The 144,179-nt window shown below is 43.6% G+C and overlaps 7 protein-coding genes and 1 long non-coding RNA gene across 9 annotated transcripts in view; 5 read left to right on the forward strand and 3 right to left on the reverse strand.

Annotated features, from left to right (window-relative positions):
• Positions 1-30,648: 30,648 nt before the first annotated feature.
• On the forward strand, positions 30,649-39,911 carry LOC308579745 (vomeronasal type-2 receptor 26-like; the record flags this gene model as incomplete). Its single annotated transcript, XM_081180678.1, has 5 exons — positions 30,649-30,767; positions 37,068-37,159; positions 37,552-37,779; positions 38,307-38,433; positions 39,013-39,911. The coding sequence occupies exons 2-5, from the start codon at positions 37,106-37,108 to the stop codon at positions 39,909-39,911; spliced, it is 1,308 nt and encodes a 435-aa protein (XP_081036804.1). The 5' UTR covers positions 30,649-30,767; positions 37,068-37,105.
• Positions 39,912-45,871: 5,960 nt separating this feature from the next.
• Positions 45,872-48,261, reverse strand: LOC308579746 (vomeronasal type-2 receptor 26-like; the record flags this gene model as incomplete). Its single annotated transcript, XM_081180679.1, has 2 exons — positions 45,872-46,782; positions 48,135-48,261. Coding segments are annotated over 2 exons (1,038 nt in total), but the record flags the coding sequence as incomplete, so codon positions are not given.
• Positions 48,262-60,324: 12,063 nt separating this feature from the next.
• LOC308578930 (vomeronasal type-2 receptor 26-like) lies at positions 60,325-64,057 on the reverse strand (the record flags this gene model as incomplete). The annotated part of the gene is made up of 4 exons (XM_081179520.1): positions 60,325-61,223; positions 61,808-61,934; positions 62,523-62,750; positions 63,746-64,057. The coding sequence occupies 4 exons, from the start codon at positions 64,055-64,057 to the stop codon at positions 60,325-60,327; spliced, it is 1,566 nt and encodes a 521-aa protein (XP_081035646.1).
• Positions 64,058-68,761: 4,704 nt separating this feature from the next.
• Positions 68,762-77,198, reverse strand: LOC308579748 (vomeronasal type-2 receptor 26-like; the record flags this gene model as incomplete). The annotated part of the gene is made up of 6 exons (XM_081180682.1): positions 68,762-69,660; positions 70,676-70,802; positions 73,065-73,292; positions 74,394-75,206; positions 76,121-76,412; positions 76,867-77,198. The coding sequence occupies 6 exons, from the start codon at positions 77,196-77,198 to the stop codon at positions 68,762-68,764; spliced, it is 2,691 nt and encodes an 896-aa protein (XP_081036808.1).
• A 10,761-nt stretch (positions 77,199-87,959) lies between these two features.
• Positions 87,960-94,495, forward strand: LOC308579796. Its single transcript, XR_014004587.1, has 3 exons — positions 87,960-88,065; positions 93,585-93,676; positions 94,388-94,495. It is a non-coding gene; the product is annotated as an uncharacterized lncRNA (long non-coding RNA).
• Positions 94,496-110,128: 15,633 nt separating this feature from the next.
• LOC308579749 (vomeronasal type-2 receptor 26-like) lies at positions 110,129-112,416 on the forward strand (the record flags this gene model as incomplete). Its single annotated transcript, XM_081180683.1, has 3 exons — positions 110,129-110,314; positions 110,873-110,999; positions 111,518-112,416. 3 exons carry the CDS (start codon positions 110,129-110,131, stop codon positions 112,414-112,416), a joined length of 1,212 nt encoding a protein of 403 aa, XP_081036809.1.
• Positions 112,417-121,524: 9,108 nt separating this feature from the next.
• On the forward strand, positions 121,525-137,956 carry LOC308580990 (major histocompatibility complex class I-related gene protein-like). 2 transcript variants are annotated; one of them, XM_081183384.1, is made up of 7 exons: positions 121,525-121,654; positions 125,885-126,160; positions 127,508-127,783; positions 128,745-129,029; positions 129,842-129,928; positions 130,718-130,750; positions 137,023-137,956. In XM_081183384.1, the coding sequence occupies exons 1-7, from the start codon at positions 121,579-121,581 to the stop codon at positions 137,025-137,027; spliced, it is 1,038 nt and encodes a 345-aa protein (XP_081039510.1). In that variant the 5' UTR covers positions 121,525-121,578; the 3' UTR covers positions 137,028-137,956. The 2 variants fall into 2 exon arrangements, with proteins under 2 accessions (XP_081039510.1, XP_081039511.1); XM_081183385.1 differs by lacking the exon at positions 130,718-130,750.
• A 2,850-nt stretch (positions 137,957-140,806) lies between these two features.
• Positions 140,807-144,179, forward strand: part of LOC308579750 (vomeronasal type-2 receptor 26-like) — a gene marked incomplete at its 3' end in the record, with an annotated part of 51,258 nt that continues 47,885 nt past the window's right edge. Inside the window, exon 1 of the mRNA XM_081180684.1 lies at positions 140,807-140,841. The remainder of the gene's footprint in view (positions 140,842-144,179) is intronic.

A 144,179-nucleotide genomic window follows, 5' to 3' on the forward strand; every position in this document is an offset into this window, starting at 1 on the left:
CTACAATTAATCCAGAATGCGGCAGCTAGACTGGTGACTGGGGGCGGCCGCCGAGACCACATAACACCGGTCTTGAAAGACCTACATTGGCTCCCAGTACGTTTCCGAGCACAATTCAAAGTGTTGGTGTTGACCTTTAAAGCCCTAAACGGCCTCGGCCCAGTATACCTGAAGGAGCGTCTCCACCCCCATCGTTCTGCCCGGACGCTGAGGTCCAGCACTGAGGGCCTTCTGGTAGTTCCCTCATTGCGAGAAGCAAAGCTACAGGGAACCAGGCAGAGGGCCTTCTCGGTAGTGGCGCCCGCCCTGTGGAACGCCCTCCCATCAGATGTCAAAGCGATTGTCAGGGACTGCCTCAGGTCTCAGCTCACAAAAGACCAACGCCAAGCTCTTCTTATATACAAGGAAGTTTATTGCAGTTCATTATTGGTTCCACAACCGAGGCGTGCAGCCCCGCGTCTCTTAGCCTAGACGTTTGAAATCCCCTCTGAATCGGTCCCGCATCTACACCAGTTTAAGAGGCTTGTGCTAGTCCACCTCTTCCTGTCCTTTCTTTTCCGCAGGGTCTTTCTGCCCCCCTGGGTTCCTTCCCTTCTGCTTTCCCCTGACGCGGATTCCTCAGACGCCTGCTCCCCCCTCCTTCGTGCTTTGGGGCCAGGCTCCTCCTCCGGGCTTTCTCCATTTCCGCGCGCCTCCACATTTGAACTTGGCGCGCGTTCGCTACCCCTGACCTTCCTCTTGACACTTACACTACTCCCTGTACTACTCTCCTCCTCTTCCGGTAGGACGTCCTGCCCCGATCTCCTTCCCCTGTCTCCTTCCTGCTCTGCTCCGTGTGTCACACTGGGAACTCCACCCTCTTCACTCCGTTCCTCCTGGGAAGCCGACCCCGATCTCCCACTCCCACTCGGGGTTTCCCTGCTGCTTCCCTGCTCCTGGCAAGTCCCCCCTGCGACCCCCCTTGGCTTGACCAGGGGCGCCCCCTTCTGGGAATCCTCCAATTCACTTGAGAGACTCATGGAAGACCTCAAGTCATTGTCATCCTCTTCCTCACTGTCCTGGGATTCTTCCCCATCGCTCTCCGTCTCCCCCCTCACCTGTGCCTCTGTCCCTGAACCCCTGATAGCGATGAATAACTACCTGACATTTAGAAGACATCTTAAGGCAGCCCTGTTCAGGGAAGCTTTTAATCTGTGATATTTTACTGTATTTTTTGTTTCTATGGAAGCCGCCCAGAGTGGCTGGGGAAGCCCAGCCAAATGGGCGGGGTACAAATAAATAATAATAATAATAATGATAACAACAACAACAACAACAACAACAACAATAACAACAATAACAATTTATTTATACCCCGCCCATCTAGCTGGGTTTCCCTAGCCACTCTGGCTGGCTCCTAACAGAATATTAAAAGCACAATAAAACATCAAACATTAAAAACTTCCCTAAACACACCTGCTTTCAGATGTCTTCTAAAAGACAGATAGTTGTTTACTTCATTGACATCTGATGGGAGGGCATTCCACAGGGAGGGTGCTACTACCAAAAAGGCCCTCTGCCTGGTTCCCTGTTACCTCACTTCTTGCAGTGAGGGAATCGCCAGAAGGCCCTCGGAGCTGGACCTCAGTGTCCAGGTTGAACAATGGGGGTGGAGACGCTCCTTCAGGTATACTGGGCCGAGGCAGTTTAGGGCTTTAAAGGTCAGCACCAACACATTGAATTGTGCTTGGAAACGTACTGGGAGCCAATGAAGGTGTTTCAGGACCGTTGTTATATGGTCTTGGTGGCCACTCCCAGTCAAAACTGCTCAGAAGACTGAGCAAAGATTTGACTTCACAGATCGGATCAGAGACCTACCCAGTGCTATTTTTCCAGAAAAAGAGGTAGAAGAAGAAGAAGAGTTTGGATTTGATATCCCGCTTTATCACTACCCAAAGGAGTCTCAAAGCGGCTAACATTCAGCTTTCCCTTCTTCCCCCACAACAATCACTCTGTGAGGTGAGTGAGGCTGAGAGACTTCAGAGAAGTGTGACTAGCCCAAAGTCACCCAGCAGCTGCATGTGGAGGAGCGGGGAATCGAACCCGGTTCCCCAGATTACGAGACTACCGCTCTTAACCACTACACCACACTGGTGCCGGAAGTCACCATGAACGCCTCCCTTTTTGTCTTAGAATGGCAATGGCACCCACATAAGAGGTGCTGGAACTCACCTGAGAGGTTCCAGAACCTACCTGAGAGGCGCCGGAACTTAGTTCTGGTGGGTTTCCCCTGGGAAAAAAGCCCTGGACCTACCCAACAACAACAGGCAGTATGGACCAGAGCACATTTTCCTATTGGCTGAATTATTTCTCCTTTCAGCCACTCCTGATCTGTCTTGGGTGGTTGCCAGAAGTAAATGCAGTGTAAGCCGTCAGTGGAGACTTCAGGAAGCTGGAGAGGCTCCAGAAGTAATTAATAATAATAATAATAATAATAATAATAATAATAATAATAATAATAATAATAATAATAATTTATTATTTATACCCCGCCCATCTGGCTGGGCCTCCCCAGCCACTCTGGGCGGCTTCCATAGAAACCAAAAGTACAGTAAAATATCACACGTTAAAAACTTCCCTGAACAGGGCTGCCTTAAGATGTAATTTGCATTTTCTCACCATGGATCATAGAGAGAAGTAGAGTTCGTATGTCCTCCATTCCCCGCTCCACCGTGGAGCACAGCAGGGACCCCTAGTTGACCCCAATCCTCTCTGACGCATGCACATCCTGTACACTTCCGGTGCCATTAGCCAATTTGCTTCTCTGGCTCAGAGAGCAGAGTTTTAGCAAAGTGCACACAGGCATGAACATTTTGAGCATCACAACACTGGCGATGGTAAGAGGACTTTGGTTGTTCCCAGCAATGTTATGTTAGCTCTCTGAAATTTGGAATGCCTCCAGGTAGAATGGTATAAAGATAAGCCCAATGGCAGCTGAAGGGCAGAAATCACCCAAGCTGCTGTCTGTAGGCTAATTTTGCTCACACAACTGGACTTTTGTCGTTTTCCTACTCCTTTCTCCATGTAGTCCTCCCTACCTGAACTCTGGGAAGTTGCAGGGAAACAGCATATCAGGGTGGGGTGCCTGATGTGACTGACTGCTGGGTCCAGTCCCGCCACAGCAGATTGGAATTACCGTATTTTTTGCTCTATGAGACTCACTTTTTACCTCCTAAAAAGTAAGGGGAAATGTGTGTGCGTCTTATGGAGCGAATGCAGGCTGCGCAGCTATCACAGAAGCCAGAACAGCAAGAGGGATTGCTGCTTTCACTGCGCAGCGATCCCTCTTGCTGTTCTGGCTTCTGAGATTCAGAATTTTTTTTTTCTTGTTTTCCTCCTCCTAAAACTAGGTGCGTCTTGTGGTCTGGTGCGTCTTATAGAGCAAAAAATACAGTATCTATCCAAAGTCCTAAAACCTCAGCATTGAGGAATAGTGAACGTCTAGTGTTTCCACTTTATTTTTTTACTTTAATTGAAATTTTCGGATAAATGAAAGCATACATAATAACAAACAAGACACAGATAACAAAACCTGACCATGAACGTAATCCCAGTGCCAATTGTAAACACACAGAAAGAAGGGTGGGGGCACAAATAATAATGGAGAAGATGTAGAAACACCAATAGGAAAGGCCAATAAATATAATTTATATATATATTTCTTTTTAAGAATGCATAAACCAGTTTAAGATGTAAATAATAATACAAATACTTCTTTTTGCATCCGAGATACCTTGCAGAAAATTAAATTGCAAGGACTCTTTGTGCAACCTTCACCATAGTTTTTACATGCAATAGCTAAAAATACCCACTAAATCATTTTACGTCTGCTAAAAGTTTTCAAACTTTGTCAGACAGAACTAATTTAGCAATAACTTTAAATGCTGAGAGTTAAATCTTAAGAACAAAGCCTAGGAATAAAGAGGACAGCAATGTATACTTTTAGAACCAGTAAATCACAATATGCAGGAAAACCAAGGCTAAACCAAGAGATTTTTAAAATTCTTATGCAATAACAAACCTAATAGATGTGTTTAGTTAACCATTACAATGCACATGTGGGTAGATTTACAGACCTGTGACTATAGTTACAATTTCTTATAACCATTTGTCTCCAGATAATTTATACCTTTTCACGCTAAATGCCAAAAATGATTAGGCATGATATCAGTTCATAATGGAGGGTGGAGATTCAGAGTGGGGCAAGATAGGACAGCTCCCTGTTGTCGCAAAACAAATGCAACAAATGAAAACCAAATAACTGAAAATGACACTTTAGATCTAAATTGTCTGTTATACTCCATGACTTTTACTGCGACTGGTCTAAACCACTGAGCCTAGGGCTTGCCAATCAGAAGGTTGGCGGTTCGAATCCCTGCAACGAAGCGAGCGCCCATTGTTCTGTCCCAGCTCCTGCCCACCTAGCAGTTCGAAAGCACGCCAAAGTGCAAGTAGATAAATAGGTACCACTCCAGCAGGAAGGTAAACGGCATTTCCATGCGCTGCTCTGGTTCGCCAGAAGAGGCTTCATCATGCTGGCCACAGGACCCGGAAGCTGTCTGTGGACAAACACCGGCTCCCTCGGCCTAAAGAGCGAGATGAGCACACAACCCCAGAGTCGTCCGCGACTGGACCTAACAGTCAGGGGTCCTTTACCTTTACCTTTACACTTGCCATTCCTTATTCCACCATCCCTTTAGAGTGCAATGAATTATATCTCCAGTGCTGGGCCCCAGTGGCGTAGCGTGGGGGGTGCAGGGGGGGCCGGCCGCACCGGGCACAACATCTGGGGGTTAGGGTTAGGGGGCGCAAATTACTTGCCTTGCCCCGGGTGCTGACAACCCACGCTACGCCACTGCTGGGCCCATTTCAGCCATGCAGCTGTTGCTGTTTGGCAGGGTTTTAGTGTTTAATTCTTGTATCCCGATCTTTCATTTGCTTTCAGTTCTGCTACCCTTTTTCCTTTCTCCTTCCTTGCCCCTCTCTCTTTCACAACCCACCTCTTAGCGAAAGCTGCATCTTCATCCTCAGGTGATGCCCAAGAAAAGGCACGTACCTGGCTGACTCAGTGACCTTTCCCCACAAATGCCAGGAAGGATGAAGTCAGAGCCAGTTAACTCCCTTGTATCTGTCACTAAGGCATTAAGCAGTTTATGTTTAAAGCATTTATTGCCCTTCCCTTCCTCCTGAGGCTGGTAAGGAGCTTTTGTAATAAGTCTAATATATAAATTTTAAAATTGTTTTGCAAGACCTACGTGCCCTTCAAATTCAACACAACCTAATCAAGTATTCTGCATAGGATTGCACTTGAAGAATTCCAGAGTTTGTTTAACTGAAAAGCATCAGCATCCACGCATTACAGAAAACGTAAGTTTCCAAAATCCATAATTATCAGGGCATCAACTTTTTCAAAATGACCAGTCTTCTTTAAACGTATATTCTTCTTGTTCTCTTATTCTGTAAGTTAAATCTGTGAGCTGCACGTATTCCATCAGTTTAAGTTGCCATTATTCTTTAGCTGGGACCTCGCTCGTTTTCCATTTTGGGGCTAACAAAACACGGGCCACAGTAGTAGCATACATAAATAGTCTTTTTTGACACCTGGGAATTTCCCTCTGAATTATCCCTAACAAAAAGGACTCGTAACAAAAAAAACAAAAAAAAAGACTGGAAAATATTTACTGAATATATGGATGAAAATTGTTTTTATTTAACAATGCTGGTAGCATTAAGATAAATTCAACAGTGTAAATAAGTTTTGATGGATGTAACAATGGATTCCGGAACGGTTTAGTTCATGTAAAATATGCAGGGATGTATGGTATGCAAAATGAACCATGGAAAGAGAAGAAGGGAAGTCATTGATTTAAGGTTGTTTAAATGAATACTTTGAAATATATATATACTTTTTCAGAACAACCAAAGTGTTACTAAAAAGTATGCAAGCTTTAGGTTGCACCAAATCTCTTCATCAGGCTAGAATCAGGCTGGAGTTTATTTACTTAAGAGATCGCCTTACCCCTTTTGTACCAACTTGATCACTTCAGTCTGCAGAACTTGCACCTCTATAATTGCCTGCCTTATCTCCATTCTGTGATTGAAGGGGTTGGACTAGAATCATTGTACTGTTTTAGACGCCTCCTGAAAGCGTTTCTCCTTTGGCAGGTCTGCCCAGACACATGATTTGGTTACCCTGATGGAGAAAATAAGAATTTCACAAACTGTACCATTTTGATCAAACTCATGTTGGTAGCTTCGAGGACACCGTCCAACCATCTCGTCCTCTGCCGTCCCCTTCTCCTTGTGCCCTCCATCTTTCCCAACATCAGGGTCTTTTCCAGGGAGTCTTCTCTTCTCATGAGGTGGCCAAAGTATTGGAGCCTCAGCTTCAGGATCTGTCCTTCCAGTGAGCACTCAGGGCTGATTTCCGTCAGAATGGATAGGTTTGATCTTCTTGCAGTCCATGGGACTCTCAAGAGTCTCCTCCAGCACCATAATTCAAAAGCATCAATTCTTCGGCATGCTCTGGTTCATGGGGTCACAAAGAGTCGGACATGACTAAATGACTGAACAACAACAACCATTTTGATTATTCCATTTTCTTTTGAGCCTATGGCCTAGCTAAATCGAAACGCCTGGTGCATTCCTGCCTGCTTTCAGAACTAGCTGCTTTTAGGTACTGCACGTAGCGAATGTCCATTCCAGAACACTGAAAAGAACAATCTGTTGGGATCTATGGTGACCGCTGTATGCATGGAAGGAGAATCGGCTAGGCATGGCAATTGTGATTCATCTTGAATTGTTTTGTAGACAGATGAAAGAAGATATTGGGAGGCATTTAATGAATAGGAAAATTTGTCAAAGTCTAAAGAAAGAAAGAATAAATGGTTATATGTCATAGAATCATAGAATCATAGAGTTGGAAGAGACCACAAGGGCCATCGAGTCCAACCCCCTGCCAAGCAGGAAACACCATCAGAGCACTCCTGACATATGGTTGTCAAGCCTCTGCTTAAAGATCTCCAAAGGAGGAGACTCCACCACACTCCTTGGCAGCAAATTCCACTGTCGAACAGCTCTTACTGTCAGGAAGTTCTTCCTAATGTTTAGGTGGAATCTTCTTTCTTGTAGTTTGGATCCATTGCTCCGTGTCCGCTTCTCTGGAGCAGCAGAAAACAACCTTTCTCCCTCCTCTATGTGGCATCCTTTTATATATTTGAACATGGCTATCATATCACCCCTTAACCTCCTCTTCTCCAGGCTAAACATGCCCAGCTCCCTTAGCCGTTCCTCATAAGGCATCGTTTCCAGGCCTTTGACCATTTTGGTTGCCCTCCTCTGGACACGTTTCAGTTTGTCATCGCATGATATTATGGGTAATTAATTGAACAAAGCAGGGGCATACACAATGGCTACTTCTATTGAATTAATGCTGCGGAAATTATTTAGCCTCGTCAAATTTAGTCTATTGGTCACACAAGCATCCTCAACCAGAGGTGGCCATTGCCAGGAAATACTGATGGGGAAGTCCATTCAGAGCATTTGCAAAACCTTGTGGTCGAAGGATGGGACATTTCTCTGGCAAAGTCAAGTCCCACAATCTCAAGCTTGTTGGTTTCATCACTCAGGCTTGCATTCACACAGCAGCTACCGTATTTTTTCCTCTATAAGACTCACTTTTTCCCTCCTAAAAAGTAAGGGGAAATGTGTGTGCATCTTATGGAGCGAACGCAGGCTGCGCAGCTAGCCCAGAAGCCAGAACAGCAAGAGGGATTGCTGCTTTTGCTGCGCCGCAATTCCTCTTGCTGTTCTGGCTTCTGCGATTCAGAATATTTTGTTTCTTGTTTTCCTCCTCCAAAAACTAGGTGCGTCTTGTGGTCTGGTGCGTCTTATAGACCGAAAATACGGTAATTCTGTTTTCTCAACGTTTGGCTCACAGTTAATTTCCATACTATATTTGAACTTCCTCACGACATAAAAAACCACTTCTGGAAATATAGGGGAATATAGCACAAGTTCAGCGCTCAAAGGCATGTTCTTTGTTTCCATGGCAGAAAAAACCCATTGGCAAATAACGTGGAGATGAACATGCACATTTAACTTGCCTGATTTCAGCTATACGCAACTGTAGGCGGGCTAGCTGAAATTGCGCGCGTTAAATGCAAGCAAGACAGAGAGCTAAAAAGCGCTTTCTGCACCAGATCCACCAGGTACGTAAAGAGCTTTTAAGCTCTCCACTTTCCTAGGCGGGCAAGGCCCACACAGCACACTAACTCTGGGGTGCTCTCATGAGACATCGTGGCACAATCTCATACCCTTCAACATTTCTTGGATGAAAATAGGCACGACTATATACACAGGTCCCAAAAGATCTACTGTGGTTCCCTGTACATTTCCAAGCACAATTTGAAGTGTTGGTACTGACCTTTAAAGCCCCAAATGTCCCTGGCCCTGTATACCTGAAGAAGCACCTTTACTCCCATTGTTCAGCCCAGACACTGAGATCCAGCTCTGAGTGTCTTCTGCTGGTTCCCTCGAAGCCAGGTTATAGGGAACCAGGCACCTGCCCTGTGGAACATCTTCCTGTCAGATGTCAAGGAAACAAACAGCTACCTGACTTTTAGAAGACATCTGAAGGCAACCCAGTACAGGGAAGTTATTACTGTTTAATGTTTTTACTGTGTTTGATGTTTTAATTTGTTGGAAGCCACCCAGAGGCAATCCAGTCAGGTGGGTGGCATATAAATAACAATTTCTTCTTCTTCTTCTTCTTCTTCTTCTTCTTCTTCTTCTTCTTCTTCTCCTTCTCCTTCTCCTTCTCCTTCTCCTCCTCCTCCTCCTCCTCCTCCTCCTCCTCCTCCTCCTCCCTTTGTGGCTTAGGGCCCGTATTTATGGGACCGCCTCTCCTGGTATGCTCCACAGAGGACCTTAAGGTCCATGAATAACCATAGTTTAGAGGTCCCGGGCCCTAAGGATGGAGGAGAAACGGGAGGGTGGGGGGAGCACACCACCCACGGCACTATCAGGGAGGGGGGGTACCATCACGCCTGCCCCCGGACACGCGCCGCACATCCGCCAAAGCAACGGGTGCCACGCCCCCGCGGGTGCTGCACCATGCCCCCAGGATGCACACCATGTCCTGCGGCTGGCGCGCCATGTCCCCGGGATGCATGCTGTGGTGTAGTGGTTAGACTGTTGGACTAGGACCTGGTAGACCAGGGTTCAAATCCCCGCTTAGCCATGAAGCTCACTGAGTAACCTTGGGTGGTCACTGCCTCTCAGTGTAACAGGGTTGCCATGAAAATACACTGGGGAAGAGAAGACCCATGTATGATTGAACCTGGGACCTTATCCATAAAAAAACAAACTCTACCACTGTCCTTTCCTAGATGTGTAAATGTTCAAGTGTACAGGTGTAACAAATCCATATTTTGTGACTGTTAATCCTTGTCCGCCCCTCCCTAATATCAAAGTTGGTGATCTTAGGTTTACTGGTAGGGCAGAGAAGGTGGGGTCACCTACAAAAAAAAGGAGAGGAGGATGGGCAGTCCCCATCCAGCCATCCATGGGGTGCAGCTATTTGATAGTTCAAATATTCATTAATAAATGATATATCTATTGATCCTCTAAAAACTGTTTCTTTAGCAAGTTTTGTCAAATGTCAGGCTACACAGAGGTGATTTCTCCCAAACATGTTTCCCTCCCAGTTCTGCACCTGCTCCTTGATTAATCCAGGAGAATACAGGAGGAGATGTTTAATTATGTACCTAATTATGTAATTATAGTCTTCTCGCCAAATCTCCGGGGATTTCTCCGCAAAGATTGCCTTTGCAACCGATAATGTAAAGTCAGAACCAAGTCCTAAATGAAAAAGTAACTTCTCAAGAACTCATCAGAGGTGCTCTGCTTCAAGGCCAAAGACCAGTGTGGTCCAGCATCCCATTTTCCACAGTGGCCAAATGGATGAAGCAAATTTATCTAGACCAGGCATGGGGAACCTGTGGTCCTCCACCTGTTGCTCCACTACAGTTCCCATCATCCCCAGGCCATTGCTCATGCTTGCTGGGGCTGATGGGAGTTGTAGTTCAGCAACACCTGAACATAAGAAGAGCCCGCTGGATCAGGCCAACGGCCCATCAAGCACAGCATCCTGTTCTCACAGTGGCCAACCAGAAGCCAGTGTGGGAAACGCACAAGCAGGGCTCACGCACCAGAGGCCTCTGCCCTCCTGTGGTTTCCAGCAACTGGTATTCAGAGGCATTGCTGCCTCAACTGTGGAGACAGAGAAGACCCACCAGGAGCCACCAACAGCTTCTTGCTGCTCCATGAAATTGTCTAATCTTCTTTTGAAGCCATCTTGGTCTGATGGCCATCACTGCCTCCTGTGAGAGCGGGTTCTATAGTTTAGCTAAGCAATGCCTGGATAAATATTTTCTCTTACCTATTCTGAATCTCCCAACATTCAGTTAGAGTGGGAGTTCAAAGGTTCCCCATTCCCAGTCTGGACCCATTGCAGTCTGGCTTTAGACCTGGATAGCAGATTGGGAAAAGCCTGGTCACTTTGGTCACCATTTTCTGGAGAGGGTTCTGCCCTGTTCATTCTCCAGGACCTATTGGTAGTTAATCATATGAAGGCTGTGTGGGTTGGGAGAAGAAGGCACTGTACTGCAATGGTTCTGTTAACTTTGTTGTTGTTGTTTAGTCGTTTAGTCGTGTCCGAATCTTCATGACCCCATGGACCAGAGAACGCCAGGCACTTCTGTCTTCCACTGCCTCCCGCAGTTTGGTCAGGCTCATGCTGGTAGCTTCGAGAACACTATCCAACCATCTCGTCCTCTGTCGTCCCCTTCTCCTTATGCCCTCCATCTTTCTGTTAACTATAGGGCTGCTATTGGCCTCCACAGTCACTTACAGACTCATTGTTAAAACCATGTTTATGGAAGACAATCTTACTCGGCTACGAGTGATCGCCAAAGAAGACCAGAGAGCTGTGCATATTATTATTATTATTATTATTATTATTATTATTATTATTATTATTATTATTATTATTCACTTTTCTCAGAGTTTTCCACAGAGTTAACCAAAGCAATTTACAGCCTAAAAACACAGCTATCCAATTAGAAGGTGGGACTGAGAAATCCTGCCCCACTAAAAGGTGCTTCAGTGCTGCCTTTCAAATCAAAGGCCAGAAGCCCAGGTAGAAGAATAGTCTTTTCCTGGTGGCTAAAGATAAATAAAGATGGCACCAGGTGAGATTCGCTGAGGAGAGCATTCCATAGCAGCAAAGGGAAAACTTGAAGAAGACCCTCTGGTGATGATCCGGGGCCTGGGTCTATTCATGTGAGGAGAGGTAGTTCTTGAGGTGGTGGACTCCTGACCCTCATAAGGCTTTTAAAGTCAAAACTAGGACTTTGAATAGAGCCCGTCAACTACTCGGTAGTCATTGCAGTCACGACAGAATTGGTGTTACATGCTCAGGTCACCCTGCCCTGGTCATCAGTCTGGCCAATGGATTCTGAAACAGCTGATGGAGCTGTGGTCTAAACCACTGAGCCTCTTGGGCTTGTCGATCACAACATTGGCAGTTCAAATCCACACGATGGGTGAGCTCCCGTTGCCAGTGACAAAAAAGAATTCCTAAAATGCTCAACCCAAGAGCACAGATATAATAATAAGAAATCCTACGCCATCCCACTAAAAGTTAAGCACCACGGTCAAGGCCAGCTTATTTACCAAAGGCATGTATAGATGGAAGTGTCTTAACCTGCCACCTAAAATGGAGAATGATGGCAGCAAGAACATTTGGGGAGGGGGAGCATTCCACAGTTTAGCTCCAGAAACAGTCGTCTTTCCTGACTTTCATGTAGGGGCCAAATCACAGGGCTGAAACTTAATGAGGTCCACTAGTCACAAAATGGCCTGTCCACAGGAGGAGCCAGGGAGAAAACTGTGGCAGATGGAGGCAGAGTTTGGCATAATCAAGCAGCAATTAATGACTCAGGGAACTAGTATTGTGACTCAGACTCCCCAATGCAGACTCTCTGCATTCAAAAGCACGAAGTGGAAAAGGCTCTTTATTTCATATCACCCGGCATGCCTCACATGTTACTTGTCTACTCTTGTTTCGTCTTCCCATTTCTTCTCACAGTTTGTATCATATTCCTCCAAAAACTGTTATCTTTCTTCCCTACTCATTTTATATTCACTTTTTCTTCCTTCCCCCCTCTCTTATTCCTTTACTCTATTTTCCCTCTTGCCTTTTCCCTCAGAGCAGAGAGATTTCCCTTCCTTCTTTAAACCCTTGCCCTCTTTCAGCCTCTCTGTCTCCTGGACACCTTTATGCCCCTTTAAACTGCCAGTGGTGCCCTTGGTCCAACCAAAGAGCTATGTGTGACCCAGGGGCAGGACGGGTGAATTAGGAGGCACTGGGTGGGCTGTGGCACTGAGGCCTACTGCTGGACCATGGGCCAGTCTTTCAGAAGTGCTGGGAAAGGCCATGCCAGCCTCCCGTGCCCCTCTCTGACCCATGTCACAAGTAGAACCACAATGTAGTGGGAAGTTCTTCAGATATCTAAAGGGTCGTCACATGGAAGATGAAGCAAGGTTGTTTTCTTCTACTCTGGAGGGTGAGACCTGAAATAGTGGATCAAGTGACAAGAAGAGAGATTCAGACTAAACTTTAGGAAGAACTTTCTGACAGCTGCTCAACAATGTAAATCTCCTTCAGGGTCCCTTCTCATTCTGCAATTCTATAGCTCTATGATTCGATGGAACATGTATTCCTTCAGGCCTACACCTGACGCCATAAAGGGAGTTCAACATGGTGCGAGGGCAAATGTAATTATTAAAAATAATGGTGATTTCTTTGTCATCATCTTGCCAAGGCTCAAGAGGAATAAAATCATAATTGCGTCCAACATTGAACAACAACATGATGCAACTTCATCAAACTCAGCCAGAAGAGACTGGTACATAAATACTTCTGTATTGTGCCACTGAGGGTGGGGTGGGGTTATGCTGCCCACATGGGGCTGAACTGAATCATCTTTGGCTCTCAAGCCATGTACGCCAGGCATGTTCTCTGTGATTAAGTCACTGCAGCCTGGGTCTTCCAAGCAGATTTTGACTGCTGGTAATTTGCTAGCTCTGTTGCTGATAGCACTCAAGAAGGAGATTGGAGTAAAAGGCAGGTGCATCATAACTCACCTTCTGCTGTTGCTATTGCTACAACCTGAAGCAACACCAGAGATGCTGAACTCAAAATGCCCATTGACTTTGATAAGGGATCCAAATGAACCCTTGAATTGGTACAGGCGAGGAGACTACCATATTAGTGGGATCATATCCGCTACACCTGTTGGGTTCAATCCAAGCGTCTTCAATGAGCCTCCCTTTACCAGAACTTATGGGTAAGTCCTTATGTGCCTACTGTTGTAAAAGCTTTATGCAAACTGAATGTGACCTCATGGAGACCAAATGTTGTTGTCTCCTGGGCACATCTCCTCATTTCTGGTACTTTTGCTTGGTAAATTATGTCTTCTATTTTCCTCCCTTTGGAGGGAAATGGTCAGATCTGTTCTGAATGTCAGAAAGTCATCTACTGCAATCTGTGCGCTTTCACCCACACTAGTGAGACCTTTGCTTTAGAATAGCCCGTTCTTCTAATATTTGAACAGGAAGCGGTTTATGGATCTCAGGTGTACAGATGCTGCAGGCGGATCTCATGATTTTTACACACACATCCCCGTCACAGGTAAGGAGGACACAATCTGGTCTTTGTGTGGAAAGAATGCCAAGATGACACACACTTTTTTCCAGGTTTGGAGTGCAGGCCATCTGGTATATCCTGTCCTTCTTGTTTGCCGTTCGGGAGGTTAATCAGAACCACAGGCTTTCCCCCAACCTCACCCTGGGCTATGACGTCTATGACAACTTTTACGACGCCAGAATGACTTCTGGTGCCATGGTGGACCTGCTCTGCCCTGGGCAGGCAAACATCCCAAACTATTATTGTGGACCATGGAATAAAGTATTGGCTGTTATTGAAGGGACTGACACTGACACATCCAAATATATTTCCACCATGTCAAGCATCTACAAAACCCCACAGGTATGAATGTCAGGAGGGAAGGAGAAATCCCAGAATATTATTGCAATTTCTTTGGAAAGACATGAAAATGTCATTTATGATTCTAAGGCAGAAGGAGCATTTGCCCCCAACCCCCTCTTGACAAAGATGACTCAGGAGATTCTGGACTCATCCACACTTATCCCATGGTTAGAAAGCTTTCCATTTGCCCTGTGGTTTTTTTGACATGGGTCCGAGCAGTTTCCCCCTTACCCTACTTCTTTCCCACAGAATACCCACTCTTTCACTCTAAATTGGAAAAACAACAATCTGTGTTTTTCCCCAGGAAAAGCAATGGGACAAGGGATGAGTGGATAAGCCCTTAGTTAATCATGACCATCAGCATCTCCATCAATTTATTTATACCCTGTGCTCCTGGGCCAGGATCGGGCTCAGGGCACCAAACATCAAAATATATAATATATTAAAAACATAAAATCAAACAATTGATTAAAATACTGCTTAAAATCAAGTTAAGATTAGAATAAAATCAAATGACAACCCACAAATTATAACCATAGGGGCCCAAACAAAGGCCTGGCAGAACAGTTCTGTCTTGCAGGCTCTGCAGAAAGATGTCAAATCCCTCAGGGCCCTGGTCTCTTGTGGCAGAGCATTCCACCAGGCCAGGGCCAGGGCCAAAAAAGCCCTGGCCCTGGTAGAGACCAGTCTAATTTCCCTGAGGCCCAGGGCTTCTAAGAAGTTATTGTTTGTGGACCGTAAGGTCCTCCGTGGGGCATACCAGGAGAGGCAGTCCCGTAGGTACAAGGGTACTAGGCCGTATAGGGCTTTAAAGGTTAAAACCAGCACCTTAAACCTGACCGTGTACTCCACCAGGAGCCAGTGCAGCTGGTATAGCACTGGGTGAGTATGATCCAGTGGCGAGAACCCCATAAGGAGCCTCGCCACAGTTGTTCTGCATCTGCTGGAGTTTCTGGGGCAGCTTCAGGGGGAGCCCCACGTAGTTAAATCTATAAGACCCCACAGGTGCAAATGCTGTGTTTTATGGAGAAGGATCTTTGAGGAAATGGTCAAATATAATGCAGAAGAATAGAATAGGTAATGAAAGCTAGTGCCCTGTGAGATGCAAATGAACAAATATGCAAAAGGAAACATTAAAGAAACAAGAGGCGAAATACAAAAAAGTGCATGACAAGGCAATGGAGCATCATCATCTTTCAAACAAATTCTGTGAGCTCAGGCTAAGCAAACTCTAGACAAACCTGTAAAAGTAAGAGCAATTTACAGTAAAGGAAAAGCTTGAGACTTACATTCTTAATGTGGTCCTGCTTATTATTTACATATTCATATGCTACCTTGACTCATGAAAGATAATTAGTTTCATGGAAAATAACTGGATCACTCAGCTTTAATGGCTTCTCTATGCTTCCCCTCTACGGTCTTCTTTAATCAAACATAGAAGACATGGCAACTCTTAGAATCACAGAATGATAGAATATTAGAGTTGGAAGTAACTCAAGGGTCATCAAGTCCAACCCCCTGCAATGCAGGAATCTCAGCTAAAGCATCCATGACAGATGGCCATCCAACCTCTGCCTAAAAACCTCTGAGGAAGGAGAGTCCACAACGTCCCAATGGAGACCGTTCCACTGTCAAACAGTGCTTACAGTCAAAAAGGTTTTCCGTATGTCTTATTGGACTCTCCTTTCCTTCAACTTGAAGCCATTGGTTCAAGTCCTACTCTCCAGAGCAGGAGAAAACAAACATGTTGCCTCTTCTATGTGACAGCCCTTAAGATACAGCTCCTCTCAGTCTCCTCTTTCCAGGCTAAACATACTCAAGTCCTTCAACCATTCCTCATAAGGCTTGTCTCCTAGACCCTTGATCATTCTTGATCTTCTGCCCATTGTAAGGGGTTGGTGCTGCCAAAGCTAGCAGAGATAAAACTCCAGGCTCACAGCCAGTTTCTGTCTTGAAGTTTTATTTACAAAGTTCAAACGGTTCCAAGAGCTTCAAAGGCATGTCCGTGCCTGTCTCACTCAGATGCCTCAAATGGCTTTTTTTTACTCCTCCTCCCCCAGCAGGCCAATCGTCGAAAGACCCGCCTCTTACTTCCTCTGTTCAGTGAATAGCTATTTCCGGGCTCTGAATCCCCCCTCCCTGTTTCTTCTTCCGAGTCAGATGAGAAGCTGCTAATAAGCTCTTTCGGCTCTCTATAAGTGCTAGTCTCCCCCCTCGGCTCTCTAGCCGTTGGCACTTCCCTGACACCCATGTGAAAGATATTTGAATACAGCTATCATATCTCCTCTCAGTCTCCTCTTTTCCAGGCTAAACACATCCAGCTCCTTCAGCCATTCCTCATAAGGCTTGGCTCCTAGACCCTTGATCATCCTAGTTGACCTCTTCTGCCCACGTTCCAGCTTTTCAATATGCTTCTTAAACTGTGGTGCCCAGAACTGGACACAGTATTCCAGGTGTGGTCTGATCAAGGCAGAATAGAGTAGTACTATTACTTCCCTTGATCTGGACACTATGCAACATAAGAACACATAGCTTATAGACCTTGACTGTTTATGGACATATATTATGATGTTTGAAAAGCATTCATAAAAAATATAGTATAAACAATTGTATGTGTGTGTGTATATATATATATATCAGAATCATCATTTATATACCAATGTATTATATAAGTATGTATAGAATTATAGTTTTCCCTTTTTTAGGAACCCTTTTCCCCCATTTAGTTTAACTGAAATATTTTCAAAAAATAAATCAACTAAAAAGTAAGAAAAAAATTGTTTAAAAACGCAGCCTCTCCTCATATGAACCAACACTTCTATAATTTCCCCTTCCTTATGTTTTGCCTCTGCTTTCTTCATAGTTGATATTTGTGTTGTGATTAGATAAAAAAATCCATTTTTGAAGGTGAGATTTTGAAGAGTACAGGGAGGAGAACAACACTTAAATGTCTTCACAAATTTTAGCACCCAGGAGTGGGAGCTTTGTTCTAAGTGGCCATTTTGGTTTCTATCGCACCACACACACCTTGAAATGATATATTATTGTTATATGCTTTCAGTCCTAATCAGAACTCTAGCCACATAAGATTCCTGCATTTCAGGGAATTGGACTAGATGGCCCTTGTGGCCCTTTCGATTTGACGATTCTAAGATTCAATGGTATTGTTTCTAGTGTTGATGAAATACAGGAAATGTAGTATAAAAATGCAGAACCACACATTTGTGGTTCTGTGGAAAGCATTTAAATGTTCATATTCAAAGCACAGTAATCAGTTCTTGATAGAGAATGGAGGAAGGAGTTGTCTACCTCCACAAGAGCTCGATGCAGTGTCATCTAGAGGAGAAACAACTGGGATGAGAACCCAAATGAATTCTATTATTTAAAAATGAAACATATAAATAAGGCAGGAAAAAGTTGTTATTTTGCATTGCGCCATTGTAAACCCAAAATGAAATGTGTTGTTGTTGTCAAACTATATTTATTCTCCAAAGATTGTACATTCATTTGGGATAAATCTGCACTCATTTCTCACTTAAGTGAGCTGATGGTATCAGGAGAAAGATTGCATCTTCAAGATATGAGTTTATGCCACAAAGCATATCTTTTATCATGTACAAGCAACGGGCAATTTTCTTCTACTACAAATACCTCAGCAATCTAGTATAGATACCCATTTAGACATATGTATGGTTTATAGCAACTAATTTTAGGGTTAAATTTTATATAGATGAACTGGTGGCTATTAAACGTCTAATGTAAGCTAAAAATGCTCATTGTAATTGTGTGTGAGCTTTTTCCTTTTTAACAAAATTTGGTCTTCTTTCTTAAATGTGACACTTTAATGAATAAATAATGATGAGGTCATATACAATTAAATGAAACTGCTATAAGAAACATGTTGTAAAAGCAGTAACAAAAATGCAATCAGGGCATAACCTAAAGCAAACACAATCCATTCCAAAGACTCTGTCACCGTTTTTTGAAAGCAAACAACTAAACATGTTTCCAGTTACAGATAGGTAGCCGTGTTGGTCTGCCATAGTCAAAATAAAAAAATTCCTTCCAGTAGCACCTTAAAGACCAACTAAGTTAGTTCTTGGTATGAGCTTTCGTGTGCATGCACACTTCTTCAGATACACTGAAACAGAAGTTGCCAGATCCTTCCATATAGTGAGAAGGTGGGGAGGGGTATTACTCAGAAGGGTGGTGGGAATGGGAGATTGGCAGATAGCTGAGATGAGCCTGTTGACGACTCTTAACGACTGTAATAGGTCTTACAGGAAAAGGCAGGGGATGAGAAGGTGAGAAATGGCTTAGTCATGTATAATGAGATAAGAATCCAATGTCTCTGTTCAGACCAGGTCTCGCCATGGTTTTAAGTTTGGTAATGACTTGCAATTCAGCAGCTTCTCTTTCCAGTCTATTTCTGAAATTCCTTTGTAGTAAAACAGCTACTTTGAGATCTTGTATAGAATGTCCTGGGAGATTGAAGTGTTCTCCTACTGGTTTCTCTGTTCTGTGATTCTTGATGTCAGATTTATGTCCGTTTATTCTTTGGCGTAAGGTTTGGCCTGTTTGTCCAATATAGAGAGCTGAAGGACACTGTTGGCATTTGATGGCATACACAATGTTAGACGATGAGCAATTAAATAGTCCCGAGATGGTATGTGTGATGTTGTTGGGGCCAGTAATGGTGTTGTCCGGGTGTATGTGGCAGCAAAGTTGGCATCTGGGTTTATTGCAGGCTCTGGTGCCAGTGTCCGTGTTAAGTCTGGTTGTAGTATTATTGTGGGTTAGGAGTTGTTTAAGATTGTGTGGCTGTCTGTAGGCAATGAAAGGTCTTCCTCCCAGAGCTTGAGAAAGAGAACTGTCATTGTCCAGGAGAGGTTGTTGTTAAGCTCCCTGGGGTAAAGCTCTTTAGCCCCCATGAAACTTTGTCTTTTCTCTGTTTTCCATGTCAGAGAAAAGTTATCGGTCAGGCAAGTAAAAAGTACTAGATTTGGGATTTTGTTGGGAGTGACAACACTAATCTCTTCTGTTCTTTACTAGGTCAGTTATGGTTTTGTTTCTGACACACTTAGTGATAAAACTCAGTTCCCTTTTGTCTACCGAATGGTCCCCAAAGAAGAGCATCAGTATCTGGGGATAATCCAACTTCTCCTGCACTTCAACTGGACTTGGATTGGCCTCGTTGCTCCAGACACCAACAATGGAGAGAGGTTCATGAGGACCTTTAGGCCTCTGCTAACCAGGAACACAATTTGTGCTGCCTTCTCACTTAGCATCCCAATACAGAATCAGGAAATACCGTCACTTTTAAAAATAATTTCCACGTGGAACATAGTCAATGTATTAGTCTACTATGGAGAGATGCGCTTCTTCTCAAGTTCAATAAATACATTGCAAAATGCTGTTAAAAAGCATATAAGACCCATTGTGGGGAAAGTCTGGATCACAACAGCTTTGTGGGACCTCACCTGGAACTTGTCTTATAATATTCTTTCTCCCCTGCACATTTATGGGTTTTTTTCTTTCTTAACTCATATTAAAAAAAGGGCAGACGATGACACTGAAGACTTATTGTCCAAGTCTATGTTTCTGTTTGGGATGAAAACATTTCAATGTTCATATTCAAAGCACATATTGTCTGTGAAGGGAAGGAAAAGGTGCAGGGAAGTTTATACTCTGGAGTTCCTGCGTGACGAAGTGATTGAGAAAACCCTGTCTCTGGATAGCTACAGTATTTACAACCTTGTCCTTGCTCTGGCACGGGCCTTACGGGCTGCGCTTTCCTCCAAATCCAATCGGATGGTGGCGAAGGGTAAAAAGAGGCTGAAATATCAAAGGATACAGTCTTGGCAGGTATTCCTGTTTTTCTCACATATATCTTTGTTGAACAGGAATCGGTGCTATGCATTCCATTCCCAGGTGAATTCAGGCTTGCCTCAAAACTGTCTTTACTTTGCCTCCATCTACTTTACTGTTAAAGGTAAAGGTACCCCTGACCATTAGGTCCAGTCACAGACAACTCTGGCGTTGTGCGCTCATCTCGCTTTACTGGCTGAGGGAGCTGGCATTTGTCCGCAGACAGCTGCATGAGTAAGCCACTTCTGGCGAACCAGAGCAGTGCACAGAAACAGCGTTTACCTTCCCGCTGGAGCTGTACCTATTTATCTACTTGCACTTTGACATGCTTTTGAACTGCTAGGTGGGCAGGAGCTGGGACCGTGCAAAGGGAGCTCACTCCGTCGCGGGGATTTGAACCACCAACCTTCTGATCGGCAAGCCCAAGGCTCAGTGGTTTAGACCACATCACCACTTTACTGTTACCCGCATCCTAATTTTGCTTGTGAGAAGACAATCTACCTCCACTTCACCACCTAATCCCTCAATAAGGCTTCCTGCTATGCTATTACTAGCCAAGGAAGCTGATTTCTACACACCACTTCCAACAACCTTACTTTGACAAATAGGAGGCCAATGCTTGCACAATTCTTCCAAGGGTGTGGAATGTAGCTTATGGATCTCATGGCTTTAATCTGTCCCAAAAGGCTGAAGCAGAAAGAATGGGCCACAGATCCATTTCCCAAACACACACACAAAGTGTCAGTCTGTACAAAAGCCTTCATAGATTAGGCCAAGTTATCTAGATGGTTTCCCCATTGTCAATCTGTACAAAGATCTTCGGCAATTAGGCTATGTTATCTAGATAATGTTATTCTTTTCTAAATGTGCATGCTTTCTTTCCTGTTCTAGCTTCACCCTTTTCTGGGAAGTTCCCAGTTTTACAATACTTCCATGGAAGGAGTCTATTTGGATGAGAAGGGGCAGTTGACAGTCGAATCTGACGTTGTGAACTGGGTGCCGTTTCCCAACAAGTCCTTTGGTGCCGTGAAATTTGGGAGCATAAGCAGACAGGGATCCTCAGGCCCAAAATTCACCATTGACCAAGAGGCTCTTGTGTGGTCCAGACTGTTCAACCAGGTTTGGAAAACCCATTCATTGCATTTACCCCTTTTAGAGGTATGTTGCCTATCCAACATAATAATGATCCAAGGATTAGGGAAATAATACCTTTTTCTTTTTTCTATGACTACGACTTGTGTTTAAATGTAAACTTTACTTTAAAAAACAAATTAAAAATCTATAAAAGGAAACTGGGGCATGGGCTTTTCAGTGGTCAGAAAGCGGGCCAGACTTAAGAATTGAGCACAACACAGCTGCTCCAAATACTTTTCCGTTTCAGCTTGTTTGTTTCTCTGGTTTTGATATTTTTAACTGACTGCAGATTGGTGCTGTGTTTACTAGAGCTTTGTTATAATGGCAGAGAGCTCTGACTCCTAAATCCAAGGGCAATACAGTCTCCGTGTAATTCTTTCTTCTTGATAATCTCTTTCTACCCCAACTGTGTCCTAAGGACTATGACCCTTTGTTTTGTCCCATGGATCAAAAAAAAACATCTACACCAAAGCCGTGTCTATGCCACATAGATTGAAATTGTACAATGCCCCAGAAATTACTTGGCAACAGTCTTTCATTGATGCTTTCTGTCTTTTCGGTCAGACCCTTCCTCATTCCAGGTGTACCCAAAGTTGTCGCCCTGGAAATGACAAGAAGGTTCAGGAAGGGAAGCCCATTTGCTGCCATGGTTGTGTTCCATGCGCGGAAGGGATGATCTCCACTCAGGAAGGTAGGAGACTTCAGAGGAATGTGCAGAAAAAAGAACAATAATATATGTCCTTTTTTGATGAATATTCAAATATAATCTTATGGTTGAATTTAATAAAAGTTCAATGGTGATTTACATAGTCTTAATAAAGCTTTCCGGGTACCACTGAAACAGCCTTGAGTATGTAAGAATTAGGCAGTGTTGCTGCATCTGGTAGACTCCCTTGACCAGTCAGTGTGGCAAAGTAGCTGGGGTGTTTGGTTTGTACTGGGAAGACAAGAATTCCAGTCCATGCTCCTCCGAGGATTTTTTTCTGTAAATTACACCCATCTGACAACACCTGGTGCTAGGGGTGAGATCAGATGTAGCTGCAAGTAAGAACTTGGAGTTTCAAGATCACTCCAAGCTCATCCTTGGGAGGTGAATAAGAAGTTATCAGCACAAGGGACCTACATTGCAAGGACCAACTCTCTGTGTTGATTAGCAGAAATAGCAAGTCCCATCACAGTTTCCATTTGCATGGGGTGGCTGCATTGAAAATTGACCTGCTTTTTTTTTGCTAGTCTACAGAAAAATGTTCATGCAGACACTCTTCTTTTTCCAGATGCAGACCACTGCACCAAATGTCCAGAAGATCAACATCCAAACAAAGACAGAGATCAATGCATCCCCAAGATTATCACCTTCCTGTCCTATGATGAATATCTGGGGACCCTCTTGGCTTCTACTGCCCTGTTTTTGTCCTTAATCACAGGCCTTGTTTTAGGAATATTCATTAAATATCTTGACACTCCCATAGTCAAAGCCAACAACAGGGACCTTTCCTACATCCTCCTTGTCTCCCTCCTCCTTTCCTTTTTGTCCTCCTTTCTGTTTATAGGCCGGCCAAGGAAAGTGACCTGCCTTCTCAGGCAGACAGCCTTTGGCATCATCTTCTCACTTGCTGTCTCTTCTTTGTTGGCAAAAACTATAACCGTTGTGCTGGCCTTTCTGGCCACTAAGCCAGGAAACAGGGTGAGGAGATGGCTGGGTAAGAGTCTGGCCAACTCCATTGTCATTTCCTGTTCCGGTATCCAAATTCTCATCTGTGTCATCTGGCTGGGTACCTTTCCTCCATTCTCAGACTCTGACATGCACTCCCAGGCTGGAGAGATCATCCTGCAATGCAATGAAGGATCTGCTGCCATGTTTTACACTGTCCTTGGCTACATGGGATTCCTGGCGGCCATCTGCTTCACGGTGGCTTTCCTGGCCAGGAAGCTGCCTGGGGCCTTCAATGAAGCCAAGCTGATCACCTTCAGCATGCTGGTCTTCTGCAGTGTTTGGGTGTCCTTTGTGCCCACCTACCAGAGCACCAAGGGGAAGTACATGGTAGCCGTGCAGGTCTTCTCTATGTTGGCCTCCAGTGCTGGGCTTCTGGGCTGCATCTTCCTTCCCAAGTGCTACATTATTGTACTAAGGCCTAGTCTGAATACAAAGGAGCACCTGACTACAAAGGCTTAATATGGCACCTGATTCCTAAAATATGTTTTTGGTTTTTGCAATTGACAGCCAGCATGGTAGCAATAAAACCAGGACATATGAGTTGGGAATGTAGCTCCTTAAAAGCTATTGTTTTGGAAATCAGAACGCAAAATAATCATTTAAATCACATTCCATCCTTAGTACTGTTCATTTCTTACCTGATTTAGGAATTCTTTTCTGAATACTGTTTATATATTTTGCCTAATAAGAAATCCTTATCACAATTCAATAATAATGAATGCTGTTCATTAAGGGAATCTTTTTTAAAGATAGCATTACAAATAAATTGCTTATGCATTGTTTTTCAAAATGAAAAGAAACATATTCCATTGGTATCTCTTGGTATCCAGAAGTCCTGGTGTGCTGAAGGTGGCAAGCGAGAAAAAAGAAGACTGGAAATGAGCAGGTCATGAAGGGAGGGATGCAATGGGAGCTGCAGGGGACGTGGCAGCTCAGGAGTGTTGCAAATATTAATATTGCACAGTCTGAAGTGACTGGGAGCACAAGAACTGACTCCTTCTGGAAGAAATCATTGTGCAGGCCCATAAAAATATTATTCAAAGTTTTAGTGGCAGAACTCTTCAAAAACAGAGCACAATAATCAAAGATACTACCAAAATATCCATACAATGTCTTGTCCTGCCCAGCACAGGCTCAGCATCTTAGGAAAATATGGAATAATCCATGCAGACCTAGAAGCAGAAGTCTGTAGAAAAATGAAAGTTTACTATCCCCTTCTCTCCTTCCTTCCTTCTTTGTCTCTCTCCCTACCTCTTTTCTCCCCCAACCTTATACTATATACAACATTAAAACCATACATCAAATATAACTGATCTATAGAAAGGACTTTATGGTATGAAAATAGAGACAATGTATGGTCTTTTGTAACCCAAGAAAATCTTTAATAAAAACAATATATAAATAAATAAATAAAATATTCCATGAGGGGAGGGTCAATAATAATAATATAATGAATGTATCTAGTAGTACCACTATCACAATGAATACAGTATAAAAGAAAAAAAATGAAATTGCCATCAATAAATAGCACACAAAAAAACAACAACCGACGACAAACAAGTTGCGGCGGCCAACCTTTTTAAAATTTATGTATTTATTTGTACACTGCTTGATTTAAAAAACAAACAAACTTTGATTTGGTTGCAACATGATGCAACTGCAACAAGAACAAACTTGATTCCCAACCAACTGGTTCATGGGCTCTCAGGTGAGCAAAAGGAAATGTTGGCATGATGGGATGCAGGTAAATGGGGAAGCAGGCTGCACGATGGTGGTCGGAAGGTCGGAAGCCGCCTTACGCTGAGCCAGATTCGTGGTTCACCTAGTTCATCCAGCTTCTCACTAAAATAAAAAAATTCCTTCCTGTAGCAAGTTAGTTGGTCTTTAAGGTGCTACAGGAAGGAATTTTTTTATTTTGACTATGGCAGACCAACACGGCTACCTATCTGTAACCAGCTTCTCACTGACAGGCAATGGCTCTCCCAGATACCTTACTGGGTTCCCCTCCCAGACCTGAAGCGAAGCACCAGAAGCATTGTGAACGAAGCTGCTCTGCCATAGAAAAAAATAGGTAGTTGCTAAGAAGGAGAACAATAGACAGAGTTGTGCTGGAAGCCAAATACATAGTTACATGCTTGCTCTATACTGGATTCATACCTGTGACCAGTACAGTGGACGCTCGGGTTGCGAACGTGATCGTGCCTTGCGCAGGCGCATAAGTGCTGAATCACAATCCGCACATGTGCAGACACGCCGCTGCAGATTGCAAACGTGCACCCCACATGGATCACGTACGCAACCCAAGCGTCCACTGTACAATATTTGAAATAAAAAACAAAACTCACGCCCACCAACATCCGCACGGGGCTGGCTGCAGCCCCGCGCGACCTGGGGAATCCTCGGGCCACGTCAGCCCCAGGGCCAGCCAATCGGGTGACCACAAGGGCGGGGCTTGGGTCACTTAAGGTCGGCGTGGCCCGAGACCGTCCCTTTCCTTCGTCGCTCCAGCAGCGGTTTCCCACCCACCCTCTAGGTTTTCCTCAGACTTTGCTATGGATCTCGGTTGGTTGCCGCAAGGGGCCTGGTAGGAATTTTTCCACTTGGCTAATTGCCATTGATTTAAAGCCATTTGGTTTTTTCGCCTACCTCATAGCAAAATGCCACAACGCCTTTGGTTGGGGCGGTTAGGCATTGGTAGGGGTATTATTATGCAGATGAGTCGGGGGGGAGCTCCATCACCTCCCCCAAATATTTAAGGGTAGTCCGATAAAGGATTCCGGGGGGCGTTGCCTTGTCCGAACCCTATGGAGGCTAGGGCCTAAAGCACGCCCCCGAGCGGTGACCCCTCAGGGAGTGCCTAGGGATTTGCATCTCAGGGGCTCCCCCTGCTGGTGTGAACCCTTTCCGGTTCTCATTCCGGAGAGTCTGGTAGGACCAATGCCTAAAGCCAATATCGCTCTTACCTGTAACCAATAAAGTTGTGGCCATTTTTTGCCCATTAACCTAAATTCTGGTGTCCTGTGTCTTTATTTATTCCAACTGATGGGGGGCGGGAATCGCCACGCAATACATTCTGAAAGGTTAAATACATTCAAAGTGAAACATGATTAAAATAAGTTTTTAATAGGATCTCTAATTCTTATATAGACTCTCCTCCCTGGAAGAGAGGGGAGTGGTTGTGGGCGGGAGCCCGAGCACCGCCCCTAGCAGGGGGCATAGCTCACCTGGCTGGCACCCACGCCCCTCTGGAGTCTTCCAACCAGATGCCTCAGAGGGGGCGTGTTCAGCAGCCTTTTGCTGCGGCGCCAGCCTCTCCCCGGCCTCATTCTTCACCGTCGTCTCGTCGCCTATGCCTTCAATTTTTGGGTATTCCGTTAAAGGAATCTGGCGGTCGTGTATTCCGTCCGATGCCTGCTTGGCGGGAGGCCATGGCACGACCCTCGGTGACATCAGGGGGGAGTCTATAGTTGGATTAGCATCAACAGGCTCCACCTACTGGTGAATAAACCCACTTGTTTTAGAGATCCAATGCCTAAGCCAATACCTTTTCACTGCTGTAACCAATAAAGTTGTGGCCTTTCCATGCCCATTAACCTTATCTCATGTGTCCTTGTGTATTCATTTCGCATCACGGGGGTCGGGTCCTCGAACCACAACATCAGTGATAAAGAGGGAGAGGAAGTGAAGGAAAGCAGGAACTGCCCAGAGGGGAAGGAGAGAAGTCCAGGTAAGGCAGAAAGGGAGCCAGCTGCTGGTTGCCCAGAATGAGACAGGCTGTGCTGCTGAGCCTTCCATCACAAGAGAAGACTGTTGGATCAGTCCAGTGTCCCATCTAGTCCAGCATCCTGTTCACAGCGGCCAGTTACATAGCCTCCAACATTCCTCAGATGAAGCCCACTGGGTAACCTTGAGCGCTCACTGCCTCTCAGTGTAACAGGGTTGCCTTGAAAATACACTGGGGAGGAGAAGAACCATGTATGATTGAACCTGGGACCTTATCCATGAAAAAAAAAAATGCTCTACCACTGATTCTCTAAAAAGGGGTTTCTTTAGCAAGTTTTGTCAAGTGTTAGGCTGTGGGACACAGTGGCAATTTCTCACAAACATGTTTTTCCTCAAGTTCTGCACCTGTTCCTTCATCAACCCAGGAGGTTGCAGGAGGAGATGTTTATGTAATTATAGCCTTGCAAAATCTTCAGGGATTTCTCCTTAAAGATTGCCTTTGCAACTGATAACGTAAAGTCAGAACAAAGGCCGAAACAAAAAAAATGTAACTTCTCAAGAACTCATCAGATGTGCTCTGCTTCAAGGCCAAAGGCCAATGTGGCCCAGCATTTCCATGCACTCTGGCACTTGTCATGGTGTCCTGTTGCATCAGAAGCGGTTTAGTCATGCTGGCCACATAACCCAGAAAACTGTCTGTGAATAAACACCGGCTCCCTCAGTCTGAAAGCTGAGATGAGCACAGCACCCCAGGTCAAATTTGACTGGACTTAACTATCCAGGAGTCCTTTACCTTTACCTTGACCTGCAGTTTCCGAACCATCCTCAAAGGCGCCCAACATATAACTCATTGCAGTAGTCCAACCAAGAACAGAAGTTGGGCTATTGCAGTTGTGCTTTGGAGTCCTGCAAGGTTCTGCACCGTTTGGTTGGAGGAGTTATCTGTTCTTGCACGAGGTGGTGGGGAGGTTGTGTCTCCCTTTTTGTCTGGTTTTTTATTTTACTGTACTTATTTTGCCTTTGTGGGCGAACATTGCCCGTTTTTCCTCCATGAAATTGCTATTTTGTGGTGCCCACAACAGTGTCTTACTTTTCCAAATGTGCACACAACCAAGCCCAAAAATGTTGGTGGACCCCAAACGCCAGGAAAGACTATTTGTTTTCTCTTCACTTCACTATGAAACATTCACATCCCACTTCTCTCTCAATGGAAAACTGTTCAAAAGATGTTCAAGGCTAGCTAGATAAATCTTGATTTTGACTCACATGAAGGTATAGCAGAGCTAAGGTAGAGAACTCTAGAAAGGGCGGGGAATTACTGAGGCTCACCAGTCACAAAATGGCACTGCAGGGGTGAAGCCAGTGACAAAGAAGAATTCCTAAAATGCCAACCAATAGTACAGTAATAATAATAAGAAATCCTACTCCATCCCACTACAGTGGTGCCTCGCAAGACGAAAAGAATCCGTTCTGTGATTCTCTTCGTCTAGCGGTTTTTTCGTCTTGCGAGGCACCACTGTAGTGGGATTAGCGGATTAGCGCTATTAGCGCTATTAGCGGCTTTTAGCGGCTTTTAGCGGCTTATCTGCTGATCGGATCAGCTGATAAGCGGCTTAGCGGCTTAGAAAAAGGGGGGGAAGGAAAATAAACCAGCAGGAACTCGCAAGACGACAAGCCCATAGGAAATTCGTTTTGTGAAGCACCTCCAAAACGGAAAACTCTTTCGTCTAGCGAGTTTTCCGTCTTGCGAGGCATTCGTCTTGCGGGGCACCACTGTAAAAGTTCAGCACCATAGTCAAGGCCAGCTTAACTACCAAAGGCATGTATAGATGGAGGTGTCTTAGCCGGCCACCTAGAATGGAGAATGATGACACCAAGCACATTTGGGGGTGGGGAGTATTCCACAGTTTAGCTCCAGAAACAGTCATCCTTCCTGACTTTCATGTAGGGGCCAAATCACAGGGCTGAAACTTAATAAGGTCCACTAGTCACAAAATGGCCTGTCCACAGGAGGAGCCAGGGAGAAAACTGTGGCAGATGGAGGCAGAGTTTGGCATAATCAAGCAGCAATTAATGACTCAGGGAACTAGTATTGTGACTCAGACTCCCCAATGCAGACTCTCTGCATTCAAAAGCACGAAGTGGAAAAGGCTCTTTATTTCATATCACCCGGCATGCCTCACATGTTACTTGTCTACTCTTGTTTCGTCTTCCCATTTCTTCTCACAGTTTGTATCATATTCCTCCAAAAACTGTTATCTTTCTTCCCTACTCATTTTATATTCACTTTTTCTTCCTTCCCCCCTCTCTTATTCCTTTACTCTATTTTCCCTCTTGCCTTTTCCCTCAGAGCAGAGAGATTTCCCTTCCTTCTTTAAACCCTTGCCCTCTTTCAGCCTCTCTGTCTCCTGGACACCTTTATGCCCCTTTAAACTGCCAGTGGTGCCCTTGGTCCAACCAAAGAGCTATGTGTGACCCAGGGGCAGGACGGGTGAATTAGGAGGCACTGGGTGGGCTGTGGCACTGAGGCCTACTGCTGGACCATGGGCCAGTCTTTCAGAAGTGCTAGGAAAGGTCATGCCAACCTCCCGTGCCCCTCTCTGACCCATGTCACAAGTAGAACCACAATGCAGTGGGAAGTTCTTCAGATATCTAAAGGGTCGTCACATGGAAGATGAAGCAAGGTTGTTTTCTTCTGCTCTGGAGGGTTGGACCTGAAACAGTGACAAGAAAAGAGATTCAGACTAAACTTTAGGAAGAACTTTCTGACAGCTGCTCAACAATGTAAATCTCCTTCAGGGTCCCTTCTCATTCTGCAATTCTATAGCTCTATGATTCGATGGAACATGTATTCCTTCAGGCCTACACCTGACGCCATAAAGGGAGTTCAACATGGTGCGAGGGCAAATGTAATTATTAAAAATAATGGTGATTTGTTTGTCATCATCTTGCCAAAGCTCAAGAGGAATAAAATCATAATTGCGTCCAACATTGAACAACAACATGATGCAACTTCATCAAACTCAGCCAGAAGAGACTGGTACATAAATACTTCTGTATTGTGCCACTGAGGGTGGGGTGGGGTTATGCTGCCCACATGGGGCTGAATTGAATCCTCTTTGGCTCTCAAGCCATGTACGCCAGGCATGTTCTCTGTGATTAAGTCACTGCAGCCTGGGTCTTCCAAGCAGATTTTGACTGCTGGTAATTTGCTAGCTCTCTTGCTGATAGCACTCAAGAAGGAGATTGGAGTAAAAGGCAGGTGCATCATAACTCACCTTCTGCTGTTGCTATTGCTACAACCTGAAGCAACACCAGAGATGCTGAACTCAAAATGCCCATTGACTTTGATAAGGGATCTCAATGCACCCTTGAATTGGTACAGGCGAGGAGACTACCATATTAGTGGGGTCATATCCGCTACACCTGTTGAGTTCAATCCAAGCGTCTTCAATGAGCCTCCCTTTACCAGAACTTATGAGTAAGTCCTTATTTGCCTACTGTTGTAAAAGCTTTATGCAAACTGAATGTGACCTCATGGAGACCAAATGTTGTTGTCTCCTGGGCACGTCTCCTCATTTCTGGTACTTTTGCTTGGTCAATCATGTCTTCTATTTGCGTCCCTTTGGAGGGAAATGGTAGGATTCGTTTTGAATGTCAGAAAGTGATCTACTGCAAACTGGGTGCTTTCACCCACGCTAGTGAGACCTTTGCTTTAGAATAGCCCGTTCTTCTAAGATTTGGACAGGAAGGGGTTGATGGATCTCAGGTGTACAGATGCTGCAGAAGCATCTCATGATTTTTTGCCCCCCGTCACAGGTAAGGATGACACAATCTGGTCTTTGTGTGGAAAGAATGTCAAGATGACACACACTTTTTTCCAGGAGAGGAGTCTGGGCCTACTGGCAGATCCTGTCCTTCTTGTTTGCCGTTCGGGAGGTCAATCAGAACCACAGGCTTTTCCCCAACCTCACCCTGGGCTATGACGTCTATGACAACTATTATGATGCCAGAATGACTTGTGGTGCCATGGTGGACCTGCTCTGCCCTGGGCAGCCAAACATCCCAAACTATTATTGTGGACCATGGAATAAAGCATTGGCCGTTATTGAGGGGGCTGACTCTGACACATCCAAAGATATTTCCACCATGTCAAGCATCTACAAAACCCCACAGGTATGAATGTCAGGAGGGAAGGAAAAATCCCAGAATGTTATTGCGATTTCTTTGGATAGATGTGAAAATGTTGCTTATGATTCTAAGGCAGAAGGAGCATTTGCCCTCAACCCCATCTTTACAATCCACACTTCCTCCCATCCCATGGCTAGAAAGCAGGGGTCTGAGCGGCTTTCCATTTCCCATGTGCTTTGTAGGCATGGGTCCAAGCCATTTCTCCCTCACCCTAATCCTTTCGCACAGAATACCCACTCTAAATTGGAAAAGCAATGGGATAAGGGATGTGTCAATAAGCCCTTAGCTAAATCTACAAGATCCCACAGGTGCAAATGCTGTGTTTTATGGAGAAGGATATTTGAGGAAATTGTCAAAAGTAAGGCAGAAGACTGGAATAGGTAATGAAAGCTAGTGCCATGTGAGATACAAATGAACAAATATGCAAAAGGAAACATTAAAGAAACAAGAGGCAAAATACAAAAAAAAGTGCAGGACAAGGCAATGGAATGTCATTCTTTGAAACAAACTCTGTGAGCTCAGGCTAAGCAAACCTTAGACAAACCTGTAAAAGTAAGAGCAATTTACAGTAAAGGAAAAGCTTGAGACTTACATTCCTAATGTGGTCCTGCTTATTATTTATTTACATATTCATATGCTACCTTGACTCATGAAAGATAATTAGTTTCATGGAAAATAACTGGATCACTCAGCTTTAATGGCTTCTCTATGCTTCCCCTCTACGGTCTTCTTTAATCAAACATAGAAGACATGGCAACTCTTAGAATCACAGAATGATAGAATATTAGAGTTGGAAGTAACTCAAGGGTCATCAAGTCCAATCCCCTGCAATGCAGGAATCTCAGCTAAAGCATCCATGACAGATGGCCATTCAACCCCTGCCTAAAAACCTCTGAGGAAGGAGAGTCCACAACGTCCCAATGGAGACCGTTCCACTGTCAAACAGTGCTTACAGTCAAAAAGTTTTTCCGTTATGTCCTATTGGAATCTCCTTTCCTTCAACTTGAAGCCATTGGTTTGAGTCCTGTCCTCCAGAGCAGGAGAAAACAAACATGTTGCCTCTTCTATGTGACAGCCCTTAAGATATTTGAATACAGCTATCATATCTCCTCTCAGTCTCCTCTTTTCTGGGCTAGACACACCCAGCTCCTTCAGCCATTCTTCATAAAGCTTGGCTCCTAGACCCTTGATCATCCTAGTTGAACCTCTTCTGCTCATCTTCCAGCTTCTCAACATGCTTCTTAAACTGTGGTGCCCAGAACTGGACACAGTATTCCTGGTGTGGTCTGACCAAGGCAGAATAGAGTGGTGCTATTATTTCCCTTGATCTGGACACTATGCAACATATGAACAGATAGCTTATAGACTTCGACTGTTTATGGACATATATGATGATGTTTACAAAGGATTTTTTAAAAAGATAGTATATTATAAATAATTTTGTTTATATTAGAATCATCATTTATATACCACTGTATTATATATGCATGTATAGAATTATAGTTTTCCCCTTGTTTTTTATGAACCCCTTTTTTCTTTTTACTTTGTTTACCTGAAATATTTTCAATAAGAAATAAAATTTAAAAAGTAAGAAAAAAATCTTTTAAAAAGGCAGCCACTCTCTATGAAGTGACCCTTCTATAATTTCCCCTTTCTTATGTTTTCCCTCTGCTTCCTTCACAATTGGTATTTGTGTTGTGATTGGATTGTTTTATTTTAAAAAAATCATTTCTGAAGGCGAGGTTTTGAAGAGTACAGGGCAGAGAACAATTCTTAAATGTCTTCACACATTTTGGCATCCAGGAATGTGAGCTTTGTTCTAAGTTTTTCTGTCTGGCCACACACACCCTGAAATGATATATTCTTGTTACATGCTTTCAGTCTTAATCTAGGCACATAAGATTCCTGCATTTCAGGGGGTTGGACTAGATGGCCCTTGTGGTCCCTTCCAATTTGACGATTCTGTGATTCACTAGTATTGTATCTAGGATGGTAAAGGTAAAGGTAAAGGTAAAGGACCCCTGGATTGTTAAGTCCAGTCAAAGGTGACTATGGGGTGCAGCACTCATCTCACATTCAGGCTGAGGGAGCCAGCATTTGTCCACAGACAGCTTTCTGGGTCATGTGTCCAGCAGGACTAAACCACTTCTGGCACAACGGAACACCATTTCCATGCACCTTCCCACTGCAGCAGTACCTATTTTTCTACTTGCACTGGTATGCTTTTGAACTGTTAGGTTGGCAAAAGCTGGGACAGAGCAATGGGAGCTCGCTCCATCATGGGGATTCAAACCGTTGACCTTCAGAACAGAAATCCCAAGAGGGTTAGTGGTTTAGACCACGATGAAATACAGGGAATGCAGTATAAAAATGCAGAACCAACTAGAGGAGAAAAAACTGGGAGGAGAACCCAAATGAATTTTAATATTATAATAATAATTCTAATGTTTAAAAATGGAACATAGAAATAAGTCAGTAAATAGTTATTATTTCGCATTGTGCCATCATAAACACAAAATGAAATGTGTTGTTGTTGTCAAGCTATATTTATTCTCCAAAGATTGTACATTTATTTGGGATAAATCTGCACACATTTCTCACTAAAGAAATTGAGCTGATGATATTAGGAGGAGGATTACAGTGTATGCCACAAGGCAGGTTTCTTCTACTACAAATACCTCGGCAATCTATTTAGACATCTGTAGGGTTTATAGCAACTAATTTTAGAGCTTAATTTTATATAGAAGAACTGATGGCTATTATAGGTCTAATGTGAGCTAAAAATGTTCATTGTAATTTTGTGTGAGCTCTTTTCTTTTTAACAAAATCTGTTCTTTCTTCTTAAATGTGACACTTTAATAAAGAAATAAGGATGAGATCATATACAATTAAATAAAACTGCTACAAGATACATGTTCTAAAAGCAGTAAAAAAAATATGCAATCAGGGCATAACATAAAGCAAACACAATCCATTCCAAAGACTCTGTCACCGTTTTCTGAAAGCAAACAGCTAAATACAGTGGTGCCCCGCAAGACAAATGCCTCGCAAGACGAAAAACCTGCTAAACGAAAGGGTTTTGCGGTTTTTGAGCTGCTTTGCAAGACGAATTTCCCTATGAGCTTGCTTCGCAAGACGAAAACATCTTGCAAGTTTGTTTCCTTTTTCTTAAAACCGTTAATATCCAGGGTGCATTGCTTGAAGAGGTGCAGTTGCGACTTGACTTCGAGGAGCAACTCATAGCACGCAGTATGCTAGCCTTTTTTGAGGTTTTTGAAGACTTTGCTGATTTTGAAGCTTTTCCAAAACTTCTTTTACAGCCATTTGGTAAGTTAAACTTTTAAAACTTTTTTGGGGGGGGGTTGGATTTTGGGTTGGGGTGTTTGGAATTCAAGGACTTGGTGTTGAGGAGGAGTTTGCAAGAATCTGGAGGCTTGTTTTTTCCTGCATTTTTATGATTTTTTGTGAGCATTGGGCCACTCTGCTTTTTTAAAAAAAAAATCTGGGTTTCAATTTCTGTGTGGTGGGTGGCTGGGGGAACAGTAGAGGAGGGGTTTGCAAGAATCTGGAAGCTTGTGTGTGTTTTTTCTGCATTTTTATGATTTTTTTGTGACTGTTGGGCCACTCTGCTGTTGTTGTTTTTTAAAAAAATCTGGGTTTGAATTTCTGTGTGGTGGGTGGGTGGGGGAACAGTTGAGGAGGGGTTTGCAAGAATCTGGAAGCTTGTGTGGTTTTTTTCTGCATTTTTATGATTTTCTGTGACCATTGGGCCATGTTGTTGTTGTTTTTTAAAAAAATCTGGGTTTGAATTTCTGTGTGGTGGCTGGCTGGGGGGACAGTTGGGGGGGGTTGGAACAGTTGGGGAGGGGTTTGCAACAGTTGGGGAGGGGTTTGCAATTTCTGTGTGGTGGGTGGGTGCTGGGAAAACAGCTGAGGTTTTTGAAGACTTTGGTAATTTTTGAAGCTTTTCCGAAACTTCTTTTGCAGCCATTTGAGGTTTTAGAAGACTTTGGTGATTTTTGAAGCTTTTCCAAAACTTCTTTTGCAGCCATTTGGTAAGTTAAACTTTTAAAACTTTTTGGGGGGTTTTTGGATTTTGGGTTGGGTGTTTGGAATTCAAGGACTTGGTTCTGGGTTTGAATTTCTGTGTGGTGGGTGGCTGGGTGCTTTTGAATTTTCTGGATGTGAAGCACTGATCCTTTTTTCTTTTCTTTTCTTTTCTTTTCTTTTCTTTTCTTTTCTTTTCTTTTCTTTTCTTTTTTTGAGTTTGTGAAGGTAGGAGCTGGGACCCAAGAAGACTGCTGCTGCAGAGGCCGGCGAGAGGAAGAAGGAGAAGGTGACGCTGGAAATGAAGAAGGAGATCATCCGGAAGCACGACGGTGGAATGCGTGTGACAGACCTCACCAGGGAGTACGGGAGGAATCCATCGACCATCGGGACCATCCTGAAGATGAGGGAGAAGATCCTTGCGACTGATGCAGCCAAGGGAGTCACCAGGATCGTGAAGAACTGCCCAGCTGTTCTGGAGGAGGTGGAGAAGTTGCTGCTCATCTGGTTAGAAGAGAAGCAGCGTGCAGGGGACACAGTGACTGAGGCCGTCATTTGTGAGAAGGCCAAGGCCTTGCACGCAGACCTCATCCGGGAACAGCCAGGAACCTCAGGCAAGCCAGAAGTCTTCAAGGCAAGCAGAGGCTGGTTTGACCGGTTCAAGACGAGATCTGGAATCCACAGCGTGGTCAGGCATGGAGAGGCTGCCAGTTCTGATGTTCCCGCGGCTGAAGACTTTGCAGCGGCGTTCCTGGAGGTTGTGTCCTCCAAAGAACTGAGGGACATTTGCCAGAAGTGGAAAGATGTGCAGGCTTTTGCACAGCGGCACCACCCTGACAAGGACCTGACACGTGACCTTGCGAACACTTTTGATACGAGGGTCATGTCGTCTTTCAGGGAGGTGCTGAAAAGGCGGATGAAGCAGCAGACCATGGACAGGTTCTTCAGCAAGAAGCAAAGAGTGGAAGAGGAACCCTCTTCGAGTTGTCCCCCAGAGTCTTAGAAAATGTACTGTACACTTTGTTGATTTTTAAATGTTTTTCTGTCATGTTTAGAAACATAATTTATTGTTCCTTCAATTTTTGAAATGCTCTTTACAGTATGTGTGACTTTAAAGAGCAGTTAATAAACTCTTGTTGTACCAAATTTGGCTTTGTTTGGACTTTTTTTGACCATAGGAACGCATTAATTGATTTTCAATGCATTCCTATGGGATTCCGTGCTTCGCAAGACAAAAAAATTCGCTAGACGAAAAAATTCGCGGAACGAATTAATTTCGTATTGCGAGGCACCACTCTATGGGGTGTTGCTAAGCTCCCTGGAGTAAACCTTCTTAGCTCCCATGAAACTGTGTCTTTTCTCTTACAGATAGGTAGCCGTGTTGGTCTGCCATAGTCAAAATATTTTGTCTTTTCTCTGTTTTCCATGTCAGAGAAAAGTTATAATTCAGGCAAGTACAAAGTACTAGATTTGGGATTTTGTTGTGGGTGACAACACTAATCTCTTCTGTTCTTTACTAGGTCAGTTATGGTTTTGTTTCTGATGCTCTTAATGACAAAACTCAGTTCCCTTTTGTTTACCGAATGGTCCCCAAAGAAGAACATCAGTATCTGGGGATAGTTCAACTGCTCCTGCACTTCAACTGGACTTGGATTGGCCTCGTCGCTCCAGACACCAACAATGGAGAGAGGTTCATGAGGACCTTGAGGCCCCTGCTAACCAGGAACACAATCTGTGCTGCCTTCTCACTTAGCACCTCAGTACAGAAGAGAGTAACAGTGCTTCTCGAAACATTTTTCAGGTGGAACGAAGTCAATGTATTAGTCTACTATGGGGAGAATCGTTACTTCTTTAGTATAATACGTTTTTTGCAAAATATGGTTGAAATATTTTTAAGTCCCATTGTGGGAAAAGTCTGGATCACAACAGCTTTGTGGGATCTCACCTTGAATTTGTCTTATGACCTGCTTTCTCCCCTGCACATCCATGGGTTTTTCTCTTTCTTAACTCGTATTAAAAGAAGGCCATACTATAATAATTATGAAACATTTCACACTCCTATGTTTAAATTTGGATTGGGTTCATTTAAGTGTTCATATTCAGAGCACATGTTGTCTGTAAAAGGAAGGAGAAGGTGCAGGGAAGTTGACACTCTGGAGTCCCTGCGTGATGAAGTGATTGAGAAAACCCTCTCTCTGGATAGCTACAGTATTTACAATCTTGTCCTTGCTCTGGCAGGCGCCTTAAGGGCTGCGCTTTCCTCCAAATCCAATCAGATGGTGGCGAAGGGTAAAAAGAGGCTGAAATATCAAAGGATACAGTCTTGGCAGGTATTGCTGTTTTCCTCACAGGCTGAACAGGCATCAGTGCTGTGAATTCCATTCAGGCTCGACTTTACGTTGCCTCCATTTACTGTACTGTTACCCACATCTTAATTTTGCTGCTGAGATGAGAAAACAATCTGCCTCCACTTTACCACCTGATTCCTTAGCAAGGCTTCATGCTATTACTAGCCAAGGAAACTAATCCTTGCAGAATTCTTCCAGGGGTGCAGAATAAAGCTTATGTATCTCACGGCTTTAGTCTGTCCCAAAAGGCTGAAGCAGAAACAATGGGCTAAAGATCCCATTGTCAGTCTGTAGAAAGATCTTCGGCAATTAGGCTATGTTATCTAGATAATTTTCTTCTTTTCTAAATGTGCATGCTTTCTTTCCTGTTCTAGCTTCACCCTTTCCTGGGAAGCTCCCAGTTTTACAATACTTCCATGGAAGGAGTTTATTTGAATGAGAATGGGCATTTGACAGTCGAATCTGACGTTGTGAACTGGGTGCCATTTCCCAACAAGTCCTTTGGTGCCGTGAAATTTGGGAGCATGAGCAGTCAGGGATCCTCAGGCCCAAAATTCACCATTGACCAAGAGGCTCTTGTGTGGTCCAGACTGTTCAACCAGGTTTGGTTGCCTTGTATTCACTTTTAGAGATATGTTGAGCTCTGATACTCTGTTGGGAGAAACAACAGTATAACTTATGCCTATCCAATTAATGGGCTAACACAAAACAGGGGAGGAGATAAATGGAGGAAAGTCAAAATAAGAAACATGAAAATGGAAAAGCAGGTTAGAATATGACTGGGGCATGGCTTTTGCAGTAGTCAGAAAGCATGCCAGACTTCAGAATTGAGCACAACACAGCTGCTCCAAATACCTTTCTGTTTGTTGGTTTCTCTGGATTTTGATATTTTTAAACAATTTCATGTAATTGTCTCCATGTAAGGGTCTCCATGTAATTCTCTCTTCTTGATTATCTCTTTCTGCCCCAACTATGTCCCAAGGAATTTGGCTGTCTGTTTTGTCCCATGGATCAAAAAAAGCATCAAACACCATAGCCGTGTCTATTCCACATAGACCGAGACTGTACACTGGCCCAGAAGTTACTTGCTAACAGTCTTTCATTGATGCTTTTTTCTCTTTTTGGTCAGACCCTTCCTCAGTCCAGGTGTACCAAAAGCTGTCGCCCTGGATATGCCAAAAAGGTTCAGGAAGGGGAACCCATTTGCTGCCATGCTTGTGCTCCATGCGCAGAAGGGATGATCTCCACTCAGGAAGGTAGGAGACTTCAGAGGAATGTGTAGCAAAAAGAACAATAATATATGTCCTTGGTTGTGGAATATTCAAGTATAATCTTATGGCTGAACTTAATAAAGTTTCAACAGTGATTTACATAGTCTTAATAAAGCTTTCCAGGTACCACTGAGACAGCCTTGAGTATGTAAGAATTAGGCAGTGTTGCTGCATCTGGTAGGCTCCCTTGAACCAGTCAGTGTGGCAAAGTAGCTGGGGTGTTTGGTTTGTACTGGGAAGACCAGAATTCCTGTCCATGCTCCTCCGAGGATTTTTTTCTGTAAATTACACCCATCTGACAACACCTGGTGTTGAGGTGAGATCAGATGTAGCTGCAATCAACAACTTGGAGCTTTAAGATCACTCCAAGTTCTTCCTTGGGGGGTGAATAAGGGGGTATGTGCAATAGGGAACTGCACGGAAAGGACCAACTTTGTGTTCATTAGCAAAATAGCAAGTCCCATCACTGTTTCCATTTGCATGGGGTGGCTGGATTCAAAATTGACCAGCTTTTTTTTGCTAGTCTGCAGGAAAATGTTCATGCAGATGCTCTTCTTTTTCCAGATGCAGACCACTGCACCAAGTGTCCAGAAGATCAACACCCTAACAAGGACAGAGATCAATGCATCCCCAAGATTATCATCTTCCTGTCCTATGATGAATATCTGGGGACCCTGTTGGCTTCTACTGCCCTGTTTTTGGCCTTAATCACAGGCCTTGTTTTAGGAATATTCATTAAATATCTTGACACTCCCATAGTCAAAGCCAACAACAGGGACCTTTCCTACATCCTCCTTGTCTCCCTCCTCCTTTCCTTTTTGTCCTCCTTTCTGTTTATAGGCCAGCCAAGGAAAGTGACCTGCCTTCTAAGGCAGACAGCCTTTGGCATCATCTTCTCAGTTGCTGTCTCTTCTTTGTTGGCAAAAACTATTACTGTTGTGCTGGCCTTCCTGGCCACTAAGCCAGGAAACAGGGTGAGGAGATGGCTGGGTAAGAGTCTGGCTAATTCCATTGTCATTTCCTGTTCCAGTATCCAAATTCTTATCTGTGTCATCTGGCTGGGTACCTCTCCTCCATTCTCAGACTCTGACATGCACTCCCAGCCTAAAGAGATCGTCCTGCAATGCAATGAAGGATCTGTTGCCATGTTTTACACTGTCCTTGGCTACATGGGCTTCCTGGCTGCCATCTGCTTCACGGTGGCTTTCCTAGCCAGGAAATTGCCTGGGGCCTTCAATGAGGCCAAGCTGATCACCTTCAGCATGCTGGTCTTCTGCAGTGTTTGGGTCTCCTTTGTGCCCACCTACCTGAGCACCAAGGGGAAGTACATGGTAGCCGTGCAGATCTTCTCTATTTTGGCCTCCAGTACTGGGCTTCTGGGCTGCATCTTCCTTCCCAAGTGCTACATTATTGTACTCAGGCCTAGTCTGAATACAAAGGAGCACCTGACTACAAAGGCTTAATATGGCACCTGATTCCTAAAATATGTTTTTGGTTTTTGCAATTGATAGCTAGCATAAAGGCAGGACACATGAGTTGGGAATGTAGCTCCTTAGAAGCTATTGTTTTGGAAATCAGAACGCAAAATTATCATTTGAATCATATTCCATCCTTACCACTGTTCATTTTTCTCCTGCTAAGCCTTATTGATGAATTCTTTTCTGAAGACTGTTTGTATATTTTGCCTAATAAGAAATCCTTACCGCAATTTAGTAGTAATGAATGCTGTTCATTAAGAAAATAAAAATTTATTAGATAGTATTACAAATAAATTGCTTGTGCATTGTTTTTCAAAATAAAAAGAAACACACTCCATTGGTATCTCTTTATTTCCTGCTGTGCATATCAGGAGAGTCACCTTGAATATTGGTGCCATGGGTGTTCTTTACGTGACACAAGGTGCAAAACATTTTTAAAGCAGTTGACACACAATAGTTTATACCAAGAACAAACTTAGTTGGTCTCTAAGGTACTACTAGACATTTTATTATTATTATTATTATTATTATTATTATTATTATTATTATTATTATTATTATTATTATTATTTATTTTGACTGTGTCAGACCAACACGGCTACGTATCTACTTCCCTGTCAGCCCAAATTTATTACATCATAATTTTTCATAGACTACATGAATTAGAATTTTGTTGTCTTTGCTGCAACAGAATTTGAAAAGTACATATAGGATATGAGTAACAAATTTGTCTCAACACATTATTTGCTACAAAATAAAACTGCAAATTCAATCAGGGTAGCTGTAAGTGCTCCATAAGGCTGGTATTATCATGTATGCATTTTCGCTCTGAGGCCCCAAGACCCCTCCCCCCATGAATAACTTCACACAGACACACATTTTAGTTTAAGTTATTGGGCAAATTTTAGGCCACAACTTTACTGATTACAGAAAAAGTGAGTGGTATTGGCTTAGGTATTAGCAACAGACTATAACTGACTCCCCGCCTCTCTGGCAGGTAGCCTGAAAACACCAAACTAGGGAGCAACATCGATGAAGACCGACCGAAGCTCACCCTGGGGTTCCTGTGGCCCTGGCATGGCCCTAGCCCCTCAAGCGGACTTTGGATGAGATCCAGGACCCCCAGATTCCTTTACTGGAATACCCTATTCCTGGAGGGGCAGGTGATGGCCGCACCTCACCTCCCCCACATTCCAATAAGCCAATGCCTAACCACCAAACCTTACAAGTTGTGACGATTGCTGAGGGGGTAGGCGAAAACTAAGTGGCTAAAGCCAATCTGCCAAATGGAAAAAAATCCTACCCAGCCCCTGATCCAAAACAGGTGACCCAATCCAAAGCAAGGCCAAAGCAACACTGCCTAACATCAGGGAGGGAGGGAGGGAGGGAGGGTGCCCGGCAACACGAGGCAAGTGCCCAAATTACGTCAAGCTGCCTCATTTACAGAGCGCAGGAATCACTCCACCTAACGCGATTGGCCCAAACAGCCTGGCGTCATCCCTGGGTATGGAGCTAAGGCTAGCTACGCCCCTGACAATATTTAACCCTGCGGGGTTGTCCTTGGGACCCGCACACAACCAGCACCCTCAATAAGGAGGATCCCATTTAAACAGACCTATAGGTAGAATCAGAAATGGGTGAGATATTTCCAAATCATCAAATCAACACAACAGGGGCCATTTCAGTGTAATTATGCATGCTTTCCAGCCATCCATTATTACTTACTAATAATATTTAGGAGACAGGAAGAGAGATTTGTTATGACAGCAGCATCCAGGCACCAGGTGAAAACCTACCATTTGTCTCCAGGCTTTTAGTGGGTTTGGGTTAAGTCATTCTCTTAATGTTTTAAGTGGCTCTCTTTATATAATATAGGAGAATTATTTAATGTTTTTGTTCATAAGGTATTGTTATGCATTTGGGTGGTTGGGTGTCCAGCTTGACAATGCCTTGAATTACTTCCAGTTCTTGGGGGTCCTGTATATGAGCAGATAGACATGAGCAAGTTTGCCAAACCAGTCCCTTTATCTAGGCAATGGCTCTGGCTGACACCACAAGCATAGTGAAAGAAGCTGCTCTGCCACAGAAAAAAAAAATAAGTGGACCTTCCCCACTCCCTTCACTTGTGTAGTTGCTAGGAAGGAGAACAGTAGACAGAGCAGTATGTGTGAGTTGCGCCGGAAGCCAAATACGTATTTTTTGCTGCATAAGATGTACCTGACCATAAGACGCACCTAGTTTTTAGAGGAGGAAAACAAGGGAAAAAATATTCTGAACGAAACAGTGGATGTATGATTTTTGTGGTTCATGCTGTGGCCACAGACATGTGATCTGATGGTGAATTTGGGGTGACCCAGTGCAAAAATCCCGAGGATCCATGTGGATCCGTGCTTTGTAACCACATTTTTGCACCATTGCAGCCCCAGGAAACAGTGGATGCGTTATTTTTTTGGTGCAGGCTGTAGCCATAGACACGCTATGTGATCTGATGGTGAATTTGAGAGAATTTGGGGTGACCCAATGAAAAAACCCTGAGGATCCATGGGCTTTTACCTCCCCTGCCCAGGCAGCCTTCCCTAACATCCCTTATCTCTCTTCCGATCCCACCGATCAGCTGTTTCCTTTCAACACTCCCTTCCCTCTTGTTTGCCTTAGTGTCTTTTCCTTAGCTGGAGCAGCTTTTTGCTCCTCCCTTTCTTCTAATTTCTCTCCTTATTGCTTTAGTCTTCCTGTTTCCCCCCCTTTGCAAGTTTGCTGTCTTTATCTCCCCACTCCCAGGCAGCCTCCTTTATCTCTAGCGTCCCTTATCTCTCTCCCCGATCGGCAAATGATCAGTGGCTTTGTTTCAACACCCACTTCCCTCTTTAAAAAAATAATAATGATCTGCTTTTTGCCCCGGGCAATTCGGCTCCAGGGACCACGCATTCGCTCCATAAGATGCACAGACATTTCCCCTTACATTTTAGGAAGAAAAAAGTGTGTCTTATGGAGTGAAAAATACGGTACAAACAGTAGTTACATGCTTGCTCTGTACAGTGGTACCTTGGTCAAAAATAAAAAATTCCTCCCAGTGGCACCTTAAAGACCAACTACCGTATTTTTCGCTCTATAACACGCACCCGACCATAACACGCACATAGTTTTTAGAGGATGAAAACAAGAAAAAAAATATTCTAAACGAAACAGCGGATGTATGATTTTTGTGGTTCATGCTGTGGCCACAGACATGTGGTGAGTTTGGGGTAGCCCAGTGCAAAAATCCTGAGGATCCATGTGGATCCATGCTTTGTAACCACGTTTTTGCACCACTGCAGCCCCAGGCAACAGTGGGTGCGTGATTTTTTTGGTGCAAGCTGTAGCCATGGACATGCTTTGTGATCTGATAGTGAATTTGGGGTGACCCAGTGCAAAAATCCTGAGGATCCATGTGGATCCGTGCTTTGTAACCATGTTTTAAGTGGGGAGGGAAGAAAAAGCACCCAAGGGACAAGGAACACGCGTGGGGTGGGTGGAGAAGGATGCTGTTAATAATGCAGAAGAGGGGTATAAGAGGAGAAGGCTCCTCTCCTCTCCCTCTTTGCTGTGTCAAAGCAAGCCACGGAGGAGGGAAGGAAGGGCTAACCATGGATCCTCTGCTCACAACTGCAGCAGATCCCCCTGCCATCCGTAGGCATTCGCTCCATAACACGCACAGACATTTCTTCTTACTTTCTAGGAGGAAAAAAGTGAGTGTTATGGTGCAAAAAATACGGTAAGTTAATTCTTGGTATGAGCTTTCGTGTGCATGCACACTTGTGTATCTGAAGAAGTGTGCATGCACACGAAAGCTCATACCAAGAATTAACTTAGTTGGTCTTTAAGGTGCCACTGGGAGGATTTTTTTATTTTTGACTATGGCAGACCAACACGGCTACCTATCTGTAAGTGGTACCTTGGGTTACATACGCTACATAAGTTTCAGGTTACAGACTCCGCTAACCCAGAAATAGTACCTCTGCTTCAGGATGAGAACAGAAATTGTGCAGTGGCAGCAGGAGCCCCATTAGCTAAAGTGGTGCTTCAGGTTAAGAACAGTTTCAGGTTAAGAACGGACCTCCAGAACAAATTAAGTACGTAACCAGAGGTACCACTGTACTGGATTCATAGCTGTGACCAGTACAATTTTTCTAGGAAAAGAGGTGACAGAGCTCACCACCAGCACCTCCCGTGTTCTCTTATAATGCAATGACACCCACATGAGAGGTGTCAGAATACCAGCTGATTCATTCCAAACCAGGGCCAACAATTTGATTCAACAGGACCTGAACAAATTGCAGAGGTTTGCCAACACACCCAAGAAGCAGGAGAAGAGATGGTCAGCTGTTCTCTAGATACTGCCTTTGTAAATTAAACTGAAGCCAAAAAAAGGAAAGGGTTCAGAATTAACCTCCCAGTTTGTAGGATACCAAGAGGTCAGTGGGCACTGAGATGATGACTCCCAATCCCCAAAACTTCTTTCAAAGTCAAAAGATGGGCAAAGGAGGGAGAAAGGATTTTTAGGGATGGCCAGAAATTAGGTGCTTTCTTTAGCTAATAACAGCAATTGTGAATGTAGGGTGAGTAACATACAGTCACTTACCACATACCATTGTTTACGGGGCGCTGGGAAAAGTCAGGTTTGTAAATTACAACACCTCCTTGATAGATGACCCCACTAATGAGGTGGTCTCCTGGCATGTAATAATTCAGTGGATCATGATCCTTTTTCATATTTAATGGACATTTTGCTTTTAGGATCCCACTGACTCCATGGGGCAATAGCAACAGAAATAGCAGCAGAAGTACTGTATTTTTCCGTGTATAACACACACACACCCATTTTTTTTACTCCAAATTGAGGAAATGGGGGGAGATTGCCAGGAGTTGTTAAGCTTATTGGGGGGGGGGAATTGCCCAGAGTTCTCCAATTAAATATAGCAGACCCACCTCACAGTATACCAGTTAAATGAATAACTACTGTTTCCCACAGGCTATCCTATAGTGGAGTTTTGTTCATGAAAATTTAGTGATTTAGAGTCTAAGGAAGGAGTTCATGAAACAAGAAAAATTTTATTTACAGAAAGAGTTTGTGAAACCATGTTAGGTCTGGAGATGTGTTCTTTTAGGTAGAAGTTGGCTTATTATTTAAACAAAATATAAGAATGTCATAGGCTTAGAGACAGTAGTATATGCACAGCTTTTCTTGAACTTCAGTAGCTAAAAATCAGTGGTACACTTCAGGCAGATGTTCAAGTTTCTAGAACAGGTGGTAAAATGCTTAACTTAGTATCTCTTACTTCACTTTCATTGCTTTACTTAATTATGACAGGTGTTACAATTAAAATACTATTGACACAGCACAGCTTCCTTCACAGCTTAATTATTGATCCAAAGAAGAGGGTAGTTAGTAGTACAGTGGTACCTCGGGTTACATACACTTCAGGTTACATACGCTTCAGGTTACAGACTCCTCTAACCCAAAAATCGTGCTTCAGGTTAAGAACTTTGCTTCAGGATGAGAACAGAAATCGTGCTCTGGCGGCACAGCAGCAGGAGGAGGCCCCATTAGCTAAAGTGGTGCTTCAGGTTAAGAACAGTTTCAGGTTAAGAAGGGACCTCCAGAACGAATGAAGTACTTAACCCGAGGTACCACTGTAGTTGTCTTGAAAGATGTGATTTGACCACTTCTGAAAATTTCCAACCTGAACTTATTATTTTAGCATTGCTACTATCTTGTTGCTAAAACCGGTTGTTTGGGAAGTGCAGATGATGGGGAAGTGTGTGGCAAGACAATTTGAAATACTCGGGTCATCTATGATTCTATGACTTAATAGTGTTTCCAATTGTCCTGACACAAACCAGTGTAGTGTCCACCTTAACAACGTTATATTTTGTATGAAGCTAAGAATCTTTAAAGGAGCTAAGAATCAAACACCACCTTCACTTTTTGTAGTTAGATGTGCTTTTGTGTTCAGATTGGGCCTGAGTACGATAATGTAGCACTTGGGAATGAAGATGCAGCCCAGAAGCCCAGCACTGGAGGTCAACATAGAGAAGACTTGCACAGCTACCATGTATTTCCCCTTGGTGCTCAGGTAGGTGGGAACAAAGGACACCCAAACACTGCAGAAGACCAGCATGCTGAAGGTGATCAGCTTGGCTTCATTGAAGGCCCCAGGCAGCTTCCTGGCTAGGAAAGCCACCATGAAGCAGATGGCAGCCAGGAAGCCCATGTAGCCAAGGACAGTGTAGAACATGGCAACATATCCTTCATTGCATAGAATGATGATCTCTGCAGCTTGGGAGTGCATGTCGGAGTCTGGGAAGGGTGGGGACATTCCCAGCCAGATGGTGCAGATGACAACTTGCACACCACAACAGGAAAGGACAGTGAAGTTGGTCAGGCTCTTCCCTAGCCATCTCCTCACCTTGTTCCCTGGCTTTGTGGCCAAGAAGGCCAGCACCACAGTGATGGTTTTTGCCAACACAGAAGAGACCGCAACTGAGAAGATGATGCTGAAGGCTGTTTGTCGGAGAAGGCAGGTCACTTTCCTTGGCCGGCCAATGAACAAGAAGGAGGACCAAAAGGAAAGCAGGAGAGAGATGAGGAGGATATAGGATAAGTCCCGATTGTTAGCTTTGACTATGGGAGTTTCCTTGTATTTAACGAAGATTCCTTTCACAATGCCAGTGGTCAAGGACAAGAAGAGAGCAAAGGAAACCAGCACAATCCCCAAGGGTTCTTCATAAGTGAGAAACGTTATGATCTTTGGGACGCATTTGTCTCGTGCTTGATTTGCATGCTGATCTTCTGGGCATTTGGTGCAATGCTTTGCATCTGAGGAGAAGGAAAAGAACTTCAGTACCACTGACAACATTCATACATCCAAAACTCACTGTGTCCCCATATGTTAGGATAATTTGGGGATGTTGGAGATGTCAGGAATGGTAATAAGGATGGAGAGAGGCACCAGTTCACAAGCGTTAGGTGATTTTTAAAAATATATTTAGATGTATATATTCTTAAAAATTTTATTTATTCATTTTCCATTTTACACATTACATCCATACAAGACTTGCCTTAGTCTTACATAGATTTCCCAACGTATCTTCCATTGCCATCCTATTTCAAATTCTTAGTTTGACACAACTCCTTACATTTCCCCCCCCCCTTTATTATTTTCCTTTTCTTTTCCTTTGACTTGTCTACTGTTGCTCATAGGCTTATCCTACTTGCCAGTAAACCTTGATATCACTTTTTAAAAAGTATTATTCAAAAAGCTCCCACTTGCCTTTTCTTTGCACCATAATTTCTCATTTTGGCCATCAAGCTCGCTAACTCAACAAACACTATTAACTTTTGCAAGTTCTCTTTGTCGGAACAATCCTTTCTTTCAATTTTTCTCTGTACGTTATCCTTGCAGCTACAGTTGCGTATAAAAATAGGTTCCTTGTGTTCTTAGGTATATCTTCTCCTATTATTGCCACCAATAAGGCTTCTGGTCAATTAGGGAATGTGAACTTAAACATCTTTTTGAGTTCCTCAGATATCACCCCCCCTTTTTTTGCATACTTTCATTGCCACCACATATGATATAAAGAGCCTTTCTTCCTAAACATTTCCAACATACATTGGAAATTCTATTGCACATTTTGGCGAGTTTACTTGATGTCAGATACCATCTATATACCATCTTGACGACATCCTCTTGACTTTAGTGTCACTAACCAAACTCTTACATCCATAACGGTCTGTGTTGCAATACATTTGAGAATAAGTGACAATCCAAAAAGGAAGTACAGAACCACAGCATCCACATTCAGGAGAACATGTAGCTCCATAATGAAAACTAAAACCACCAATAGCAGGTGTCAGGATGACGTCACTGCTGGCTACAGGAGAGTATCCATGGGGAAGGGCATTCCGTTGGCAGGATGCCACAGCCAAAGAGGTTCACGTTCCAGTCACTATCCCTCTAATTATAGAAAGTGTGGATATCTGGAAGAAAGCCTTCAGTTACGAACGTTGGTTTAAATATCTGCTCCCTTCCCTTGACGGCTGTTGTGCTCAGGCCCTGTTTGTGGGCTTTTCATAGGCATATGGTTCAACACTGTGAGAACAGGGCTTTGGACTAGATGGGCCTTATGCCTGATACAGCAAGCCTCTCCCTTTCTTCTGGAGTCACCCACCTTCCTGAATGGAGATGGTCCCTTCAGCACAAGGAGCACAATCGTAGCAGCAAACGGGCTCCCCTTCCTTAGCCACTCTGGCATATCCTGGGCGACAGCTTTCAGTGCATCTTGAACGAGGCACGGCCTACAACAAAAAGGAGAAGGAACATCAAAGGAGACCAGCAAAGGGGGCCGCTAGGGGCGCCTTGGAAGATGGCGGATCTTAACATCTATCCAGCTCGCACGAGGTAATTAGAGGCTGATTATGGGGAGTAAATCAGTCTCCCTTCATCTCTCTAGGGGGGAGAGATGCTGTTTTCACCCGCTGTTGCCATAAATCACCCCCGAGTTCGGAAGAAGGAGGGGGTGAGGCACTGGGTGCACAACCCTCGGCGGGCCTCAGAACTCCTCCGAAGCTGCTTCCAGGTGCGAAACTAGTTGCGTTACTTAAAAGGGGGGGAAATGGTGAAAGATAACGCACATGCTTCAAGAGAGGCAGGAGGTTTTTATCTGCTAACAATTTTACCACTGAAAGGAAGAAGACTGAGACGGACTGAGACGGAAGATTACATCAAAGTACTACAGATATGGTATGTGGATTGGAATGCAACAGAACTGAAAGAGGGGGATGACTTTTTATTTCTTTTGCTCTATGTGATTAACTAATAACCCTCCCTCTGAAGATCCATCACAGCAATTAATTGCAAATGGGACTAAAAATGAATTGTGTGGGAATAATATGAATTTAAAGGTTTTACTCTGTGAAGGATTTGGAAAGAAGAAGGGCTCTCTCTTGTGACGCAGTAAGAATGGAGATTTGATATGAGACCTGTGTTGCTGAGTTTGGTCTTGGGGAGGGCGAGCTGAAGATATATTATTTTCGACAAGATTGTGAACTGGAAGGGGCAGCCCTCCTGGAAAAAGACTAATTTATGATGCAACAGGTCGGGAAAGCTAAAGAGTGAGCTTTTAGACTGTATTTCATCGGACGACAAAATGGTGATTGCTCGCTCGAGTGGAAAGGACTGTTGGATGAGAGTGATTTACGAGAGAGCAGTACAAAGCCCACAGAGAAACACAAATAAGACTGGTTTTTTTTCAACCCACTTGCGGAGCAACTCAGAGGTGAATGAAAAGGAAAATGACTAATGACAAGGATTGAGAAGAAGAGACTGGAAACATCATTCTTAATATGAAAGCAGAACAAATATTCGAGGATTGGACTCCTGCCAATCAAGAAACATGGGTACCCCCCACAAAAATTTATAATTTGGAAAATAATTGGATTATATGATATGTATTGTTATAATTTGGACTAATTGGTTTGATATGTTTAATTTGGTAATATGAAACTTAATAAAAATTATTTTAAAAAAACAACAACACAAAGGAGACCAGCATAAATTACTGACATCATTTGAAGGCCCCAACTAAAAAAAGGCTCAATTAAAGATTCTTAAAAAAAAAAATGTGGCCAGATTTAAAAGCTTAAAAATGAGAATGTGACACTTCCAAATTTTGTGAGATTGTGGAAAAACCATCTTTTTTCCAACGGAAAAGATTCATTTTTAAAACATAATGTGATTTATAAATTGTGGAAGGTAAAGGGTTATCTAATTAAATGATGTGTGGCCTTTTAAACTGTAGGTTTAAGATGTAAGAGGGAGGTGGGAACTTTTTACCATACATGGTGGGGATGTAAAATTGTAAAAGGATTCTGGAACGAGGTATATGAGGAGCTGAAAAAATTATTTAAGAGTTCTTTTACCAAAAAGCATGAGGCATTTTTGTTAGGTCTAATATCTAATGACATTCCCAGAGTTAATCAAAATGTATTCCTTTACGCAACTGCAGCGGCCAGAATACTGATCGCAAAGAACTCGAAGGGGGGAAAAATCCCATCATTATTTGACTGGCAAAACAAACTCCGTGAGTTTGTAGAAATGGTAAAATTGACAGCAATTATTAGAGGCTACTCAAATCAGAGAATAATCAAAGAGTGGGATGGAGTGAAGGAATACATGATAAAATATGGTTCCGGAATTGAAATATTAATAGACAATGCATAAAATGTGCAGGGGTAAGCAAGAAAATAAAAATAGAATCAACTGAATAATTATTAAATTATAGTAATTATGTATATTTTAATTTAGGTAATTTATGTAATAGGCTTATGTGAGAAAATGAATATAGATTTTGAATTTAAAGCTTGTAACTTTGTCTTTATTTTTTGGTTTTGGAAAAATAAAAAATAAACTGTCGGTTTCCTGTTTTCATCACGAGTCAATGGTGGTCGCTTCTCACGGCCCTCTGTAGGCTGCGAGGAGATTCAGGCAGGGGAAAGCCAGGATTTAAGAGGCTAGAATCCTGGCAATGTTCCCCAGTGGGGTCTGGGGAGCTCACCACGTCCCGCTGTGCCACTTAAGCCCGTGTCTGCCAACTTGAAAGACAGAATAGGTGTGACCTGGGAGCGTGTCCCTGCCATGGATGGGCCTCCGTCTCTGGAATGATTTGTCTTTGTTTTCTGTATAATTTGGTATATTGGCATTAATCAAGAGGTGCTCCTTGACGGACATATGGCAATGGGCTGCAATTAATCAGTGGTTGAAAGGACGGGGCTTGGTTCTTTGAAGGTATCTGAAGGGTTTTTTTGGTGTGTTTTTTAAGCTTGAGAATCTTTACAACAGCCGAGAAAGGAAAGGGGATGATAAGGTGCTTTGTGCTTTCATATGGGTTTCAAATGGTCTTCTTTCTTCTTGTCCTCCCCTGCAAAATGAAAGAGACGTGTGTAGCCACTGCTATGTCAGGAACGTGGCCCCCCTGAGTGCAGGGGAAGAGTTAGACTCAGAAAGGGAACTAAGTGAATGAGGGATCTGCAGATGGGAGCTGGCTGACAGTCAAGAAAGGGCAGTTCGACCCCCTTCCCAGAGAAGACTCTATTAGCTCTCAAGGAGAGGAAGAGTATTTTTATTTATATTCATACAAATTTTTATAGGTGCTTTAATATTATCCTATTATCCTGGAGACTATTAAAGCACCTATAAAAATTTGGATGAATATAAATAAAAATAATAAGGATGACCGCTAGCAGCATGAGAAATTAACAATATGGGCCAACCCAAAATTTAAAATTGGAAATCAAATAATAATTTGGCAAAATTGGATGAAAAAAGGTATTTTGACATTGAATCAATTAATTGATGAAAATTACAAATTTGTGGAACATAAGACTTTGCAAGTAAAGTATGGATTAACCAGTGAAACACAATGGCAAGACATCCAATTGAAACATGTTGGAAAGGCTGTTTGGCCCTCATGCTATAGCAGCATTGGAAACACCCATGCTGCTACAAGATTTAATCTCTGCAAGAAAAACAAAAAACTCTACACTTGCACTATATAAAACCCTACTCAACAGGAAGAAATATGATTTAGAATATGATAGACAAAAATGGAATGAAGAGTTAGGGGTACAGATAACAAATGATATAGACGAGTCTAGTATAAAATCAACAGAAATAGCCTCTATGGATCTAAGACTAAAACTTATTCAGCAGAAAATAATATTCAGAGTCCACTGGACTCCAGCAAAACTTTACCAGAAGAAAATAACAAATGCAGACAACTGCTGGAGATGTGGAAGTAAAAATGCGAACTTAGTACATATGATGATCAACTGCCCGATGATAAGATCATTTTGGTGTGAGGTGAGGATATATATAGCAAGAGTAATAAAAAAAATTGTTATTTGGGGGAATTGAATTTATTTCTAAGTTATATACCAGAAACATGGGAGATTACAAGGGGTAAAAAATAATAATGGATGTACCGTGCCCATATTAGAAGCAAAAAAACTTGTTCTGATGAATTGGAAGAGCTGCAGAAAGATGCCATTGAGCACATGGACTGACAATATGGACAGACAAGTTACAGACGAACGAACTGCATGTCGACGCAAATTAAGAATGGATAAATATGAAGAAATCTGGAAGGATAAGGCGGAAAGTAGGGGGAAGTAGGGGGAGGAGAGGTGGGGAAATATTGTTAAAAAGGTGTAGTTATAGGTATATCAGCACTCAAATCTGAATTGTTAAATTCCGTTATTGTGGTTTTTGTTGTATGTGTTTTTTGTGGTTGCTGTTTGTATTGATAAAATTATTATTATTATTATTATTATTATTATTATTATTATTATTATTATTATTATTATTATTATTATTATTATTATTAAAAGGAGAGGAAGAGTTGGAAGGGAGCCAAAGAAAGTGAAGTTGGTGTTTGATTCTTAGCTCCTTTAAAGATTCCTGTTGGGGGAGGTGACCGCCAACTTGGCCCATCTAGTCCACCATCCTGTTCTCACTGTGGTCTCCCAGATGCTTCATTGAGCATCCCTTATCACTCTCTCTACTAGCAATTCCTAGCAACTGACGATGGAGCTAGAACATGGCCCTTGCGGGTAGCAGCCACTAATAACCCCTCCATGCAAAGGAAATATTGTATAGAAAGGGGAGGATGAACAGGATTGTGAGCAATGGATGAGTGATATAACACAATTATACCTGTCTCACATGTCTTGTTCTACAGCAGCAGTTTCACCCAGCAATTGGCATTATGGGCAGATGCTAAAGTCCCCATGCCAGCTAGGGCCACACTACCATGCTCTGGGTACCTTCTCACTGCTGCTGCTGCTTCTCCTGCCTGTTGATGCATTTTCATCTATGAGTAGGTGAGCAATGACAATAATAATAATAATAATAATAATAATAATAATAATAATTTTATTATTTATGCCCCCCAAAAATATTAAAATACTATAATACATCAAACATTAAAAGCTTCCCTAAACAGGGCTGCCTTCAGATGTCTTCTAAAAGTCTGGTAGTTGTTGTTCTCTTTGACATCTGGTGGGAGGGCGTTCCACAGGGAGGGCGCCACTACCCACAGGGCAAGTGTAAAGGCAGCCTCTCCTCTCTTTGCCCCTCTCCATCTGAGTATCTGTGTGTATCAGTTCGAAACAGAGAGGGCAAGGAAAATAGCAGCGGTGTACACAGTCACCCTGGGAGGGGCCAGCTGAGGGTTTACCTGAAATGGGCCCACTCAGCAAATTATCAGAATTTAACAGATGTCTCAGCAAGGGAACCAGAGCCGGTGTGGTGTAGTGGTTAGAGGGTTGGATGAGAACCTGGGAGGCCCACTCAGCCATGAAGCTTCCTGGGTGACCTTGGGCCAATCACTTCCTCTCGGTCTATCCTACTTCACAGAGTTGCTTCAGGGAATAAAGGAAGAGGCAGAAAACCATATATAGTATTTTGAGCTCAAAAGAGAAAAAGTGAGATATAAATGCAATAAACAAATGAATCAATGAATGCAATGACCTTGCTGAAGTTCCCCGGCCACACAATGGCTGCCGGATTAATGGAGAATTTTATGCCGGAGGATGCCTGTCCCTCGATGCTCCCAACTTTCTTTCTGCTGTGAGATCTATTGGGAAATACGACCCAGTTCATGATATCAAAGTTGGCAGTCAGCTCCCCATTCTGATCAGGATACATCCCTCCTATGGATGAATTGGAAAGCCAAATTTCTTTCAAGAAAGTGTGAAGCTAGAATGGCAGAGAAAACACCAGCATTTAGGAAACATGATATAAGGGTTGCCTATGAGAACTGAAGGTTTATATGCAAACTCCATAATGGATCAAAGTAATCAGATATATGCTTATTCAAAATGCTTATTCAAAATGCTTATTCAAAATGCTTAGGTTATCAGTGGCTTATAGCTTGAGGGCTATGTTCTTGCCTCCCCTGTCACAGGCAGGATGCCTCTGTGAAACTCAATGGGAGAGCCTGTTGTTGTGCGTGGGTCTTGCTTGTTGCTTCTCATTGGGGTATCTGGCTGGATTTTGTGAGAGCAGGTAGCTTAAGTAGATGAGTCTTTGATCTGATCCACTGGGGCTCCTTCTATGTCTTTATGGAGGCCTTTGAAAAAAAGCTTATAGAAACTGGTTGTTTCGGTTCTTTCAAGGGTTTTCAACAGACATAAGGGGATATTTCCATGCAGTGGGAAGTATCCGTGAGCAAGGAAAGCAAGTTGTGTTGGGTGTTCCTTAATAATTCCTTATTGTTGTTAGCCGCCCTGAGCCCGGCTTCGGCTGGGGAGGGCGGGATATAAATAAAATTTATTATTATTATTATTATTATTATTATTATTATTATTATTATTACCCATAGCTGAAGTAAAACACTCAGACTCTTTAGGAATGTTCGTTGACCAAAGATGAGAGGAAGAAGGAGGATGGATGGATAGCAGCAGCAATGTTCAGTATATGTGGCTGGAGATAGTCCTAATCCCTAGGAAGGAGAGGAAGTGATTGTGTCTCTTTCTCGCACTTGGATATAAGGCAGAGCACATGATCATGCAATAGCATGTGAATGAGTCACCACCTGACCAGTGAAATATGGCCATCACCACAACTTCCTCCTGCTGCTGGGGATGCTCCTGTCAACATTTTCATCCCTCCCATTGCAAGGATCACCAGATCATGTTTGTTTTGCTTTCTGTCTGTGAGAAAGGAGGGGGAGGAACTACTCTTACAGACTTCTGTCCCTAGTACTGTGTTGGGTTTTCTTTGATCTGTCTAGAGACAAGATGGCAGCATGAGAGAGCTGTATCTCTCATACATGTTTGTTATGTTCTTTTATTTGTTTAATCAGTAGAAATAAATTAGGTATGCAACAAAACCTCCACAGCTTTGCTTCCGTTACTCTGCTGCTTTTGAGGTGCTCACAATAGCAAATGTGAGTCCACTGCACCAGGACCTATTCCTTGGGAATGCTGTGCTGCTGTTCCTGCGTTCCTGTAATCAGAAGGTCGGAAAAGGTGCTCCCGACACCCAGCTCATACAGGCGCTGAAGACGTGGGCTGTACATGGGTGTATGGAAAGCTCCTTCCCTGAGTTGGGTTAGTTGTGAGGCTATAGACACCTGTATTTCCACATAATTTTCCTTGACCATTTGGCTACATGACATGAGTGCATACAGTCAGGATGGGGGTGGGGGTGGGGCAAGATTTGACCAAAGAAAGCAAGCTGCTTGCTCTCCAGGGAAGGGCAGTGTTGTTTTACATGCTCCATGTCTGGAGGCGGTTGGAGGATGGATGGCGGCTAACAGATTGAGGTTGAATCCTGACAAGACAGAAGTACTGTTTTTGGGGGACAGGAGGCGGGCAGGTGTGGAGGATTCCCTGGTCCTGAATGGGGTTACTGTGCCCCTGAAGGACCAGGTGCGCAGCCTGGGAGTCATTTTGGACTCACAGCTGTCCATGGAGGCACAGGCCAAATCTGTGTCCAGGGCAGCTGTTTACCAGCTCCATCTGGTACGTAGGCTGAGACCCTATCTGCCTGCGGACTGTCTCGCCAGAGTGGTGCATGCTCTAGTTATCTCCCGCTTGGACTACTGCAATGCACTCTATGTGGGGCTACCTTTGAAGGTGACTCGGAAACTACAACTAATCCAGAATGCCGCAGCTAGACTAGTGACTGAGGGCAGCCGCCGAGACCATATAACACCGGTCTTGAAAGACCTACATTGGCTCCCAGTATGTTTCTGAGCACAATTTAAAGTGTTGGTGCTGACCTTTAAAGCCCTAAACGGCCTCGGTCCAGTATACCTGAAGGAGCGTCTCCCCCCCCCCCCCCATCATTCTGCCCGGACGCTGAGGTCCAGCGCCGAGGGCCTTCTGGCGGTTCCCTCATTGCGAGAAGCAAAGCTACAGGGAACCAGGCAGAGGGCCTTTTCGGTAGTGGCGCCCGCCCTGTGGAACGCCCTTCCAGCAGATGTCAAAGCGATAAACAACTACCTGACATTCAGAAGACATCTTAAGGCAGCCCTGTTCAGGGAAGTTTTTAACGTGTGATATTTTACTGTATTTTTGGTTTTTATGGAAGCCGCCCAGAGTGGCTGGGGAGGCCCAGCCAGATGGGCGGGGTATAAATAATAAATTATTATTATTATTATTATTATTATTATTATTATTATTATTATCCATCATACCCAAAGCTGAAGTTAAACATTCTGAATCTTGGAGAGTGTTTCTTGACCTAAGATCGGAGACAAAAGGAGGATGCTGAGCAGCAACGTTCAAGTTTAGACGGCTAGAGATACTCCTGGTCCCTCGGAAGGAGAGGAAGGGATTGCACATCTTTCTGACACCAGGATGTATAGCATAGAACATAACCATGCACTGGCATGTGATTCAGTCACCACCTGACCAGAGCAATATGGCCATCACCACACCTTCCTCCTGCTGCTGTGGATGGTGGGGTGGGGTGGGCAAGTTGGGAGGCTTTAGACACCCAACTTGTCACTTCTTTCTAAGAAGGAGGATGTTGCAGGGACCTATGCTTGGCTGGAGAACCACATTGCAAATCTCAGATAAGGTTGAATTTTGAAAGATGGTGCATTTTGGTTCATGTATTGCTTCTGAAAGACCATGTGTTGATTGTTAGGATATTTCCGTTCCACCTTAAAAGGGAGCAGGCTGTGAGTCACAGAGTCTGCGTATTTCCTGTTCACAGGATGTTTATGTTTTCTGTTGCTTTTGTTTCTCTCTGTGTGTCGTAGACACTGAAGCAGGCAGTCATGGTTTTCTTTGTTCTGATCAACGCTGAATAAAACTTGTAAATAATGCTCTCCTGAGTGCAACTTTGGCTGTGCATTATCTGCTGATAGAGAGTGTGCATCGGCTCTAGATGCTGGGCTATATCTGGAACTCATGTCACTAATTGCTGATACTGCGTGACTACGGGAGATCGATGGATCGTCTGGCAGCCAGCTTAGGGGTCATGATGGACTTTGTCTCCCTGGCAGTATCCCAACAATGATGATGATGATGACTAAGCTAAGTCTAGGTATTATTGCTACTGTATAAATCCAATGGACAAGTCAGCTGGTTGGGTTGTCTCATAAACCTGAACTTCTATTAGCACATGTGAGTATCCTATGGCTTATCTCTGTGTTAGAGACTTTGAACAGAGGGGGCTCCTAAACTAGCAACAACCTATATATCCCAGGACTCTTTGGAGGGAGTTATGAATATTAAAGAGGTAAACATTTATGGAGTGGAGATGACCCCAGAAGACTGCTCCTTCCCTGGAAGAATTTCCATCATACAGAATTGGGCAGAGGAAGACAATTATTATATATGTTATTCATAGGGTCCAGTATATCATGATTCATCAAACATTTAAGAAGAGTGTGTTCAACTGCAGCTGTTTGTGGACTTTGAAGCAAATTCTTGAAAATGCAGGACCTTCTGAAGGGACCCTCATTTCTTGCAAATGAGGTTTCAGCTGCTGAGGTTCTATTGCTCTTTGAACCACATTAAGCCTTGAAAGACAAGGTTGATTTGCACCAGCCCATGTCAGTGAAATGGAGATCTTCATTAACAAGTCCATTAAATTATAAGAGAGATATGGCTGTGTAGGGCTTCTCTGAAAGGCTATTCCAGCACCTTTATGCATTCACTTTCATCATTTATCATTACTTCCCTTTACAATTTTATCTTTTATTTATACTTATTTGATTCCATGCATTGTTATGGAATGCACAAGGTCTGAGCCCAAATTGAGATGGAACGTACAACGCGACGGTGCATCTGCGCGTGCGTGGGTCACGTTTTGCCACTTCTGCGCATGTGCGTGACATCATTTTGAGCGTCTGCGCATGCGCGAGCGGCAACACCCGGAAGTAATACGCTCCGTTACTTCCAGGTTGCCATGGAGCGCAACCTGAAAGCACTCAACCTGAAGCACATTCAACTCAAGGTATGACTGTATTAGGATGCTAAGTGAGAAGGCAGCACAAACTGTGTTTCTGGTTAGCAGAAGCCTAAAGGTCCTCATGAACCTCTCTCCATTGTTGATATCTGGAGCAACGAGGCCAATCCATGTCCAACTGAAATGCAGGAGCAGTTGGACTATCCCCAGATACTGATGTTCTTCTTTGGGGACCATTAGGTAGACAAAAGGGAACTGAGTTTTATCCTTAAAAGCATCAGAAACAAAACCATAACTGACCTACTAAAGAACAGAAGAGATTAGTGCCATTTCCCCCAACAAAATCCCAAATGCAAAACTTTGTGCTTTCTTGAAAGACAACTTTTCTGTTATATGGGAGAGAATAAATGGCTGTTTGATGAAGCTAGGCATCCTTACTCTACTGAGCTTAGCTGAATCTCAGTTAGCTGTTTGGTCGCAGTAACCTGTTTGTCGTGGGTTGTTTTTGTTTTGGGCTATGTACTGTTGGCAATTTTGATTTTTCTGTTATACTGTGTTCATTGAAGTAGTTGTACTACTAGGTACTTTACTTGTATTATTATTTCCCCAGCCCCCAGCCCCATGGAACATTTCATTTCATTTCATTTCATTTCATTTCATTTCATTTCATTTCATTTATTTATTTATTTATTTATTTATTTATTTATTTATTTTAAAAAAAGTTTTACTCCAGTTACAAAAGTACACTCATCGTCTTTCTTCATATCATACATTCCTTTCTATAGATCAGTTATATTTGATGAAGGTTTTAATGCTGTATATTGTATAAGGTTGGGGGAGAAGAGAGGTAGGGAGAGAGAGAAGGGAGGAGAGAAGTGGGGTAGTAAACTTTCATTCCTCTGCATAGTGTATGTGTGAGGTTTTGTATCAGCATCACATGGGTACTACACAACACAGACCTTAACACCACCATATACTTACAACTGAGCTTTGCAAGGACATCTGCAATATTCAGGCAACTGGGCCTTACGTGTAGACACATCTGTGGCTGAGAGACCCTACTGTCCACTTCAAGCTAAATTATCCAGTTATTTTTCACAAAACTAATGATCTTTTGAATGTTTATATAGCAAATAAGGATACATTAGGCATGTAAACCTCAAGTCTTGCCTTTACTGTAAATTTCACGTACTCCTTTCTCTTGCGCTTCTTTATTCTGAGCTCCCAGAGTTTGTCTCAAAGCTTAGGACACTTCACTGCTCTATCATGTACCCTTTTAATTTCACCACTTTAGTCTTTCATATTTACATTATATCTCATGTGGCACTAGCTTTTATCACTTCATTATTTGTAATTTCTGTTTGCAATCTCCTACGTGAATGTTGACAAGTTCCTCAAAGACCCTTCTCCATGATCCACACCATTTATACCTGTGGGATCTTGTAGAATTAGCTAAAGCTCATCCACACTTCTCTCTTTGTCTCACTGCTTTCCACTGGGGAACAGCACAAATTGCTGTTTTTCCGATATAGAAGAAGAGAACAGGTTTTCTGTGGGAAAGGATGGGGGAAATGGTTCAGATCTGTGCCTAAAAAGGGTGGATCAAGTGAGAAACAGCTCCGACTCATGGACAAGCCAGGAATCTCCTGAATCAACTTTGTTAATCGAAGGTTGAGGGCTCTTTCTATCTTAGAAGCAGGAATGACATTTTCACATCTCTCCAAAGAAGCTGCAAGAATATTCAGGATTTTTCCTTCCCTCCTGATATTCATACCTCTGGGGATTTTGTAGATGCTTGACATGGTTGAAATATCCTTGGATTATTTCCAAATAATCCGGCAAAGCAAAATAAGGACTAGACAAATTGATTTGAAAGTTCAAATCTATTTTAATAACTTGCTAATATCTCCTTGCATATTTTGAAATTATCCAGTATATTTTGGGCATGACTCATGCCTATTGTGTGTCAGCTACTTTAAAAATGTTTTGCACCTTGCACCACATGAAGAACACCCCTGGCACCAACAATCAATGTGACTCTCTTGATATGCACAACAGGAAATAAAGAGATACCAATGGAATGTGTTTCTTTCATGTTGAAAAAAAATGAATAAGTAATTTATTTGTAATATCATCTAAGAATTTTTTATTTTCTTAACCAACAGATTCATTATTATTGAATTGCAATAAGGATTTCTTATTAGGAAAAAATATAAAACAGTCTTCAGAAAAGAATTCATCAATAAGGTTTAGCAGGAGAAAAATGAACAGTGGTAAGGATGGAATATGATTCAAATGATAATTTTGTGTTTTGATTTCCAAAACAATAGCTTCTAAGGAGCTACATTCCCAACTCACGTGTCCTGCCTTTATTGCTGCCATGCTGGCTATCAATTGCAAAAACCAAAAACATATTTTAGGAATCAGATGCCATATTAAGCCTTTGTAGTCAGGTGCTCCTTTATATTCAGACTAGGCCTGAGTACAATAATGTAGCACTTGGGGAGGAAGATGCAGCCCAGAAGCCCAGCACTGGAGGCCAGGATAGAGAAGACCTGCACGGCTACCATGTATTTCCCCTTGGTGCTCAGGTAGGTGGGCACAAAGGACACCCAAACACTGCAGAAGACCAGCATGCTGAAGGTGATCAGCTTGGCTTCATTGAAGGCCCCAGGCAGCTTCCTGGCCAGGAAAGCCACCGTGAAGCAGATGGCAGCCAGGAAGCCCATGTAGCCGAGGGCAGCGTAAAACATAGCAACAGATCCTTCATTGCATTGCAGGATGATCTCTCCAGCCTGGGAGTGCATGTCAGAGTCTGAGAATGGAGGAGAGGTACCCAGCCAGATGACACAGATGATAATTTGGAGACTGGAACAGGAAAGGACAATGGAATTAGCCAGACTCTTACCCAGCCATCTCCTCACCCTGTTTCCTGGCTTAGTGGCCAGAAAGGCCAGCACAACGGTAATAGTTTTTGCCAACAAAGAAGAGACAGCAACTGAGAAGATGATGCCAAAGGCTGTCTGCCTGAGAAGGCAGGTCACTTTCCTTGGCCGGCCTATAAACAGAAAGGAGGACAAAAAGGAAAGGAGGAGGGAGACAAGGAGGATGTAGGAAAGGTCCCTGTTGTTGGCTTTGACTATGGGAGTTTCAAGATATTTAATGAATATTCCTAAAACAAGGCCTGTGATTAAGGCCAAAAACAGGGCAGTGGAAGCCAAGAGGGTCCCCAGATATTCATCATAGGACAGGAAGATGATAATTTTGGGGATGCATTGATCTCTGTCCTTGTTAGGGTGTTGATCTTCTGGACATTTGGTGCAGTGGTCTGCATCTGGGGGAAAAAGAGTGTCTGCTTGAACATTTTTCTGTAGACTAGCAAAAAAAAAGCTGGTCAATTTTGAATCCAGCCACCCCATGCAAATGGAAACAGTGATGGGACTTGCTGTTTCTGCTAATCAACACAGAGAATTGGTCCATTCTGTGTAGGTCCCTAGTGCTGATAACCTCTTATTTACCTCCCAAGGAAGAGCTTGGAGTGATCTTGAAGCTCCAAGTTGTTAATTGCAGCTACATCTGATCTCACCCCAACACCAGGTGTTGTCAGATGGGCGTAATTTACAAAAAAATGTTCCTTGGAGGAGAATGGACTGGAATTCTGGTCTTCCCAGTACAAACCAAACACCCCAGCTACTTTGCCACACTGACTGGTTCAAGGGAGCCTACCAGATGCAGCAACACTGCCTAATTCTTACATACTCAAGGCTGTCTCAGTGGTACCTGGAAAGCTTTATTAATATTATGTACATTACTATTGAACCTTTATTAAATTCAACCATAAGATTATACTTGAATATTCCACAACCAAGGACATATATTATTGTTCTTTTTGCTACACATTCCTCTGAAGTCTCCTACCTTCCTGAGTGGAGATCATCCCTTCCGCGCATGGAGCACAACCATGGCAGCAAATGGGTTCCCCTTCCTGAACCTTCTTGGCATATCCAGGGCGACAGATTTTGGTACACCTGGACTGAGGAAGGGTCTGACCAAAAAGAGAAAAAAGCATCAATGAAAGACTGTTGCTATGTAACTTCTGGGCCAGTGTACAGTCTCAGTCTGTGTGGAATAGACACGGATTTGTTGTGGATGCTTTTTTTGATCCATGGGACAAAACAGAGGGTCATAGTCCTTGGGACACAGTTGAAGCAGAAATAGACAATAACAGAGAATTACATGGAGACTGTATTGGCCTTGGGTTTAGGAGTCAGAGCTGCCTGTCATTATTACAAAGTTCTAGGGAACACAGTACAAATCTGCTGTCATGGAAACCATTTACAATAACAAAATCCAGAGAAACAAACACGCTGAAACAGAAAGGTATTTGGAGCAGCTGTGTTGTGCTTAATTCTGAAGTCTGGCATGCTTTCTGACAACTGCAAACGCCATGCCCCCGTCATAAGCCAACCTGTTGCTCCATTTTAATGTTTCTTATTTTGACTTTCCTCCATTTATCTCCTCCCCCGTTTTGTGTTAGCCTATTAATTGGCGAGGCATAAGTTATACTGTTGTTTCCCCCAACAGAGAATCAGAGCTCAACATATCTCTAAAAGGGAATAGAATGCAACCAAACCTGGTTGAAAAGCCTGGACCACACAAGAGCCTCTTGGTCAATGGTGAATTTTGGGCCTGAGAATCGCTGTCTGCTTATGCTCCCAAATTTCACGGCACAAAAGGACTTGTTGAGAAATGGCACCCAATTCACAACGTCAGATTCGACTGTCAACTGCCCATTCTCATCCAAATACACTCCTTCCACGGAAGTATTGTAAAACTGAGAGCTGCCCAGGAAATGGTGAAACTAGAGTAGCAAAGAAAACATGCACATTTTTTTAAAAAGAAAACCATCTGGATAACCTGGCCTAAGTAATGAAGGAGTTAGTAAAGACTGACACAGGGTGTGTGTTTGGGCAATGGATCTGTGGCCCATTGTTTCTGCTTCAGCCTTTTGGGACAGATTAAAGCCATGAGATGCGTAAGTTTCATTCCACACTGGTGGAAGTACTCTGCATGCATAAGCTTCCTATTTGTCAAAGTAAGGTTGTTGGGAGTGGTGCGTAGACATTAGCTTCCTTGCTACTAATTGCAGGAAGCCTTGCTAAGGGATCATGTGTCAAAGTGGAGGCAGATTGTCTTCTCAAGAGCAAAATTAGGATGTGGGTAACAGTACAGTAAATGGAGGAAGCTGAGCCAGTGTTGAGGAGAACCCGATTTAACCCAATAATGGAATTCAGGGTACTGATCCCTGTTATCAGCAGATCGGTTGAGACCACTGCAGTAATCAACAACAAAAACAACTGGCTTTGAACAGGTGATTGTCCTGGTCAGCAGAGATATTAGTGAGGTAAAAAGGAATACCTGCCCAGACTGTATCATTTGATATTTCAGCCTGTTTTTAACCTTCGCCACCATTTGATTTGATGTGGAGGACAGCGCAGCCCTTATGGCCCGTGCCAGAGCAAGGACAAGGTAGTATATACTGTAGTTATCCAGAGACAGGGTGTTCTCAATTATTTTGTCAGGCAAGGACTCCAGAATGTCAACTTCCCTGCACCTTTTCCTTCCTTTGACAGACAGTATGCGCTTTGAATATGAACACTTAAATGATTTCTCCCCAAACTGCAATATAGGATATAAAAACGTGCCATTATTATCATAGTTTGGCCTTCTTTTAATACGAGTTAAGAAAGAGAAAAACCCATGAATGTGCAGGGGAGAAAGAATATTGTAAGACAAGTTCCCAGTGATGTTCCACAAAGCTGTTGTGATCCAGATTTTCCCCACAATGGGTCTTACATGCTTTTCAACTATGAATTGCAAAATAGATATTGAACTATAGAAGTAACGATTCTCCCCATAGTAGACTAATACATTGACTTTGTTCCACATGAAAAATGTTTTGGAAGGTGACGGTATTTCCATATCCTGTACTGGGATGCTTAGTGAGAAGGCAGCACAAATTGTGTTCCTGGTTAGCAGGGGCCTAAAGGTCCTCATGAACCTCTCTCCATTGTTGGTGTCTGGAGCAACGAGGCCAATCCAAGTCCAGTTGAAGTGCAGGAGCAGTTGGATTATCCCCAGATACTGATGCTCTTCTTTGGGGACCATTCGGTAGACAAAAGGGAACTGAGTTTTGTCATTAAGAGCCTCAGAAACAAAACCGTAACTGACCTAGTAAAGAACAGAAGAGATTATTGCCTACAGAATCCCAAACATAGTACTTTATATTGGCCTGAATGATAACTTTTCTCTGACATTGAAAACAATATCCCAGGGAAGCTTAACAATATACCATATTTCATTGTTTGCTTTCAAAAAAAGGTGACAGAGTCTTTGCAATGGGTTGTGTTTGCCCTGATGGCATTTTTGTTATTGCTTTTACAACATGTTTCTTGTAGCAAATTTATCTAATTGTATTATATGATTTAATCATTCTTTATTCATTAAATTATCAAAATTTATGGAAAAAAAGATGCTGTTAAAAAGGAAAAAGCTCACACACAATCACAACGAACATTTGTAGCTCACATTAGACCTATAATAGCTAAAGTATCGATTCTCCACACGAGTCAGTTTCATGTTTGGAAATTGGTCAAATTTATTTTTACTAGACATTATATTTCAGATCTTTCTAGGCATTCCTTGAAGTATTGCAAAACTCAACAGTTATCCCATGTGTTGGAAAGGATGTTCCACTACAGGGACATATCAACACATGTGTTTGGAGTGTCCCAAAATGAAAAGTTGTGGGAAAATGTGTTTACAGAATTATCCCTTCTTCTAAGGCAGACAGTACTCATGACCCCAAGACTGGCTCTGTTTAACTTGTATAGACACAATAGGTAGCCAATTAGAAACCAAGTATTTTGCCTCATGTTTATTGAATGTTTCTTTTTGCATAATTGTTCATGTATATCACACATGGCACTAGCTTTTATTATTTATTTATTGTTATTTCAGTTTTGATGGCTAGGAATCCACATAACTGAAAAATTCCATTCTCCTGCATGAATTTTGACAATTTTCCCCAAGACCCTTCTCCATGATTCACACCATTTATACCTGTGGGATCTTGAAGACTCAACTAAGGGCTTATCCACACTTCCCCATGTCCCATTGCTTTCCTTGGGCAAAATCACAGATTGGTGCTTTTTTCTGGTTTAGAGGGAAAGAACAGGTTTTCTGTGGGAAAGGAGTAGGGTAAGGGGGAAATTCTCAGATCCATGCCTAAAAACCACAGGGCAAATGGAAAGCCACCCAGACCTTTGCTTTCTAACTATGGGATAAGTGTAGATGAGTCCAGAATCTCCTTAGTCATCTTTGTTAACAGTGGGTTGAGGCTAAACTCTCCTTCTGCCTTAGAAGCAGGAATGACATTTTCACATCTCTCCAAAGAAATTGCAATAACATTCTGGGACTTTTCCTTCCTTCCTGACAGTCATACCTGTGGGGTTTTGTAGATGCTTGACATGGTGGAAATATATTTGGATGTGTCAGAGTCAGCCCCTTCAATAACAGCCAATACCTTATTCCATGGTCCACAATAATAGTTTGGGATGTTTGCCTGCCCAGGGCAGAGCAGGTCCACCATGGCACCAGAAGTCATTCTGGCATCATAATAGTTGTCATAGATGTCATAGCCCAGGGTGAGGTTGGCGGAAAGCCCGTGGTTCTGATTGACCTCCCGAACGGCAAACAAGAAGGACAGGATATGCCAGTAGGCCCGGACTCCTCTCCTGGAAAAAAGTGTGTGTCATCTTGACATTCTTTCCACACAAAGACCAGATTGTGTCATCCTTACCTGTGATGGGGGGCAAAAATCATGAGATGCTTCTGCAGCACCTGTACACCTGAGATCCATAAACCGCTTCCTGTTCAAATATTAGAAGAACGGGCTATTCTAAAGCAAAGGTCTCACTAGTGTGGGTGAAAGCACACAGTTTGCAGTAGATGACTTTCTGACATTCAAAACAAATCTGACCATTTCCCTCCAAAAGGATGAAAATGGAAGACACGATTTACCAAGCAAAAGTACCAGAAATGAGGATAGCAGACAACAACATTTGGTCTCGATGAGGTCACATTCAGTTTGCATAAAGCTTTTGCAACAGTAGGCGCAAAAGGACTTACCCATAAACTCTGGTAAAGGGAGGCTCATTGAAGACGCTTGGCTTGAACACAACAGGTACTGCAGATACAACCCCGCTGATGTGGTAGTCTCCTGGCCTGAACCAATTCAAGGGTTCATTTGGATCCCTTATCAAAGTCAATGGGCATTTTGCTTTTGGCACCCCAGATTTGACTTCAGGTAGTTGCAACTGCAACCACAGCAGGAGCGGAAGAAGTCGACACATTCTGGGTCTGCTTGCTACCCCTCCCTTCCTATAGGCTGCTATCAGCAACAGATCTATCAAAGTACTAGCAACCAAAAGCCCAGCTGCCATGATGTAATCAAAGAGAGCATACGTAGCTTGAGAGACAGCAAGGGTTCATTTGAGCCTCACAAAGGCAGCATAGGTTGCCCACCCTTGGGGGCCCAGGAGAGAGGTATTTATGTCCACTTTCTTTCAGGCAAAGTTTGTAGAACTTACATTACGTTCCTTGTGATTGGACTCTAATATGACCTGATTTCAAGGGTGCTGGTGGGGAGTCTCTTGAGCTTTGGTAAGAAAAGGAGTAAATCACCATTATTTTAAATAATTGTGAAGGAGAGGATTGCCTCTGCAGCCTCCTGGACTCTCCTGGTGGATCCAGGTGCAGAGCGGGAGAAAAACATGTTTCTGTGAACTTGTCATTGTAGTTCTACATTGTGACATGGGTCAGAAATCGGGCAGTGGAGCTTGGCAAGACCTATCCCAGTGTCTCTGAAAGAGTCAGCCAAGGACCATCAGTGGACATCAGTTCCACATCCCAACCAGTACCTCCTGACTCCCCCATCTGTGACCATGCATAGTCCCTTTGCCTAGACCAATGGCAGTACTGCCAGTTTAAAGTATGCTGAATACAGGTTTCCAGGAGATAAGGAAGTTCAAGGGGGAGGGATAGAGAAGGAAGGGATGTTCCACTCTTCTGAAGGCCTAGGGCAAGAGAATGTGTTGCGTGAAATTAGGTTGAGTGATGTAAGGTTAATATCTTAAATCGTCATCCGAATAACCTGGCGATAGAGAGGAAAGAGATAAGAGAGGAGAACTGTTATAGGAGGAGGAAGTGAATGTAAAAGGAGTGGGGAGGAAGTATGGAAGTTTTTGGAGTAATATGATAGAAGCATTGAAGGGAGGAGGGAAGATGAAACGAGAGAAGACAAGTAAAACGAGAAGTTTGGAGGTATATAGAATAAAAAGTGGGATAACAATCTCAGCATTCAAGGTATTTGAAAGGAGAAATGAAGAGAAATGAAATACTGAATGAACATTTGGGGAGGGACCATGGCTCTGGGCTTAGACTCTTAGAGTGCATGATTTGCATGCAGAACACTCCGTGTTTCATCCCCATCATTTCCAGGTACGGCTGGAAAAGGGCTCCTGCCTGGAAGTCTGGAGAGCCACTCCCAATCATTGTGGACAAGGGATCTCCAATGCTCCTGATGTTTTTGGACTTGGGTGCAGAGACCCAACATTTCCCACACTTTGATCCTCTGTGTGTTAATGGTCCAAAGAAATGGCCTCATGTTTAATTAGTTCATTGTAAAATTGAATATCATTATATATATAATTGTTCCCTTCTGTTGTTGTGTTGTTGTTGTTGTTGTTTTATTATTATCATATATATATATTATTCAAAAGTTACAATACAGTTCTCTCCACTGCCATAATATCACGGAATGATCACTCCAATCCTCAATCCCATTTCACTTGTTGCCTCGCCAGTTAACCTCACGAGGAACCCAAACACAAATCTGGTTGGCTCCCTTCTCAGCATGATTGGTTCAGAAAGGACCAGTGCAAGAGGAAGCTACTATGGGCACTGCTGGGCTGCAAGGGCTGGATGTCCCTGTTGTCAGACATTTTAAATGTGTTATAACATGGTGACACTAGATGGTGCTGTGGAGTTCCAGCTTTTGCCAACGTGATTTCCCATTTTGATGTTTACAATATGTTTTCCTGAAACACCTTTTTGATGTGTCTAGAACCAGTCTAGAGGGGATATAATGCTTAGTTATGTTCAAACAGCAAGGATAATGTTGTGTAACAATGTTCTAACAGGGGTATCCACAGACAGCTGGCAAAGCAAAAAAAGGACTAGACAAACTGATTTGAAAGGTACAAACCTATTTTAATAGCTTCCTAATATCTCTTTGCATACTTTGAAATTATCCAGCATATCTTGGGCATGACTCATACCTATTCTGTGTCAACTGCTTTAAAAAATGTTTTGCACCTTGCACCACATGAAAAACACTCATGGCGCCAAAATTCAAGGTGATTCTCCTGATATGCACAGCAGGAAATAAAGAGATACCAATGGAATATGGTTCTTTTCATTTTGAAAAACAATGCATAAGCAATTTGTTTGTAATACTATCTAATAAATTTTTATTTTCTTAATGAACAGCATTGATTATTATTGAATTGTGATAAGGATTTCTTATTAGGCAAAATATAGAGACACCTCAGAAAAGAATTCATAAATAAGGTTTAGCAGGATAAAACTGAATGGATGGAATATGATTCAAATGATAATTTTGTGTTCTGATTTCCAAAACAACAGCTTCTAAGGAGCTACATTCCCAACTCATGTGTCCTGGTTTTATTGCAGCCATGCTGGCTATCAATCGCAAAGACCAAAAACATATTTTAGGAATCAGGTGCCATATTAAGCCTTTGTAGTCAGGTGCTCCTTTGTATTCAGACTAGGCCTGAGTACAATAATGTAGCACTTGGGAAGGAAGATGCAGCCCAGAAGCCCAGCACTGGAGGCCAACATAGAGAAGATCTGCACGGCTACCATGTATTTCCCCTTGGTGCTCAGGTAGGTGGGAACAAAGGACACCCAAACACTGCAGAAGACCAGCATGCTGAAGGTGATCAGCTTGGCTTCATTGAAGGCCCCAGGCAGCTTCCTGGCTAGGAAAGCCACCGTGAAGCAGATGGCAGCCAGGAATCCCATGTAGCCAAGGACAGTGTAAAACATGGCAGCAGATCCCTCATTGCATTGCAGGATGATCTCTCCAGCCTGGGAGTGCATGTCAGAGTCTGAGAATGGAGGAAAGCTACCCAGCCAGATGACACAGATGAGAATTTGGATACTGGAACAGGAAATGACAATGGAATTAGCCAGACTCTTTCCCAGCCATCTCCTCACCCTGTTTCCTGGCTTAGTGGCCAGGAAGGCCAGCACAACGGTTATAGTTTTTGCCAACAAAGAAGAGACAGCAACTGAGAAGATGATGCCAAAGGCTGTCTGCCTGAGAAGGCAGGTCACTTTCCTTGGCCGGCCTATAAACAGAAAGGAGGACAAAAAGGAAAGGAGGAGGGAGACAAGGAGGATGTAGGAAAGGTCCCTGTTGTTGGCTTTGACTATGGGAGTGTCAAGATATTTAATGAATATTCCTAAAACAAGGCCTGTGATTAAGGCCAAAAACAGGGCAGTGGAAGCCAAGAGGGTCCCCAGATATTCATCATAGGACAGGAAGATGATAATTTTGGGGATGCATTGATCTCTGTCCTTGTTAGGGTGTTGATCTTCTGGACATTTGGTGCAGTGGTCTGCATCTGGAAAAAGAAGAGTGTCTGCTTGAACATTTTCCTGTAGACTAGCAAAAAAAGCAAGTCAATTTTGAATCCAGCCAACTCCCACAAATGGAAACAGTGATGGGACTTGCTATTTCTGCTAATCAACACACAGCTGGTCCTTTCCATGCAGTTCCCTATTGCAGATAACACCTCATTCACCTCCCAAGGAAGAGCTTGGAGTGTTCTAGAAGCTCCAGGTTATTGCAGCTACATCTGATCTCACCCCAACACCAGGTATTGTCAGATGGGTGTAATTTCCAAAAAAATGTTCCTTGGAGGAGCATAGACTGGAACTCTTGTCTTCCCAGTACAAACCAAACACCCCAGCTACTTTGCCACACTGACTGGTCAAGGGTGCCTACCAGATGCAGCCACCATGCCTAATTCTTACATATTCAAGGCTGTCTCAATGGTACCTTGAAAGCTTTTTAAGACCAGTGGCGTAGCGTGGGGGTGCAAGGGGGGCAAGCCGCACCGGGCGCAACATCTGGGGGGGGCGCTCGCTGCCTCCGGAGTCGCCGAAGAGCCTCGGGCGCAGGCTGTAGCAGAGCCGACGAGCTGTGCGCGCGTCCGGGCTGAAGGCGCCCGGCAGGCAGCGGCTCTCAGCGCTTGCCGCGGAGGACGCACCAGGCAGCCCCTCCTCACAGCCCCGCCTCCGCCGCTGCTGCTGCAGCTGCTGGGCCGTTGCATTTTTCTCGCCTCTCTGCCCCCCTCCTCCTCCGGGCAAGCGGTGTCGTTTGGGCGGCAGCGCCAGCGGCAACTCGCAGGTTAGGGGTTAGGGGGGCGCAAATTACGTGCCTTGCCCCGGGTTAGGGGGCGCAAATTACTTGCGTTGCCCCGGGTGCTGACAACTCACGCTACGCCGCTGTTTAAGACTGTGTAAATCACTGCTGAAACTTTATTAAATTCAACCATAAGATTATACTTGAATATTCCTCAACCAAGGACATATATTATTGTTCTTTTTGCTACACATTCCTCTGAAGTCTCCTACCTTCCTGAGTGGAGATCATCCCTTCGGCACATGGAGCACAAGCATGGCAGCAAATGGGCTCCCCTTCCTGAACCTTTTTGGCATATCCAGGGCGACAGCTTTTGGTACACCTGGATTGAGGAAGGGTCTGACCAAAAAGACAGAAAACATCAATGAAAGTAACTTCTGGGCCAGTGTAAAGTCTCAGTCTATGCGGAATGGACACTGCTTTGGTTTTTGATGCTTTCCCCCTTTTTTGATAACATTTTTTCCCTAAAAAATAAAAAAACCAATAATAATATTCACATTTAACAATTTAAACCATAAATCTTAACTGACTTCTTTCCACTCCCCCTCCTGGTTCCATTATTTTACTCTTATTCATGCACGTCCTTAAAATCTTATATTCTTGAGAATCAAATTTTTAAGCCTTGTTCATCTTATTACAAGTGACATTTAAAAGTTCAGCTAATGTAAAAACCTATACACAAAGCTTACAAGGTTATACTTTAAACATTTCCCTTATTTTAAAAAGAAGAAAAAAAGAAAAAATCAATGTCCTTTTGGATTTCAGATTGTCTAATACATCTTGCATAGTTCACTAAGTTATTTTACAAATCTTCTTTATCTTCTTTGGTGGTGGCTTCTTCCTTCTATAGGGATGGGCTGGTCTTGCCCTGGTGTCCACCCTCAGGTGCCGGGACAGAGTTTTTCTCCCATTAAGTCCTATACCTTTCAGAATGATAGCTTCTTCCTTTTTTTTGACAAAAGTCATTTTCAACATTCTCATCAAGTCAACATAAAATATTATTTACATTTACATTTTAAAAAGACCAGAGATCTTTCTATTAGGTGTACTACCAATAGAATTTCTAAGACGTATAAGGCCATTGTTTATGTATGCAATCACGGCAGCTAGAATAATAGTGGCAAGAAACTGGAAAAATGAAACACTACCAACGATAACAAAGTGTACCTGCAACTAGCAGTGTAGAGTACCTGCAACTAGCAAAACTGACTGGAAGAGTCAGAGGAGTATCAAACCAGAAAGTATATGGAGAATGGGAAATATTGAAGGAATATTTAAAATTGCATTGTACAAACAACAATAAACTTGCAGAACTGGATTGATACTTGTAAGCAAAAAGTGTATTAGATATTTTATCGGACTATATAAAAATAATATGAAATAATATAAATCTGTGCGAGAAAACATGGACAATATAAGCAGTATAATGAGAATGATTGGAAGTTTTACATTTTAACTTTTTATTTAATCACAATATACTGTATTTTCCTTTCCTTTTTTCTTTTCTTCCTTTCTTATTTTGCTTTTGCTTTGCATGACTTGTTATCTATGTGTATATGTTTATGTGGGAAACTAATAAAGATTATTTTAAAAAGAAAAGAAAAGCTGTGTGTAATCTTTTAATCCTTATTGCTCATGTGTTAACTTACCTCCCAAAGTAAACTTCAGCAGAACTTCACTTGTATGTACTGTATTTCATGCTCATCGCACCAGGAACGGGAGCGGATTTCCTTTTAACGCTCCCGTTTTTGCCGACTCAATCAAATTAGACCTTTACAATCGGCTTCAGTATTTTGGAATGGTACCCGCTTGTGGCTGGATCTGAGGCTTTGCTTCACGGAGCTGCGTTGGTGCCTAGTTTGCCAAAGCTTTCACTTGGCTTCCCCCTCACTCTCCACACCTCTCAGGATGGAGAGCGGAGACTGGCAATGCCAAGCCGCCATCCATGAAACAGCAGGACCCCAAGACACCCCAATGCTCCTCTTGGGGATTTTGGGGGAGGTGCATAGCCCTTGCGCCTTCCCCGGAAGCTCTGTGAAGCCAGATCTGACAGAGCTGTCAGATCTGTGGTCCATCAGCCATGCTGCGGGAGCCCGTGAGTGGTGTGTGATGCTTTTTTTGACCCATGGGACAAAACAGATGGCCAAATTCCTTGGGACACAGTTGGGGCCGAAAGAGATAATCAAGAAGAGAGAATTACATGGAGACTGCATTGGCCTTGGGTTTAGGAGACGGAGCTGTCTGCCATGAGTACATAAGCACAATACAAATCTGCAATCATTGAAATTGTTTAAAAATATCCAAAACCAGAGAAACCAACTAGCTGAAACAGAAAGGTATTTGGAGCAGCTGTGTTGTGCTCAATTCTGAAGTCTGGCATGCTTTCTGACCACTGCAAATGCCATGCCCCAGTCATAAGCCAACCTGCTCCTCCATTTTAATCTTTCTTATTTTGACTTTCCTCCATTCATCTCCTCCCCTATATAGTGTTAGCCCATTAATTGGAGAGGCAGCAGTTTTATTGTTGTGTTCCCCAACAGAGTCTCAGAGGTTAACATATCACTAAAAGGGAATACAACGCAATGAATGGGTTTTCCAAACCTGGTTGAACATTCTGGACGACATAAGAGCCTCTTGGTCAATGGTGAATTTTGTGCTTGAGGATCCCTGTCTGCTTATGCTCCCAAACTTCACTGCACCAAAGGATTTGTTGGGAAATGGCACCCAGTTCACAACGTCAGATTCGACTGTCAACTGCCCCTTCTCATCCAAATACACTCCTTCCATGGAAGTATTGTAAAACTGGGAGCTTCCCAGGAAAGGATGAAGCTAGAACAGGAAAGAAAGCAGGCACATTTAGAAAAGAAGAGAATTATCTAGATAACATAGCCTAATCTATGAAGGTGTTTGTACAGACTGACACTTTGTGTGTGTGTGTTTGGGAAATGGATCTGTGGCCCATTGTTTCTGCTCCATCCTTTTGGGACAGATTAAAGCCGTGAGATCCATAAACCTCATTCCTCACCCTAGGAAGAATTCTGCAAGCACAAGCTTCCTATTTGTCAAAGGTTGTTGGAAGTGGTGTGTAGACATGAGCTTCCTTGGCTGGTAATGAAGAAATGAACCTATGCTGCCAATAGTCATAGTAGACCAGTATGAAGTAAGCAGCAAAAAGTATGAAGTAAATACACGAAAATCTTGAGGAAGAATTTCCTGAAAAAAGAAATTAAATATTGTAGCTTAAACCAAGAAGGAATGTAACACATGTACAGTAAGTAGAGATTTTTGTACCTGTCTGTTCAGATATTATTTAGAAATTTTATTTAAACACTAATAAGTTTTGGTTTGTGCCACCAGTGAATGTTTATAAATATACCAAAACCATGAGAGAAAATTTACTGAAGAAACCTGAGACTCTTCATGGGCGAAAAAGGTAACAAATGCCGGCACCCTGTCTAACTCTCGTGCGTAACATCACGGACACTTCGTTTGATCAAACTTATCTTCGTTGATATCTACAGGTGCCTGACTAAAGGAACTTTAAGGACTGAATGTTCCTTTTGAACACAATTTGAATGAGTTTTCTGTTTGTGGCTTCTGTAGTAGATCTTGTACCTTGCTCTCTCAATTTTTAGATTATTAATATAAGATTTAGAACGTAGGATGGTTTGGTAGTGTTTTGTGTGCCGCTTATGCGCTTCTTACTTCATACTGGTCCTTGGCTGGTAATAGCAGGAAGCTTTGCTGAGGGAGCAGGTGGTAAAGCGGAGGTAGATTTTCTTCTCAGCAGCTAAATAGGCTGTGGGTAACAGTACAGTAAATGGAGGCAAAGTAAAGCCAGTGTTGAGGCAAGCCTGATTTCACCTGAGAATGGAATTCAGGGCACTGATTCCTGTTGAGCAAAAATTTTTGTCAGGGAAACAGGAATACCTGCCAAGACTGTATCCTTCGATATTTCAGCCTCTTTTTACCCTTCGCCACCATCTGATTGGATTTGGAGGAAAGCGCAGCCCTTAAGGCCCGTGTCAGAGCAAGGACAAGGTTGTAAATACTGTAACTATCCAGAGACAGGATTTTCTCAATCACTTTGTCAGGCAGGGACTCCAGAGTGTCATCTTCCCTGCACCTTTTCCTTCCTTTTACAGACAACATGTGCTTTGAATATGAACATTGAAATGCTTTATGCCCAAACAGAATCATAGAATCGAGCAATGTGTCAAAATCGTCATCATTTGCCCTTTTTTTAATACGAGTTAAGAAAGAAAAAAACCCATGAATGTGCAGGGGAGAAAGAATATTGTAAGACAAGTTCCCGGTGAGATCCCACAAAGCTGTTGTGATCCAGATTTTCCCAACAATGGGTCTTATAATCATTTTAGCTATCCTTTGCAAAATATGTATTATAATAAAGAAGTAGCGCATCTCTCCATAGTAGACTAATACATTGACTTTCTTCCACATGAAAGATATTTTAGAAAGCGACTGTAATTCTGCCTTCTTTATTGGGATGCTAAGAGAGAAGGGAGCACAAATTGTGTTCCTGGTTAGCAGTGGCTTCAAGGTCCTCATGAACCTCTCTCCATTGTTGGTGTCTGGAGCAACGAGGCCAATCCAAGTCCACTTAAAGTGCAGGAGAAGTTGGACTATCCCCAGATACTGATGCTCTTCTTTGGGGACCATTCGGTAGACAAAAGGGAACTGAGTTTTGTCACTAAGTGTGTCAGAAACAAAACCATAACTGACCTAGTAAAGAACAGAAGAGATTAGTGTTGTCACCCACAACAAAATCCCAAATCTAGTACTTTTTACTTGCCTGAATGATAACTTTTCTCTGACATGGGAAACAGGAAAAGACAAAGTTCATGGGGGAAAACAAAATCCCAGGGAAGCTTAACAATATACCATATTTTGTTGTTTGCTTTCAAAAAAAGGTGACCGAGTCTTTGGAATGGGTTGTGTTTGCTTTATGTTATGCCCTGATGGCATTTTTGTTATTGCTTTTACAACATGTTTCTTGTAGCAAATTTATCTAATTGTATTATATGATTTAATCATTATTTATTCATTAAATTATCAAAATCTACAGGAACATATCAACACATGTGTTTGGAGTGTCCCAAAATGAAAAGTTGTAGGGAAATGTGTTTACAGAATTATCCCTTCTTCTAAGGCAGACAGTACTCATGACCCCAGGACTGGCTCTGTTTAACTTTTATAGACACAATAGGTAGCAAATTAGAAACCAAGTATTTTGCCTCCAAGACCCTTCTCCATGATTCACACCATTTATACCTGTGGGATCTTGAAGACTCAACTAAGGTCTTATCCACACTTCCCCATATCCCGTTGCTTTCATTGGGCAAAATCACAAATTGGTGTTTTTTCTGGTTTAGAGGGAAAGAACAGATTTTCTGTGGGAAAGGAGTAGGGTAAGGGGGAAATTCTCAGATCCATGCCAAAAAACCACAGGGCAAATGGAAAGCCACTCAGACCTTTGCTTTCTAACTATGGGATAAGTGTAGATGAGTCCATAATCTCCTTAGTCATCTTTGTTAACAGGGGGTTGATGCTAAACTCTCCTTCTGCCTCTCCAATGTCTCTCCAAAGAAATTGCAATAACATTCTGGGATTTTTTCCTTCCCTCCTGACATTCATACCTGTGGGGTTTTGTAGATGCTTGATATGGTGGAAATATCTTTGGATTTGTCAGAATCAGCCCCCTCAATAACAGCCAATGCTTTATTCCATGGTCCACAGTAATAGTTTGGGATGTTTGGCTGCCCAGGACAGAGCAGGTCCACCATGGCACCAGAAGTCATTCTGGCATCATAATAGTTGTCATAGATGTCATAGCCCAGGGTGAGGTTGGGGAAAAGCCTGTGGTTCTGATTAACCTCCCGAACAGCAAACAAGAAGGACAGAGTATACCAGTAGAGCAGGACTGCTTCCCTGGAAAAAAGTGTGTCTCACCTTGACATTCTTTCCACACAAAGATCAGATTGTGTCCTACTTATCTGTGACTGGGGGCAAAAATTATGAAAGGCGTCTGCAGCATCTGTACACCTGATGTCCATCAACCCCTTCCTGCCCAAATCTTAAAAGAATGGACTATTCTAATGCTAGGAAATTCCCACTTTTACAATACTTCCATGGAAGGAGTGTATTTGGATGAGAATGTCTCACTAAAGTCGTGAAAGCACACAGTTCACAGTAGATCAATTTCTGACATTCAGAATGAATCCTACCAATTTCCCACCAAATGGACGAAAATAGAAGACATAATTGACCAAGCAAAAGTACCAGAAATGAGGAGACATGCCTGGCAGACAACAACATCTGGTCTCCATGTGGTCACATTCAGTTTGCATAAAGCTTTTACAACAGTAGGCACATAAGGACTTACCCATAAGTTCTGGTAAAGGGAGGCTCATTGAAGACGCTTGGATTGAAAATAGGAGATGCTGCCGATATGACCCCACTAATATGGTAGTCTCCTTGCCTGTACCAATTCAAGGGTGCCTTGGGATCCCTTATCAAAGTCAATGGGCATTTTGAGTTCAGCATCTTTGGTGTTGCTTCAGGTAGTAGCAGCAACAGCAGAAGGTGAGTTATGGTGCACCTGCCTTTTACTCCAATCTCCTTCTTGAGTGCTATCAGCAAGAGAGCTAGCAAATTACCAGCAGTCAAAATCTGCTTGGAAGACCCAGGCTGCAGTGACTTAATCACAGGGAACATGCCTGGCGTACATGGCTTGAGAGCCAAAGAGGATTCAATTCAGCCCCATGTAGGCAGCATAACCCCACCCCACCCTCATTGGCACAGTGGAGAAGTATTTATGTACCAGTCTCTTCTGGCTGAGTCTGATGAAGTTGCATCATGTTGTTGTTCAATGTTGGACGCAAATATGATTTTATTCCTCTTGAGCTTTGGCAAGACGATGACAAAGAAATCACCATTATTTTTAATAATTACATTTGCCTTCACCCCTTGCTGCCTTCACGGCTCCATGTGTAGTGCTGAAGAAAAACATGTTTCATAGAACCACAGAGCCATAGAATTGTAGAATGGGAAGGGATTTCAAGGGTCATCTAGTCTAGGTAAAGGGACCCCTGACAATTTAGTCCAGTCATGAACAATTCTGGGGTTGCAGCCCTCATCTCGCTTTAAAGGCTGAGGGAGCCGGCATATGTCCACTTCTGCAGACAGTTTTTCTGGGCCACGTGGCCAGCATGACTAAGCTGCTTCTGGCAAAACTAGAACAGCACACAGAAACGCTGTTTACCTTCCTGCCGGAGCAGTATCTACTTATCTACTCGCACCGTGTGCTTTCGAACTACTAGGTTGGAAGGAGCTGGGACCGAGCAACAGGAGCTCACCCTGTCGCAGGGATTCAACTGCTGATCTTTCGGTCGGCAAGCCCAAGCAACACAGTAGTTTAATCCACTGTGCCACCTGCAATTAAGGAAACTCAGTTTAGCATCCATTACACATGGCGATCCAACCTCTGCTTCAATACCTCTAAAAATAAGAGTCTACAACCTCCTGAGGGAATTCATTCCACTTTCAAACAGTTTTTACTGTCAGAAAGTTTTTCCCAATGTTTAGTCTGAATCATCAGTACGGGCCACGTGATCTCCTGCAATGATTTTGCAAAGTTTTTTTGCAGATAAAGTCGCTCAGATTCAGGAAGAGGTAGACTCCACCGTGGGAGCAGGGCCAGGGTGGGAGAGTGCTAGAGTACTGTCTAGTCAAGTTGCATGGGATCAATTCCAATCTGTTACCTCCGAGGATGTGGACAGGCTGCTTGGACGAGTGAAACCAACCACCTGTCTCCTTGATCCTTGCCCATCCTGGCTTATAAAAGCTAGCCGGGAAGGACCGGGCGATGGGCTTCATGGGGTGGTGAATGCTTCCCTCCATGAGGGAGCCTTCCCAGACCCGCTGAAAGAGGTGGTTATTAAACTGCTTCTTAAAAAACCATCTTTAGATGCGGCCACAATGGCCAACTATCTCCCAGGCTCAAATCTTCCATTCTTGGGCAAGGTGATTGAGCGAGTGGTTGATGAACAACTCCAGGCACTCCTGGAAGAAGCGGACCATTTGGATCCCTTCCAGTCGGTATTCAGGCCTCATCATGGGACTGAAACTGCCTTGGTTGCACTGGTCGATGATCTCCGGCGGGCTAGGAACAAAGGTGAGAGCTGTTTCCTAGTTCTGCTGGATCTCTCAGCGGCGTTTGATACCATCGACCATAACATCCTTCTGGACCGTCTGGAGGGGCTGGGAGCTGGGGGCACTGTCATACAGTGGTTCCACTGCTTCCTCCTGGGCCGTGTTCAGAAAGTGAGGGGGAGATGAGTGTTCAGACCCCTGGGCTCTCGCTTGTGGGGTGCCTCAGGGTTCTGTCCTCTCCCCCATGCTTTTCAACATCTACATGCAGCCGCTGGGAGAGATCATCAGGGGGTTTGGGCTGGGTGTTCATCAGTATGCAGATGATACCCAGCTCTACCTCTCTTTTAAATCAGAACCAGTGAAGGCGGTGAAGGTCCTGTGTGAGTGGAGGCGGTTGGAAGTTGGATGGCGGCTAACAGATTGAGGTTGAATCCTGACAAGACAGAAGTACTGTTTTGGGGGGACAGGAGGTGGGCAGGTGTGGAGGATTCCCTGGTCCTGAATGGGGTTACTGTGCCCCTGAAGGACCAGGTGTGCAGCCTGGGAGTCATTTTGGACTCACAGCTGTCCATGGAGGCACAGGTCAAATCTGTGTCCAGGGCAGCTGTTTACCAGCTCCATCTGGTACGTAGGCTGAGACCCTATCTATCTGTGGACTGCCTCGCCAGAGTGGTGCATGCTCTGGTTATCTCCCGCTTGGACTACTGCAATGCGCTCTACTTGGGGCTACCTTTGAAGGTGACCCAGAAACTACAACTAATCCAGAATGCGGCAGCTAGACTGGTGACTGGGAGCGGCCGCCGAGACCATATAACACCGGTCTTGAAAGACCTACACTGGCTCCCAGTACGTTTCCGAGCACAATTCAAAGTGTTGGTGCTGACCTTTAAAGCCCTAAATGGCCTCGGTCCAGCATATCTGAAGGAGCGTCTCCACCCCCATCGTTCTACCCGGACACTGAGGTCCAGCACCGAGGGCCTTCTGGCGGTTCCCTCACTGCGAGAAGCCAAGTTACAGGGAACCAGGCAGAGGGCCTTCTCGGTAGTGGCACCCTCCCTGTGGAACACCCTCCCACCAGATGTCAAAGAGAACAACAACTACCAGACTTTTAGAAGACATCTGAAGGCAGGCCTGTTTAGGGAAGCTTTTAATGTTTGATGTATTACAGTATTTTAATATTTTTTTGGAAGCCGCCCAGAGTGGCTGGGGAAGCCCAGCCAGATGGGTGGGGTATAAATAATATATTATTATTATTATTATTATTATTATTATTATTATTATTATTATTATTATTATTATTATCTTTCCTGAATCTTGAATCCATTGTTTCAGGACCTACCTACCCTCCAGAGCAGGAGAAACAAAGCTTCCTTCATCTTTATGCAACAGCCCTTTAGGTATTTGAAGAATTTGCCACTGCAATGTGCTTCTACATTGTGGCATGGGCCAGAGAGGGGAAGGGGAGGTTGCCTTGACCTATACCAGCATTGTTCCCAACTTTTCCAGCTACAAGCTAAGGTTACTGAATGTCCTTGGAGAAGCAGACACCTTCTGGGTTTCAGAGCACCTACACACAACTTCATCTTGGTCTTATAGAATTGTAGATTTGTTGGAAACTTCCAGGGTCATCTAGTCAAACTCCCTGCAATGCAGGCGTCTCAACTAAAGTATCCCTGACAGATGGCCATCCAAGCTCCACTTGAAACCCTCCAAGGAAGGACAGCTCACAGTCTCCTGAGGGAAGTGGTTCCATTGTCGAACAACTCTTACTGCCAAAGTTTTCCCTGAGGCTTAGTCGGAATCTCCTTTCTAGTAACTTGAAGCCATTGGTTCAAGTTCCATGCTCCAGAGCAGGAGAAAACAAGTTTGTTCCCTCTTCCATCTGACAGCCCTTGAGATATTTGAAGATGGCTATCATATCTCCTCTCAGTCTCCCCTTTTCTTGGCTAAAGATACTCAACTCTATCCACCATTCTTCATAAGGCTTGGTTTCCAGACCCTTGATCACCTTTGTTGCCTTCCATAACACAGGTTCCAGCTTCTCAACATGCTTCTTAAATTGTGATGCACAGAACTGGACACAAGATTCCAGGTGTGGTCTGGAGAAGGCAGAATAGAGTGGTACTATTACTTTCCTTGGGACACGGGTGGCACTGTGGGTTATACCACAGAGCCTAGGGCTTGCCGATCAGAAGGTCGGCAGTTTGAATCCCCGCAAGGGGGTGAGCTCCCGTTGCTCGGTCCCTGCTCCTGCCAACCTAGCAGTTCAAAAGCACGTCAAAGTGCAAGTAGATAAATAGGTACCGCTCCGGCAGGAAGGTAAATGGCCTTTCCATGCGCTGCTCTGGTCCGCCAGAAGCAGCTTAGTCATGCTGGCCACATGACCCGGAAGCTGTACGCCTGCTCCCTCAGCCAATAAAGCAAGATGAGCGCCACAACCCCACAGTCGGTCATGACTGGACCTAATAGTCAGGGCTCCCTTTACCCTTTACCTTTATTACTTTCCTGGCGTGCCTGGTGTGCTCTGGTCCATGAGGTCACGAAGAGTCGGACACGACTAAACAACTAAACAGCAACAATTACTTCCCTTGATCTGGGCACTGTGCTTCTGTTGATGCAGCCTAAAATAGCATTAGCTTTTACCCTTTTTTTCTTTTCTTTTTTTGCTGCTGCTGCATCACACTGTTGACTCATGTTAAGCTTGTGGTCCACTAAGATCCCTAAATCCTTTTCACATGTACTGCTAGTAAGCCAAGTGTCCCACCTCCTACTGAAATTCATTTTGTTAACTTGGGCCCAGTTCTCCACTCTCTTAAAATCATTTTGAATTCTGATTCTCTCTTCTGCGGCATTAGCTACCCCACCCAGTTTGGTGTCATCTGCAAATTTGATTAGCATCCCCTCAATTCCTTCATCCAAGTTGTTTATAAATACATTGAACAGCAAGGGACCCACTTGTCACTTTTTGCCAGGATGACAAGGAACCATTAATGAACACTCTTTGGATTTACTCAGCCAACCAGCTACAACCAGCCAACCAGCTATAAATCCACCTAACTGTAATCTCATCCAGCCCACATTTTATCAGCTCCTCAGAAGAATATTGTGGGGAACTCTGTCAAAAGCCTTACTGAAATCAAGATACGCTATGTCCACAGCATTCCCCTGACAAACCCATGCTACCTCTCCCAGGCTGGTTGGGGAAGGGACAACATATGGGGACTTACAATATCTTAACAGGTTTCCAGATGTGGAGTGAACAGACGGACAAGAAATCCTCCAAAATATTTAATAGATTTTCCCTAGCTTCTCTAACACCCACCCTTATTTTTTCACAAACACAAATGGTCCTTCTAGTCTGCTTTTAACACACATACCCTTGTGTGCGCACACTTTTTTTGGTTGAAAGGGAATCTCAGTGTTGTAAAAATTCACTTTGACACCCCCTTGTTTGTTACCCAGGTGAGGAACCTTTTGAATAAACCACAGAATCAAGGGAACTTTTCCGAGTCCAGCATCTGGATTTAGGGACCCAGCATTTATTATAGCTATTGTAAAAGGACAGAGCTCACTCAACTCAACATGCCAGTTGAGAACGTCTGCCCTGAGGCACTTCAGAAGAAAAGCTCATATAGTAGTTCAAACATAGCAAATAATCATTAAAAAATCTTCACATAGATCAGGAAAGGTTACAGGTCATGAGAAGTAAAGCACACATGGCTCCATCCTGGTATCTTCACCCCCACATCACCTTGGGGTGGTCCTCGTGTGCCCAGATCACTGGACCATTTTATTTCTTGGGTGTCTGACTTTATCCTGGCAACCTAGCCTTCAGTGAGGGAAGAGCATGATAAAATCCTCTTCCTGGGTCTCAGATAGCTTCAGGGATAGCTGAGTTACACTCTGGTGCTAAAACATCCTGCCATTTGTACCAATTTCAGAGGCAGATCAGGAGAGAGGAGAGAACAGAAGAGGAGGAAGACTCACAAGTGCAGAACACACAAAAATCAAGCCTAATGCATTATAAAAGTTCCAAAATACATTCTGAAAGGTTAGATACAATTAAAGTGAAGCATTGAGACATGATTAAAATAAGGTTTTAATGCGGTCTCTAATTCTTATATCATCAGGGAAGGAGAGGAAGTAAGGGAAAGCAGGATGGAGAAGGAGATACACTGGCAGAGAAACGGGAGGGGGGGCACACCACCCACGGCACTATCAGGGAGGGGGGGTACCATCACGCCTGCCCCCGGACATGCGCCACGCATCCGCCACTGCAACGGGTGCCACGCCCCCACGGGTGCTGCACCATGCCCCCGGGATGCACACCATGCCCTGCGGCTGGCACGCCATGTCCCCGGGATGCATGCTGTGGTGTAGTGGTTAGACTGTTGGACTAGGACCTGGTAGACCAGGGTTCAAATCCCCGCTTAGCCATGAAGCTCACTGGGTGACCTTGGGTGGTCACTGCCTCTCAGTGTAACAGGGTTGCCATGAAGCTAAACTGGGGAGGAGAAGAACCATGTATGATTGAACCTGGGACCTTAGTCATGCAAAAACAATGTTCTACCACTGACCTTTCCTAGATGTGTAAATGTTCAAGTGTACAGGTATAACAAATCCATATTTTGTGACTGTTAATCCTAGTCCGCCCCTCCCTAATATCAAAGTTGGTGATCTTAGGTTCACTGGTAGCGCAGAGAAGGTGGGGTCACCTACAAAAAAAGGAGAGAAGGATGGACAGCCCCCATCTGGTCATCCATGGTGTGCAGATATATTCAAATATATTCATTAATAAATGATATATCTATTGATCCTCTAAAAACTGTTTCTTTAGCAAGTTTTGTCAAATGTCAGGCTACACAGCGGTGATTTCTCCCAAACATGTTTCCCTCCCAGTTCTGCACCTGCTCCTTGATCAATCCAGGAGATTACAGGAGGAGATGTTTAATTATGTACCTAATTATGTAATTATAGTCTTCTTGCCAAATCTCCAGGGATTTCTCCGCAAAGATTGCCTTTGCAACCGATAATGCAAAGTCAGAACCAAGGCCTAAATGAAAAGTAACTTCTCAAGAACTCATCAGAGGTGCTCTGCTTCAAGGCCAAAGGCCAATGTGGTCCAGCATCCCATTTTCCTCAGTGGCCAAATGGATGAAAAAAAATTTATCTAGACCAGGCATGGGGAACCTGTGGTCCTCCACCTGTTGCTGCACTACTGTTCCCATCATCCCCAGGCAATTGCTCATGCTTGCTGGGGCTGATGGGAGTTGTAGTTCAGCAACACCTGAACATAAGAAGAGCCCGCTGGATCAGGCCAACGGCCCATCAAGCACAGCATCCTGTTCTCACAGTGGCCAACCAGAAGCCAGTGTGGGAAACGCACAAGCAGGGCTCACGCACCAGAGGCCTCTGCCCTCCTGTGGTTTCCAGCAACTGGCGTTCATAGGCATTGCTGCCTCAACTGTGGAGACAGAGAAGACCCACCAGGAGCCACCAACAGCTTCTTGCTGCTCCATGAAGTTGTCTAATCTTCTTTTGAAGCCATCTTGGTCTGATGGCCATCACTGCCTCCTGTGGGAGCGGCTTCTATAGTTTAGCTAAGCAATGCCCGGATAAATATTTTCTCTTACCTATTCTGAATCTCCCAACATTCAGTTAGAATGGGAGTTCAAAGGTTCCCCATTCCCAGTCTGGACCCATTGCAGTCTGGCTTTAGACCTGGATAGCCGATTGGGAAAAGTCTGGTCACTTTGATCACCATTTTCTGGAGAGGGTTCTGCCCCGTTCATTCTCCAGGACCTATTGGTAGTTAATCATATGAAGGCTGTGTGGGTTGGGAGAAGAAGGCACTGTACTGCAATGGTTCTGTTGACTACCGTATTTTTCGCTCTATAGGACGCACCCGAACATAGGATGCACCTTGTTTTAGAGGGGGAGAACAAGAAAAAAAAAATCTGCCCCTCTCTGCTCAGCATCCCTTCAGCGACGCGGCAGGAGAAACGGAGCCCCTTCCATTTCTCCTCCCGCTTGGCTGAAGGGGCGCTGCGTAGCTCTCCCTCTCTGCTGAAGCCAGGAGAGTCTTGCTCTGCGCTTTGGAGGCTTTGCATTGCTTTCGCTGAAGCCAAGCATTTGCTCCATAGGACGCACACACATTTCCCCTTAATTTTTGGAGGGGGGAAAGTGCGTCCTATAGAGCGAAAAATACGGTATATGGCTGCTATTGGCCTCCACAGTCACTTACGGACTCATTGTTAAAACCGTGTTTATGGAAGACAATCTTACTCGGTTACGAGTGATCGCCAAAGAAGAAGACCAGAGAGCCGTGCATATGATTATTATTACAACCTAAAAACACAGCTATCCAGTTAGAAGGTGGGACTGAGAAATCCTGCCCTACTAAAAGATGCCACAGTGCTGCCTTTCAAATCAAGGGCCAAAAGCCCAGGTAAAAGAATAGTCTTTTCCTGGTGGCTAAAGATAAATAAAGATGGCACCAGGTGAGACTCGCTGAGGAGAACATTCCATAGCAGCAAAGGGAAAACTTGAAGAAGACCCTCTGGTGATGATCCGGGGCCTGGGTCTATTCATGTGAGGAGACGTAGTTCTTGAGGTGGTGGACTCCTGAGCCTCATAAGGCTTTTAAAGTCAAAACTAGGACTTTGAATAGAGCCCGTCAACTACTCGGTAGCCATTGCAGTCATGACAGAATTGTTGTTACATGCTCAGATCGCCCTGCCCTGGTCATCAGTCTGGCCAATGGATTCTGAAGCAGCTGATGGAGCTGTGGTCTAAACCACTGAGCCTCTTGGGCTTGTCGATCGCAACATAGGCGGTTCGAATCCACACGATGGAGTTAGCTCCTGTTGCCAGTGACAAAAAAGAATTCCTAAAATGCTCAACCCAAGAGCACAGATCTAATAATAAGAAATCCTACCCCATCCCACTAAAAGTTAAGCACCACGGTCAAGGCCAGCTTATTTACCAAAGGCATGTATAGATGGAAGTGTCTTAACCTGCCACCTAAAATGGAGAATGATGGCAGCAAGAACATTTGGGGTGGGGAGCATTCCACAGCTTAGCTCCAGAAACAGTCACCCTTCCGGACTTTAATGTAGGAGCCAAATCAAAGGGCTGACACTTAATGAGGTCTACTAGTGACAAAATGGCAGGTCCGCCGGATGAGCCAGTGACAAAACTGTGGCAGATGAAGACAGAGTTTGGCATAATCAAACAGCAATTAATGACTCAGGGACTAGTATTGTGACTCAGCCTCCACAAGTTAAGCAGAATCTTTGCATTCAAAAGCACTAAGCGGAAAAGGCTTTTTATTTCATAACACCCGGCATTCCTCACATTTTACTTGTCTACTCTTGTTTTATCTTCCGTCTTCTTTTCACAGTTTGTATCATATTCCTCAAAAAACTGTTATCTTTCTTCCCTACTCATTTTATATTCTTTTTCTTCCTTTCCCCCTCTCTTATTCCTTTACTCTTTTTCCCCAGGTTGTTGTAATTCTAGATATTAACCCTTTATCACGCACCCTAATTTCCCACAACACATCCTCTTGCCTTTTCCCTCAGACCATAGAGATCTCCTTTCCTTCTTTAAACCCTTGCCCTCCTTCAGCCTCTCTGTCTCCTGGACACCTTTATGCCCCTTTAAACTGCCAGTGATGCCCTTGGTCCAACCAAAGAGCTATGTGTGGCCCGGGGGCAGGACGGGTGAATTAGGAGGCACTGGGTGGGCTGTGGCACTGAGGCCCACTGCTGGACCATGGGCCAGTCTTTCAGAAGTGCTGGGAAAGGTCATGCCAGCCTCCCGTGCCCCTCTCTGACCCATGTCACAAGTAGAACCACAATGCAGTGGGAAGTTCTTCAGATATCTAAAGGGTCGTCACATGGAAGATGAAGCAAGCTTGTAACAATGTAAATCTCCTTCTGGAGGTGGTGGACTCCTCTACCTTGGAAGTTTTTAACTAGAGGTTGGATGGCCATCTTTCATGGATGCAATAGCTGAGATTCCTGCATTGCTGGGGGTTGGACTAAATGACCCTCAGGGTCCCTTCCCATTCTACAATTCTATGGCTCTATGATTCTATGGAACATGTATTCCTTCAGGAATGGCGCTATAAAGGGAGTTCAACATGGTGCAAAGGCAAATGTAATTATTAAAAATAATGGTGATTTCTTTGTCATCCTCTTGCCAAAGCTCAAGAGGAATAAAATCATATTTGCGTCCAACATTGAACAACAACATGATGTAAGTTCATCAGACTCAGCCAGAAGAGACTGGTACATAAATACTTCTCCACTGTGCCACTGAGGGTGGGGTGGGGTTATGCTGCCCACGTGGGGCTGAAGTGAATCCTCTTTGGCTCTCAAGCCATGTATGCCAGGCATGTTCTCTGTGATTAAGTTGCTGCAGCCTGGGTCTTCCAAGCAGATTTTGACTGCTGGTAATTTGCTAGCTCTGTTGCTGATAGCACTCAAGAAGGAGATTGGAGTAAAAGGCAGGTGCATCATAATTCACTTTCTGCTGTTGCTATTGCTACTACCTGAAGCAACTCCAGAGATGCTGAGCTCAAAATGCCCATTGACTTTGATAAGGGATCCCAATCAACCCTTGAATTGGTACAGGCGAGGAGACTACCATATTAGTGGGATCATATCCGGAGCATCTCCTGTTTTCAAACCAAGCGTCTTCAATGAGCCTCCCTTTACCAGAACTTATGGGTAAGTCCTTATGTGCCTACTGTTGTAAAAACTTTATGCAAACTGAATGTGACCTCATGGAGACCAAATATTGTTGTCTCCCGGGCATGTCTCCTCATTTCTGGTAGTTTTGCTTGGCCAATCATGTCTTCTATTTTCGTCCCTTTGGAGGAAAATGTTCAGATTCATTCTGAATGTCAAAAAGTCATCTACTGCAAACTGTGTGCTTTCACCAACTCTAGTGAGATATTTGCATTAGAATAGCCCATTCTTCTAAGATTTGGACAGGAAGGGGTTGATGGATCTCAGGTGTACAGATGCTGCAGACGCATCTCATGATTTCTGCTCCCCCATCACAGCGAAGGATGACACCATCTGGTCTCTGAGTGAAAAGAATGTCAAGGTAACACACACTTTTTTCCAGGATGGGATTCCTGCCACCCTGGTATACTCTGTCCTTCTTGTTTGCTGTTCGGGAGGTCAACCGGAACCACAGGCTTTTCCCCAACCTCACCCTGGGCTATGACATCTATGACAACCTTTATGATGCCAGAATGACTTCTGGTGCCATGGTGGACCTGCTCTGTCCTGGGCTGCCAAACATCCCAAACTATTATTGTGGACCATGGAATAAAGCATTGGCTGTTATCGAAGGGGCTGATTCTGACAAATCGAAAGATATTTCCACCATGTCAAGCATCTACAAAACCCCACAGGTATGAAAATCAGGAGGGAAGGAAAAAATCCCAGAATGCTATTGCAATTTCTTTGGAAAGATGTGAAAATGTTGTTCATGATTCTAAGGCAGAAGGAGAATTTGCCCTCAACCCCATCTTAACAAAGATGACTAAGGGGATTCTGGGTTTGTTCACACTTCCTCCCATCCCATGGCTAGAAACATGGGTCTGAGCGGCTTTCCATTTACCCTGTGCTTTGTGGGCATGGACCCAGGCCATTTCTTCCTCACCTTACTCCTTTCCCACAGAAAACCCACTCTAAATTGGAAAAGCAACCTGATAAGGGATGTGTCAATAAGCCCTTAGTTAAATCTCCAAGATCCCACAGGTGCAAATGCTGTGTTTTATGGAGAAGGATATTTGAGGAAATTGTCAAAATTAAGGCAGAAGAATGGAATAAGTAATGAAAGCTAGTGCCATGTGAGATGCAAATGAACAAATATGCAAAAGGAAACATTAAAGAAACAAGAGGCAAAATACAAAAAAAGTGCATGACAAGGCAATGGAATTGCAACTCATTACCAAACTTAAAACCATGGAGAGACCTGGTTTGAACAAAGACATTGGATTCTTATCTCATTATACATGACTAAGCCATTTTTCACCTTCTCACCCCCTGCCTTTTTCTGTAGGACCTATTACAGTCGTTAAGAGTCGTCAACAGGCTCATCTCAGCTATCTGCCAATCTCCCATTCCCACCACCTTTCTGAGTAATACCCCTCCCCACCTTCTCACTATATAGAAGGATCTGGCAACTTCTGTTTCAGTGTATCTGAAGAAGTGTGCATGCACACGGAAGCTCATTCCAAGAACTAACTTAGTTGGTCTTTAAGGTGCTACTGGAAGGAATTTTTTTATTTTGACTAAGGCAATGGAATGTCATTCTTTGAAACAAACTCTGTGAGCTCAGGCTAAGCAAACCTTAGACAAACCTGTAAAAGTAAGAGCAATTTACACTAAAGGAAAAGCTTGAGATTTACATTCCTAATGTGGTCCTGCTTATTTTTTACATATTCATATGCTATCTTGACTCATGAAAGATAATTAGTTTCATGGAAAATAACTGGCTCACTCAGCTTTAGTGGCTTCTCTATGCTTCCCCTCTATGGTCCTCTTTAATCAATCATAGAAGACATGGCAACTCTTAGAATCACAGAATGATAGAAGATTAGAGTTGGATGAAACCCAGGGGTCATCTAGTCCAACCCCCTGCAATGCAGGAATCTCAGCTAAAGCATCCATATCAGATAGCCATCCAACCCCTGCCCAAAAACCTCTGAGGAAGGAGAGTCCTCCAAGAGAGACCGTTCCACTGTCAAACAGAGCTTACAGTCAAAAAGTTCTTCCGTTATGTCCTATTGGAATCTCCTTTCCTGCAACTTGAAGTCATTGGTTTGAGTCCTGCCCTCCAGAGCAGGAGAAAACAAACATGTTGCCTCTTCTATGTGAAAGCCCTTAAGATATTTGAGTACAGCTATCATATCTCCTCTCAGTCTCCTCTTTTCCAGGCTAAACACACCCAGCTCCTTCAGCCATTCTTCATAAAGCTTGACTCTTAGACGCTTGATCATCCTAGTTGACCTCTTCTGCCCACGTTCCACCTTGTCAACATGCTTCTTCAATTGTGGTGCCCAGATCTGAACAAAGTATTCCTGGTGTGGTCTGACCAAGACAGAATAGAGTGGCACTATTATCTCCCTTGATCTGGACACTATACAACATATGAACAGATAGCTTATTTACGTTGACTGTTTACGGACATATATTATGATGTTTGGAAAGGATTCATAAAAAGATAGTATGTTATAAACAATTGTATATATATTAGAATCATCATTTATATATCACTGTATTATATACCGTATTTTTTGCACCATAACACTCACTTTTTTCCTCCTAGAAAGTAAGGGGAAATGTCTGTGCGTGTTATGGAGGGAATGCCTATGGGTGGCATGCCTACGGATTTTCCTCCTCTAAAAACTACGTGCGTGTTATGGTCGGATGCGTGTTATAGAGTGAAAAATACGGTATGTATGTATAGAATTATAGTTTTCCCCTTGTTTTTTATGAACCCCTTTTTTCTTTTTACTTTGTTTAACTGAAATATTTTCAATAAAAAAAGAAAAAAATCTTTTAAAAAGGCAGCGTCTCTATATGAACTGACCCTTCTATAATTTCCCCTTCCTTATGTTTTCCCTCTGCTTCCTTCACAATTGGTATTTGTGTTGTGATTGGATTGTTTTATTTAAAAAAATCATTTCTGAATTGGAGGTTTTGAAGAGTACAGGGCAGAGAACAATTCTTAAATGTCTTCACACATTTTGGCATCCAGGAGTGGGACCTTTGTTCTAAGTTTTTCTGTCTGGCCACACACACCCTGAAATGATATATTCTTGTTACATGCTTTCAGTCTTAATCTAGGCATATAAGATTCCTGCATTTCAGGGGGTTGGACTAGATGGACCTTGTGGTCCCTTCCAATTCAACGATTCTGTGATTCACTAGTATTGTATCTCGGGAGGTAAAGGTAAAGGACCCCTGGATGGTTAAGTCTGTCAAAGGTAACTATGGGGTGCAGAACTCATCTCAGTTTCAGGCCAAGGGAGCCAGTGTTTGGCCACAGCCAGCTTTCTGGGTCATGTGGCCAGCAGGACTAAACCACTTCTGGCACAACAGAACACCATTTCCATGCACCTTCCCACTGCAGCAGTACCTATTTTTCTACTTGCACTGGTATGCTTTTGAAATGTTAGGTTGGCAGAAGCTGAGACAGCAACAGCAGCTCGCTCCATCATGGGGATTCAAATCGTCGACCTTCAGATCAGAAATCCCAAGAGGGTTAGTGGTTTAGACCACGATGAAATACAGGGAATGCAGTATAAAAATGCAGAACCAACTAGAGGAGAAACAACTGGGAGGAGAATTATAATAATAATTCTAATATTTAAAAATGGAACATAGAAATAAGTCAGTAAATAGTTATGATTCTGCATTGTGTCATCATAAACACAAAATGAAATGTGTTGCTGTTATCAAACTATATTTATTCTCCAAAGACTGTACATTTATTTGGGATAAATCTGCACACATTTCTCACTTAAGAAAAGTGAGCGGATGATATCAGGAGAAGGATTGCATCTTCAAGATACGAGTTTATGCCACAAAGCATATCTTTTATCCTGTACAAGCAACGGGCAGGTTTCTTCTACTACAAATACCTCAGCAATCTATTTAGACATCTGTAGTGTTTATAGCAACTAATTTTAGAGCTTAATTTTATATAGAAGAACTGATGGCTATTATAGGTCTAATGTGAGCTAAAAATGTTCATTGCAATTGTGTGTGAGCTTTTTCCTTTTTAATAAAATCTGTTCTTTTTTCTTATATGTGACACTTTAATGAATAAATAAGGATGAGAACATATACAATTAAATAAAACTGCTACAAGATACATATTCTAAAAGCGGTTTAAAAAATGCAATCACGGCATAACCTAAAGCAAAAGCAACCCATTTCAAAGACTCTGTCACCGTTTTTTGAAAGCAAACAACGAAATATGGTATATTGTTAAACTCCTTAGCCCCATGAAACTGTGTCATTTCTCTGTTTCCTGTGTCAGAGAAAAGTTATAACCAAGGCTTGGCTTCATTATTATCAGATAATGGAGATTTTTAAATTGGACAGGAAAATTGGCTTCCAGGTGGAAAAGTCAAAACTTGAAACAGAGTTGTTGGAACCCAAAACCAAGAATTTGTCCAAAATGTATAACTTGCTGTTGAAATGGAATACGCAGGATGAAACAGTAAAATCAGCTATGATTAAGTGGGCTCAAGATATTGGTCATAACATTATGTTTGCTGACTGGGAACAGTTGTGGACCACCGGTATGAAATTTATGGCATGTAATGCCTTGAAAGAAAATATTATGAAAATGATATATAGGTGGTACAGGACCCCAGTCAAGCTTGCAAAGATTTATCATTTGCCTGATAACAAATGTTGGAAATGTAAAGAAACTGAAGGTATTTTTTTTTCACCTTTGGTGGACGTGCCCGAAGATTAAGGCTTTCTGGGAAATGATATATAATGAAATGAAAAAGGTACTTAAATGTACTTTCCCTAAGAAACCAGAGGCTTTTCTCTTGGGCATTGTTGGCCAATTGGTGTGAAAGAAAGATAGAACATTTTTCATGTATGCCACAACAGCAGCAAGAATACTCATCGCAAAGTATTGGAAGACAGAAGAGCTACCCACCTTGGAAGAATGGCAGATGAAGGTGATAGACTATATGGGACTGGCGGAAATGACCGGCAGAATCTGAGAGCAGGGAAAAGAGGCGGTGGAAGAAGATTGGAAAAAAATTAAGAATTATCTTAAGAAACACTGTAAAATTAATGAGTGTTAGAATGGCGCTGGGTTTATAAATTAAGGGGTTTACAGCTGTAAAGATTAAGACTAAAAAGAAGAAAGGAGGTTATAAATTTGAGAAGATTGAGAGTAAGAATTTGCTGGGGGAAAAGTCTGAAATTAGAATGCAGTAAGGGGAGGTATGGGGGAGTCTGGGAAATAAGTTATATGAAAATAAGAATTTGAAATTATACATTTTTTTGTTTAGTTTTGTGTTTGTTTGTGTTGCTGTGATTGTTAAAAATTTTTGTGAAATCTGAATAAAAAAAATTATATATAAAAAAAAGTTATAACCAAGGCAAGTACAAAGTACTACATTTGGGATTTTGTTGGGGGTGACAACACTAATCTCTTCTGTTCTTTACTAGGTCAGTTATGGTTTTGTTTCTGATGCTCTTAATGATAAAACTCAGTTCCCTTTTGTTTACCGAATGGTCCCCAAAGAAGAGCATCAGTATCTGGGGATAGTCCAACTGCTCCTGCATTTCAGTTGGACATGGATTGGCCTTGTTGCTCCAGACACCAACAATGGAGAGAGGTTCATGAGGACCTTTAGGCCTCTGCTAACCAGGAACACAATCTGTGCTGCCTTCTCACTTAGCATCCCAATACAGAAGTCGGAATTACAGTCGCTTTCTAAAATATCTTTCATGTGGAAGAAAGTCAATGTATTAGTCTACTATGGAGAGATGCGCTACTTCTTTAGTATAATACATATTTTGCAAAATGTGGTTGAAAACTATATAAGACCCATTGTGGGGAAAGTCTGGATCACAACAGCTTTGTGGGATCTCACCTTGAATTTGTCTTATGATCTGCTTTCTCCCCTGCACATCCATGGGTTTTTCTCTTTCTTAACTCATATTAAAAGAAGGCCAAACTATGACGATTTTGAAACATTTATAAATCCTACATTACGCTTTGGGGAGAAATCATTTAAATGTTCATATTCAAAGCACAGGTTGTCTATAAAAGGAAGGAAAAGGTGCAGGGAAGTTGACACTCTGGAGTCCCCGCCTGACAAAGTGATTGAGAAAACCCTGTCTCTGGATAGTTACAGTATTTACAATCTTGTCCTTGCTCTGGCAGGGGCCATGAGGGCTGCGCTTTCCTCCAAGTCCAATCAGATGGTGGCGAAGGGTAAAAAGAGGCTGAAATATCAAAGGATACAGTCTTGGCAGGTATTGCTGTTTTCCTCACAGGCTGAACAGGCATGGGTGCTGTGTATTCCATTCAGACTTGACTTTACTTTGCCTCCATTTAAAGTGTTATCTCTGGTTTATAACTTAATTCGTTCTAGAGGTCCGTTCTTAACCTGAACCTGCTCTTAACCTGACGTACCACTTTAGCTAATGGGGCCTCCCGCTGCTGCCGCGCTACCACCAGGCGATTTCTGTTCTCATCCTGAAGAAAAGTTCTTAACCCGAGGTAATATTTCTGGGTTAGCGGAGTCTGTAACCTGAAGCGTCTGTAACCCGAGGTACCACTGTACTGTACTGTTACCCATATCTTAATTTTGCTGCTGAGAAGACAATCTGCCTCCACTCTACCATCTGAATCCTTAGCAAGGCTTCATGCTATTACTAGCCAATGAAACTAATCCTTGCAGAATTCCTCCAAGTGTCTGGAATAAAGCTTATGTATCTCATGGCTTTAGTCTGTCCCAAAAGGCTGAGGCAGAAACAATGGGCTAAAGATCCCAAAGTCAGTCTGTACAAAGATCTCCAGCAATTAGGCTATGTTATCTAGATTCTTTTCTATTATTTTATTCTATTATTCTATTCTATTCTATTCTATTCTATTCTTATTCTTATTTTATTCTATTATTTCTTTTCTATTGTTTTCTTTTATCTATTCTTTTCTAAATGTGCATGCTTTCTTTCCTGTTCTAGCTTCACCCTTTCCTGGGAAGCTCCCAGTTTTACAATACTTCCATGGAAGGAGTGTATTTGGATGAGAATGGGCAGTTGACAGTCGAATCTGACGTTGTGAACTGGCTGCCATTTCCCAATAAATCCTTTCGTGCCGTGAAATTTGGGAGCATGAGCAGACAGGGATCCTCAAGCACAAAATTCACCATTGACGAAAAGGCTCTTGTGTGGTCCAGACTGTTCAACCAGGTTTGGAAAACCCATTCATTGAGTTGTATTCCCTTTCAGAGATATGTTGAGCTCTGATACTCTGTTGGGAGAAACAATAATATACCTTATACCTATCTAAGTAATGGGCTAAAACTATACAGCAGAGAAGATGAATGGAGGAAAGTCAAAATAAGAAACATGAAAATGGAGAAGCAGGTTAGAATATGGACACTGACAAACTGGAACGTGTCCAGAGAAGGGCAACCAAAATGGTCAAAGGCCTGGAAACGATGCCTTATAAGGAACGGCTAAGGGAGCTGGGCATGTTTAGCCTGGAGAAGAGGAGGTTAAGGGGTGATATGATAGCCATGTTCAAATATATAAAAGGATGTCACATAGAGGAGGGAGAAAGGTTGTTTTCTGGTGCTCTAGAGAAGCGGACACGGAGCAATGGATCCAAACTACAAGAAAGAAGATTCCACCTAAACATTAGGAAGAACTTCCTGACAGTAAGAGCTGTTCGACAGTGGAATTTGCTGCCAAGGAGTGTGGTGGAGTCTCCTGCTTTGGAGGTCTTTAAGCAGAGGCTTGACAACCATATGTCAGGAGTGCTCTAATGGTGTTTCCTGCTTGGCAGGGGGTTGGACTTGATGCCCTTGTGGTCTCTTCCAACTCTATGATTCTATGATTCTACTAGACCTTTGTAATAATGGCAGACGACTCTGACTCCTAAATCTAAGGGCAATAAAGTCTCCATGTAATTCTTTCTTCTAGATTATCTCTTTCTGCCCCAACTGTGTTCCAAGGACTATGACTCTCTGTTTTGTCCCATGGATCAAAAAAAGCATCCACAACAAAGCCGTGTTTATTCCACATAGACCGAGACTGTACACTGGCCCAGAAGTTACTTGCTAACAGTCTTTCATTGATGCTTTTTTCTCTTTTTGGTCAGACCCTTCCTCAGTCCAGGTGTACCAAAAGCTGTCGCCCTGGATATGCCAAGAAGGTTCAGAAAGGGAAACCTATTTGCTGCCATGCTTGTGCTCCATGCGCGGAAGGGATGATCTCCACTCAGGAAGGTAGGAGACTTCAGAGGAATGTGTAGCAAAAAGATCAATAATATATGTCCTTGGTTGATGAATATTCAAGTATAATCTTATGGCTGAACTTAATAAAGTTTCAACAGTGATTTACATATTAATAAAGCTTTCCAGGTACCACTGAGACAGCCTTGAGTATGTAAGAATTAGGCAGTGTTGCTGCATCTGCTAGGCTCCCTTGAACCAGTCAGTGTGGCAAAGTAGCTGGGGTGTTTGGTTTGTACTGGGAAGACCAGAATTCCAGTCCATGCTCCTCCAAGGAACTTTTTTCTGTAAATTATACCCATCTGACAACACCTGGTGTTGGGGTGAGATCAGATGTAGCTGCAATTAACAACTTGGAGCTTCAAGATCACTCCAAGCTCATCCTTGGGAGGTGAATAAGAAGTTATCAGCACAAGGGACCTACATTGCAAGGACCAACTCTCTGTGTTGATTAGCAGAAATAGCAAGTCCCATCACAGTTTCCATTTGCATGGGGTGGCTGCATTGAAAATTGACCTGCTTTTTTTTGCTAGTCTACAGAAAAATGTTCATGCAGACACTCTTCTTTTTCCAGATGCAGACCACTGCACCAAATGTCCAGAAGATCAACATCCAAACAAAGACAGAGATCAATGCATCCCCAAAATTATCACCTTCCTGTCCTATGATGAATATCCGGGGACCCTCTTGGCTTCTACTGCCCTGTTTTTGGCCTTAATCACAGGCCTTGTTTTAGGAATATTCATTAAATATCTTGAAACTCCCATAGTCAAAGCCAACAACAGGGACCTTTCCTACATCCTCCTTGTCTCCCTCCTCCTTTCCTTTTTGTCCTCCTTTCTGTTTATAGGCCGGCCAAGGAAAGTGACCTGCCTTCTCAGGCAGACAGCCTTTGGCATCATCTTCTCAGTTGCTGTCTCTTCTTTGTTGGCAAAAACTATAACCGTTGTGCTGGCCTTTCTGGCCACTAAGCCAGGAAACAGGGTGAGGAGATGGCTGGGTAAGAGTCTGGCCAACTCCATTGTCATTTCCTGTTCCGGTATCCAAATTCTCATCTGTGTCATCTGGCTGGGTACCTTTCCTCCATTCTCAGACTCTGACATGCACTCCCAGGCTGGAGAGGTCATCCTGCAATGCAATGAAGGATCTGCTGCCATGTTTTACACTGTCCTTGGCTACATGGGATTCCTGGCTGCCATATGCTTCACGGTGGCTTTCCTAGCCAGGAAGCTGCCTGGGGCCTTCAATGAAGCCAAGCTGATCACCTTCAGCATGCTGGTCTTCTGCAGTGTTTGGGTGTCCTTTGTGCCCACCTACCTGAGCACAAAGGGGAAGTACATGGTAGCCGTGCAGATCTTCTCTATGCTGGCCTCCAGTACTGGGCTTCTGGGCTGCATCTTCCTTCCCAAGTGTTACATTATTGTACTCAGGCCTAGTCTGAATACAAAGGAGCACCTGACTACAAAGGCTTAATATGGCACCTGATTCCTAAAATATGTTTTTGGTTTTTGCAATTGACAGCCAGCATGGTAGCAATAAAACCAGGACATATGAGTTGGGAATGTAGCTCCTTAAAAGCTATTGTTTTGGAAATCAGAACGCAAAATAATCATTTAAATCACATTCCATCCTTAGTACTGTTCATTTCTTACCTGATTTAGGAATTCTTTTCTGAATACTGTTTATATATTTTGCCTAATAAGAAATCCTTATCACAATTCAATAATAATGAATGCTGTTCATTAAGAGAATCTTTTTTAAAGATAGCATTACAAATAAATTGCTTATGCATTGTTTTTCAAAATGAAAAGAAACATATTCCATTGGTATCTCTTGGTATTCAGAAGTCCTGGTGTGCTGAAGGTGGCAAGCGAGAAAAAAGAAGACTGGAAATGAGCAGGTCATGAAGGGAGGGATGCAATGGGAGCTGCAAGGGACATGGCAGCTCAGGAGTGTTGCAAATATTAATATTGCACAGTCTGAAGTGACTGGGAGCACAAGAACTGACTCCTTCTGGAAGAAATCATTGTGCAGGCCCATAAAAATATTATTCAAAGTTTTAGTGGCAGAACTCTTCAAAAACAGAGCACAATAATCAAAGATACTACCAAAATATCCATACAATGTCTTGTCCTGCCCAGCACAGGCTCAGCATCTTAGGAAAATATGGAATAATCCATGCAGACCTAGAAGCAGAAGTCTGTAGAAAAATGAAAGTTTACTATCCCCTTCTCTCCTTCCTTCCTTCTTTCTCTCTCTCCCTACCTCTTTTCTCCCCCAACCTTATACGATATACAACATTAAAACCATACATCAAATATAACTGATCTATAGAAAGGACTTTATGATATGAAAATAGAGACAATGTATGGTCTTTTGTAACCCAAGAAAATCTTTAATAAAAACAATATATAAATAAATAAATAAAATATTCCATGAGGGGAGGGTCAATAATAATAATATAATGAATGTATCTAGTAGTACCACTATCACAATGAATACAGTATAAAAGAAAAAAAACGAAATTGCCATCAATAAATAGCACACAAAAAAACAACAACCGACGACAAACAAGTTGCGGCGGCCAACCTTTTTAAAATTTATGTATTTATTTGTACACTGCTTGATTTAAAAAACAAACAAACTTTGATTTGGTTGCAACATGATGCAACTGCAACAAGAACAAACTTGATTCCCAACCAACTGGTTCATGGGCTCTCAGGTGAGCAAAAGGAAATGTTGGCATGATGGGATGCAGGTAAATGGTGAAGCAGGCTGCACGATGGTGGTCGGAAGGTCGGAAGCCGCCTTACGCTGAGCCAGATTCGTGGTTCACCTAGTTCATCCAGCTTCTCACTAAAATAAAAAAATTCCTTCCTGTAGCAAGTTAGTTGGTCTTTAAGGTGCTACAGGAAGGAATTTTTTTATTTTGACTATGGCAGACCAACACGGCTACCTATCTGTAACCAGCTTCTCACTGACAGGCAATGGCTCTCCCAGATACCTTACTGGGTTCCCCTCCCAGACCTGAAGCGAAGCACCAGAAGCATTGTGAACGAAGCTGCTCTGCCATAGAAAAAAATAGGTAGTTGCTAAGAAGGAGAACAATAGACAGAGTTGTGCCGGAAGCCAAATACATAGTTACATGCTTGCTCTATACTGGATTCATACCTGTGACCAGTACAGTGGACGCTCGGGTTGCGAACGTGATCGTGCCTTGCGCAGGCGCATAAGTGCTGAATCACAATCCGCACATGTGCAGACACGCCGCTGCAGATTGCGAACGTGCACCCCACATGGATCACGTACGCAACCCAAGCGTCCACTGTACAATATTTGAAATAAAAAACAAAACTCACGCCCACCAACATCCGCACGGGGCTGGCTGCAGCCCCGCGCGACCTGGGGAATCCTCGGGCCACGTCAGCCCCAGGGCCAGCCAATCGGGTGACCACAAGGGCGGGGCTTGGGTCACTTAAGGTCGGCGTGGCCCGAGACCGTCCCTTTCCTTCGTCGCTCCAGCAGCGGTTTCCCACCCACCCTCTAGGTTTTCCTCAGACTTTGCTATGGATCTCGGTTGGTTGCCGCAAGGGGCCTGGTAGGAATTTTTCCACTTGGCTAATTGCCATTGATTTAAAGCCATTTGGTTTTTTCGCCTACCTCATAGCAAAATGGCACAGCGCCTTTGGTTGGGGCGGTTAGGCATTGGTAGGGGTATTATTATGCAGATGAGTCGGGGGGGAAGGTGCTCCATCACCTCCCCCAAATATTTAAGGGTAGTCCGATAAAGGATTCCGGGGGGCGTTGCCTTGTCCGAACCCTATGGAGGCTAGGGCCTAAAGCACGCCCCCGAGCGGTGACCCCTCAGGGAGTGCCTAGGGATGTGCATCTCAGGGGCTCCCCCTGCTGGTGTGAACCCTTTCCGGTTCTCATTCCGGATAGTCTGGTAGGACCAATGCCTAAAGCCAATATCGCTCTTACCTGTAACCAATAAAGTTGTGGCCATTTTTTGCCCATTAACCTAAATTCTGGTGTCCTGTGTCTTTATTTATTCCAACTGATGGGGGGCGGGAATCGCCACGCAATACATTCTGAAAGGTTAAATACATTCAAAGTGAAACATGATTAAAATAAGTTTTTAATAGGATCTCTAATTCTTATATAGACTCTCCTCCCTGGAAGAGAGGGGAGTGGTTGTGGGCGGGAGCCCGAGCACCGCCCCTAGCAGGGGGCATAGCTCACCTGGCTGGCACCCACGCCCCTCTGGAGTCTTCCAACCAGGTGCCTCAGAGGGGGCGTGTTCAGCAGCCTTTTGCTGCGGCGCCAGCCTCTCCCCGGCCTCATTCTTCACCGTCGTCTCGTCGCCTATGCCTTCAATTTTTGGGTATTCCGTTAAAGGAATCTGGCGGTCGTGTATTCCGTCCGATGCCTGCTTGGCGGGAGGCCATGGCACGACCCTCGGTGACATCAGGGGGGAGTCTATAGTTGGATTAGCATCAACAGGCTCCACCTACTGGTGAATAAACCCACTTGTTTGTGAGATCCAATGCCTAAGCCAATACCTTTTCACTGCTGTAACCAATAAAGTTGTGGCCTTTCCATGCCCATTAACCTTATATCATGTGTCCTTGTGTATTCATTTCGCATCACGGGGGTTGGGTCCTCAAACCACAACATCAGGGATATAGAGGAAGAGGAAGTGAAGGAAAGCAGGAACTGCCCAGAGGGGAAGGAGAGAAGTCCAGCTAAGGCAGAAAGGGAGGCAGCTGCTGGTTGCCCAGAATGAGATGGGCTGTGCTGCTGAGCCTTCCATCATAAGAGAAGCCTGCTGGATCAGTCCAGTGTCCAATCTAGTCCAGCATCCTGTTCTCACAGTGGCCAGTTACATAGCCTCCAACCTTCCTCAGATGAAGCCCACTGGGTAACCTTGAGCGGTCACTGCCTCTCAGTGTAACAGGGTTGCCTTGAAAATACACTGGGGAGGAGAAGAACCATGTATGATTGAACCTGGGACCTTATCCATGCCAAAAAAAAAAAAGCTCTACCACTGATTCTCTAAAAAGGTGTGGTTTTTTTAGCAAGTTTTGTCAAGTGTTGGGCTGTGGGACACAGTGGCGATTTCTCACAAACATGTTTTTCCTCAAGTTCTGCACCTGTTCCTTGATCAACCCAGGAGGTTGCAGGAGGAGATGTTTATGTAATTATAGTCTTGCAAAATCTTCAGGGATTTCTCCTTAAAGATTGCCTTTGCAACTGATAACGTAAAGTCAGAACCAAGGCCGAAACAAAAAAGAGTAACTTCTCAAGAACTCATCAGATGTGCTCTGCTTCAAGGCCAAAGGCCAATGTGGCCCAGCATTTCCATGCACTCTGGCACTTGTCATGGTGTCCTGTTGCATCAGAAGCGGTTTAGTCATGCTGGCCACATGACCCAGAAAACTGTCTGTGAATAAACACCGGCTCCCTCAGTCTGAAAGCTGAGATGAGCACAGCACCCCAGGTGAAATTTGACTGGACTTAACTGTTCAGGGGTCCTTTCCCTTAACCTTGACCTGCAGTTTCCGAACTATCCTCAAAGGCGCCCAACATATAACTCATTGCAGTAGTCCAACCAAGAACAGAAGTTGGGCTATTGCAGTTGTGCTTTGGGGTCCTGCAAGGTTATCTGTTCTTGCACGAGGTGGTGGGGAGGTTGTGTCTCCCTTTTTCTCTGTTTTTTTATTTTACTGTACTTATTTTGCCTTTGTGGGCGAACATTGCCCGTTTTTCCTCCATGAAATTGCTATTTTGTGGTGCCCGCAACAGTGTCTTACTTTTCCAAATGTGCACACAACCAAGCCCAAAAATGTTGGTGGACCCCAAGCGCCAGGAAAGACTATTTGTTTTCTCTTCACTTCACGATGAAACATTCACATCCCACTTCTCTCTCAATGGAAAACTGTTCAAAAGATGTTCAAGGCTAGCTAGATAAATCTTGATTTTGACTCACATGAAGGTATAGCAGAGCTAAGGTAGAGAACTCTAGAAAGGGCGGGGAATTACTGAGGCTCACCAGTCACAAAATGGCACTGCAGGGGTGAAGCCAGTGACAATGAAGAATTCCTAAAATGCCAACCAATAGTACAGTAATAATAATAAGAAATCCTACTCCATCCCACTACAGTGGTGCCTCGCAAGACGAAAAGAATCCGTTCTGTGATTCTCTTCGTCTAGCGGTTTTTTCGTCTTGCGAGGCACCACTGTAGTGGGATTAGCGGATTAGCGCTATTAGCAGCTTTTAGCGGCTTTTAGCGGCTTTTAGCGGCTTATCTGCTGATCGGATCAGCTGATAAGCGGCTTAGCGGCTTAGAAAAAGGGGGGGAAGGAAAATAAACCAGCAGGAACTCGCAAGACGACAAGCCCATAGGAAATTCGTTTTGCGAAGCACCTCCAAAACGGAAAACTCTTTCGTCTAGCGAGTTTTCCGTCTTGTGAGGCATTCGTCTTGCGGGGCACCACTGTAAAAGTTCAGCACCATAGTCAAGGCCAGCTTAACTACCAAAGGCATGTATAGATGGAAGTGTCTTAGCCGGCCACCTAAAATGGAGAATGATGACACCAAGCACATTTGGGGTGGGGAGTATTCCACAGTTTAGCTCCAGAAACAGTCACCCTTCCTGACTTTCATGTAGGGGCCAAATCACAGGGCTGAAACTTAATAAGGTCACAAAATGGCAGGTCCGCCGGAAGAGCCAGGGAGAAAACTGTGGCAGATGGAGGCAGAGTTTGGCATAATCAAGCAGCAATTAATGACTCAGGGACTAGTTTTGTGACTCAGCCTCCCCAAGTTAAGCAGAATCTTTGCATTGCAAAGCACTAAATGGAAAGGGCACATTTTACTTGTCTACTCTTGTTTCGTCTTCCCATTTCTTTTCACACTTTGTATCATATTCCTCCGAAAACTGTCATCTTTCTTCCCTGCTCATTTAATATTCACTTTTTCTTCCTTTCCCCCTCTCTTATTCCTTTACTCTTTTTCCCCAGGTTGTTGTAATGCTAGATATTAACCCTTTATCACGCACCCTAATTTCCCACAACACATCCTCTTGCCTTTTCCCTCAGAGCAGAGAGATTTCCCTTCCTTCTTTAAACCCTTGCCCTCCTTCAGCCTCTCTGTCTCCTGGACACCTTTATGCCCCTTTAAACTGCCAGTGGTGCCCTTGGTCCAACCAAAGAGCTATGTGTGGCCCGGGGGCAGGACGGGTGAATTAGGAGGCACTGGGTGGGCTGTGGCACTGAGGCCCACTGCTGGACCATGGCCCAGTCTTTCAGAAGTGCTGGGAAAGGCCATGCCAGCCTCCCGTGCCCCTCTCTGACCCATGTCACAAGTAGAACCACAATGCAGTGGGAAGTTCTTCAGATATCTAAAGGGTCGTCACATGGAAGATGAAGCAAGGTTGTTTTCTTCTGCTCTGGAGGGTGGGACCTGAAACAGTGGATCAAGTGACAAGAAGAGAGATTCAGACTAAACTTTAGGAAGAACTTTCTGACAGCTGCTCAACAATGTAAATCTCCTTCAGGGTCCCTTCTCATTCTGCAATTCTATAGCTCTATGATTCGATGGAACATGTATTCCTTCAGGCCTACACCTGACGCCATAAAGGGAGTTCAACATGGTGCGAGGGCAAATGTAATTATTAAAAATAATGGTGATTTCTTTGTCATCATCTTGCCAAAGCTCAAGAGGAATAAAATCATAATTGCGTCCAACATTGAACAACAACATGATGCAACTTCATCAAACTCAGCCAGAAGAGACTGGTACATAAATACTTCTGTATTATGCCACTGAGGGTGGGGTTTGGTTATGCTGCCCACATGGGGCTGAATTGAATCCTCTTTGGCTCTCAAGCCATGTACGCCAGGCATGTTCTCTGTGATTAAGTCACTGCAGCCTGGGTCTTCCAAGCAGATTTTGACTGCTGGTAATTTGCTAGCTCTGTTGCTGATAGCACTCAAGAAGGAGATTGGAGTAAAAGGCAGGTGCATCATAACTCACCTTCTGCTGTTGCTATTGCTACAACCTGAAGCAACACCAGAGATGCTGAACTCAAAATGCCCATTGACTTTGATAAGGGATCTCAATGCACCCTTGAATTGGTACAGGCGAGGAGACTACCATATTAGTGGGGTCATATCCGCTACACCTGTTGGGTTCAATCCAAGCGTCTTCAATGAGCCTCCCTTAACCAGAGTTAATGGGTAAGTCCTTATGTGCCTACTGTTGTAAAAGCTTTATGCAAGTTGCATCTGACTTCATGGACACCAATGTTGTTGTCTGCTAGGCACGTCTCCTCTTTTCTGGTACCTTTGCTTGGTCAATTATGTCTTCTATTTTCGTCCCTTTGGAGGGAAATGGTAGGATTCGTTCTGAATGTCAGAAAGTGATCTACTGCAAACTGTGTGCTTTCACCCACACTAGTGAGACCTTTGCTTTAGAATAGCCCGTTCTTCTAAGATTTGGACAGGAAGGGGTTGATGGATCTCAGGTGTACAGATGCTGCAGAAGCATCTCATGATTCCCCCCCCCCCGTCACAGGTAAGGAGGACACAATCTGGTCTTTGTATGAAAAGAATGTCAAGATGACACACACTTTTTTCCAGGTTTGGAATGCAGGCCTTCTGGCATATCCTGTCCTTCTTGTTTGCCGTTCAGGAGGTCAATGAGAACCACAGGCTTTTCCCCAACCTCACCCTGGGCTATGACGTCTATGACAACTTTTATGATGCCAGAATGACTTCTAGTGCCATGGTGGACCTGCTCTGCCCTGGGCAGCCAAACATCCCAAACTATTATTGTGGACCATGGAATAAAGTATTGGCCATTATTGAGGGGGCTGACTCTGACACATCCAAAGATATTTCCACCATGTCAAGCATCTACAAAACCCCACAGGTATGAATGTCAGGAGGGAAGGAAAAATCCCAAAATGTTATTGCAATTTCTTTGGATAGATGTGAAAATGTCATTTATGATTCTAAGGCAGAAGGAGAATTTGCCCTCAACCCCATCTTTACAATCCACACTTCCTCCCATCCCATGGCTAGAAAGCAGGGGTCTGAGCGGCTTTCCATTTCCCATGTGCTTTGTAGGCATGGGTCCAAGCCATTTCTCCCTCACCCTAATCCTTTCGCACAGAATACCCACTCTAAATTGGAAAAGCAATGGGATAAGGGATGTGTCAATAAGCCCTTAGCTAAATCTACAAGATCCCACAGGTGCAAATGCTGTGTTTTATGGAGAAGGATATTTGAGGAAATTGTCAAAAGTAAGGCAGAAGACTGGAATAGGTAATGAAAGCTAGTGCCGTGTGAGATACAAATGAACAAATATGCAAAAGGAAACATTAAAGAAACAAGAGGCAAAATACAAAAAAAAGTGCAGGACAAGGCAATGGAATGTCATTCTTTGAAACAAACTCTGTGAGCTCAGGCTAAGCAAACCTTAGACAAACCTGTAAAAGTAAGAGCAATTTACAGTAAAGGAAAAGCTTGAGACTTACATTCCTAATGTGGTCCTGCTTATTATTTATTTACATATTCATATACTACCTTGACTCATGAAAGATAATTAGTTTCATGGAAAATAACTGGATCACTCAGCTTTAATGGTTTCTCTTTGCTTCCCCTCTATGGTCCTCTTTAATCAAAACAGAAGACATGGCAACTCTTAGAATCACAGAATGATAGAATATTAGAGTAGGAAGAAACCCAAGGGTCATCTAGTCCAACCCCCTGCAATGCAGGAATCTCAGCTAAAGCATCCCTGACAGATGGTCATCCAACCCCTGCCTAAAAAACTCTGAGGAAGGAGAGTCCACCACCTCCAAGAGAGACCATTCCACTGTCAAACAGAGCTTACAGTCAAAAAGGTTTTCCGTATGTCTTATTGGACTCTCCTTTCCTTCAACTTGAAGCCATTGGTTCAAGTCCTGCCCTCCAGAGCAGGAGAAAACAAACATGTTGCCTCTTCTATGTGACAGCCCTGAAGATATTTGAATACAGCTATCATATCTCCTCTCAGCCTCCTCTTTTCCAGGCTAAACATACTCAAGTCCTTCAGCCATTCCTCATAATGCTTGGCTCCTAGACCCTTGATCATCCTAGTTGACCTCTTCTGCCCACGTTCCAGCTTGTCAACATGCTACTTAAACTGTGGTGCCCAGAATTGGACACAGTATTCCTGGTGTGGTCTGACCAAGGCAGAATAGAGTGGTACTATTATTTCCCTTGATCTGGACACTATGCAACATATGAACAGATAGCTTATAGACTTCGACTGTTTATGGACATATATGATGATGTTTACAAAGGATTTTAAAAAAAGATAGTATATTATAAATAATTTCATTTATATTAGAATCATCATTTATATACCACTGTATTATATATGCATGTATAGAATTATAGTTTTCCCCTTGTTTTTTATGAACCCCTTTTTTCTTTTTACTTTGTTTACCTGAAATATTTTCAATAAGAAATAAAATTTAAAAAGTAAGAAAAAAATCTTTTAAAAAGGCAGCCACTCTCTATGAAGTGACCCTTCTATAATTTCCCCTTTCTTATGTTTTCCCTCTGCTTCCTTCACAATTGGTATTTGTGTTGTGATTGGATTGTTTTATTTTAAAAAAATCATTTCTGAAGGCGAGGTTTTGAAGAGTACAGGGCAGAGAACAATTCTTAAATGTCTTCACACATTTTGGCATCCAGGAATGTGAGCTTTGTTCTAAGTTTTTCTGTCTGGCCACACACACCCTGAAATGATATATTCTTGTTACATGCTTTCAGTCTTAATCTAGGCACATAAGATTCCTGCATTTCAGGGGGTTGGACTAGATGGCCCTTGTGGTCCCTTCCAATTTGACGATTCTGTGATTCACTAGTATTGTATCTAGGATGGTAAAGGTAAAGGTAAAGGTAAAGGACCCCTGGATTGTTAAGTCCAGTCAAAGGTGACTATGGGGTGCAGCACTCATCTCACATTCAGGCTGAGGGAGCCAGCATTTGTCCACAGACAGCTTTCTGGGTCATGTGTCCAGCAGGACTAAACCACTTCTGGCACAACGGAACACCATTTCCATGCACCTTCCCACTGCAGCAGTACCTATTTTTCTACTTGCACTGGTATGCTTTTGAACTGTTAGGTTGGCAAAAGCTGGGACAGAGCAATGGGAGCTCGCTCCATCATGGGGATTCAAACCGTTGACCTTCAGAACAGAAATCCCAAGAGGGTTAGTGGTTTAGACCACGATGAAATACAGGGAATGCAGTATAAAAATGCAGAACCAACTAGAGGAGAAAAAACTGGGAGGAGAACCCAAATGAATTCTAATATTATAATAATAATTCTAATATTTAAAAATGGAACACAGAAATAAGTCAGTAAATAGTTATGATTTTGCACTGTGCCATCATAAACACAAAATGAAATGTGGGGTTGTAGTCAAACTATATTTATTCTCCAAAGATTGTACATTTATTTGGGATAAATCTGCACACATTTCTCACTTAAGAAAAGTGAGCTGATGGTATCAGGAGAAGGATTGCATCTTCAAGATACGAGTTTATGCCACGAAGCATATCTTTTATCATGGACAAGCAACAGGCAGGTTTCTTCTACTACAAATACCTCAGCAATCTATTTAGACATCTGTAGGGTTTATAGCAACTAATTTTAGAGCTTAATTTTATATAGAAGAACTGATGGCTATTATAGGTCTAATGTGAGCTAAAAATGTTCATTGTAATTTTGTGTGAGCTCTTTTCTTTTTAACAAAATCTGTTCTTTTTTCTTAAATGTGACACTTTAATGAAGAAATAAGGATGAGATCATATACAATTAAATAAAACTGCTACAAGATACATGTTCTAAAAGCAGTAAAAAAAAAAATGCAATCAGGGCATAACATAAAGCAAACGCAACCCATTCCAAAGACTCTGTCACCGTTTTTTGAAAGCAAACAGGGGTGTTGGGGTGTTGCGTGTTGAGTTCCGCAGTGCCACCCCCCAAAAAAATTCACACAGCACACGTTAATTTTTGTTTAAGGTTTTTGGCATAATTTTTGGCCACAACTTTATTTAAATACAGAAAATGTGAGTGGTTGCTTAGGCATTGGTTATGACTATGTCCTTGCCCCCCCAAGGACAGCGCTGGCACTTCCGGACACCACCGGAAGCCAGCGTGGGAAACAAGTATTGGGGAGAAATGAGGCTGGGTAAATGCAGTCCAACACCTCTCACCCTCATGTTCCGGTGGGGTCTTGCCCGGCCCAAGTCCGGCTCCACGGACAAGGACGAAAGGATGGCAAGCCCCTGGATTCCTTTAACGGAATTCCCATTCGCATCATTTGGAGGGATAGGCACCTTACCCCTCCAAGCACCAATTTAACCAATGCCTAACCGCCAACCTTACAAGTTGTGACGATTTGCTACGCAGTAGGCAAAAACCAAGTGGCAAGAGCCAATCAGCCAAATGGCAAAATTCCTACCAGGCCCCCGCTCAAAGGCGAACGACCCCATGACAGGCATAGCAAGGTCAAATGAACCCAAGAACCACCCTATAAAAGGGAGGGGGGCGGGTGATCCGATGCAAAACGGCCAAGAGGAAGTCCCCTAGTCTAGCTCCTCAATTTATAGACTCTAAACCCCTCCTCCAATTTTGCAACACCCAAATTTCCCCAGCGACCCAATTAACCCTTTCATCTTGGGTTCCCAAAATTGCCTAGTCATGATGGTGGCCTGCTCCCCAACCGCAACACGTGCTCTCTGCTAGTGAGAACACGCTTTGTTAAGCTCCCTGGAGTAAAGCTCTTTAGCCCCCATGAAATTGTGTCTTTTCTCTGTTTTCCATGTCAGAGAAAAGTTATCATTCAGGCAAGTACAAAGTACTGGATTTGGGATTTTATTGGGAGTGACAACACTAATCTCTTCTCTTCTTTACTAGGTCAGTTATGGTTTTGTTTCTGACGCTCTTAGTGACAAAACTCAGTTCCCTTTTATCTACCGAATGGTCCCCAAAGAAGAACATCAGTATCTGGGGATAGTCCAACTGCTCCTGCACTTCAACTGGACTTGGATTGGCCTCATTGCTCCAGACACCAACAATGGAGAGAGGTTCATGAGGACCTTGAAGCCCCTGCTAACCAGGAACACAATTTGTGCTGCCTTCTCACTTAGCATCCCAATACAGAAGTCAAGAATAGCAGTGCCTCTCAATACACTTTTCAGGTGGAACGAAGTCAATGTATTAGTCTACTATGGAGAGATGCGCTACTTCTTTAGTATAATACGTATTTTGCAAAATGTGGTTGAAAATTATATAAGACCCATTGTGGGGAAAGTCTGGATCACAACAGCTTTGTGGGATCTCACCTTGAATTTGTCTTATGAACTGCTTTCTCCTCTGCACATCCATGGGCTTTTCTCTTTCTTAACTCGTATTAAAAGAAGGCCAAACTATGATAATTATGAAACATTTCACATTCCTATGCGGAAGTTTGGACAGAAATCATTTAAATGTTCATATTCAAAGCACATGTTCTCTGTAAAAGGAAGGGAAAGGTGCAGGGAAGATGACACTCTGGAGTCCCTGCGTGATGAAGTGGTTGAAAAAATCCTGTCTCTGGATAGTTACAGTATTTACAATCTTGTCCTTGCTCTGGCAGGCGCCTTAAGGGCTGCGCTTTCCTCCAAATCCAATCAGATGGTGGCGAAGGGTAAAAAGAGGCTGAAATATCAAAGGATACAGTCTTGGCAGGTATTCCTGTTTTCCTCACAGGCTGAACAGGCATCGGCGCTGTGAATTCCATTCAGGCTTGACTTTACTTTGCCTCCATTTACAGTGGTACCTCTGGTTGATAACTTAATTCGTTCTGGAGGTCCGTTCTTAACCTGAAACTGCTCTTAACCTGACGTACCACTTTAGCTAATGGGGCCTCCCACTGCTGCCGCGCTACCACCGGGCGATTTCTGTTCTCATCCTGAAGAAAAGTTCTTAACCCGAGGTACTATTTCTGGGTTTGCGGAGTCTGTAACCTGAAGTGTCTGTAACCTGAAGTGTCTGTAACCCGAGGTACCGCTGTACTGTACTGTTACCCACATTTTATTTTGCTGCTTAGAAGACAATCTGTCTCCACTTCACCACCTGATTCCTTAGCAAGGCTTCATGCTATTACTAGCCAAGGAAACTAATCCTTGCAGAATTCTTCCAGGGGTGTGGAATAAAGCTTATGTATCTCACGGCTTTAGTCTGTCCAAAAAGGCTGAAGCAGAAACAATGGGCTAACGATCCCATTGTCAGTCTGTACAAAGATCTTCAGCAATTAGGCTATGTTATCTAGATGGTTTTCTTCTTTTCTAAATGTGCCTGCTTTCTTTCCTGTTCTAGCTTCACCCTTTTCTGGGAAGTTCCCAGTTTTACAATACTTCCATGGAAGGAGTGTATTTGAATGAGAATGGGCAGTTGACAGTCGAATCTGACGTTGTGAACTGGGTGCCATTTCCCAACAAATCCTTTGGTGCCATGAAATTTGGGAGCATAAGCAGACAGGGATCCTCAGGCCCCAAATTCACCATTGACCAAGAGGCTCTTGCGTGGTCCAGACTGTTCAACCAGGTTTGGTTGCATTCCATTCCCTTTTAGAGATATGTTGAGCTCTGATTCTCTGTTGGGGGAAACAACAGTATAACTTATGCCTATCCAAGTAATGAGCTAAAAGTATACGGGGGAGGAGATGAATGGAGGAAAGTCAAAATAAGAAACATGAAAATGGAAAAGCAGGTTAGAATATGACTGGGGCATGGCTTTTGCAGTAGCCAGAAAGCATGCCAGACTTCAGAATTGAGCACAACATGGCTGCTCCAAATACCTTTCTGTTTCAGCTTGTTTCTTTCTCTGGATTTTGATATTTTTAAACAATTTCAATAACTGCAGATTTGATCTCTGACTCCTAAATCCAAGGGCAATACATTCTCCATGTAATTCTCTCTTCTTGATTATCTCTTTCTGCCCCAACTGTGTCCCAAGGACTATGACTCTCTGTTTTGTCCCATGGATTAAAAAAAAGCATCTACACAAAAGCCGTGTCTATTCCACATAGACTGAGACTGTACACTGGCCCAGAAGTTACTTGCTAACAGTCTTTCATTGATGCTTTTTTCTCTTTTTGGTCAGACCCTTCCTCAGTCCAGGTGTACCGAAAGCTGTCGCCCTGGATATGCCAAGAAGGTTCAGGAAGGGAAACCTATTTGCTGCCATGCTTGTGCTCCATGCGCGGAAGGGATGATCTCCACTCAGGAAGGTAGGAGACTTCAGAGGAATGTGTAGCAAAAAGTACAATATATGTCCTTTCTTGATGAATATTCAAGTATAATCTTATGGTTGAATTTAATAAAGTTCAATGGTGATTTACACAGTCTTAATAAAGCTTTCCAGGTACGACTGAAACAGCCTTGGGTATATAAGAATTAAACAGTGTTGTTGCTTTTGACCAGTCAATGTGGCAAAGTAGTTAGGATGTTTGGTTTGTACTGTGAAGACCAGAGTTCCAGTGATAAAACCTGGTGCTAGGGGTGAGATCAGATGTAGCTGCCATTAACTTGGAGCTTCAAGATCACTCCAAGTTCTTCCTTGGGAGGTGAATAAGAGGTTATCAGCACGAGGGACCTACATGGAAAGGACCAACTCTCTGTGTTGATTGGCAGAAATAGTAAGTCCCATCACTGTTTCCATTTGTAGGGGCTGGCTGGATTCAAAACTGACATGCTTTTTTTGCTAGTCTGCAGGAAAATGTTCATGCAGATGCTCTTTTTTTTCCAGATGCAGACCACTGCACCAAGTGTCCAGAAGATCAACACCCTAACAAAGACAGAGATCAATGCATCCCCAAGATTATCACCTTCCTGTCCTATGATGAATATCTGGGGACCCTCTTGGCTTCCACTGCCCTGTTTTTGGCCTTAATCACAGGCCTTGTTTTAGGAATATTCATTAAATATCTTGACACTCCCATAGTCAAAGCCAACAACAGGGACCTTTCCTACATCCTCCTTGTCTCCCTCCTCCTTTCCTTTTTGTCCTCCTTTCTGTTTATAGGCCGGCCAAGGAAAGTGACCTGCCTTGTCAGGCAGACGGCCTTTGGCATCATCTTCTCAGTTGCTGTCTCTTCTTTGTTGGCAAAAACTATTACCGTTGTGCTGGCCTTCCTGGCCACTAAGCCAGGAAACAGGATGAGGAGATGGCTGGGAAAGAGTCTGGCTAATGCCATTGTCATTTCCTGTTCCAGTATCCAAATTCTCATCTGTGTCATCTGGCTGGGTACCTTTCCTCCATTCTCAGACTCTGACATGCACTCCCAGGCTGGAGAGGTCATCCTGCAATGCAATGAAGGATCTGCTGCCATGTTTTACACTGTCCTTGGCTACATGGGCTTCCTGGCTGCCATCTGCTTCACGGTGGCTTTCCTAGCCAGAAAGCTTCCCGGGTCCTTCAATGAAGCCAAGCTGATCACCTTCAGCATGCTGGTCTTCTGCAGTGTTTGGGTGTCCTTTGTGCCCACCTACCTGAGCACCAAGGGGAAATACATGGTGGCCGTGCAGATCTTCTCTATGCTGGCCTCCAGTGCTGGGCTTCTGGGCTGCATCTTCCTTCCCAAGTGCTACATTATTGTACTCAGGCCTAGTCTGAATACAAAGGAGCACCTGACTACAAAGGCTTAATATGGCAGCTGATTCCCAAAATATGTTTTTGGTTTTTGCAATTGACAGCCAACATGGTAGCAATAAAACCAGGACACATGAGTTGGGAATGTAGCTCCTTAAAAGCTATTGTTTTGGAAATCAGAACGCAAAATAATCATTTAAATCACATTCCATCCTTAGTACTGTTCATTTTTTACCTGATTTAGGAATTCTTTTCTGAATACTGTTTTTATATTTTGCCTAATAAGAAATCCTTATCACAATTCAATAATAATGAATGCTGTTCATTAAGAGAATCTTTTTTAAAGATAGCATTACAAATAAATTGCTTATGCGTTGTTTTTCGAAATGAAAAGAAACATAGTCCATTGGTATCTCTTGGTATCCAGAAGTCCTGGTGTGCTGAAGGTGGCAGGTGAGGAAAAAGAAGAATGGAAATGAGCAGGTCGCGAAGGGAGGGATGCAGTGGGAGCTGCAGGGGACGTGGCAGCTCAGGAGTGTTGCAGATATTAATATTGCACAGTCTGAAGCGACTGGAAGCACAAGAACTGACTCCTTCTGGAAGAAATCAGTGTGCAGGCCCATAAAAATATTATTCAAAGTTTTAGTGGCAGAACTCTTCAAAAACAGAGCACAATAATCAAAGATACTACCAAAATATCCATAAAATGTCTTGTGCTATCCAGCACAAGCTCAGCATCTTAGGAAAATATGGAATAATCCATGCACACCTAGAAGCAGAAGTCTGTCTCTCCTCCACAGCCTGCTTTCCAGCCACCTTTGGCCTCAGGCTGTTTACTCTCCCTTCATTTACATCCTCACTCCATGGAGCTTGGGAGAGAAAGACTAAAGGCAACTCCCTTTGGAAACGAAGGTTTGCAACTCAATTCCTTCATCACATGATCAAAGGTTCACTCTCAGCACAGAGTAGAAAACAACCAACAGTAATTTGTTAACAAATTAAGGAGCTCAGAGTGCTTTAGGAAATAGCTTTGGAAAAGCCCCAATATTAGCAACGCTTCATTAATACACATTCAGAAATTTCCCATTCTAAAGCTACCTTTTCATTTCAGTGTGAATTAAATCAATTCTCCTTAGCAAGGAGGAAGGGTGGCAAGAACAGGAGACAGTGAGCACCATGCTCCCTGGACCCAGATCTTCTGCCCCTCCCAGCTGTCCCCAAGGCAAATGTCTCACTGTGCCTCATGGGGGGCTCCCCTGCGCCCACAGGAAGCTCAGGAAAGAGCAAAGCTCACAGCAGGAAGAGAACTCAGATGAATTTTATGTTCCCTTCCTAAATATTAGAGAGTATAAGTATTAACATTGCATTGTCCCTTCCTAATCACAAGATAAAAATTGCCTGGGAAAAAAATGATACCCATCTCTCTCACTGTCAATGAAAACTAATAAATGAATAGAAAGAAAATCTACCCATGTGATGCTGAAACAAAACCTCTCACATACACTATGTAGAAAAATGAAAGTTTACTATCCCCTTCTCTCCTTCCTTCCTTCCTTCCTTCCTTCCTTCCTTCTCTCTCTCCCTACCTGTCTTCTCCCCCAACCTTATACGATATACAACATTAAAACCTTACATCAGATATAACTGATCTATAGAGGACTTTATCATATGAAAATAGAGACAATGTATGGTCTTTTGTAACCCAAGAAAAACTTTAATAAAAACAATAAATAAATAAAATATTCCATCAGGGGAGGGTCAATAATAATATAATGAATGTATCTAGTAGTACCACTATCACAATGAATACAGTATAAAAGAAAAAAAACGAAATTGCCATCAATAAATAGCACACACAAAAAACAACCAACGACAAACAAGTTGCTTCGGACAACCTTTTTTAATTTTATGTATTTATTTATAAACTGCTTGATTTAAAAAAACAAACAAACTTTGAGGTGGTTGCAACATGATGCAACTGCCACAATAACAAAACTGATCCCCACCCAACTGGTTCATGGGCTCTCAGGTGGGCAAAAGGAAATGTTGGCATGATGGGATGCAGGAAAATGGGGAAGCCGGCTGCAAGATGGTGGGAGGAAGGTGGGAAGCCGCCTTACGCTGAGCCAGATTCTTGGTTCACCTAGTTCATCCAGCTTCTCACTGACAGGCAATGGCTCTCCCAGATACCTTACTGGGTTCCCCTCCCAGACCTGAAGCGAAGCACCAGAAGCATTGTGAAAGAAGCTGCTCTGCCATAGAAAAAAATAGGTGGACCTTCCCCGCTCCCCACACTCACGTAGTTGCTAGGAAGGAGAACAAAAGACAGAGTTGTGCCGGAAGCCATATACATAGTTACATGCTTGCTCTGTACTGGATTCATACTGAAGCACGTGAACGTAAGCAGGTACTCGCTTGGTGTTAAATAAGGATCAGACAGACTCAGTAATGGAGAATAAGAAGGTAAGGTTTATTGCCAGGCAATAAGGACCTAGTTTGGAATCTCTTCCAAAAGGAACTGGGACCCCGATTGACAGAAATCCAGAGGTCTTTATACCTGAGCAAATCACAGCAAATCATAGATCATGAGACAACCATGAGGGATTCACGATATTGTCAGCGAGAATCAGCCAATTAGCAAGCTCTTGTCACGCTACCAGCTCCTGGTCAAGCGCTGGTCAAGCACAGAGTTCTAGTTCTGCTTTCCGATGTTTGCAGTGACGCTCTGTCTAACCTCTCCCCTAGTTATGACAGGACAGGGAGTTTGGAGATTTTGTGGTTTTGCTCTTCCTGTTCTGTGGATCAATTTAGCCTGTATCTGAGGGGATTTTGTACCAGAATCTCTGATTCACGTCTCCCCATGTCCAGGGTACACAGATGTTTGTAGGGGAAAGGTCGGCTCCTAACTTTGCTGTTCCAAGCAGTTTGCAGTTAGCTAAGGCACAGCTTCCCTTTGATTCAAAATGGATTATAAAATACTGTAAGCCTTGATTATGTGTAAGCATATATGAATATATTGATTACTGATAACTGATTATATGAACAGCATAGGGGTAGCCCTTCTTCCTTGCCTCATTACCTGTGACCAGTACAGTGGACGCTCAGGTTGCAAACATGATCCACGCGGGATGCATGTTCTGATCCACGCGGGATGCATGTTCACAACCCATAGCGTTCGCAACTCGCAGCAGCGCATCTGTGCATGCGCGGGTTGCGATTCGGCGCTTCTGTGCATGCGCAAAGCACGATTTAGCAAGTCCACCACATATGGAAAAAAGTACCTTCTTTTTCTTTACATTTCCAACAAAGGTTATCACTATTGTGATAAATCTTTGCCAGTTTTACAGGGGTTAAGTACCATCTATACATCAGCTTCATAATATTTTCCTTTAACATCGTACATGCAGTGAACTTAACCCCTTTCCTCCATAGCCTATCCCAGTCCTCCATCATTCTCTTATGTCCCACATCTCTTGCCCAGTCAATCATAACCGATTTAACTTGTTCATCCTTTGTATGCCACTCCAACAACAAATTATACATTTTAGACATATTCTTAACTTTAGTGTCTAACAACTCCGTTTCCAATTTGGTTTTTTCTGTTGCAAACCAAAAAAAAAACAGCTGGCTACAATATCACCAGGTATTGCATATCTTTAACCAAGAAAAAAAAATAGGATTTGAACAGAAAACATCAAAATTACAAAGTGAACTTCTGCCACCAAATAGGAAAATAATATCAAAAATATACAGCTTGCTCCTTGAATGGGAACTGAAAGATGAGGTAATAAAAGAACCAATGATAAAATGGTCACAAGAGCTGGGCCAGACAATTAATTTAGACACATGGGGAAAATTATGGAAAACCGATATAAATTTTACAGCGTGGTATTTAAGGAAAATATAATGAAGATGTTTTACTGCTGGTACCTCATCCCAGTAAAGCTATCAAAGATGTATATTAAAAAAAATCAAATTCTGTTGGAGATGCAAAACGGAGGTGGGGACGATGTACTATATGTGGTGGGGGTGCAAAGTGCTGAAACAATTCTGGATTATGAAACATGAACAGCTTAAAAAGATATCTAGGAGTTCAGTTTCTAAAAAACCAGAGGCATTGTTGCTGGGTTTAGTATCAAGTGACAATATACAGCCTTGTCGTACTCCTTTCCCAATTTTGAACCAATCAGTTGTTCCATATCCAGTTCTAACTGTAGCTTCTTGTCCCACATAGAGATTTCTCAGGAGACAGATGAGGTGATCAGGCACTCCCATTTCTTTAAGAACTTGCCATAGTTTGCCGTGGTCGACACAGTCAAAGGCTTTTGCATAGTCAATGAAGCAGAAATAGATGTCTTTCTGGAACTCTCTAGCTTTCTCCATAATCCAGCGCATGTTTGCAATTTGGTCTCTGGTTCCTCTGCCTCTTCTAAATCCAGCTTGCACTTCTGGGAGTTCTCGGTCCACATACTACTTAAGCCTGCCTTGTAGAATTTTAAGCATAACCTTGCTAGCGTGTGAAATGAGTGCAATTGTGCGGCAGTTGGAGCATTCTTTGGCACTGCCCTTCTTTGGGATTGGGATGTAGACTGATCTTCTCCAATCCTCTGGCCACTGCTGAGTTTTCCAAATTTACTGGCATATTGAGTGTAGCACCTTAACAGCACCATCTTTTAAAATTTTAAATAGTTCAGCTGGAATATCATCACTTCCACTGGCCTTGTTATTAGCAGTGCTTTCTAAGGCCCATTTGACTTCACTCTCCAGGATGTCTGGCTCAAGGTCAGCAACCACACTACCTGGGGTGTACGAGACATCCATATCTTTCAGGTATAGTTCCTCTGTGTATTCTTGCCACCTCTTCTTGATGTCTTCTGCTTCTGTTAGGTCCTTACCACTTTTGTACTTTATTATGGAAATCTTTGTACAAAATGTTCCTTTCATATCTCCAATTTTCTGGAACAGATCTCTGGTTTTCCCAATTCTATTGTTTTCCTCTATTTCTTTGCATTGCTCGTTTAAGAAGGCCTTCTTGTCTCTCCTTGCTATTTTTTTGGAAATCTGCATTCAGTTTCAATTCAGGGGATTCTATGACACCTCAAATAGTCATAGTCCCTGTCACCTCTCCTAAATCTCAGGCTACAGTCTCAGCGAAACTGGAGGTTTTTAACTTCTGCCTCATGTTGCTGTGTCCTCTGATAATTGTTGGACTGAGATGCAAACCATCAGGATGGGGTGGGGGGGAGTCCACTGAACTTCCTCCAAGAAGAGGAGGAACAAATCACTGTTGTTTTGGTAATTATAAAACTGGTCCCATCACCTCCTGGCAAATAGAAGGGGAAGAAATGGAGGCAGTGAGAGATTTTACTTTCTTGGGCTCCATGATCACTGCAGATGGTGACAGCAGCCACGAAATTAAAAGACGCCTGCTTCTTGGGAGAAGGGCAATGACAAACCTAGACAGCATCTTGAGAAGTAGAGACGTCACCTTGCCAACAAAGGTCCGTATAGTTAAAGCCATGGTTTTCCCAGTAGTGATGTATGGAAGTGAGAGCTGGACCATAAAGAAGGCTGATCGCCGAAGAATTGATGCTTTTGAATTAGGGTGCTGGAGAAGACTCTTGAGAGTCCCATGGACTTCAAGAAGATCAAACGCATCCATTCTTAAGGAAATCAGCCCTGAGTGCTCACTGGAAGGACAGATCGTGAAGCTGAGGCTCCAGTACTTTGGCCACCTCATGAGAAGAGAAGACTCCCTGGAGAAGACACTGATGCTGGGAAAGATGGAGGGCACAAGGAGAAAGGGGCGACAGAGGATGAGATGGTTGGATAGTGTTTTCAAGGTTACCAGCATGAGTTTGACCAAACTGCGGGAGGTAGTGGAGGACAGAGGTGCCTGGCGTGCTCTGGTCCATGGGGTCACGAAGAGTCGGACACGACTAAACGACTAAACAACAACAACAACAACAAAGGAAAGCAGGATACCTGCAAATTCAATTTCGCCAATTCTGCATAACTCGGGTTAAGAACTTAATTCGTTCCGGAGGTCCGTTCTTAACCTGAAACTGTTCCTAACCTGAGGTACCACTTTAGCTAATGGGGCCTCCCGATGCCGCCACACCGCTGCTGCGTGATTTCTGTTCTCATCCTGAAGAAAAGTTCTTAACCCGAGGTACTGTTTCTGGGCTAGCAGAGTCTGTAACCTGAAGCGTCTGTAACCTGAGGTACCACTGTATTCTAATCCAATTCTATGATTCTATTATTCTAATCCAAGGTTCAAAACAGAAGCAGGGTGGTTTCTCCATCAGATTTATCCAAAACTGTTTCGACTCTGGATTCCCCCATCACCAGCGTTGGCCACTGCTGGCCAGCAACTCCCAACAGCTCCCTGTACCCCAAATGGTCATTGACCTATCCTCAGTCTTAGAAATAAGCCATGTGACAGGTGCATTTTGCAACTGGTGTGGGCCCAAATGAGACCATGTAGAGTTCTCTGGATGCTGGGTTGGGGACTCTCCACCCTGCTGGCCCCTTTAGCTTTCTGAAGCAGGTAAGCAGATGAGCTTATTGCATTTATATCCCACCTTTTTCTACAAAAAGTACATGGTATAACCCCCGCTTCAGTTAAAGAACCCTGAGAGGTTGGTTAGGAGGCTGTGACTGACTCCGAAGTCACCCCGTGAGCTTCATGACCCAGTGAGGATTTGAACCCGGATCCAAGACCTTTGGCTTGGAATCAACTTTATCCCCCCCCCCTTTCCTTCTTTCCCCTGGCTTTTTTCTGTAATGGAACTCCTATTTGGGGACTTCCCTGGCTTTTTTCTGGCCCACTTAGGACCAGTCTGGATAGAATCATAGAATCATAGAATCATAGAGTTGGAAGAGACCACAAGGGCCATCGAGTCCAACCCCCTGCCAAGCAGGAAACACCATCAGAGCACTCCTGACATATGGTTGTCAAGCCTCTGCTTAAAGACCTCCAAAGTAGGAGACTCCACCACACTCCTTGGCAGCAAATTCCACTGTCGAACAGCTCTTACTGTCAGGAAGTTCTTCCTAATGTTTAGGTGGAATCTTCTTTCTTGTAGTTTGGATCCATTGCTCCGTGTCCGCTTCTCTGGAGCAGCAGAAAACAACCTTTCTCCCTCCTCTATGTGACATCCTTTTATATATTTGAACATGGCTATCATATCACCCCTTAACCTCCTCTTCTCCAGGCTAAACATGCCTAGCTCCCTTAGCCGTTCCTCATAAGGCATCGTTTCCAGGCCTTTGACCATTTTGGTTGCCCTCCTCTGGACACGTTCCAGTTTGTCAGTGTCCTTCTTGAACTGTGGTGCCCAGAACTGGACACAGTACTCCAGGTGAGGTCTGACCAGAGCAGAATACAGTGGCACTATTACTTCCCTTGATCTAGATGCTATACTCCTATTGATGCAGCCCAGAATTGCATTGGCTTTTTTAGCTGCCGCGTCACACTGTTGGCTCATGTCAAGTTTGTGGTCATCCAAGACTCCTAGATCCTTTTCACATGTACTGCTCTCAAGCCAGGTGTCACCCATTTTGTATTTGTGCCTCTCATTTTTTTTGCCCAAGTGCAATAGTTGGCCTTGGTGAAGATTTGACATTTTCATCCCCTAAAAAGTTTTTGATTTGAGTTTCTACTGAAATGAGGCTGCATTTTAATGTTGTACTTTAATATTGTTTTTAAGTTATACTTTAAACATAGAGTATGACAAGTGGGAGAGGTTATGGAACAGAGGAATGAAATTTACAGTATGTGTCACATTAAGAGAAAATTTGGAGAAAATGATGTATCATTGGTACATCATACCGGTAAAATTAGATAAAATGTATAAAAGTGGAAATAAAATGTGTTGGAGATGTAAGCAGAAGGAAGGCGATTTTTACCATATGTGGTGGGCGTGTGACAAAATTTAAAAAATTTGGGAGCTCATATATAATGAACTAAAAAAAATCTTTAGGTACACCTTCTTAAAAAGACCAGAGGCATTCCTCTTAGGAATAATTGGAGATGAAATTAAAAGAGAAGACCAGAATTTATTTCAGTATGCGACAACGGCAGCCAGGATATTGATAGCTCAAAATTGGAAATCAGCAGAGACCCCCACAATTATGGATTGGCAAACAAAATGATTTGAATATGCAGAATTAGCAAGAATGACAAACAAAATTAGACATCAAAAAGAAACAAAGTTTATTGAAGAATGGAGTAAATTTGTGAAGTACATTGAAAGTAACTGTAACAAATTAAAAACTACAGTAGGCCTAACATAAACCTTGCTATGCATAAATCACAGAGTTAGAAACTGCAGGAGAAGAAAAGATATAAGAAAACCATAACAGGATAGGAGGTAGGTCAAGACGTGTGTTAACGTTGTGTAAATAAGTGGATGATACTTAAAATTGATTAATAAGAGTGTTTTCTTTTTTATTTTTGTCTGTTTATTTTTCCTTTGCTGTATGTCTTTTGTTTTTTTGTGGAAATTTCAATAAAAAGCAAATTAAAAATAAATAATAATAATCTTGTTTTTAAGTTGTATTTTAATTAATTGTTTTTATACCTGGTGTTAGCCGCCCTGAGCCCGATCTTGGCTGGGGAGGGCGGGGTATAAATAAAATTATTTATTACTCATTCATTCATTCATTCATTCATTATTATCATCATCTCCCAGGTCCTAGGCCAACACTCTAACCACTACACCCCACTGCCTTCCTAGAGTCCTTCTGCTATGGGGCAGCTCTATAAATTCCGTAGGTAAATAAATATAGGCAAAGCAAGGGTCATGTAGTCCAACCCCTTGATGACAGATGGCCATCCAATTTCTCTTTAAAAGCTTCCTGGAAAGGAGAATCCACTTGGTGCAGGTGAACATATTATTATTATTACATGGAGGCACCAAAATCTTTTTAAGTTCATAGGGCCTCTTAGGCTCTTAATACTGTCCTGGGAAGGGCTTTGAGCCAAGCTCCTGTTCTCACGCTCTTGCGCCTCGAAATCCAGACAGGAGCTCAGCGCTAAAAACTTTCCTTTCGTTTTCCGCGCTCTTTGGCCGCGAAGGCACTGCAACGCCTGCACACGCTTTTCTGATTGGTAGAAATGTCCCCCTCCCCTCCTCCAATCGTTGCTCTTGCCACGGATTCCAGCGGCAGCATCTCAGCGGGTTTCAGAGGAGGAGAGCAGAGGGCGAGGAAGGATGGAGTCGCGGCTGCATCGGCGGTGCGTTTTCATCCTAGTGGCGACTGCTGACTTTTTGCTGCGCGGCTGCGCCGGTGAGTGGCTTTGCGGGCTAAGCTGCCTCGCGCGCGCAACAGGAATTTGCGAGCGGGCAATTTACTCCGCGCAACGCATTTACTGGAGGCACAGTAAGGGTAGGCGGATTTGATCACCTTGTACCGTAATCCCTAACATAAGTCTCCCTTCCCGGTCAGTTCCTGCTGTTGCCATCACGAGAAAAAAAAACTCCTTATCGTTCTGGAGCCTCGTACTCCCCCCCCAAAAAAAAGCTAGCCTTGCATGGGGGGGAAGCCTATATTTGGGGAATTTGCCCGCTTCCAAATCTTCAGCTGATCAGCTTTGTGTCACAGAATAATAGACTTGCAAGGTTGGAAGGGACCTCAGGGGTCATAGAATCATAGAGTTGGAATAGACCACAAGGGCCATCGAGTCCAACCCCCTGCCAAGCAGGAATCTCAGTTGATGCATCCATGACAGATGGCCTTCCAACCTCTGCTTAAATTTTAAGCCTTAAAAACCTCCAAGGAAGGAGAGCGAGTCCATTCCACTGTCTTTTAGATGCATTTTTTTTAAAAAAAAAATATCCCTTGCACTGCAAAGTCGTGCATGCTGTCAGGAGAAGTAGAGAAGAAGCACCAGCCTTAGGCTTTGCCATAGGAAAGGGAGAGTACACAACTTCTGACAAACAGGAGTTTCCCACCCCACAATACTTTTATCTCTGTAAACACAAACACACATTGCTCCACTCATCTGGTGTTGATTGGATTCTGGACCTGGACTGAACATCTCTCTCTCTCTCTCTCTCTCTCTCTCTCTCACACACACACACACACACAGAGAGAGAGAGAGAGAGAGAGAGAGAGAGAGAGAGAGAGAGAGAGAGAGAGACAGACAGACAGACAGACAGACACTCACACACAAAACACCTTCCTCACATCTGGCTGAGCTCTTGCCAAGGCATTTAAATATTTCAGAGTAGTGGGAAATGAGCCCTGCCAGCTTTTCAGTTTATGCAAAAATGTAACTGCCCAGGAGAGTTTACGTTTCGTGCTTCGCTTGAAACTGCCTCTGGGGAGTTTCGCTTTTGCAGGTCCCTCTAGTAGTTGTGCGGCAATCTCTGTCTTTTTGGCTGGGGTCAGAATGTGCCTTCAGACTGCAGGGTTTCCCAAACTTGGGTCTCCAGCTGTTTTTGGACTACAACTCCCATCATCCCTAACTAGCAGGACCAGTTGTGTGTGTGTGTGTGAGAGAGAGAGAGAGAGAGAGAGGTGGGGAGGGGCGGAGGTCCATTATAACAGACTCTGTGGTCATTGTTAACCGCTCCCTAGAAGCTTGTGGTTCAGCAAACGTATATAAACAGGACTCCTTCCCCTTGAAATTTCACCTCTACTTTGTACGGTGGTACCAGTGTGGCCAGTGTGGTGTAGTGGTTAAGAGCGGTAGACTTGTAATCTGGTGAACCGGGTTCGAGTCTCCACTCCTCCACATGCAGCTGTTGGGTGACCTTGGGCTAGTCACACTTCTCTGAGGTCTCTCAGCCCCACTCACCTCACAGAGTGTTTGTTGTGGGGGAGGAAGGGAAAGGAGAATGTTGGCCGCTTTAAGACTCCTCAGGGTAGTGATAAAGTGGGATATCAAATCCAAACTCTTCTTCCTTCTTCTTCTACCTCAAGTTACAAATGCCTCAGGTTACAAACGCTTCAGGTTACAAACTCCGCCAACCTGGAAGAGTTACCTCGAATTGAGAACTTTGCCCCAGGATGAGAACGGAAATCGTGTGCTGGTGGTGCAGCGGCAGCAAGAGGCCCCATTAGAGAAAGCACGCCGCTAGTTAAGAACAGTTTCAGGTTAAGAACAGACCTCCGGAACGGATTAAGTTCATATAGCATCTTTCCTGATGAATAACGTATTTTTATTTGTTAAAGGGGTTGCCCAGCTTTGGAACTGAATTATTAAGATTTCATTTAACATTTATGGAGCAAACTACCTTGGAAGTTGGTGTACTCTCCTCTGTTGGAAGTTTTTAAGCAGAGATTGGATGGCTGTCTGTTAAGGATTCTTTAGCTGTGATTCCTACAATCTCTCCCCCGCTCCCCAATTCCTTGGGTGTCCTTTCCGACAATGGTACGATTCTGTAATCCGATGGCCGTGGGTTTCAGCTTCCATTTGGGCTCTTTTCAGTGTTTACATAACTGTGCCAGTGCTGACCTTTGATTTTCCTTGCAACTGGGGGTGTAGATGCATAAATAACCACACATTTAAGACAGGAGAAAGAAGAAGTAGGAGCAGCTCTTCTCTTTTCCTTCCTGCATGTTCCACACACACACACACACACACACACCACAAAGAGCAACAGAGGCAGAGGTACTGCTGTTGAGGAGGGTTGGGGGAAGTTTCAGGGGCTTCTCAGCCTGGGGTGGTGGTGGAAAATCCCCCCCCCTTTTGCTCTTTTTCAGCTTCTGCTTCAGGTAGAAGTAGGAGAGGGGAGGGGACGTTGCTGCACACTGCGTCCACCACCTTGCAACACCTGCAGCTTCTGAGAGGCTGCTTTCCTCTCAAAATAAAAGTGGCAGATGTTCCGCAGGCTTGCTGAGCCTAACTGCAGTTTGACCCTGAAAGGAAGCTGAATGGGAGGGGGGCCATGGCATAGCAAGCCACAGAAGCTCCCCAGGTGCGTGCAGTTCACAGCCAAATCTCCTGCGGTTTCCCCCCAGCCACTTGGGGTAAAACCCACCCCACATAGTGCACTTTTCATTGCAGAATTTACACAGATGTAGACCTACAACTATGTTCCTCTATCAACTGCACAATAGTAGATGGCGCCCCCAAATTTCTGTCACTTGTCATTTACAGTTGTTTTATTCAGTACAGTGGTACCTCGGATTACAGACGCTTCAGGTTACAGACGTTTCAGGTTGCAGACTCCGCTAACCCAGAAATAGTACCTCGGGTTAAGAACTTTGCTTCAGGATGAAAACAGAAATTGTGCTCCGGTGGCACGGCGGCAGCAGGAGGCCTCATTAGCTAAAGTTGTGCTTCAGGTTAAGAACAGTTTCAGGTTAAGAACAGACCTCCAGAACAGATTAAGTTCTTAACCCAAGGTACCACTGTATAGTTTTCTTTCAAAACGTGCCTGAGATGGGGGTGGGTGGGTTTGCAACTGAATCCCAATAAAACTGCCCCATAGAAGCATATTTCTGTGCTCATACAGTTTTAGTTCTGTAAACCAGAAAGAGCTGTCAACAAACAAAATGCCACACAGTGTCTAGATAGCCAAAGCTTCTCTGCTTCTCTCTCGATCAGGTGCCTGGGGTGGCATGTGTGGAGCTGTTAGGGTATAGTTCCATTCCACCTTTAGAACAGATATGTGAATTGTTGTATGTCACATGTCTGTTTACATTCCAGCACAGTCTGCTGGGAACTTCCGTTGTGTATTGCTTTTGCTTTACTGCTGTTTGCTTGGACACGAAGGGGAGCAGATATGTTTTTCCTTTGTTCCTGAACTATGCTGAATTAACGCCTGTAAAAATGCTTACACATGTCTCTGTCCGCCACTTCCGTTGTGAGAAGTTATTCACTCTGCTGATAAGAGCGTGCTCAGCTTCTGAGGCTTGAGTCGCTGATTGATGCTGGAGCCAGCTGGGGGCCTGACAAATGCCCCCGTCTCCCCAGATGCATCCCAACAGGGGCAGCCTCCCGTGGGGAAGGGGCGAGCCAGGGCAAGATGCTCCACGGGGCCTCCAAGGAGTCTCCCTGCCTCCTCCCACTCAGCCCCCCTACAGCTGAGTGGGAGGTGGTGGGCGGACCATTGGGGCAGCATGGAGCCTGTGGGCACCCAAAGCCACCACGTCACTCCCAGGAGAGATGCGTGGCTTGGGTGCACTGCAGGTCCCACAGTGAGTGACCCCTGGCATTTTGTCACCCTCCCTCAGTGGTGACACCCGGGGCTCCCACAGCACCCCCTTCCTCCGCCCCTGACACTGGTGGAAGGAAACCCATCCCATCCTGTTTTGCTACTACAGACAGAATGGGAAACTGTTACCCCCACCAAGCCTTACTTACTGGGGTTATGTGGCTGGGCTCTGGCTTCTGGGCTCTGGCAAGATCTCACGAGAGCCCACAAGATTTTGCGGGGCTCTCTTGAGATCTTTCTGGAACCGGGAAGCCGCTGCCACCACTTCTCCTCACCCTCCGGGATGGTGGTGGAGCCCATGGCAGTGTCCCTCGCAGATCGCTTGAACTCTGCCCCTCTTTCTCCTCTCCAGGCTCCTCCTTCCACAAGTTCCAGCTTATCTACATATCTGTGTCAGAACCCGATCAGACAATGCCCAAGTTCACTGCTTTGGGGTATGCAGATGACCAGCTCGTCACTCGCTTTGATAGCAACACAGAAGAGGGGGTGCCTCAAGTCTCCTGGGCTAAAAAGCTGAAGGAGGATATTCATGAGTACTGGGACAGGTACACCAAGGTCTTGGAGGACAGTGAGCGGTGGTTTGAAAATTATCACCGTATCATAAGGCAGTACTACAACCACAGCAAGGGTGAGTGTATGTAAGAAAGGGCCGCATCTGTTGATTTCAGTTCAGTTCTCGTTTCTACATCAGTTTGCACTTAAAAAGGAAGTCCTCATTAACATTTTAGTGTGAATTTCTCCTAATACATCAACATCCCCCCCAACAATGAACCTTTTTTCAGTTTCCCCAAATGTATTGCATTTTTCTATGACGATTTCATGAATTTATGCATTTTTATGCACACTTTGTCCAGGTGTTGCAGTTTTGTTCACATTACTTGGCTGGAGAACTCCATGGCAAAATTGGGAGAACTGCAAAATTGAAGGATGAGTCTGTTGCGACCATCATATTGTTTGAGATAGTGCAGTTTAAGTAGGTTCACCTATAGAAGTGGACTAAACTGAACTGACCCCCCTCCCATCTCTGGTGGTGAAAGAGATTTGAATTCGCCACACACTATGCACATTGAATGCTGGTTGGGAGGGAAGGGGGCAGAGAGAGAGATGAGCTTAAGAAAAATTTTTTCTGGGGAGGTGGGCAAGGTAAACAATCCAGCTATATTGGATAATATGCATAACTACCACCAGAGAACACATCTACCTTTCCTGGTAGATCTTGTGACTGAAGGTCACTTGGCCTATATAGGATGCAGGCAAAGCCTATATAAGAGGCATAATTATTTTTAAAAAGTGATTTTTAAAAATAATATTTCAACAAGGGACTCTTCTAAGAAATAAGGTTAGCACTTTGGAATGACTACATAAGCAAAATAGAGATCCACAAATATATGACCAATGAAAGGGTACCAGACAACAGCTTGAGCTGGATACAGCTCAATGGATACAGGTGGTCTTTCTTCATGACATAGAAAAACCCTTATTGCAAATAATAACAGAAGTCATGTGCATTAACAGATTGATTTCTTTCATGATTTAAGCAAAGATAGTTTTGATTCAATAAGGCTGAATGATATCATCGTAAAATATATAAATTTAGATCAAGCAGGTTGAAAGGTAGGAAACCTGCAACAAGTATTAGAAGACTGAGAAACACAATACAGATCACACATAGGAGCAAACAACCACATGCTTTTCTGAAAAAGCATTTGATAGAGTAGAATTGATTTAGTCGCTTAAAGTGTTAGAATATTTCAATTTGGGTGTGGAATTTATCAACTGGATCTAACTTTTGTATCAATACCCAGGAGCACAAATAGTGATGAATGGAGCATTGTCAGAGAGATTCAATCTATCTAGAAGAACCAAATAGGGCTTGAGATCTGATGGTGAAAAGTGGTTGTTGTTGTTTTTGAGAGGGTAGTCTGCACCTGTTCTAATGCCCCCATTGTGATCTCATCATGGGTGTCTTTTTCAGGTTTTCATACCTGGCAGATGATGGTTGGCTCAGAGGTGAGTCCACATGGGAGCAATGAAGCATATTGGACGTTTGGCTATGATGGGAGGGACTTTCTCAGCCTTGACAAGGAGACTGATGCCTGGATTGCAGCAGATGTGGTGGCCCAAGTGATTGAGAGGATGTGGGAGGCTGACAGTTCCATGATCCCACGTTTCAAGTTCTTAGTGGAGGTGGTTTTCATTGAATGGCTGCAGAAATATGAAACCTACGCAAAGGAGGCTCTGCTGCGGAAAGGTGAGGGGGCAACAGAGGTGGGGGAAGATGGCATATTTCATTTGGTTAATTGGTTAGATAGTTATAAAAATATTTCTACACTGCTTTGTCACAACAAATATCTCCAAGCAGTTTACAGTAATAAAACTATAAAACCATGCAATAAAACATTTAAACAGTCAAAACCAGACATCAGTTAACTATTGCAGATGGTTATAGTCTTAATTGCCTGCATAAGCCATGTGGCATAGAAATGTTTTCAGAAAGCATTTAAAAATTGGGACTTGAAGGTGCTTGCCAAATTTCTATTGGCAGAGTGTTCCAAAGGACTGGACTGATGACACTAAAGTCTTGGTTTCTTGGCTCAGCAATCTTTTTCACTGGTCCTGAAAGACCTACATGGGCTCCCAGTACGTTTTTGAGCACAATTCAAAGTGTTGGTGCTGACCTTTAAAGCCCTAAACTGCCTCGGCTCACTATACCTGAAGGAGTGTCTCCACCCCCATTGTTCAGCCCGGACACTGAGGTCCAGCTCCGAGGGCCTTCTGGCAGTTCCCTCACTGCGAGAAGCCAAGTTACAGGGAACCAGGCAGAGGACCTTCTTGGTAGTGGCACCCGCCCTGTGGTACACCCTCCCAACAGATGTCAAGGAAATAAACAACTATCTGTTTAGATAGTTCTGTATTGGGAAATTTTTTATGTCTGATAAATTTAGATTCAACCAAATTCCTTGGGGAAGTTGTTATTGGACAATGCTGTATTCCTGTCATTCTAGGAATAATCAGAGGTTGTGAGTGCCAATGAGGTACTTAAGTGTTTATCGCAAGGAAGCTACTTTGTACAATAGCTCCTATGGAAATGTGTCTCTTGGGGATGCTCTAGGCCTGAGATCGTAATCTCTGGGGTGGGGCATAGTTCAGTGTTCGTCCTGCCAGCCACTGGATAGCCTCGTGTGTTAACTAAAGTGCTGCCATTTTTGCAGAACCCCCAGTAGTCAAGGTAACTAGGAAGCCAAACAATGATGGCATGGAAACTCTCATCTGCCGGGCCCACGGCTTCTATCCCAAGGAGATCAACTCTACCTGGAGAAAGGATGGGGAGACTTCTGGGCAGGATACAGTTCATGGGGGCATTCTCCCCAACTCAGATGGAACCTACTACAACTGGCTCAGCATTAAGATCAACCCCAAAGACAGGAACCACTATTGGTGCCATGTGGAGCATATTGGCCTACAGAAGCCTATGGACGTGCCCTCAGAAGAACCTGGTGAGAGATTGCGGGGAGACGAATGGGATGGAAGTATGCCCAATCTGCTCTGAACTCAAATTTAGATATTCTAAATAATAATACTTCTATTATTTATACCCTGCCCATCTGGCCAAGTTTCCCCAGCCACTCTGGGCGGCTTCCAGCACATATTAAAGCATAATAATACGTCAAACATCAAAAACATCTCAATACAGGGCTGCCTTCAGATGTCTTTAAAAGTTACGTAGTTCTTTATCTCCTTGACATCTGATAGGAGGGCATTCCATATAGAGAGTGCCATTACCAAGATGAACCTTTGCCTGGCTCCCTGTAACCTCACTTCTCATAGTAAGGGGACCTCCAGAAGACACTCGGAGCTGGATCTCAGTGTCTGGGCTGAGCGATGGGGGTGGAGCCGCTCCTTCAAGTATACAGTACTGGCAAAAGTTGGCTGCCATCTTTCCCCTGGTAAGCCCGAGTGGTTGCAATGTCCTGGAATGTTCACAAATATTTTATGTATATTGAAGTATATTGAAGGTGAACGCGTCCGCCAGATGTTGATGAGTAAAACCTTATTAAGGCATCCCTCTGTAGGGAGAGAATGACCTTTCACTCCAGCCCCGGAAGGACTCTTGCAAAGCTGGGTGGGTGAAGAGGGGTGGGATGGGCCATCCTTCACTATTCCCCCTTTGTACCATTGAACCTCTCTGAATTTCATGAGCTCCTAAGTCCTGTGGCCATCTTTGGTTTCCTCCCATGAAAAGCAAAGACTCTTCTTGGTTTCCCTTCAATTATTCTCCTCTTCCTCCCCTTCCACCATTCAACTTTAGGCTCCCACATGGGGATCACTATTGGCTGCATCCTGAGCGGAATCTTCCTCCTGGTGGCTGTGAGTGTTGGGATCTATGTGCACATCAGTAAGTATATTTGGGGCCGCATTTGCTACCAGGTTGCAGTCAGTCATTCTGTGGGCTAAAGTGATTCCATTCCCTTTCCTACTGATACTCTCCATTCTGGGAAGGATGCATCCGTTTGGTTTACAGTTTTGGGGAGCAGTTTTGCTGCTCTCCCCTGCTGGACCTCCCCTGCTTATCTCCCCTGCCACTGATGCAATAGTTTAAAGGTTTGTAACTCTTAGCATATATGTGTATTTGTCACGGGTTTTGTCTCTGGCTAAAACAGTAAGACAGCTCATCAGAGAAGGGCGTGTGTGTGTGTGTGTGTGTGTGTGAGAGAGAGAGAGAGAGAGAGAGAGAGAGAGAGAGAGAGAGAGAGGTGTAAGCGCTGTGGATCTGGGCCCATAACCCTGTTGTTGGCATGCGACCAAGGAAATGGGGGTAATTGGCAGGCCCCCAGCTGGCTCCACCGAGCTTCAGAAGCTAGGGCACGCTACTCAGCAGAGTAAACACTACACAACAGAGGTGGCAGGAGAAGTTGTGTGAGCAGATTTGCAAGCAGTTTATTCAGCGTACATCAGGACAAAAGGAAAACATGTCCGATCTCCTTTGTGTCCAAAGCAAGACAGCATAAGCAAAAGCTATACACAAATGGAAGTTCCCAGCAAGCTGTGCTGGAGTGTAAACAGACATGTGACATACAACAATTCCACACATCTGTTCTTAAGGTGGAACAGAATATCCCAGCACCCCCATCCTTGCTCACCCAGCCAAAGACACTAACCTCCTTCTCCATTCTCCCTTTTGCAGCTAGGAAACAAGGGTCTGGCAGCTCCAGTGGGGGTAAGTTTGTGGGGATAAGCAGGGGCAAGTGTGTGAAGAAGAGCAATTCTGTCTTTCACTAAGGCTGTTCCAGTGAAATCATCTTTGCAAATAAACTGTACCTGCAAAACCCTTTTAAGGGTTCTGTTTAAGGGACGCGGGTGGCGCTGTGGGTTAAACCACAGAGCCTAGGACTTGCCAATCAGAAGGTCAGCGGTTCGAATCCCCACGACGGGGTGAGCTCCCGTTGCTCGGTCTCTGCTCCTGCCAACCTAGCAGTTCGAAAGCACGTCAAAGTGCAAGTAGATAAATAGGTACCGCTCCGGCAGGAAGGTAAACGGCGTTTCCGTGCGCTGCTCTGGTTCACCAGAAGCGGCTTAGTCATGCTGGCCACATGACCCAGAAGCTGTACGCTGGCTCCCTCGGCCAATAAAGCGAGATGAGTGCCGCAACCCCAGAGTCGGCTACGACTAGACCTAATGGTCATGTGTCCCTTTACCTTTACCTTTACTCACATATTAATAATCTGCACTTTAAAACATTTCAAGAGAACAAAACAAGCCATAAAAAACATCACTAGATGGCAATTGGTTAGAAAGAGAAAATTCATGTTAACAAAGGCCTGTCATAAAAGGTATAGCTTTTAAGAGACTTCTGAAAGAAGATGGGGATGGTTCCTTTATGGGCATTCTTACTTTTATTTTGCTTATTAAGGTTATTTGTCACTTCTTTTGCAAAAGTAACTCAGAGTAACTTTAAACAATTAGGAACAGGGCAGTGTCCTAGTTACAGTTAACTGGAGCTCTTGGAACTACCAGTCGTGCCTTACCAGAGGATCTCAGTGATTGAGGTGGGACCTAAAGAATCAGACTTCCTTTGACCATGTTCTTTTCCTACCTGGTTTATATTTCTAAAGGGAAGCTTCTTCCCTCTTGGTTGGATTCCAAACCCCCTGCTTAAACGGTGCAAGAAGTCAGCTTCTCTGCGTTTGGGGTGGAGTCCATGTTTTCTCCATTTTAGGTTGGCCAAAGCAGTTGATTCCAAAACAGAAATATGGTTTTTGGAGTAAGAAATCGAATAACACAGAGTGGGGTGTGTGGAATGAAACAGGGATATGTGTTTTCTTTTAACCATGGCTGTGGAGCTTGCCAGAAATAGGCTGCCAGAACAGAGCCAGCATGAAGGGGGTGTAGAAGAAGAGTTTGGATTTGATATCCCACTTTATCACTATCCTTTTTTTATATAAATATTTTTATTCAGTTTTCAAACAAAAAATAAAAGATCATTTAACAATTACATAAAAACCCTTCACCAAAGAAATAACAAACAAAGCAAACATACACCAACAAATAATATAACAAAGCAAAAAGAAAGAAATAGTAAAAACACAACTGTTCATAACCCTTTTTTCTGTTGCAGATAGGTAGCCGTGTTGGTCTGCCATAGTCAAAATAAAAAAATTCCTTCCAGTAGCACCTTAAAGACCAACTAAGTTAGTTCTTGGTATGAGCTTTCGTGTGCATGCACTTGTGTATCTGAAGAAGTGTGCATGCACATGAAAGCTCATACCAAGAACTAACTTAGTTGGTCTTTAAGGTGCTACTGGAAGGAATTTTTTTCCTTTTTTCTGTGTAACTAATTGGACTTCCTCACATCTCCCTACCATGCGTTCTTTGTACTAAAAATGCCAGCAAATTATTACCTTGTTTCATTACTTAATTTATACCTTTCAAATGTTATATTTCTAGACTTCAAGTAGTTTTTATCAAATAGTTGTAACATAAATTTAAACATACTATTACTTTAAGTTTCGAACTTTTCTTATATATGACTTAGTTTTCTATCTCTTTCAATCAAGCTACTGGGACCTTAGTTTTCTAAATCGTGCAATTTCTTAACATTCATACAATTTGTAATGTTTTTGTAGATAGTCCTTAAACTTTTTCCAATCCTCTTCCATTGTTTCTTCTCCCAAATCTCGGATTCTGCCAGTCATTTCGGCCAGTTCCATATAGTCCATCAATTGCGTCTGCCACTCTTCCAGTGTGGGCAAATCTTGTGTCTTCCAGTACTTTGTAATAAGTATTCTTGCCACTTTATCACTATCCTAAGGAGTCTCAAAGCGGCTAACAATTTCCTTTCCCTTCTTCCCCCACAACAAACACTCTGTGAGGTGAGTGGGGCTGAGAGACTTGAGAGAAGTGTGACTAGCCCAAGGTCACCCAGCAGCTGCATGTGGAGGAAAAGGGAAGCGAACCCGGTTCACCAGATTACGAGTCCACTGCTCTTAACCACTCCACCACACCGAGGTGGCATTGAAAGGGGAGCAATGAAAATGAATGCATGATTCACCCCCTCCCATAGAAATTAACTGAGTCAATATTAACAAATGGCCAACACTGAATCCAATTAATTATCTAAAGATACCTGGAAAAACAGAAACTTTACCAGCAGGTGACAAAATGTGACGACAGTGTTCCAAGTTAATGGTGATGCTCTGCTGAAAACTTTGGTTTGAGTAGAAATGAAATGAATATGAGATAATATTGTGGGACAGCTAGGAGGGCTTCTGCAGCTGATCCTAGGAATATGGCTGGTACATAAGGTGGTCCTTTGGGTAACCTGGTCTGCTTAGGGCTTTGACCACTTGAAGTAGAACCTTGAACTTAAGTGGGTAATATCCTGACAACCAGTACAGAAGTTTCAGTTTGGGGAAGGGAAAGTTTTGGAACTAAGGTTGACCCAAAGCGGTTTAAAAACAGGAACTCAGAACCCAGTGGGATAGAAGAATGTCAGCACATCCGATCCTCGGCCCTCACTACTTCCTCCTGCTGGGTTGTGGTTTTGGTGGTGCTGCCGCAGCTTTCAGACAGCGAATGAATGGAGCACTTCCCAGAGTTTGATGAGGTGCTAAGCCACAACTACATGTTTCCTCAATCAAATTCACACAAACACACACCCCGCACTTGATGGACCTTGGGGTCTCAAATTTCAGTGGCTCCCTGTACAACATCAAAATTTGGCACCACCCGCCTTGCGCCTTCCATTCTACATCATAGTTGTGGCACCCCCTGCAGTGCCCCCGAGACTCTGCAACTATGATGTACCAGGGGGCATGCTCCCCTAAATCTGCCTCTGCCCCCCACCATTTTGAAACCAAATGACCTAGGCACATAGAAACCACAGAATCATAGAACATGAGTAGGAAGTCTCCCCTTGAGTCTGGTCCATGCAAGGACTTAATGAGCCAATCTTAAAATATTGTGTATTAATAAAAAAAAAAGTTTTACATCAGAAAAATATGGCACTTGTTACAAGAAGCAGCCACATCTATCTACCCCCATCCTGTCCCCACAGTGGCCAACCAGGTTTGTCAATGGGGAGCCCTCAAAGCAGGACCACATTGCAGATTCTGTAGGATTCCCTGTCATTTGAGGATTAGTTGGGGGTCCCCTTCCTCCCCACCTCTCTCTGCCAAGAGAAATCTTTTGGTTTCATCTGTTTGGCTCCATGCACAGCAGACGCTCCCTGTTTTATCTCTCTCTCTCTCTCTCTCTCTCTCTCTCTCTCTCTCTCTCTCTTTCCTTTTTTTTTGGGGGGGGGGATGAAAAAATTCTTTATTGAAATTCATTAATGTCATTACAGATTTAACTTCACACATATACATACATTTATATATATATATATATATATATATATATATATATATGGGTTTTGGTGTCTTCGGGTGTCTTCCCGTGTAAGAGTTGGGGTGTCTAGGCGACGTTTCGACGAGGTCTCACTCGTCATCTTCAGGCTGGTGCTTTCGGCTTCTTGTTACTAGAACAGAGCAGGATCTCAGTGTTTGAGTTCCTATAAATACTGTTGAGGGGGTGTGGTGTATGGCCTCCAACATTCTGGGCAGATAGGAAGTTCCTAGGTTAATGTGCCTTTTCTTCTTTTGTTCATTAATTACTTGAGGGATATCTTGAGTGATTACTTGAGTGATATTCTGAGTACCACTTAGGAGGGTCATTAGGTGTGGATTAGTTGCTAAAGCTTTCGTGTCTTGACCTCTTGACCTTGTGAAGAGTTTTTCTGAGAAGATGGCTGTACTGCACTTAGTTGTGCTCTGGCTTGGCTTCGTGTATACATTCCTGTACCCGTGAAAATCTACGAAAGCAAATATATATATATATATATATATATATATGCTTTCGTAGATTTTCACGGGTACAGGAATGCAGGTTTTGGTGTCTTCGGGTATCTTCCCGTGTAAGAGTTGGGGTGTCTAGGCGACGTTTCGATGAGGTCTCACTCATCATCTTCAGGCTGGTGCTTTCGGCTTCTTGTTACTAGAACAGAGCAGGATCTCAGTGTTTGAGTTCCTATAAATACTGTTGAGGGGGGTGTGGTGTATAGCCTCCAACGTTCTGGGCAGAGAGGAAGTTCCCAGGTTATTGTGCCTTTTCTTCTTTTGTTCATTAATTACTTGAGGGATATCTTGAGTGATTTCTTGAGTGATATTCTGAGTACCACTTAGGAGGGTCATTAGGTGTGGATTAGTTGCTAAAGCTTTCGTGTCTTGACCTCTTGAGCTAGTGAAGAGTTTTTCTGAGAAGATGGCTGTACTGCACTTAGTTGTGCTCTGGCTTGGCTTCGTGTATAGGGGCGAGCTGTGGTTTTGTGCCCTGTGCCAGCCAGATCTGTGTAGGGATTGCAGGGGGGTGCAGCATCCGGAGGTGCCACTATGGTTTGGCTACTGGATGGTGTCTGTAATTTATCTGTGGAGAGGGTCTGGGTTTGGGTCTGGTGTGGTTGATTGGAGATGGCGTTCTGTGTGCCTCTGGTTCTGGTGTCGGTTTTTGTGGGGAGGGCTAATTTCCAGATGTCTGGCAGGCGGGACGTGTCGTCACGCTTGTTCATGTTGTGAGGGTGTTTCTCTATCTCGATGGCTTCCATGATTATTCTCTTGTGGTGATGTTCCATGTTAAAGAGCAATTTGGAATCTGCAAAATTAATTTCGTGTCCTGTTTCTTTCATGTGTTGGTAATTTATCTCCACAGATAAATTACAGACACCATCCAGTAGCCAAACCATAGTGGCACCTCCGGATGCTGCACCCCCCTGCAATCCCTACACAGATCTGGCTGGCACAGGGCACAAAACCACAGCTCGCCCCTATACACGAAGCCAAGCCAGAGCACAACTAAGTGCAGTACAGCCATTTTCTCAGAAAAACTCTTCACTAGCTCAAGAGGTCAAGACACGAAAGCTTTAGCAACTAATCCACACCTAATGACCCTCCTAAGTGGTACTCAGAATATCACTCAAGAAATCACTCAAGATATCCCTCAAGTAATTAATGAACAAAAGAAGAAAAGGCACAATAACCTGGGAACTTCCTCTCTGCCCAGAACGTTGGAGGCTATACACCACACCCCCCTCAACAGTATTTATAGGAACTCAAACACTGAGATCCTGCTCTGTTCTAGTAACAAGAAGCCGAAAGCACCAGCCTGAAGATGATGAGTGAGACCTCGTCGAAACGTCGCCTAGACACCCCAACTCTTACACGGGAAGATACCCGAAGACACCAAAACCTGCATATATATATATATATATATATATATAAATAAACTAACACATTCTATGTTAAACTAATTTAAGAATATATATATTCTTAAATTAGTTTAACATAGAATGTTAATTTGACCTTCTAATTCCACTTAGATATCAGCTAAGCTAAAATCATATAATGGTACATAAAATAAAATAAAACAACAACAACAAACTGAAGTAAAATAAATATAGACTTCCCATCATTTCCTGATATAATTGACATTTGTGATTTTGAATGTACTTATAATTATTACCTTACATTTAATATTCAGTCATACTTCGGGATGAATACGCTTCAGGTTAAGCATTTTCGGGTTGCGCTCCGTGGTGAGCCAGAAGTAACGGAGCGCGTTACTTCCGGGTTTCGCCGCATGCGCATGCGCAGATGCTCAAAATGACAACACGCGCATGCGCGGAAGCGGTGAAACGTGACCCGCGCATGCGCAGTCGCGCAGTCACATGTTACGTTCACTTCAGGATGTGAACGGGGCTCCGGAACGGATCCCGTTCGCATCCAGAGGTACCACTGTACTTTCCAATAGTTTCTTACAACCTAGCGTACCGATTTTCCTTTATTTCTGAATATTTTATTTACACAAGGGTCATTCAGACACTACCATAGATAATATGTCGCTGTTTGTTTGTTTTTTGTTTGTTTTTTGTAAGTATCTGTTTTATCTCTCTCTTTGCAGTATGACCAATCATGGGGACGCAATTCTGGGACAATGAGAGAGAATCCATGCTCTGAACCCAATTTTGTCCTCTGGGGAGTCCTTCAGCTTGGCTGGAACCAAGATATACTTTGGATCTTTGTCTTTCACTCTTTTTTCAATGTCACAGGCCTTGGCTTGAGATGAAGTGCTTCTGGATAGCCCTGAGACATACTTGCACCTGGAGGAAAATTCTAAGACTTGCACCCGGGTGGGGGACTCTTAGTTGATGTGGGGTTTTTTTGGTATTAACAGTGTAATCAGAAGAATTTCAGAAGAGGCTGCGGGATCAGGCCAAACTAGAAGCTGATAGGTCAAACTAGAAGCACAACAGCAGTCTCCCCTTCTCTGATGCCCAGTAGCTGGTCTTCAGAGGCAAGATGTTTTTGATAATGGAGTGATGACATAGACATTATGGCTAGTGGGTACTGATAGCCTTATCTTATATGAAATTTTCTGAACTCCTTTTAAAGTTATCCTGCATCTCTTTACCTTGACCTCTAACAGCTGTTCTGAGACCCACCACCTTTGTTTTGTGCTGTTCTGTTTCATTTGGAATAGTTTGGCCTGTTTAATAACTGTAATAGAGTCACCTGTTTTTATAATGGTATATTGCATTGTGGTTTGTTAACAAAAAATATTTATGATTTTCAGATTTATACATTTTATTAATTTTACAATCATTTTAACATCTCAAAACTTGACTTCCATCTCCCTCTTTCTGCTGTTCCTTAAATTTCTTTTTTAATATCTTCTGCATCTCCAAATTCGTTTAATTTGCTCATTTATTTATCTACTTTAAATATATACTCGTATGAAACTGCAGGTTATTACAATAATCCTCCCAATGTTTTTATCTGTTTGCAATTTATCTGTAAATATTCAATAAACCATTTCCATTTTTTTTAAACAAAAAGCTTGTTATCTTGATTTCTTATTCTTCCGACAAGTTTTGCCATTTCTGCATATTCCATAAGTTTTTGTATCCATTCTTCCTTTGCTGGGACTTCTGCTTCTTTCCATTTTGGGGCAAGTAGCATTCTTGCTGCTGTAGCAGCATACATGAATAAATTCCGGTACAATTTAGGTAGTTCTGTCCCTATAAATCTCAAAAGAAAAGCTTCTGGTGTTTGTTTTTTTACAAATTGTTATGTACTGAAGTTCTCACCCTGGGCCAGCAGGGGGATACTGTAGATAGTTATGAAAATGAAGGATCGAAAGTGACGTTCAGTGATTGGATAGTTTGTATGCAAATGAAGGATTGAAAGTGACGTTCAGTGATTGGATAGTTTTAGAAAGTTGCTACAGTTACGTTGTTCTGGAGCTCTATATAAGCAGGCTGACTGAACCCTTCAGTTCAGTTCTGTTCTGGCCTCTGAATAAACAAGAGCTGTTTGAAGAATCGCTGTGTTGTCTGATATGTTCGCCCACAACTTAACACAAATGTTATTTTAAACATCCTTTTCAATTCATTATATATCATTTCCTGGTATATTGCAGTGTTGTTAGCTGCCAGAAAGCTGGGTAATAAGCAAACAAACATGGGAAGCCCACAAGCGGGAACTTAATCTGGTCATGATCTTTCCCCACTTCAGATTGCCAGCAACTGGCAGTGCCTTAGCACTTAACACTCAGATCATAATGTTATTGTAATGGAATGGAAGAGACCCAACAGCACGGAGGTGGAGGATAAATGACAGTTTGTTAGATAATACAGAAATATTAGAAAGAACTAAAAAAATCTAAATACATACTTTGAATTAAATCTGAATAAAGGTACCGATATGAATGTAGTCTGGGATGCAAGTAAAATAGCCAAACTAACAGCAAAAATTCGACATCAGGGTGATGAAACATATCAAAAAGAATGGGGGAAATTTATGTTATATAGAGAGAAGATGATGTGAAATAGGGAAACCAGTAGAACTGAAATAAACCTCATAACGGGAAAATACAAAGAAATTTATTGGACAATAATATCAAAATGAATTAAAAATGTATATTACGACCAAGGTTGAACGGTATTTGTAAATGAATATAGACAGACAACAAGAATTGCATATATAGAAAGATTTGTTTGTTTACGGACATTTCATGGACAAAAATTGAACAACTATATACAAAATGGATAAAGACAATGCAAAAAGTTAAAGACGACACAAAAAAGCCAGAAGAAGGAAGGAGGAAAGTCAGCTCTTGAGAGCAAGAATAAATGTAAAATGTAGAATACTTATTGCAAAGTATTGGAAGACACAAGATCTACCCACTCTGGAAGAATGGCAGATGAAGGTGATGGACTATATGGGACTGGCTGAAATGACTGGCAGAATCCGTGACCAGGGGAAAGAGACGGCGGAAGAAGACTGGAAGAAATTTAAAACTTATCTTAAGAAACATTGTAAAATTAATGAAAGTTAAAATGTCGAGGTTTTAGGGGGGGGAAGGGGGTTTACAGCTGTAAAAGATTAAGTAAAAGAAAAGAATAAGGGATAAATCAGATAAAACCAAGTGTTAGGATTTGCTGAAATAATTTTGGAAATTGGGATGTAGAAAGGGGAGGTTTGGGGAAGTCGACGAAGTAAGGTTTATGAAAAAACGGATATGGAATTATACATGTTTGTTTGTTTGTTTGTTTGTTTGTATGTGTCTATAAAAAATGTTTTGTAAAACCAATAAAAATTTTATTAAAAAAAGAATAAATGTAAAATGTAATATAATATGTGTATGTATAGTATGTAATTATAAAAAACCAATAAAGATCATCTTTTAAAAAAAATAGCATGGGGGGGTCACAGGGGCGGCTGCCCCAGGCACACAATTGCTAGGGGTGCAAAATGTCAGTACCTGGTTCTGCCTCAATACAGCTGGGTGCTTCCATCACTGGGCTCTGTTTAAAATGGCTTCTCCGTGTGAACCAGGAAGCGACCTCTTCAGACAATGGAACGACTCTTCTTTTCTTATCTCTGCAGCCGTGATCTCCTGGATGCTGTGGTTCCTGTTAGGCAGTAAATGTGCATGCGCACTCAGCCAGTTTCCCTCCCTCCCACCCCAGGCCCTTCATGTGGCTCCAGGTACGGGCAACTCATGCTATGCCACTGGTATACGTAAATACTTGTGTGTGGTCAACACTTTCTGGAGGACTTTCTGGAAGGGAGGGAGAATCGCTTAGTAGGTGGAATGTTGAGGTAAAAGGGGAGGAGGTATCTGTTGGAGGACAGAACATTGGAAATGAAGAGTCAGGATTGGTCAGTTAAAGCAACAGATAGGTAGCCGTGTTGGTCTGCCATAGTCAAAATAAAAAAATTCCTTCCAGTAGCACCTTAAAGACCAACTAAGTTAGTTCTTGGTATGACTGGAAAGAGAAGCTGCTGAATTGCAACTCATTACCAAACTTAAAACCATGGAGAGACCTGGTCTGAACAAAGACATTGGATTCTTATCTCATTATACATGACTAAGCCATTTCTCACCTTCTCACCCCTTGCCTTTTCCTGTAGGACCTATTACAGTCGTTAAGAGTCGTCAACAGGCTCATCTCAGCTACCTGCCAATCTCCCATTCCCACCACCCTTCTGAGTAATACCCCTCCCCACCTTCTCACTATATAGAAGGATCTGGCAACTTCTGTTTCAGTGTATCTGAAGAAGTGTGCATGCACACGAAAGCTCATACCTAGAACTAACTTAGTTGGTCTTTAAGGTGCTACTGGAAGGAATTTTTTTATTTCACTTAAAGCGGTTAGTGCAGCCTTGTATTTAAGCACTCGCCTGGTTGCCATAGGTGACCAGGAATTCCAGGCAGGTTGGTAGAGGAGGGAAGGCTCTTTCCTCGTTAAGCAAAACCTATTGCATCACTATTCATGCATTTACCATCTTTGGGCAGATGCTATGGGGAGGGGATGCTCAGCAGGGCCCTCTTATCCAGTGGTGTCGCAATGGGGGCAGGGGGGCTGTGCACCCCGGGTGCCATGTCTGGGGGGGGTGACAAGAAGGCACTCCGCGGGGGCTCACGGCGGCGTGAGCAGCCATCACACTGCCATAGCCACATGTGGAGGATCTGTAGCCACGAGCAGAGGATCCCAGCACCGGCGGCAAACCACCATGTACAGCGCATGTGTGGCGTCGCACGCATGCACTGTACATAATGACGCCGCACATGCGCTGTACACAGCGGTTTGCCGCCGACACTGCTTGAGCACCGTGTGGATGGCGGGATCCCTCCGTCGCTGCTACAGCCACGAACGGAGGCTCCTCCCTGGCTGCAGCCACGAGCAGAGGATCCCGGCACCATCTGTACGGCGCTGGAGCGGCGCTGCCAGCAAAACACTATGTACAGCACATGTGAGGCCAGTGTGTTGTAGTGGTTAAGAGCAGTAGTCTCGTAATCTGGGGAACTGGGTTAGCATCCCCGCTCCTCCACATGCAGTTGCTGGGTGACCTTGGGCTAGTCACACTTCTTTGAAGTCTCTCAGCCCCACTCACCTCACAGAGTGTTTGTTGTGGGAGAGGAAGGGAAAGGAGAATGTTGGCCGCTTTGAGACTCCTTCGGGTACTGATAAAGCGGGATATCAAATCCAAACTCTTCTTCTCTTATCAAATGCTTGTCGTCAACAGGAAACAAAATGCAAGGAAAGGCACTTGTGAACAAAGTCAAACAGTCTTCCTCAGACAGTTTAGAGCAATTTGAACCAAGAGTTGCAGCTGATGCTGCAAATAAAAGGGATTTTTCAGGGTTTGATATTGCTCTGAAACAGGGATGGGGTTAACAGCCCAAGTGTAGTGGTAGACCCTGCAGTCTCAATTTCTAGATACACCCTGTGTGATGCCAGATTTTTGTGTCCTCCCTCGCCTCTCACTTTCCATTCTGCGTCATAGATGCAGCGCCTCCCGTGGCTCCCCCAAGACTCCACACCCAGTGTGGCCAAACAGGTCGCCCTCCCCTAAATCTGCCTCTGCCAGGGGCCTCATTCCTTTTCTAAGCAACTTTCTTGGGTTCACGTGCCACTGGTGAGCAAGGAAGGGCAGAGGCAGAAGTGAGTGTAGCTGCGGGTGGAATTTGCAAGAAAGAGTTCTGAAAAGGGAGAAAACCTTTTGAGCAATACATGAAGCAAAATGCCACATTTTTTATAATTCGCCATTCTCTGATTTTGCAACACGGTTTTCTAGCCAAGTAAGATATATAATAATATATATTTAGTAAAGTATAAATGCATGTTAGTGAATGTGGAATACAAAAATGCATTGTATTAGAGGAAATCAGGGGAAAAAATACATTAGGCAATGTTATGTATTAAAATGTACATAATAAGCATAATAATCGGATACTCCCTACTGATGTGGATAGATTCCTCCAAGTTGGTAGGCCCACCACCTGCCTCCTTGATCCGTGCCCGTCTTGGCTGATTAGGGAGTGTCCAGATGTTGCGCGGACCCCCCTGGTTGAAATTATCAATTTGTCCCTTGACACGGGGACATTCCCAGGGGAACTGAAGGAAGCAGTGGTGCGTCCACTCTTAAAGAAAACTTCATTAGATCCCTTAGACCTATCCAATTACCGCCCAGTTTCAAATCTTCCATACCTGGGTAAGGTAATTGAGAGAGCGGTTGCTGAACAGCTTGGTAGGTTTCTGGAGGAAACATCGGCATTAGATCCATTTCAGTCCGGTTTCCGTCCTGGTTTTGGGACGGAGACGGCTCTGGTTGCCCTAACAGATGATATTCGTAGACAACTGGATCGAGGCGGGTCAGGACTGCTGATCCTTTTAGATTTGTCAGCAGCCTTTGACATGGTCGATCATGATCTTCTGGACCATCGCCTTGCAGACGTGGGGATACAGGGCATAGCCCGTAACTGGTTGTGCTCTTTTATCTCTGGTCGGGGACAGAGGGTGGCACTAGGGAGGGAAATGTCGTCACGCCACTCCTTGGTGTGTGGAGTGCCGCAGGGCGCAATTCTCTCCCCAATGCTTTTTAACATCTTTATGCGCCCTCTTGCCCAGATTATCCGGAGCTTTGGGCTGGGCTGTCATCAATATGCTGATGACACTCAGCTCTATCTACTGATGGATGGCCACACCAACTCGGCCCCTTACACACTGACCAGATGCTTGGAAGCTGTGGCTGGATGGTTTCGTGGGAGCCGATTGAAACTAAATCCTTCGAAGACAGAGGTCCTATGGCTAGGTCGGGATAGCATGGGGATGAGGGACCAACTCCCTTCTCTTGCGGGGGCCCAATTAGTGCCATTGCCTTCCGTTAAGAGTTTGGGTGTAATCCTTGACGCCTCCCTTTCCATGGAGGCGCAAGTCACAGCAACAGCCAAGGCGACATTTTTCCACCTTCGCCGCACCAAGCAGTTGGTCCCTTACCTTTCCCGCCCCGACCTGGCCACAGTGATCCATGCAACAGTCATCTCCAGGCTTGACTACTGTAACTCGCTCTACGCGGGGCTGCCCTTGAAGCTGTCCCAGAAACTCCAGCGGGTACAGAATGCTGCAGCGAGGCTCCTCACAGGGTCTCTGCCATGGGAGCATATTCATCCAGTGCTTTTCAAGCTGCACTGGCTCCCGGTGGAGTACAGGGTCAGATTTAAGGTGCTGCTTTTGACCTTTAAAGCCCTTCACGGCCTAGGACCCTCGTACCTACGGGACCGCCTCGCCTGGTATGCCCCACGGAGAGCCTCAAGGTCCATAAATAACAACACCCTAGTGGTCCCAGGCCCTAAGGAAGTTAGATTGGCTTCAACCAGAGCCAGGGCCTTTTCAGCACTGGCCCCAACTTGGTGGAACGCTCTGTCTCATGAGACCAGGGCCCTGCAGGATCTGATCTCTTTCCGCAGGGCCTGTAAGACAGAGTTGTTCCGCCTGGCCTTTGGATTGGAGCCAATTTGATTCCCTCCGCCCCCTTTTTCTTTTTTCTTTTCCTTCTCCTGCAATGAGGCTCCATTTTAATATTTTAATGTTCCATTATTTTAATGTTGTATTTTATTTTTGTTTTTAAGTTGTAATCACTCATCTTGTTTTTATTATTGCTTGTAAGCCGCTCTGAGCCCGGCCTTGGCTGGGGAGGGCGGGGTATAAATAAAAAATTATTATTATTATTATTATAAGTCACACAAGAATCCTTCAAATGAGAACATTC

This window comes from Podarcis bocagei, assembly GCF_964188305.1.
Source record: "Podarcis bocagei genome assembly, chromosome: 2".
NCBI lineage: Eukaryota > Metazoa > Chordata > Lepidosauria > Squamata > Lacertidae > Podarcis > Podarcis bocagei.

Coding starts and splice junctions, on each gene's coding strand:
- LOC308580990 (XM_081183384.1), top strand. CDS start 121,579: ATGGAGTCGCGGCTGCATCGGCGGTGCGTTTTCATCCTAGTGGCGACT. Junction 126,161..127,507: donor GTACTACAACCACAGCAAGG/GTGAGTGTATGT, acceptor TGTCTTTTTCAG/GTTTTCATACCTGGCAGATG. Junction 129,929..130,717: donor TGGGATCTATGTGCACATCA/GTAAGTATATTT, acceptor TCCCTTTTGCAG/CTAGGAAACAAGGGTCTGGC.